This window comes from Spermophilus citellus (assembly GCF_964194105.1).
Source record: "Spermophilus citellus genome assembly, chromosome: 2".
Lineage (NCBI taxonomy): Eukaryota > Metazoa > Chordata > Mammalia > Rodentia > Sciuridae > Spermophilus > Spermophilus citellus.
Window position 1 is genome coordinate 193,277,283 of NC_138183.1, and position 112,844 is coordinate 193,390,126.

At 36.6% G+C, this 112,844-nt stretch overlaps 1 protein-coding gene across 2 annotated transcripts; it reads left to right on the forward strand.

Moving 5' to 3' along the window:
• The first annotated feature begins 15,247 nt into the window (after positions 1-15,247).
• PGM2L1 (phosphoglucomutase 2 like 1) lies at positions 15,248-92,887 on the forward strand. 2 transcript variants are annotated; one of them, XM_081281633.1, is made up of 14 exons: positions 15,248-15,995; positions 51,631-51,798; positions 53,798-53,904; positions 55,070-55,154; positions 61,123-61,206; positions 65,461-65,654; positions 70,546-70,735; positions 71,037-71,134; positions 72,386-72,566; positions 74,354-74,447; positions 74,755-74,884; positions 75,326-75,515; positions 88,223-88,356; positions 89,987-92,887. In XM_081281633.1, exons 1-14 carry the CDS (start codon positions 15,885-15,887, stop codon positions 90,087-90,089), a joined length of 1,869 nt encoding a protein of 622 aa, XP_081137759.1. In that variant the 5' UTR covers positions 15,248-15,884; the 3' UTR covers positions 90,090-92,887. The 2 variants fall into 2 exon arrangements, with proteins under 2 accessions (XP_081137759.1, XP_081137760.1); XM_081281634.1 differs by lacking the exon at positions 61,123-61,206.
• The last annotated feature ends 19,957 nt before the right edge of the window (positions 92,888-112,844 follow it).

Below are 112,844 nucleotides of genomic sequence, written 5' to 3' on the forward strand. Positions count from 1 at the left end.
TATGGGAGGGGCTCAGGGAAAAACAGGGGGACGCAGGCAGGCTTGGCTGATATGTACTATCTGCCTTCACCCTCTGTCTTGTCTAGAATTCAGACATAAGGCTGAAGATGGCAGAGTCATCTTCTGACTGTGAGGATAGGAGCACATGGTAGACGGAGCAGAAAGATAAAGAGACTGGGAGCCTTCTTTTACTACCTGCATATGATATGCCTTCCTTGGAACTTCTTATTATTTAAATAGAAAAGAAAATGTATCTCTCTTTGTCAAGTCACTTAGTTTGGTTTTAGTTACATGCAGCTGAAAGGCAATCATAATTGACACTTTTTGCCATTTCAATTCTCACAGATAATTTTAACCAAAAGGTGGGTAAAAAAAGTAAAGATAAAATTTTGAGTGTACAAACATTATATAATATACACACATGCAACATAATTATGTATATATGTGTATAAATTGTTCCAATTTATGATTTACATAGAAATTTTTTAAACAATAAAATCTACAGAAAATCATATCTTTTAGTTTATCAAATAACATGTGTTTTTCCTGTTTCCTTGAATCCAAAATGAGTCAATTTTTTTTTCTAATCCTGGAAACTTTCCAGGATATATCAGGCTGAGAGAATATCATCATAAAATCATAATCTCTCACCAAGAGCTGGTTGCAACAGATTTAATTTCCCTTTGTGTATCATACTGTCTGCATTTTATATTTGAAGGAGGATCTTTGATTTCATCAGGAAATAAAACGCTGTTAGGAATATGAAATTGACTACAGGTTCTTTCAACTGAATAAATAGAACACACACAAAAAAGAATGATAGGAGAACAAAGTACCATACAACAATAATATCCCCAAGTGCAAAGATATTTTCTTAAACTGAAAGCAACATAATTTTCAAAATGAGCTATCAGGTATTCAGAAAAGAAAATGAACACAAACTGGAAAAATGAAGGTTTAGAATTGAAGTAAATAAATCACTTCACAATTTTTGAAGTTCAGAATGACACACATATATATTAAGGTGCTCTAGGCAAAGAATACTTGTATATCATTTAAAGTGGAAGGTTACTTCTGACCTTTCAAATGTAACAAACTTATTTAACATTTTCCTTCAATAACAACAAAAAGTTTCTTCACTGATGATAACTGGAAATGCCATGATGTGGCACTGTTAATAAGAGGGGAAATCATTCATGTTACATGATCTGTTCATCACTGTATCCTATCACTTAGAAGATTGCACAGTGAGAGGCATGGGAAAAATGGAGGAACTTTGATTGGGCAAAGGGGAGGGAGGATAGGGAGGGTGCATGGAAGCAGGAAAGATGGTGGAATGAGATGGACATCATTACCCTCGGTACATGTATGACTGTACACATGGTGTGAGGCTACATCATGTACAACCATAGAAATGTAAAATTGTGCTGCAATTGTGTACAATGAATCAAAATGTATTCTACTGTCATATATACCTAATTAAAATGAATAAATAAATTTTGAAAAATGTAAAAAAAAAAGATTGCATGGCACAACAATATAAAGTTGCTGAGTTCACAAATGAGAATTAGGACTTTTAAAAGGAATTGAGATGTGATAGATAGTAACTAATTTGTTTAAAGTCAAGGAAGAAAAACCATCAAAATGGAAGGCATCTGCTTTTCCTGTCTGTATAGCATTCCTTTTCCCCTTCTTTGAGTAGCAGAACACTGCCCATCCTTTCAGAAACTGCTCATCATGATCCATTTTATGACTCTAATGAAATGATTCATCATTTTCCCTTCCTCCCTACCATGGCCACAGGGACAGTGAGCATGTGACCCAAAATAGATCAAGCATTCCCTGAAATTTATATCTACTGAAGCAGAGAGAAATCTTCTCTCTCCTTTGGGGGCTTCTAGCTAGGATGATGTTTGCCTGGAGATGTATAATCACAACTCTTATTATGAAAATTAAATAGGAGAGATTGGGGGAAAACAGAGAAGTGGAGCTGAAAGATGGAGACAGTCTTTCTGTCAGGATCCAGGGGGTACCTGACATTAGTTTCTCCCCTCCCTTTCTCAGGTATATAGCAAATAAATTCAATTTTTAAAAATTTGAATTATATACAAAAATAGATATTTGAAAACAGATTAACAGTAAAATATGCCCCTTTAACCAGTTTTAGGTGTTCAGTAATATTAAGTATGTTTACACTGTACTTAAAGGAAAACTCAGTTTTCTGTTTAAACTCTGTTTTGTCATTTGTAATTAAAAGATGTAGTGGATTTTGTTTGTTTGTTTGTTTGTTTTGCAGTGCTGACGATTGAACCCAAGGCTTCACACGTGTTACCCAAGTACTCTATCACTGAGCCACAAGAGCCATATCCTCACCCTGTTTGCTTTTATTTTTTTAAATTATTGTTTTGTAGAAATTCTGCATATATATTCTTTTAAAAATACTTTTATTTTTATTTTTATGTGGTGCTGAAGATTAAGCCCAGTGCCTCATACATGCTAGGGGATCACTCTACCACTGAGCCACAACCCCAGACCCTGCATATATATTCTTGATAGCAATTCTTTATTTGATACATATTTTGAAAACATTTTCCCCTAATCTGTAATCCAACAAATAAATTGTCTTAAGGCTGTCTTTCAATGAGTGGAATTTTTAATTTTAATGATGCGATTTATCAATTTTATGTCTCCATGATTAATGCTTTCTCTATGCTAAGAAACATTTTACCTATTTCCTAACAGCAAATATATTTTGTTTTCTTCTGTAGAGGCTTTATACTTTAGCTTTTTTGTTTGGTTCAATGATCTGTCTTAAATTAATTTTTATATTTGATTTTTCCCCCAGATGGATACTCAGTTGTTTCAACAACATATGTTCAAGATATTTTTTCCCATTTCTAATTGGCTAGCTTTAATGCTTTTGTTGAGAATCAAAGGACTATGAGTCTGTTTCTGGGCCATTTACTTTGTTCCATCGATCTATTTGTTTATTCTAACGCTGGTACCACACACTTTTGATCAATGCAACTTTATTAAGTCTTGAAGTCAGGCAGCATAAGTTCTTCAAATTTATTCTCCAAAAGAGCTTAAACTAAGTTTGGCATGGTGATGCACATCTGTAATCCCAGCAGCTTGGGAGGGTAAAGCTGCTGGGATTACTAGTTAATATCACAAATTCAAAAGCCAGCCTCAGCAATTTAGCAAGATCCTGTCTCAAAATAAAATTTAAAAACAAGCAGGTTGCTGGGAATGTTGCTCAGCAGTTAAGTATCCCTGGGTTCAATCCCTGGTCCCCCCCCCCCCATAAGCTTAAATTAACTCAGCAACTTAGTAGATATTATTATTCTATTATTAGATAAGAGTGTCTACCTAATAGATATTTCTATATAGCATTGCATTATTAGGTATAAAGTTATAGACTCTGGAATTCAAAAAGAGTTCAACTTGGGGCTGGGGATGTGGCTCAAGCAGTAGCGCGCTCGCCTGGCATGCATGCGGCCTGGGTTCGATCCTCAGCACCACATACCAACAAAGATGTTGTGTCTGCCGAGAACTAAAAAATAAATATTAAAAACTCTCTCTCTCTCTCTCTCTCTCTCTCCTCTCTCACTCTCTCTTTAAAAAAAAATTTAAAAAATAATTAAAAAAAAAAGAGTTCAACTTTTTGTTTTATTTACTCAGTACTGTTTCCTCCCTGTCAGCATCACAAAAGGGGCTTGTAGCAGATATTTGTCATGTTTAAGTTTCTGCATCCAAATATCCTTATTTTGTTTCCTTTGCCTAGAATGCCATATCCTTATTTGCTAACTCTCATTTATTCTTCAGTTCCAAGCTAAGCAAACAAACAAACAAACAAACAAACAAAAAACATTTACATTTGCACAAAAAAGCATAAAATATTTAGGAATACATTTAAGACTTACAAGATCTCTGTTGGGGTTGTGGCTCAGTGGTAGAGTACTCACCTAGCACATGTGAGGCACTGGGTTTGATCCTCAGCACCACATAAAAATAAATAAATAAAGATATCGTGTCCATCTACAATAAAAACATATTTAGAAAAGACTTATAAGATCTTTACACTGAAAACTACATATTATTGCTAAGCAAAATTAGGAAAATCTTTTAAAAATAGATATACCATTTTCATGGACTAGAAAACTCAATATTTTTAAGATGTTAATTATCCCCAAATAGATCTAGAGATTTAACATGATCTAATCATAATCTCAATGGACTATTTTGAGTAGAAATTGTTCTAAAATTTATATGGAAATGCAAAGGACCCAGAAAATACAAATATTATTGAAAAATAATGACCAGAGTGGGGAATTTTGGCTACCTGACTTCAAGACTTACCAATTTTAGCTAAGCCTTCCTCTCAGTTGCCTACCTTAGTCCTTAGAGTCTGAATTTAGTGCCTCTCCTCTGCAGTTCCATAGTGTTATGAAATACTGTCAGCAAAGCAGTTATCACAGTGTATTTCAATGATGTATTATTTGTCTGTTACCCAAGACTTCTTAAGGGCAAGGAATGGGCTTGTTTATCCTGTTTACTACTGAGTCCAGAATACATGAAATGGTACCTATACACTATAGAAATAACGTTAATTGCATGAAGTTGAATTTAAAATAAATTATGCAAAAGAGTTAATATTTTAAAACAAAGCTCCATCTTCTGCCTAAGAGCTTTTTATTCAGGTATCCAGGACTAGTTTATTGGACTTGGTTTTAAAAGATAATAATATTACTGTCACAGAGAGAAAAAGATTAAGATCACAGTTTGATTCCCTAAGAAACTGGTTCAAACTCTTGGAAATCAAACATCTTAAACATTATAGAAAATTGCCCAGTAATTGTACTCTCAAGAATTTAGATGTATGGATTAATGTAAAAGGCAAAAATAACTTTATGCACAAAGATATTCATTGTTGTTGTTATTCCAGAGAAAAATGGAAACAACCTGAGAGTCCTTCAAATGAGGATCATTTAAAAATACCTTAGTAGATTAACTTGACATATTTTACAGCTACTAGATGATTAACAAAGCTCAATAACATTTTTAACCTTCTTTTAAGTTACAGAGGGGAAATGACAGAACAGTAAGAAATTACCAGGGCAAAGGTGAAGGGAAAATGTTATCCCAGAGAGGTAGTTATACAAAATGTGGCTTTTGCCCTGAAAGCATTTACCAATCCTGAAAATTCTGAACTTTAATTTTGAAACTCCAGTAGGCCAATGAGACAGAAAATAAAGTCCCACGGTTAAACAAAGTTGACAATCTAACAAGAAAAGTCTTCTCACAATATGTTGGGATCCCAAAGAACTACCACTCAGAGTAGATAACCTAAAAGAGGAATATCTTACCTGAAATTACAGCTGACATAGAGTCATCAGAGCTCAAGAGAATTTCAAACCTTAAAATAGGCAAACTACCAGGCACTCGTGAAATCCTCTCTAGAGAAATAAAGTTTCATTGCAAGTCTAAGTTTATTCCCACAAATGATTTTTCAAATATAATGTCCAATACACAAGGCTCACAAGGAAACTAGATTCTATAAGCAGAATCTAACAAAAGCAAGAGACAAGAAAGAACTGACCCATAAAAATTTTAGACGTTGGAGGCTGTGGTTGTGGTAGAGCGCTCGCCTGGCTTGGGTGAGACACTGGGTTTGATCCTCAGCATCACATAAAAATTAAGGCATTGTGTCCATTTACAACTAAAAAAATTTTTAAAAAAATTTTAGACATTGGATAATTATTATGCTGACCATAGAAATAAAAGGTAAAAACCAAGTTTGAAGAATTCTGTAGAAAATAAAAAATAATGAAAAGTACTATAGGAAATTTTCAAAAGAATTAAAAAGAATTTTATAAATAAAAATGCAATAACTAAAATTAAAAATCCAAAGGTGGAACTGCTGGCTTGGTAACTACATCAAGGTGCTAGGAGGGTGGTGTGTCCTGGGAAGCCTCAGAATCACCATGTCATATGCTCCTACATAATATGTCCTATGTTTTCTTCCATTTGGCTGTTTTAGAGATTGATAAGAAGGTCCCCTAAAGACAGAGGTAGAGATGAGTTATGCAGCCATGATCTAAGAAATACTTGTAGCCACCAGAAGCTATAATAGGCCAGGAATTCTTCCAAAGAGTCTAGAGGGAGTTTGTCCCTACTGACATCTTGACTTTTGACTTCTCGTCTCCAGAATTCTGAGATAATAAATTTCTGTTGTCTTAAAAACAATCCCAAATGTCAGATATCTGCTCTGAAGAGATGTCTTTCAGCCTTGGCAGTACATTGGAAATACATGGGAGAACTTAAAATAGACAAAAACTATTAGTGTTGCTCCCACTCAAATCAGAATGGCAGGGGTGAAGCCCAGGGGTTGGTTTCTTTAAAAGATGTGCATCCACAGTTAGAGATGGGAAAACTGTAGCCCATGGAACAAATATGGCCTTCTACTTGCTTTTTCAAATAGTTTCATTGTAATACATATACATGCACACATACAAAACCAAAAGGTCAGTGTAGTGGATTAGATACTGTTGGAAGGAGAATTAGTAAACTGAAGGAAAAGAAACAATAATGATTAGAGTGTCAAGTAATTAAAAAATAATTTTAAAACTTTGAAAGCAATAAAGGAAATTAGTGAGACCAAAAGTTTGTTCTTTAAAAAGATCAACAAAATTGACAAACCTTGCTGGGTTAGCCACTGTAATCCCAGTGGCTCAGGAGGCTGAAACAGGAGGATCTCAAGTTCAAAGCCAACCTCAGCCTCAGCAATAGTGAGATACTAAGCAACTCAGTGAGACCCTGTCTCTAAATAAAATACAAAATAGGGCTGGGGTTGTGGCTCAGTGGTTGAGTGCCCCTGAGTTCAATCCATGGTATCCCCCCAGTCCACCCCAAATTGATAAACCTTTCACTAAACTAACAGGGAGAGAGAGAAGACCCAAATTATTATGAACCAAAATGAGAGAGGAGCCATTATAACTAATCTTATAGAAACAAAAACGATTATAAAGTAATAATATAAATAATTGTTTATTAACAAATTAGATAAGTTGGATAAAATGGATAAATTCTTACAAAGACACAAACTGAAATTGTCTCATGAAGAGGCAAATGAATATGGATATAGCATATGAAAAGAGTGAATTAATATTCCGAAACTTATCACAAAGAAAAGTGCAGTCCCAGATGGCTTCACCAATTAATTGTACCAAATATTTAATGAAGAATTAATGTCATTTTTTTAGTGCTCCTGGGAATTGAACCCAGGGTGCTTTACCACTGAACCATATCCCCCAGACTTTTTTTTCTTTTAATATTTATTCTTTAGTTTTAGGTGGACTCAATATCTTTATTTTACATTTATGTGGTGCTGAGAATTGAACCCAGTGCCTCATGCATGCTAGGCAAGCGCGCTACCACTGAGCCACAATCCCAGCCCCTTCCTAGACTTTTTAAAAATTTAAGATAGGGTCTTGCTAAATTGCCAAGGCTAGCCTCAAACTTGTAATTCATATGCCTTAACTTCCTGAGTTGCTGGGATTTCAGGCATGCATCACCACCCAAAGCTAATGCCAATTCCTTTATAAGCTCTTCCCAAAATTAGAAGAGTAGAGAATACTTCTCAAGTCATTTTATGAGGGCAGTATTATTTTGAAACCAATACCTGAATATTTTATCACAAGAAAAGAAAACTCCAGAAAATATCTCTTATGAATCCTCACAAAAACTAGCACATGAATCAACAAAACTAGTAAACTAAATCCAGGAAACACATAAAACAATGATATGTCATGACCAAATAGGATGCAAATTTGGTTTAAGTTCCAAAAATTAATTTTCATATCAATATAATAAATAAAAATCATATGATCAACTCAATAGATGTAGAAAAGGTTTTAAAAAATATAACACTCTTAATGATAAAACCCTCAAAAAACTAGAAACAAAAGGGAACTTTATCAGTGTGATAAAGGACATCTACAAGAAACCCACAGTGAACATTGTACTTAATGGTGAAAGACTGGGTGCATTTCCCCCTAAGATCAGGAACAAAATAAAGAGGTCTACTGTTGCCACTCCTGTTTAACATTGTATTGTTGAAGGTTCTAGCTAAGGCAACTAAGGAAGAAAAAGAAGTCAAAGGCATTCAGATTGAAGAAGTAAAACTCTTTCTCTGGACAGGTGACACAATCTTACATATAAAAAAATTCCAAGGAGTGGGAGGCTGAGACAGGAGGATTGCAGGTTCAAGGCCAGCATCAGCAAATAAAGGAGACCCTAAGCAACTTAGTGAGATCCTGTCTCAAAATACTACTAATAAAAAAGGGCTGGGGATGTGGCTCAGTGGTTAAGCACCCCTGGGTTCAATCCCTGGTATCTAAATAAATAAATCCTAAGGAATCCACTAAAAAACTATTAGAGGTAATAAATGAGTTCCACAGGGTTGTAAGACATAAGGTCAATATATAAAAATCAATTTTATTTTCATACACTTGAACTATCTGAAAATAAAATCAACAAAAATCCAATTTGCAGCTTAGGGCATAAAAAGGAATAAAATAGTAATAAATTTAACAAAATAAAGTGCAAAACTATACTGTGAAACCCACCAAACTTTTTAAATATATTAAAGAAGATGTATTATTAGAAAAACATCCATGTTCATACACCAGAAGAATTAACATTGTTAAGATGTTGATGAATCCCAATCTGATCTATAGATTCAATGCAATCCAATCAAAATCCCAGATGACTTCTTTGTAGAATCTGACTAGCTGACTGTAAAATTTATATAGAATTATTTAAACAATCTTGAAAAAGAAGGACTCATACTTCCATATTTTAAAATTTACCCCAAAACAACAGTAATCCAGACCCTGTGGTACTAGCACAAGTATGGACATATAGACCAATGAATAGTACTTAGAGTCCAGAAAGAAAGGCTTATGTTTATGGTCAACTGACTCCCAACAAGTATGCCAAGCCCATACAATGGTGGAAAGAATAATCTTTTCAACAAAAGATTTTGGGGCAACTGGATAGTTGTGTTCTAAAAGAATAAAGTTAGACCCCTTCCTCATACTATATACAAAAATGAACATAAAATGAAGCAAGGTCAGAAATGTAAACTAAAAAATTTAAAACTCTTAGCAGAAAACACAAGGTAAATTTTCATGACCTTGGATTTGGTAAAGCACTATTTGATATGACACCAAAGGACAAGCAACAAAAGAAAACAGGTAAATTGGATTTCATCCAAAACTAAAAACTTCTGTGCTTCAAAAGACAATATCAATGGGGCTGGGATTGTGATTCAGCTGTAGAGTGCTCCCCTAGCACGTGGGAGGCCCTGGGTTCGATCCTCAGCACCACATAAAAATAAAGATGTTGTGTCCACCGAAAACTAAAAAATAAATATTTAAAAAAATTCTCTCTCTAAAATAAATAAATAAATAAATAAAGACATTGTGTCCAGTTATAACCAAAAAATAAATATTAAAAAAGACACTATAAAAATATGAAAAAAATGTAGAATGAGAGAAAATATTTGCAAGTCATATGTCTGATTTGTATCAGCTCTCACCTTTATATCCAAAAACATAAGAAAACTTGCAACTCCATAATAAAAGGACAAAGAATTTGAACAGATACTTCTCTCTAAGATATACAAATGGCCAATAAGCACATAAAAAGAGTCTCACCATTACCAGGGATGGTGGTGCATGCCTGTAAGCAGCTCGGTAGGCTAAGACAAGTTCAAAGCCAGCCCCAGCAACTTAGCAAGGCCCTAAGCAATTTAGTGGGACCCTGTCTCAAAATAAAAAGTGAAAAGGTAAAAAGGGCTGGGGATGTGTCTCAGTATGTAATCATCCCTGGGTTCAATCTTTTTTTTTTTTTTTTTAAAGAGAGAGAGAGAGAGAGAGAGAGAGAGAGAGAGAGAGAAATTTTTTAATATTTATTTTTTAGTTTTCGACGGACACAACATCTTTGTTTGTATGTGGTGCTGAGGATGGAACCTGGCAGCACGCATGCCAGGCGAGCACGCTACCGCTTGAGCCACATCCTCATCCCCTAGGGTTCAATCTTTAGTACAAAAAAAAAAAAAAAAAAAAAAAAGATTCTCAGCAGCATTAGTCAATAGGACTTCCACAAATGAGTTACCATATGATCCACAAAGTCGAATACTTCAGAGAAATGAAAACGTATTTCACACAAAATTTTTTTCATGAATCTTTGTAGTAACATTATTCATAATAGCCAAATGGCAGAAATTACCAAAGATGCATCAACAGATGAATCAACATTTGGTATATCCATCCATTGGAATGTTATTCAGCAGTTTAAAAAAAAAAAAGAATGACGTACTAATACATGCTACAATAGAGATGAACCTTGCAAACATTATGCTACTTAAAAGAATCCTGTCACAAATACCATATATTATATAATTCCATTCCGATGTTTAGAAAAGGCAAACTACAGAGAAAGAAAGATTAGAGGCTGCTTAGTCACAGAGGTGGAGAAATTCACATGAAGCTAATAGCTAAAGGCAGTTTTCTTTTTAAGGTGATGACAATGTTTTAAAATTGACTATAATAACGTTTATTCATACCTGTGGATATAATACAAACCCAATAAATTGTACACTTTATTTTTTAATAGTTTTTGTAGTTGTAGTTGGACATAGTACCTTTATTTTATTTATTTATTTTTATGTGGTGCCAAGGCTTGAACCCAGTGCTGGGCACGTGTTAGGTGAGTGCTCTACCACTGAGCCACAACCCCAGCCCTGAATTGTACACTTTAAATAGATTATATGATACATGATTTATTGCCGCAGTCTTGGCTGGGCACAGAATCACGAGCCATTCAAGCAGGAACAAAACTTTATTTTGAAAAAGCCGCCAATACTCTGTAGGCGCTGGCAAGCCAAACCCGGTCCTCCCACGCGGGCCTCCACCGGAACCCCGTCCCCCTGAACCGGGGGTCCCCCGGACCTCCCCCGGAATTCCCTCCTACTATCCTTCCCCAACCAATGGGAACTCTCCATGAGTCCCGTAACATGAATCCGGTAGCAGGCCAAGGTGAACAGCGGGAGTCCAATTTCCATATGAATGTAAATCTTAACATAATCATCTCAGTGCTAGCTGGCGTCACTTTACAACCAAAGGTGCCATACATCGTATATTTGCTTGTGGCTCCTAGCAATTTATGTAAGTAAAGCTACTGAAAATGTAATGAGATACTCACTCTTGGGTAACAACTCTGTACTGCAAACCTGAGAGTAAATGTCTGTTTGCATTTTGCACCTGGGTTCTTCATTTTACTGTAATCATGGTTGTGTTCTGTATCCATTCTTCCTTACACAAAGGTAACTACCTTTTTATTTGTTGATGTATCTCCTTGCCTAAGAGGAGGTTATTTGTATTAGGGCTAAAAGTTGAGTTGCTTCAAGGTACTTCCTTTTCTGACACTCTCTTTCTCTTTTTAAATAAAGAACTCACTAATGTTTATGACAAATATCTTTGTGAGCAACAAGAAAATACTTTTTTAAAAGAGAAATCACAGAGTAGAATGATAAATTTCTTCACGATTTAGTCTTAAAATAGGAAGATGATATAGTCCTTGAGTTCTTCTTGGTGGCAGCCCTTCAAGGAATTGGCAGGATTTGAGAGGGGATGCCTGTATGGTAAACCTAGACAGAGGCTTTCAGATTCAGAGCCTCAATCAAGTTTCCTGGTGATTGCTTACGAATATTATGTAAGGAGAAAGCTGTCAGATTTGCAGTGTCAGTGACCAGTATGGCCCTAGACAATGCAGATGTTAGCAGGAAACTTGATGAGCTAGGGCTGTACACTCTTGGTGTTTCCCCCTGTACCATATAAAGCTGGAAGAACCTTAAATAAAAATTTAATCTCTTGCTACCCTCACAGAATGAGGGCATCAAGTCTTAGAATTCAATTTTTAAAAACAATCAAGAAATGCATAATTGAGGTTTTTCTTTTATACTTTTTTATTAGAAAATAATTTTAAGGTTAGAAAAAAGAAAAAGATACAAAAACTACCTATATACTATACCCAGGTTCACCTATTGCTAACATTTCTCCCTATTTGCTTTATCATTTACTACTCATGTAATTCTATTATATAATAAATATTTATATATAAAAATATAAATCCATATATATATATATATATATATATATATATATGACATGTGATATTATTTTTCTGAACCATGAAGGGGTGAGTCCAAAATATTAAGTCCATTACATGTTTTTGGATCATATATATCAACATATGATGTATTAATACCATGCTATAGTTTGGGTCTTAAATGTTTCTCCAAATGGGTGCCTATACTTGAAATATTGATCCTCACCCTGTCACACTATTGGGAGGTGGTGGAATCCTTTTGAAATGGTAAAAGGAAGTTAGGTCATTGGAGATGTACCCTTGAAGGGGATCTTGTAAAAATGTAGATTCTGATTCAGTAGAACTGGTTTAAAGTCTGAAATGCTGTATTTTGTAATAAACTTCCAGAGGATGCCAATACATTGGTCACACTTTGAGCTGCAAGATTATGGCCACCTCACAGTCCATAGATAATTTTATATAGGTACTTAAGCCCTGGTTTCTTCCTATCTCTCTTATTTCCAGGCCACCATTCTCAGAAGCTTGCTTTACCAGTGCTTCCTGCCCTGATATGCTGCCTCATCATAGGCCCCAAAATAATGGGGCCAACCAACCATAGACTGAAGCCTCTGAAACTATGAATCAAAATAAGTCTTTCCTCTTATAAAGTTTTTTTCTATCTGAGGTATTTTGTCAGAGTAACACAACGCTAACACAATATATAATATCATAAATATATATGATAATGTTATATGTATTACATACTTATTAATTATACAATCATGCATTATATAACAATGTTTGAATCAAAGGTAGATTGCACATATGATGGTAGTCCCTTAAGATTTCATCACACAGTGATGTTGTAGCCTTTGATTTTCACACAATGATGATATTGCCTAACAATGCATTCTTCAGAAGATATTTCTGTTCTGAGAACCAAGAGGAATATTCTCTTTCATAACCATAGTTAGGGTTGACAGACTTAGGAAATAAAAATACATGATGCCAAAGGCAAATTCCAACAGAAAAGAAAGTTTCTGAACTTTTCCAGATTAGAGAAACTACTATACTCTCCCTTCTGGAAACACTTTGACATTGTTCCTAGATTTGATGAGTTTTGGGTTACCCATCAATGGCCTGGGTTACTTATCAATGCCTAAGCAGTAAGTTTAATCTGCTGGACAAGATTTCTGGTAACCAGTTAATGTCTGTTTTATCTTACTGATAAAAGTGAAGGTTAGCTGACTCTGGTATCAAATTAAAGCTTGTATTTCTCCTATTTTCTACATCTGCCCCACGTGATTCCATTTCTTAAATATTCTGTTGATCTGGTTGTATATTGCAGGATTGAATAAGAATTGTCTTATAAAAACTACTACTTCTAAAATTTAAATATAAATCATCATTGGATCTTGTAAAATTGTAAACTCTGATTCAGTAGAACTGGTTTAAGGTCTGAAATTCTGTATTTCTTAATAAACTCCCAGAAGATACCAATACACTGGCCCTATCATTGCACTTTGAGCAGCAAGATTATGGCCACCTCATAATCAATAGATATTTTTATATAGGCACTTAGGCCCTATCCAAATACATTGAATCAGAATCTGTTGGGGCATTATCCATGAATATACAGTACATTTTAAACAATCTCCTAGGGAGATTTGAGAGATACTGGTCTTTGCATTTGAAATGCCCTCTGCCTTTTCCCTTGACTTGTTTATTTTCTGTTCCTGAAAGCTGAGTGCAATTTGATGCTTTTACTGGTCACCTCAAACTTAAATTACCAGTTGTTTGCAACAACTATTTGCTATTTATCATTAGCTATACTTTCTTGCATATATCCTATCTCTCTAGACAGATTTTACTTCTTGAAATAAACAATTATACACATTCTTGTAGCCTCAGATCCTAGCATACTTCTTAGTATTGAGTAAATTTTTAATATTTGTCATGGACAATAATCATGATGATGATGGAAGATCAATTTCTTTCCCAGACACATGGTTGTTTTCCAGGCTCTGTGTGATTAAAAGAACCTGCTGAGTCCATAAAAGAAACATTCAATTGCTTAGCAAAACTCCAACTCCCAACTATGGCACAACATTTTTTAGGAACTGGTACCACAATCCTTTTTGTGCTTTGGTAGTTTGGATTTTATTATGGTAAACAGAAGTTTAAAGGAAAGGAAGTAATGCTTTGAATTTATTTTGTCTTTCATCTGAGAACCTCAAAACATTCTAAAACCACTTATTATGTTTCTTTGCAGCAGTGCTGTAAATATTATTATACTCTCCTTAAAAAAGCTGACTATGGAGAGTTGTAATATACTTGATCAAAATCATAGCTTTTGTAAGAAGGCCACACCAAGAAACTCGGGAGCAGCTGGGCTGAACTTGACAGGTAACACAGCATTTTCTCAAGTTATATGACTTGACAAATGCACATTCAAGACCTCAAGTTATATGACTTGACAGGTGCACATTCCGTTGAAGATGAGAGGAAATCAAAGATTATTTCCATTCTGGAGAACAAATCCCCCCCCCCATTCCCAGTGCCATTGCCCTGTGTTACCATGACTTATACATTCTTACATTGCGGTTAACATCTTCCTTATCTATTTCCCAGTCATTTTCCCGCTTAACAACGTCCTTATCTATTTTGCAGTCATCTTGTTCTCCCCATCTCCGAGCCCATTGGGGCAGCTGAATAAAACACTGCTTCTTAGAAAATTCCTTTCACCTCTCAGTTTCCTCTTTGTGTGTACACGGGGATGGATCACGCCCACCTACCTCACAGGATGGCTGGAGGGGCTGAACGCGCCTCGATAAATGGATAAATGGACACTCGTTGCTGCCTTACTATGCCACTCCTTGTTTAACTTAACGCCACAAACCATAACAGGCACAGGGCATGTTGACAGGGCACAGACTGGAGGCAGAGTTTTTTCCTCTGCGGAAAGGGAGCGCGCGGGCTCCTGCGAGCTGTCTGGCGGTCTTCGCAGAGCGCCGTAAAGGAAAAAACTACCTCTCCCGTGAGGCCGCGCGGGGCAGCCCGCGCCGCCCCACCAGGCGCGTACCCCAGACAAACCTGGAAGCGGGTGTTGGGGGGGACACCAGAAAGAAATCGCTGATGCGGGCTACTTCGGGGGGGGGGGCGCTTGACAGCACATAGAACAAAGGAAACGCATAGGACTGTGGGGATGGTAGCGAGGATAAGACTCCTGGCGAAAGGCAAGTTTTAAAATAGAGCTGTGCACCCTTTCCTCGCTACCCCAGCGGACCGTAAATTCGCGCGGCAGCGGAGAAGTCGAGGACGCGCTGCGGGGCTCGCGCCTCTGCCTCGGGGACTCAAATCTGCGGGAGCGGGAAGGGGCGGGGCGGACGGCGCGGGGGCGGGGCCTGAGGCGGCGAGGGCGGCGGCGGCGGCGGCGGCGGCGGCTGCGGCCACGACCCAGACATCTGGGACTGTTGTTGTTTTCTCGGCGCACGCCCGCCTCAGTCAGATCACCCAGAGACCCGGACCTGGTCCGCCGGGGCGCGGGCGGCGGTATCCGCCCTCTCTCTCGGTTCTCTAGAGCTACGACAGGAGGTGGCACTAACACGCTGCAGCTGGTCTCCGATGCCCTTCAGTGAGGAGGGGGAGTCCGGACCCTGGTGAGCACATCCAGGTTCCCAGTTGGGTGTCTTGGCCGGCCGCTCAGGCCCGGATATCCACGTCTCGCTGACATGGCTGAAAACGCAGAGGGAGACCTGAACTCCAACCTGCTCCACGCCCCCTACCGCACCGGCGACCCTCAGCTAGACACGGCTATCGCGCAGTGGCTTCGTTGGGACAAGGTAGGTACCTGCTCAACCGTCATCCAACCCCTCTTCCTGCACACCCTCCCACGCACAGTCCGCCCTTTCCAGTGCCATCCAGGGCTCCACAGGCTTCCGAGGAGATGGCCCGGGGAGCCGGGCGTTGCCACCCACTTAAGCTTGGGCTGCCTTCCTCGGGTGGTCTGGGCTGGTCGGAGGCATCCTCAGTCGCTTCCTTTTGCGGTGCGCTAAATTGCAAACCCCTCGTTCTCCTCCCTTCAGTGCGTGTCATCTCTCATTCTCAAAAATAATCATCATCGTAAGTTATATCCTTCACAGAGCTATTTCTTTCCTCGTTTCTCTCTTAACTTCCTTCTCTGCAAACCTGCAAGTGGTTTCACGCATCCCTGGAGGTTTCCAACCTCTCTCCGCTTTAGTGCTGGTCTAGTGTGTTTCCATCTTCTGTCACTAGGTAGTCGCTGGTCTTTATACACTCCCTTGTATTCTATCATATCACCTTTTGCTCTTGGGGAAAGAAAAGATTCTCTTAACTCTTATTTCTTTCCCTTGCTGGCCTTTGTTTTCTGGAAGTATCCTTTTCAAAATATGGTGTTTTCTAGGTTTCATATGACATTCCTGATATGAAATTGTTTTTGGTTTACCCCCTCCTCTGCTCTCCCCCTCTTCTTGTACAGGCATATGGAATGGATTCATGAACGCAGAAATAAAAAATACAGCTGTCTCACTTGTAATAGAAGCTATTGGAGACTGTAAGGGAGGATGATAAATCAAGCTTTTGCTTTGTCAGGTGCATAAAAAAATACATTTGTTGAAGCAGAGAAGGCAACACATTTAAAATTGAATTAATAATACTGAATTAGGGGATTTGCATGGCAGTATGGGAAATCATGTTGTACAAAAGAATTTCTAAAGGACAAGATTTCTGAAAAAAGTTTATTTTTACTTTGTTCAATCATTCTTTCAGTAAAAACAAACAAACAAACAAACAAAACCCCTGAGCATTTGAATCATCAAATCATCAAATTCAAGTTCTAGGTCCTATTAGGGCCAAGAAATACTAGTGGTGAGGAATATAGAAAAGCTTCCTGTCTTCAATAAGCTGTCAGCAGATAGGGATAACCAGCAGATAAGCTATTATGATGAGGTATTGGGCATTAAGTGGTCATGTGCATCTTGGCCATTCTGATTTTTCTGGAGTCTAAACCAGTGCTTCTCAAATGTAAATTGCTTATAGATCATCTTCAAGGTCTTTAAATGCAGGTTCTGATTCAGAGATCAGGGGTGGAGTCTGTGAGGCTGCCTCAGAGTGAGCCTCCAGGTAATACCAGTGATGCTGATTTGTGGACCACATTTGGAGTAGCAAGGCTTTGTCTTTTGGTACCTATTTTGACTATATTTTCCCTAATCAATGTCCTGATTAATTTTTAAAAGACTGGTTGAATGATTAACATTCATTAATTGCCCATGCTATGCCTAGATACTGTGGAGATATGTTGAAATATTTAAAAACTATAAAGCGTACATAATAACACAAGACTAGAATAATTTTGGTGGCAATTAAATGGTTTATAGATATCTAGTTTTCATAGAAATTCAAAAGTGGGAGTGATCTGTGGATTGGGATGGTCAAGGATACTTTATGAGAAGATAGAATACATATAAAAAGAACAAGGAATGCTTCCATTGAAAGTGGAATAGAAAGTCTTAATTTATTTGAAAGTGCCCTCTACATAAAAGGAACTGACTGAAAACCTATAGGAGATAGAAAGATTAGACAGACATGAATCAGACCTTCAGAGAATATAGAAGGAAAGATGAAACAAAGGCTAACAAATATAATGCAGGGAGCAAATAATAATTGCCCTTAGCAAGAATAGATTTAAATACTTTTATTAATTATTTAATAGAAATAATAAATATCTTCATGATTCATTTTTTTAATTTAAAATTTTTATAAATGTTATGTGTTCACAAAATGGGAAAAAATTACAACAAACACAAACATATATTTTTAGATATGGTACCTCCCATCACTTGGAAGCTATGGTAAAACCAAATGATAAACCAAATGATTCGTGATCCTGAAGAATCCAACCACATTATTATCTTTTTTTTAAGAGAGAGAGAGAGAAAGAGAGAGAATTTTTTAATATTTTATTTTATTTTTTTTAGTTTTCGGCCGACACAACATCTTTGTTTGTATGTGGTGCTGAGGATCGAACCCGGGCCTCACGCATGCCAGGCAAGCGCGATACCACTTGAGCCACATCCCCAGCCCAATATCTTTTGTTTTTTGAAACACCAAATTATTTTTGAAAAACTGCTGTGAATGAGATAGGAGGCCTCTTAACTTATTTATATTCATATGAAATAATTCTTAAGAGTATCCATATAGTATTAGAAGGCCCTTCATTTATCATTATATGTGTGATCATGATTCCTTTTTTAATGGAGAAAATATTTTAATTGGGAAACAAAAATGTATATACTGTAGATGGATATTGTAAGTAAGCTAGGTTAAGTCCCAGAGCACTGAAATTTAGAGGACAGAAATGTAAAATAATAAATCAGATTTTTAACATTTATTCCATTAATTGTTGATAGCACACATAGTCTTTTAATATAGGGAAAATGAATTTAACTTAAACCTGATTAATACCTATTTTGTTAAAAAAGGAACCTACCAAATAGTGCTGATTGTTAATGACTATAATGGTATGTGATAAGTTATAAACTGATCTGAGGGCAATTTGCTATTTGCTTTGGCCACCCAAATTACTAATTTTAGCCTTGGTGGTACTTTAAAATATCTTCACGAAAGAAAGTTACTTGTGTTGAGCTTTCAGAATTAGTTAAGATTTAGACTTGTTAAGGTAGAGAGGACTATGACAAGCAGAGATTGGAACTTTAATGTGCGTAGTTAGCACATTTGTTTCTGTTATAGCTCAGGGTACATAGATTTTTGGAAGAGTGTGAAGAACAGATCATAGCAGGGCTTTAGTATGTGTTTAGTGGCTTTGAACAAATAAAGTGTATGTAAGTTTTAAAAATAGTGCAAAAAGACAGGGTTTATTGGGGGCAATGTAGGGTTTCCCATGTAGTTCTCATGGGGTAACTTTTTGTTGGTACATTTACCAGTCTAAGGTCTTACCTCCCAGTTTCTAGGCCTTCAGTCCAATATGTTAAGCATACGCTGTCTCAGTATGGACTCATCATACTCAAAGTCACAGAAACTAATGTTCTATTTAAGAATGCCTTTTTATTAATTTATGGTACGGATCTAATAGCTAAGTGGATTTGTTTCTAGCTAGGGCATTTTATAGATCCAAAGGGAAGTAAAAGAAAAAAGAAGGTTTTTGGTGATTATGAAATCAAATCACAGGAGGTCAGATATATGATGTAAAAATTTAACAGCATCAGCCTATATCAAGTAAATGCATCCATCTTCATGATGGGACAACCCTACCACTAGAACCCAATAAGTCCATGGATCAAGGTGTTCTTCCTCCAGGCAGTGCACAGATAACTCTTCCACCAGAGTACTCTCTCTCTCTCTTGTATTCTAGGGCTAAAGCTTCTATCTCCTCCCCACTTCTTTCTTCAGTGCTTTCATGTATTGTCAAATTACAGACATGCCATGCTTACCTAGAAACCAGGTTTTCTTTAACATAATAACTCTCCTGTTTCTGATCCATCATGAATTTTAACTAATAGTGGTTTTATATGCTATATATTAAGCACTGTCAAAGCTTGGGTGGGTAAATGGGTAGGGATTGGGACTAAGACAACACTGGGCAGAGCTGCTTATCCAGCTGTAGTAGCAACAACAAAGGTGTTGAACTTCCTATATATTGACAACCATGTGGAGGCAGAAACTGACTGTTGAATTTTAAGAAATAGTGAATAGAGTACTGGTCTGAAGAAAGTAGGTCTGCATTGAGAAAGAGTTGACTTCACAGTTGAAGGTTAAGCTTATCAAAAGCTTGAAAATAAAAGACTTTGGTATAAGCCAATGATTTTCAAACATCTAACAATAGAAGGTTTTTCAACTAAACTGTAGCCCAAGTAAAAAGAGGATGAATTCCCTTTTAAATCATTATTGTGTGATGGAAAATAGACCCATGAAGCACCTCTGCAAAGTTGGTCTAGTCCAATTTTATTGTGTAGAGACCCAAGAAAGTTGTAGAAATCATCCTTTTGTGGAACCTGAACTGAATTTTCCACTATTCAATACAATTTTATAATACTAGTTTAATAGCCTTTTTGTTCACATTTTCTATACTTTACTCAATTTAGCACTCAATCAATGAAGAGTATAGAATACATATTGGCCTGATGAACTTTGGGAAATGTTTGTGCTTATTCTTAGAATTTACTTGTTTCAATCTTTGTACAGTGGTCTAAATCTCATTTGATACAGCAACCCTATATGGTAGGAATGTGGTAGTTATCCCCATTTTTACAAGTAAAGAAATAGGTTCAGAAAAGGAAAATGATTTACTCAAGAAGATATGACCTTTAAGTGGAAGATTTGGAACTAGAACCTGTCATGTGACTTTTTACTTTAGTCTTCTTATCACTGTAATAGATTTTATAAATTGAATATTCAATAAATGTTAGTGGTATCATAACCGAGTTTCAAGGACCTCATTAAATCATTTTATTGGCTTTTGTAAAGCTAGAGGATATAAGATACTGTAGAATAAACTGTTCTGGATTTTTTTTTATTGGTTGTTCAAAACATTACAAAGCTCTTGACATATCATATTTCATACATTAGATTCAAGTGGGTTATGAACTCCCATTTTTACCCCAAATACAGATTGAAGAATCACATCGGTTACACATCCACATTTTTACATAATGCCCTATTACTAACTGTTGTATTCTGCTACTTTTCCTATCCTCTACTATCCCCCCTCCCCTCCCCTCCCATCTTCTCTCTCTACCCCATCTACTGTAATTCATTTCTCTCCTTGTTTATTTTCCCATTTCCCTCACAGCCTCTTATATGTAATTTTGTATAACAATGAGGTCTCCCTCCATTTCCATGCAATTTCCCTTTTCTCTCCCTTTCCCTCCCACCTCCTGGATTTTGTTGTTGTTAAGAGCTGCTCAACAGTTGCTTTGGTCTCCTTGGCAACAATATTCTCCCTTTGTCCAAGAAATTTAGTACATATAAATGAGTGCTTAAATTTTTTTCTTTTTAGAATTAACATTAATTTTTATCTCCAAATTTCTTTTATTCTGCTCAATTTTCAACACTTTATTTTCAATTTATTTGTACTTATTTTGGATAAATACATACTTACAGTTTTTTAAAGATAGTACAGAAGGGATTATCATGGAAAGTAGAGCTCTTAATTGTCTCTTCTCTTCCTTAGTTTGCTCCTTAAATGCCATTTTAATGATTTTTTAGTTATTTTTGCAGTTACCATGAACAGACAAAATAATATGCCAGTGCCATTATTTCTTGATTTAAAAAAAAATTTAGATAGTATGTCAAATATATGCCTATACTATAAGAACATGGGAGCTCGCTCACACTATTCTCTGTGTCTCCTTCATTAGTTCACTTTACGTTGCTAAAATAATACCTGAGATTGGGTAATGCATAAAAAGAAGAGGTTTATTTAGCTCACCATTTTGGACGCAAAAAAAAACACAAGACCCGGTAGTGCCATTGTTTTGTCTCTAGGTAGGGCCTCATGGCTGATGGCCTCATAGTAGGAGCATAAGTAAGAGGGATCACATGGTAAGATAGAAAGCCAGAGACCTTCGAGGGGGCAGCCTTCATTTTTTTTTTTTTTTTTGTTTGTTTGTTTTTATTAACAACTCAAATGTGTGGGAACTCACTCCACAAAACTAGCATTTCCTTCCCAAGGCAGTGCCTATAGTGACCCAGTTACCCTTCACTAGGCCCCACCTCTTAAAGCTTCCAGAACCTCAACACCTCCACACTGAGGACCAACCCTTTAATACATGAACTGTTGGGGGACAAACCACATCCAAACTATAGCACTTCCTAAATTTTGGTAGTTATGCTATTAGTCTCTTACTTATTTCTTTGCAAGTTTAAGTAATAAAGAAGTCTGCAGGACAATAACTCATAAACACAGACCTTCCAATTGGCCATTCTGTTTTAGAGAATACTGGCAGAAAATATATTCTATGTACAAAAATAGAGAAAACCCATGTTGGCTTCCTGAAAAAGTCTGTGGATGTCAGTAACTAAGGAACAAGTTATATGAAGAGGGCTGGGGTTATGACTCAGTGGTAGAACACTTGCCTAGCATGTGTGAGATACTGAGTTCAATCCTCAGCACCACATAAAAATAAATAAATAAAATAAAGGCATTGTGTCCATTTACACCTAAAATAATTTTTTAAAAAAGCTATATGAAGAAAACAGTTTACATGAAAAATAAAATAAAGCAGTAAACATATACACAAAGAGATAAAACAGGGAACAAAAGATCTTAAATTTCTCTAATTAAATTAAAATAGAGGGGCTGAGGTTGTGGCTCAGTGATAGAGTGCTTGCTTAGCTGGGTTCAATCCTTAGAGTGCTGGGTTCAATCCTCAGCACCACATAAATGTAAAATAAAGATATTGTGTCCACCTGAAGCTTAAGAATAAATATTTTTAAAATTAAAATTATCTTCATCAAAGAAAGATACTATGAAAAAGAAACAGAAAACAAGAATGAGCTCTAGGAAATTAATGAGCTCTAGGAATATAAAGTGATTCCACCTCCTGCCAAATATAATAAAAAATATAAAAATTAGAGTTGGGGGGCTGGGGTTGTGACTCAGTGGTAGAGCGCTTGCCTGGCATGTGTGAGGCCCTGGGTTCAATCCTCAGCACCACATATAAACAAATAAAGTAAAAAAAAAAAATCTATTGACAACTAAAAAATATTTTTTAAAAAGTTAAAGTTGGAAAAACATGCTAAAAGGAAGTAGGAAATATGAGAGGAGTCTGATATGGAATAACTACTCCAGGAGCCTAATGTAAATATTCTAGTTGATAATAGTGCACTAGATCCACATTGGGCTTCAGAAAATATATCTTGAAAAAGAACGCAATATCTATGCCCTATTAGTAAAAAAAATTGAAAGCTTTGGTGTTATGGTGAAGATGCCATTTTTCTGTCAACAACAATATCAAAGAAAAGCAGTCAGTCTTGGAAGGGAGGGAGGGAGGGAGGGAGGGAACAAGGCGGGGAGGGCAGGCCTGAATAAGCAAGAAGGGAGGAAACAGAGCTGAGGTATAGTTTAGAGGCAGAGCACTTGCCTAGAATGCATGAGGCCCTGGGTTCAATCCCCAGCATCACTGGAGGAAAAAAGAAAGGACAGACTTGAACAAGCTGAAAATGAAGCAAACTAAAACAGGGCATGATTTTGAAGATTTAATCATTGGACCTTAAGAAAAAAAATACATTTGATTTTAAAACTCATAGGTGACACAAAATGAAAGTTAAGAGAAGAAAGCTTAATCTGAATCCATTGTGGGATCTAAAGTGAAGAATACTTAGATGGTTTTAACTTAGTGTATTAGTCACCTTTCTATCCCTGTGACCAAAGTACCCATGTGAACGATTTAATGGAGGAAAGGTTTATTTTGGTTTATGGTTTGAAAGTCCATAGTTAGCTGGCGCCATTGCTTTGGGCCTGAGGTGAGACAGAATATCATGGCAAAAGGGATTTTGGAAAGAAGCTGCTCAGTGCATGGCAGCCAGGAAGAAAGGACAAATTATAGTTCCTAAGGGCATGTCTCAGTGACCTATTTTCTCCAACTATGGCTCATCTGCCTAAAGATTCACCCTCCTCTCAGTAATCAATTCAAATTACTAATCCATCAAATCCACTGATTAGGTTAGAGCCCTCATGATCCCATCACTTCCCCCAAAGCCATGCTTCTGCACATTTCTGCATTGGGAACCAAGCCTTCAACACATGAACCTTTGGGGAACATTCAAGATCCAAATCACAACACCTAGTGATTACAGTATTTTAAGGATCAAAAAGAAGACAAAGCACACAATTCAATTATTTTATTATGGTAGAAAACACATAACACAAAAGTTACCATCTTGACCATTTTTAAGTTCAATAGTTTTTTTTTGAAGTGTACACAAATTGTTGTGTTACAAATCTTCAGAATTTTTTTAATCTTGCTGAACTGAACAACTTCCTGTTTCCTCCTTCCTTTTCCCCTAGCAACCACCATTCTACTTTCTGTTTCTACAAATTTGATTACTCTAGGTACCTCATATAAATAGAAACAATTGGACAGTATTTTGTCTTTTTGTGACTGGTTTATTTCACTTGTCATAATGTCCTCATGGTTCAACCATGTTATAGATAAGTTTTAATTTTTTAAATATATACCACAGATTGAACCCAGGGGGTGCTTAACCACTTAGCTAAGGTCTTGCTAAGGTACCTAGAGCCTCACTAATTTGCTGAGGCTGGCTTTGAACTCAAAATCTTCCTGCTTCAACCTCCCAAACTGCTGGGATTACAGGTGTGTGCTATCATGTCCATCAATAAGATTTGATTTAGATAAAAATGTAGATATAATCATCAGCCTATTTGGTGTTTTGACTTATTGTGCTTTGTAATTGTGTTTTGAATCATCAGACTGTGTATCATTCAAATATTTGTTGAAATTACATCTGCTTCTCTATATGCACTGACTCTTTTCTTTTCTCGTTGTCATTGTAATAAGTTCTCAAGAGGGAGAGGAGACAAGTGTTTAAGTCTTTCATTTTGAACTAAGACTCTTTTAGTTTTCAAAACTGGAGGCAGTTACACTGTCCTTCACTATGTGAAGGGATACAGAAACTGGTATATCCACACAATGGAATATTATTCAGTGATTAAAAATAAATAGGTTATAAGGCTATAAAAAGACACGGAGAAACATTAAATGCAAATTGCTGACTGAAAGAAATGGGTGTGACAATGGAGTATTACTCTGCATTAAAAAATGACAAAATCGGGCTGGGGATGTGGCTCAAGCGGTAATGCGCTTGCCTGGCATGCGCGGGGCCCTGGGTTCGATCCTCAGCACCACATAAAATAAAGATGTTGTGTCCACCGAAAAACTAAAAAAAATAAATATTAAAAAATTAAAAAAAAATGACAAAATCATAGAATTTGGAGGGAAATGGATGGCATTAGAGCAGATTATGCTAAGTGAAGCTAGCCAATCCTTAAAAAACAAATGCCAAATGACTGCTTTGATATAAGGGGAGTAACCAAGGACAGGGTAGGGACGAAGAGCTTGAGAAGAAGATTAACATTAAACAGGGATGAGAGGTGGGAGGGAAAGGGAGTGAGAAGGGAAATTGCTTGGAAATGGAAGGTGATCCCCAGGGTTTTACAAAATTACATATAAGAGGAAATGAGGGGTAAGAAAAGAATAATACAAGTGGAAGAAATGATTTACAGTAGAGGGGGTAGAGAGAGAAAAGGGGAGGGGAGGGGAGGGGAGGGGAGGGGGGATAGTAGAGAATAGGATAGACAGCAGAATACATCAGACACTAGAATGGCAATATGTAAATCAGTGGAAGTGTAACTGATGTGATACAGCAATCTGTACACGGGGTAAAAATGGGAGTTCATAACCCACTTGAATCAAACTGTGAAATATGATATATTAAGAACTATGTAATGTTTTGAACGACCAACAATAAAAATTAAAAAAAAAAAGAAATGGGTGTGAAAAAGCTACCTACTATATGATTTCAATTACATGTCATTCTGAAAAATTTTGGCAAAACTACAGAGACAGTAAAATTATCAGTAGTTACCAGAGACCTGGGGAAGCAGAAAGGAAGGAGAAATAGGTGTAACACCTATGATTTTTAGGGCAGCAAAGCTATTCTGTATGATACAATAATGATACATGTCCTTATAATTTATCTAAAACCTTAGAACTTTAATATAGGAAAAGTGAGCCATAATGTAGTCTGTGTATTTTACTAATAATGTATCTGCATTGGCTTAAGTGTATGAAATGTACCACTATACAATGTTAATAGAGGAAACTGAAAGGGGATGTGTATGTGAGAGTACCCTGTATTCAGTTTTCAGTAAACCTAAAACTGTTCTAAAAATAGTATATTTATTTATTTAAAACTGTTCTAAAATAGTGTGTGTGTATGTATAGATATATATGTGTATTTTTATTTATATTTGAAAGGGGAGAGATTCATATGTGAAAGTACTTTCTTTCTAGACAATTTTCAAAATAGGTAGACTTCTCCTTTGAGGACAGTCTCTGTCTTATTTCTTTCTTTCAGAAAGGATTTTTGTTTAGTTCCTTCAAGTCTCCTACAAGGCCATTAGAAAGCCTATTTGTTTATATCTTTGGTCTAGAATTATTTTCCCAGTCTCTTATTTTTTAAAATAATATGGAGAATCTAATAAAAAGACATTTATCATCATTTGGTTCCTCCTAATTTTACTTGTGAGGTATATTGAATTAACAAAAGAATATAAATACTACTATATTCCATTAGTTCAGATTTTCATGGTTCCTTCTTGGATAAAAATTAGATTTTTTTCATCTGTCTTTTTGCAGAGACATCATGATTGACTTGTTTAATTATTTTTACCTAATTTACACATTTGTTCTGTTTTGTAGAACTATTTCCCCACAATAAAAGGTTGACTAGTAATTTAGTGCAGGTTTTACTAAAGGAGTATATTTTTCGTTAGTGAAATGCTTTCTTCATTACTGCTAATTACTACTGAGGCTGCTGCCCTCTGGTGTTGGGAGTTAATGGAGAAAATGATTTATGCAGGTGGAGAAGAGGCAGGGAGATGCTTAATGGGATAATGTCACCAATTCTGCATAGGATCTTCTACACAAAACAATTGAATGAGCACTATATTTCACTAAAATATGGAAATGGTCATATTTAATGGCAAAAGAGTATGAAACCTATAACACTGTCGATGAAATATATTGTCTTGGATACAAAGGAATTTTGGTTTTCAGCTAAACAGAACCTATCTTGTTGGAGAATCTCTTTAACATAAATAGTAGTTTTGTTTTGTTTCTGCTTTAGAATTTTCTCACATCATTTTCTCTTTGAAATATTTAATTACTTATGCAAATAAAAATTAGAGAAAGATGAATGCCCACTGTGAGTGTTAGCTTCCTATCACACAAAATATCTGATATAATCCACTTACAAAGAGTTTTGGAGGTTCTAGTCCACGATCCATTGGCTCCATTCCTTTGGACTTGGGGCAAGGCAACCTGTGATGGCAGGAGCATGTGACAGAGCAAAACCACTCACCTCATGGACAGGAAGCAAAAGAGAGAAAAGATGCCAGAGTCTCACATTCCCCTCCACAGCACACCCCTAATGACCTAAGGACCTCCCTAGAAGGCCTACCTCTTAAAGTTTCTGCATCTTCACAATAGCGTTCCCCTGGGACCAAACCTTTTGGGAGACATTCAAGATCCAAACTATAACATGCACCTGTAAGGAAATGTTTAAATAAACTGGAACACTCTTCAGTGAAAAGTGTAGCACAGATCCATATGTATTAAAGAACCTCTGGATATAGATATAAATATAGATGATGATGATGATGATGATGATGATGATGATGATGATTGGTACTGGGGATTGAATTTAGTGGCACTTATCCACTGAGCTATATCCCCAGCCCTTTTTTGAACTTTATTTAGAGACAGGGTCTTGCTGAGTTGCTTAGGACATTGCTAAGTTGCTGAGGCTGACTCTGAACTCACGATCCTCCTACCTCAACATCCCATGCCATAGGCATGCACCACCCGCCCAGCAAGACTATATATTTTTAAATTTTTATTTTGTTGTGGTGAAAACACTTAGCATGAGATCCACCCTATTAACATATTTTCAAGTGTACAATACAATATCGCGAACTATAGGTATCTTTATTGTTGGTAGACAACTATACATAATTGTTAGTATTTACTGAATTGAACACTTAAAAGGGTGATATTTACTATTATGTAAATGTAAGTTTTACCTCAATAAGCCCAACTTACAAAAAAAACCTAAAGTATACAGAAAGCCCTGTCTAAAATTGATATTGTACAGGCTATATGGATAAATCCTAATGGGTACTGTTTTGTTCTTATGTATGAATTAATGGCAAAAAATACTTGATAATATTCACATTTTTCCTTATAAAATATTTGGGAAATATAATTTAATGTTAAAAACCCAATACTTGAAATATGCTTGAATTCACAGTAGCTTCTTATGAAGCAGAGATTTTTTTTCAAGGCATGCAAATTATGAAAATAGGCTGTAGCTCATTGTTAAAATGTGTACTTAGTATGTGCAAGACCCTGCATTCAAACCCTCATACAAAAAAAAGCAAAAACAAACAACAACAAAATTAATTCATGTTTGTTTGTATTGTAGTATATTATCAACTTACTTTTTCCATATTTTTATTGGTGCATTATACTTGTACATAATGGTGGGGTTTGTTGTTAAATATTTTTACATGCATATAACCATGTAATCTGGCCAGTATTATTCCCCAGTATTTTCCATTTCTGATCCTTCCTCCCTAGGTTCCTTTCCTTTATTCTACTAACCTCCCTTTGATTTATCTTCCCCCACTTTCTTTTCCTTTTTTCCCCTAGCTTTCACATCAGTTCTCTCATTTTTAAGTTTTTGTTGATCATGATATAAAATTTTTTTATATTTGAGGGAGAGGACATTAAGCCACTTATTTTGTATAAGCAAGAACCCAATTTTGTCTTTGCCACATGCATCTCAAGTAGAGCAATAATCTCCAGGATACATAAAGAACTCAAAAAACTTATCATCAAAAAAACCAAATAACCCAATCATTAAATGGACAAACGAACTGAACAGACACTTCACAGAAGAAATACAAACAACAAATATATGAAAAAATGTTCAACATCTCTAGCAATTACAGCAATGCAAATTAAAACTATACTGAGATTTTATCTCACTCCAGTCAGAATGGCAATTATCAAGAATAAAAGTAACAATAAATGTTGGAGAGGATGTAGGGTAAAAGGTGTAATGATATGTTGCTGGTAGAACTGCAAATTGGTGCAACTGCTCTAGGAAGCTTATGGATATTCCTCAGAAAACTTAAAATGGAACTACCGTTTTTCCAGTTATCCCACTCCTCAGTATATACCCAAGGACTTAAAATCAGCATACTATAGTGATGCAGCCACATCAATGTTTATAGCAGCTCAATTCACAATAGCTAAGCTTTGGAACCAACCTAGGTGCCCTTCAACAGATGAATGGATAAAGAAAATGTGGTACATATACACAATGTTACTCAGCCATAAAGAAGATGAAATTATGGCATTTTCTGGTAAATGGATGGAACTGGAGACTATCATGCTAAATGAAATAAGCCAATCCCTAAAAAACAAAGGCTGAATGTTCTCTCCGATATGAGGATGCTGACTCACAACAGGCAGGAGGAGGAGGAGTGGAGGTTCACTGGATTGGCAGGGAGTGGGGGGAAGGGAGGGAGGATGAGAATGGGAAAGAGTAGAATGAAATGGACATAACTTTTCTATGTTCATATATCAATACATGACCAATGTAATTCCACATCATGTACAACCATAAACATGGGAATTTACACTCCATGTATGTATGATATGTCAAAATACATTGTACTGTCATATATAACTAAAAAGAAATTTTAAAAAAGAACCAAATTTTATAGAAATCAAAAATGGAAATTAATATCTTTGTAAAATATGATATTGTTATTTAGAGAACATCTTAAGCTGTATTTGCAGTGTTATTTTGTTGTTGGCTTGCATTTTGTTAAGGAACTATAACTTCTGAAAATCTTGTAATATACTATTTAGGGATCAGTTAATAGCATCCACATTTCAAAAATTACATCTTAACTATTTATAATAGAAGTGTAATAAATATTTCATTTTTGACTTGAGTGTTCTGGCATTTAAATAGTTTTGTTTTTTTGTTTGTTTTTTTAAAGGGGCTGTTTAACTTCCAGGATAACCTTTTTTTTAAGTAAAAACAAAAACAATTTTTGCTTTAGTACTGAGGATTGAACCCAGAACCTCGGGAGTGTTAGGCAAGCCCTCTACCACTGAGCTAGTTTCACAGACCTTTTTATTTTCTTTTAAAACAGGGTCTCACTCAGTTGCTTAGAGTGGCCTCAAACTTATAATTCTCCTGCCTCAGCCTCCTGAGCAGCTGGGATTATAGGACCATCGTGCCTGGTTAGAAAACAGCTTTTTAACCAAAAACCAGAAGCTCCAGACAAAATGCTAGTTCCTAGATATGCATTGGTAACTGTGAGGAAAGGAAGAAGGGAGGACTGGGAAGTAGATATGAGAATTTAAAAAAAGAATTTAATTTGTTGTTTTTAGTCATACATGACAGTAGGGGAGAATTTAAGCTATATTCACAATTTATTTCTTTAAAAAGATCTGATTCAAATTAAGCAAAATGTTATGATTAACAAAATGGGAACTCTATTAATATTTTCTGTCTTTTCAAAAAGAAGAAACAAGTCTCATTGCTTCTTAATTTTTCTAAAAAGGTTCTATAGGCATCTAATGTAAAGCTTTGATAATCACATTTCTCTAAGAGTCTCTTTAGGCTACCCTCCACAATTCCTGTCTACCTCATCCTAATTCCATACTGCAGCAGATTAATTAGCCAGAAATTAACAATAAATAGAATCCAATGCCAGTTAAATCAAATGTAAAGGTTAGAAAGGGCAGATAGATCCCAAAGGGCACAGAAGTTCAATTTTTTTTTAATTCAACTACTCTCTTCATTTCTCTGAGCCTGAGTTTATTGGTATACATTTTAAAAATGGGACTAGCAACCTCTAACAATCCTTGGGAGGATTAAGATTACTAATATTTCCATTTGGTTCTTTTTTAATATTTTTTGTTTCTACTCTGAGATATCTCATATTTTCCTTCATTGCAAGCATGTTTTCCTTAAATCACTGAGCATAGATAATAGCTGCATTAAAAATTCTCGTCTGCCAATGCTAACATTTGGATATCTTGGAGTTGTCATCACTGATGATCTTTGCTTTTAGTTCTTTATTTGTTTGGTACTCATGGGTTGTATCATAGACATTGTAAATACTATGTTGTGGAGATCCCGGATTCTGTTAATCCCTAGAAGAGTGTTTGATTTGTTTGTTTTTTTCTTTCTTTCTTTCTTTTTTTATTGGTTGTTCAAAACATTACATAGTTCTTGATATATCATATTTCACACTTTGATTCAAGTGGGTTATGAACTCCCATTTTTACCCTGTATACAAATTGCAGAGTCACATCAGTTACACTTCCACTGATTTACATATTGACATACTCATGTCTGTTGTATTCTGCTGCCTTTTCTATCCTCTACTATCCCCCTCCCCTCCCCTCCCCTCCCCTATTCTCTCTCTACCCCCTCTACTGTAATTCATTTCTCCCCCTTGTATTATTTTTCCCTTTCCCCTCACTTCCTCTTGTATGTAATTTTGTATAACCCTAAGGGTCTCCTTCCATTTCCAAGCAATTTCCCTTCTCTCTCCCTGTCCCTCCTACCTCTCATCCCTGTTTAATGTTAGTCATCTTCTCATGCTCTTCTTCCCTACTCTGTTCTTAGTTACTCTCCTTATATCAAAGAAGACATTTGGCATTTGTTTTTTAGGGATTGGCTAGCTTCACTTAGCATAATCTGCTCTAATGCCATCCATTTCCCTCCAAATTCTATGATTTTGTCATTTTTTAATGCACAGTAATACTCCATTGTGTATAAATGCCACATTTTTTTTTATCCATTCGTCTATTGAAGGGCATCTAGGTTGCTTCCACAGTCTTGCTATTGTGAATTGTGCTGCTATGAACATCGATGTAGCAGTGTCCCTGTAGCATGCTATTTTTAGGTCTTTAGGGAATAGACCCAGAAGGGGAATAGCTGGGTCAAATGGTGGTTCCATTCCCAGCTTTCTAAGAAATCTCCATACTGCTTTCCAAATTGGCTGCACCAATTTGCAGTCCCACCAACAATGTACAAGTGTACCCTTTTCCCCACATCGTCGCCAGCACTTGTTGTTGTTCGACTTCATAATGGCTGCCAATCTTACTGGAGTGAGATGATATCTTAGGGTGGTTTTGATTTGCATTTCTCTGACTGCTAGCGATGGTGAGCATTTTTTCATGTACTTGTTGATTGATTGTATGTCCTCCTCTGAGAAGTGTCTGTTTAGGTCCTTGGCCCATTTGTTGATTGGGTTATTTGTTATCTTATTGTCTAATTTTTTGAGTTCTTTATATACTCTGGATATTAGGGCTCTATCTGAAGTGTGAGGAGTAAAGATTTGTGCCCATGATGTAGGCTCCCTATTTACCTCTCTTATTGTTTCTTTTGCTGAGAAAAAACTTTTTAGTTTGAGCAAGTCCCATTTGTTGATTCTAGATATTAATTCTTGTGCTATGGGTGTCCTATTGAGGAATTTGGAGCCCGACCCCACAGTGTGTAGGTCGTAGCCAACTTTTTCTTCTATCAGATGCCTTGTTTCTGGTTTGATATCAAGCTCCTTGATCCATTTTGAGTTAACTTTTGTGCATGGTGAGAGAAAGGGATTCAGTTTCATTTTGTTGCATATGGATTTCCAGTTTTCCCAGCACCATTTGTTGAAGATGCTATCCTTCCTCCATTGCATGCTTTTAGCCCCTTTATCAAATATAAGAAAGTTGTAGTTTTGTGGGTTGGTTTCTGTGTCCTCTATTCTGTACCATTGGTCCACCCGCCTGTTTTGGTACCAATACCATGCTGTTTTTGTTACTATTGCTCTGTAGTATAGTTTGAAGTCTGGTATCGCTATACCACCTGATTCACACTTCCTGCTTAGCATTGTTTTTGCTATTCTGGGTCTTTTATTTTTCCATATGAATTTCATGATTGCTTTCTCTATTTCTACAAGAAATGCCATTGGGATTTTGATTGGCATTGCATTAAACCTATAGAGAACTTTTGGTAATATCGCCATTTTGATGATGTTAGTTCTGCCTATCAATGAACAGGGTATATTTTTCCATCTTCTAAGATCCTCTTCAATTTCTCTCTTTAGGGTTCTGTAGTTTTCATTGTATAAGTCTTTTACCTCTTTTGTTAGGTTGATTCCCAAGTATTTTATTATTTTTGAGGATATTGTGAATGGAGTGGTTGTCCTCATTTCCATTTCAGAGGGTTTGTCGCTGATATACAGGAATGCCTTTGATTTATGCGTGTTGATTTTATATCCTGCCACTTTGCTGAATTCATTTATTAGCTCTAATAGTTTCTTTGTAGACCCTTTTGGGTCTGCTAGGTATAGAATCATGTCATCTGCAAATAGTGATAATTTAAGTTCTTCTTTTCCTATTTTTATGCCTTTAATTTCTTTCGTCTGTCTAATTGCTCTGGCCAGTGTTTCGAGAACTATGTTGAACAGAAGTGGTGAGAGAGGGCATCCCTGTCTTGTTCCAGATTTTAGAGGGAATGCCTTCAATTTTTCTCCATTCAGAATGATGCTAGCCTGGGGCTTAGTGTAGATTGCTTTTACAATGTTGAGGTATGTTCCTGTTATGCCTATTTTTTCGAGAGTTTTGAACAAAAAGGGATGCTGTACTTTGTCGAATGCTTTTTCCACATCTATCGAGATGATCATATGGTTCTTATTTTTAAGTCTATTGATGTGGTGAATAACATTTATTGATTTCCGTATATTGAACCAGCCTTGCATCCCAGGGATGAATCCTACTTGATCATGGTGTACAATTTTTTTGATATGATTTTGTATCCGATTCGCCAGAATTTTATTGAGGATTTTTGCATCTAGGTTCATTAGAGATATAGGTTTGTAGTTTTCTTTCTTTGAAGTATCTTTGTCTGGTTTAGGAATCAGTGTGATGTTGGCCTCGTAGAATGAATTTGGAAGTTCTCCCTCTTTTTCTATTTCCTGAAATAGCTTGAAAAGTATTGGTATTAGTTCCTCTTTAAAGGTTTTGTAAAACTCTGCTGTATACCCATCCGGTCCTGGGCTTTTCTTAGTTGGTAATCTTTTGATGGTTTCTTCTATTTCCTCAATTGATATTGGTCTGTTTAGGTTGTCTATATCCTCCTGTCTCAATCTGGGCAGATCATATGACTTAAGAAATTTATCGATGTCTTCACTATCTTCTATTTTATTGGAGTATAAGGATTCAAAATAATTTCTGATTATCTTCTGTATTTCTGAAGTGTCTGTTGTGATATTGCCTTTTTCATCCTGTATGCTAGTAATTTGAGTTCTCTCTCTTCTTCTCTTCGTTAGCATGGCTAAGGGTCTGTCGATCTTATTTATTTTTTCAAAGAACCAACTTTTAGTTTTGTCAATTTTTTCAATTGTTTCTTTTGTTTTGATTTCATTAATTTCAGCTCTGATTTTAATTATTTCTTGCCTTCTACTTCTTTTGATGTTATTTTGCTCTTCTTTTTCTAGGATTTTGAGATGAAGTATGAGATCATTTATTTGTTGGTTTTTTCTTTTTCTTAAGGAATGAACTCCATGCAATGAAATTTCCTCTTAGAACTGCTTTCAATGTGTCCCATAGATTCCGATATGTTGTGTCTGTGTTTTCATTTATCTCTAAGAATTTTTTAAGTTCCTCCTTAATGTCTTCTATAACCCATTGATCGTTCAGTAACCTATTGTTCATTCTCCAAGTGATGCATGATTTTTCCTTCCTTCTTTTATCGTTGATTTTCAGTTTCATTCCATTATGGTCAGATAAGATGCATGGTATTATCTCTACTCCTTTATATTGTCTAAGAGTTGCCCTGTGACATAATATATGATCTATTTTTGAGAAGGATCCATGTGCTGCTGAGAAAAAAGTGTAACTGCTTGATGTTGGGTGGTATATTCTATATATGTCAATTAAGTCTAGGTTGTTAATTGTGTTATTGAGTTCTATAGTTTCCTTATTCAACTTTTGTTTGGAAGATCTGTCCAGTGGTGAGAGAGGTGTGTTGAAGTCTCCCATGATTATTGTATGGTGGTCTATTAGACTCTTGAACTTGAGAAGAGTTTGTTTGATGAACATAGCTGCACCATTGTTTGGGGCATATATATTTATGATTGTTATGTCTTGTTGGTGTATGGTTCCCTTGAGCAGTATGTAGTGTCCCTCTTTATCCCTTTTGATTAACTTTGGCTTGAAATCTATTTTATTTGATATGAGTATGGACACTCCTGCTTGTTTCCGAAGTCCATATGAGTGATATGATTTTTCCCAACCTTTCACCTTCAGTCTATGTATGTCTTTTCCTATCAAATGCGTCTCCTATAGGCAGCATATTGTTGGGTCATGTTTTGTGATCCATTCTACTAGCCTGTGTCTCTTAATTGGTGAGTTTAAGCCATTAACATTTAGGGTTATTATTGAGATATGGGTTATCCTTCCAGCCATATTTGTTTATTTATGTTACTGAATATGGTTTGTTTTCCTCTTTGATTATTTCCCCCCCTTTACTGTCCTACCTCCCACTGTTGGTTTTCATTGTTATTTTCCATTTCCTCTTCCTGTAATGAGAATTTTTTGGAGAGATGGTTTTCTAGCTGCAAATTCTTTTAACTTTTGTTTATCGTGGAAGGTTTTAATTTCATCTTCCATCTTGAAGCTTAATTTTGCTGGATACACAACTCTTGGTTGGAACCCATTTTCTTTCAGTGTTTGAAATATGTTATTCCAGGATCTTCTAACTTTCAAAGTCTGTGTTGAGAGATCAGCTGTTATCCTGACTGGTTTACCCCTAAATGTAATCTGCTTCCTTTCTCTTGTAGCTTTTAAAATTCTCTCCTTATTCTGTATGTTGGGCATCTTCATTATAATGTGTCTAGGTGTGGATCTCTTATGATTATGCACATTCGGCGTCCTGTAGGCTTCTAGGATTTGGGATTCTGTCTCGTTCTTCAAGTCTGGGAAGTTTTCTCGAATTATTTCATTGAATAGATTGCTCATTCCTTTGGTTTGGAGCTCTGTGCCTTCCTGTATCCCAATGACTCTTAAGTTTGGTCTTTTAATGTTATCCCATATTTCTTGGATGTTCTGCTCATGGTTTCTTAGCAGTCTTGCTGAGCTGTCTATGTTCTTTTCAAGTTGAAATACTTTGTCTTCATTGTCTGATGTTCTATCTTCTAAGTGTTCTACTCTGCTGGTAGTATTCTCAATTGAGTTTTTAAGTTGGTTTATTGCTTCCTGCCTTTCTAGGATTTCTGTTTGTTTGTTTTTTATAACCTCTATCTCCCTGTATAGTTGATCTTTTGCTTCCTGGATTTGTTTATGTATTTCATTGTTGAAGAGATCTTTCATTGTCTGATTTTGCTGTCTAATGTCTTCCTTGAGACTCCAGATCATCTGAAGCATGTATCTCCTGAATTCTTTATCTGACATTCCATCTGCTGCAGATATTACCTCTTCTAACGTTGAGTTGACCTGCATTGCTTGTGGTCCTTTCTTTCCTTGTCTCTTCATACTGTTCGCGTTTCTTTCTGCTTACTGAGACTGTTGTGTTGTTGAGTTTTCCCCCTATATATTTGTATTACTCTTGTATAGTTGCAAAGTCTCCCGTGCAGGCGCGGGCAGGGGCTCTGCTCCTCCTCCAATTGGGGCACTGTGCCTACCACATCAGCAGGCCGCTGGATCTGTTCTGCTGGTTGGTAGCAGGTGCGCCTACCTTGCAGGTGCGTGGGGCGGCTCTGCCACTCCCAGGTTGCTGGGCCTGACCTGCTGGTGGGTTGCAGGTCCGGCTACCTTGCAGGCGCTGGGGGTGGGTGCACACCTATTTGTATTTAGACAGTTAAGCGAAATGGAGGACGTAATGCTTGGGATGAAAGTTGGGGGGAAGGGGAAGGTAGGTGCTCTTGAAAGGAAAGAAGGAGAGGGAGATAGATAGCATAGAGGAGAATGGAAAGAGCAGTAAAACTTGGAAGGGGAGAGAGAGAGGGAAAAGGGAGAGAAAAAACTAAAATGAAATAGGAAATAAAATTAGGTCTTAGAGATCCATTTTCTTCTCTTCCCGTAGGCAAAGCTGTGCCCTCCGGGCTGAGTTTTGCCCTCACTGTGTCAACAGCAATCCCTGTAAGGCGGTTCCTGGGAGTCTCTCAATCCTGTTGGTCCAGAGCCGTTTCACTTCTACGGCCCCTCCTCCCCTTCCTCCTGCCAGCCAGCCAGGTCCTGCTCACCGGAGGCAGTTCCCCAAGGATTTGGTTACACTTTCAGCCCCACCGAGTGCTCTATTTCCCTAACTACTGAGCACTCTCTCTGTCATTCATCTAAGCCCCAGTGCTGTGGAGCTGTGGTCTGGGAGTCAATTGTTTAATTTTTCCGGACCCCTTTGGTGTGCACACCTTCGGAATCTGGCAGCTAAGACCATTGGTGTCGCTGCTGGTAGTAATAGGAGTTGGGGGTCGAGGATCCCCTCTACTTCCCTCAGCCCCTACAGTCACAACCACACTGCTGGCGGTAGGAGGAGTTGGGGGTCTGGAGTGTCCTCTGTTTCCCTCCGCCCCTACCGTCACGCCCTCTCAGTTCGCGGTTGGGGGATTTGGGGGTGGGGAGTCTTCTCTGCTTCCCTCTGCCCCTACAGTCACGCCCTCGTCACTGGCAGTAGGGGGAGTTGGGGGTCGAGAGTCCTTTGGCCCTTACGGTCACGCCCACGGAGAGATTTTGAAGTTTCCCGGTTGTTTGTATCTGGTGTGGGTCGGAGTCACACACCTGCTAATGTAGATTCCACTGGGAAGGAATCTCTTTGGCCGAACTTTGGTGACTTCCCCTCTCTGCTATGGCGGGCCCCTGGCTCCTTGCCGGAGTGTCCGAAGGGAGGGGTGGAACTGGCTTGTCTCTGGTCTGACACAATCTCTGGTTTTAGTTCCCAGTTCGCTATTTTGTAAAGGGTTGGTTAGATTCCCTTCACGCTGTCTGGGGAGGGGGGAGCCGTTCGCCGGGTGGGCGGTGCCGTTAATAGAGCCGGGAGGGCACGGGCTGTCTGCTGGGCCAGGCGGGGACACTTCTCGCTGGGCCGGGCCGCCGGGGGCTGCCTGTAGAGCCGGGCAGCTGCGGCCGCATGGCTAAGATCCGGGCGGGTGGGGTGGCCGTTTGCTGAGGGAGAGCGGGGCCTCCCGGGACGGCGAGATGGCGGGTGCCGTCTGCGGGTTTGGGCGGGCCGAGCCGCTCGGGGCCGCCGGCCGCTTTCTGAAGCGGCTGGTGGCCGCGGGATTGTACCTCTGCACCCGCCGGGGGGCCGCCTGTAGAGCCGGGCAGCTGCAGCCGCGTGGCTACAAGCCTGGCAGGCGTGGTGGCCGTTCGCAGAGCGAGATCAGGGCCTCCCCGGGATGGCGGGTGCCGTCTGTGGGTTCGGGCGGGCCGCGCCACTCTGGGCCGCTGGCCGCTTGCAGAAGTGGCTGGTGGCTGTGGGACTGGACCTCCGCGCCCGCGTGGCCGGCCAAGATCCACTTGTCTGGGACAAACTGACACTTCTAATAAACCTACCAATTCCCGGCAGGTCCCCTCTTAACGGAATTTTGCTAGAAGTTCCTCAGTAGGTAGACTGCCGCTGTTCCAATGGGTCTTTCTGATCCCGTTAATGTGGAGACATTGGAATCGCTGCTTCCTCGCCGGCGGCCATGTTGGATCCCCTGTTTGTTTTAATAGGTTATTAAATTGGTTGGATTCAGACTACAAACTCTTTTTCTTAAACCACTCAAATCTCAATCTCTCTCTTCCTTCCTTCTTTCCTTCCTTCCTTCCCCTCCCTCCCTCCCCCTCCCTTTTCCTTCCTTCCTTCCTTCCTTTCCTTCTTTCCTTCTTTCTTTTCTTCCTTTCTTTCTTTCATTGGTGTCTGCCCCACACATATGTAGTACAAGAATCAGCCAGAGATTTGGGTAGAGTTTACACACAGAATGTGAGATTCTCCCTCTCTAACTCGGTTCTTTCTGGACACATATTCTAGTGGCTGTGGTGGCCTTGACTATGGCATTTCCACTGGTAATTTAGCCCCTATTTATGGCCCTACTAATATCTGTGATCAAAATAAATCATAAAAATGGGTAATTCACCATATGCTGTCCTATCTCTTAAGTGTTAACTCTTTTAGAATCAATTCTGTTTTTCTTCACTTTTTGAAATCTTCAGTCCTTTGTGGGCTTTGGTTTTGTTTGTTTTTGTATTTTGTCTAGAATTTATTAAGTGTGGGAAAGTCAGATATGGTTGGAATTTACTTGATCATACAGAAAACAAATGGTACGTGTTTTTTGTTGTTGTTCTTTATTTTTTGGTGCTACTGGCAATTGAATTCAGTGCTTTGCATATGCTAGGCAAGCATTCTAGCACTGAGCTACATCCCTAGTCCTTTATATTTTATTTTGAGACAGGATCTCACCAAGTTGCCCAGGCTGGACTTGAACACTTGAACACTTAAGTAACTGGGATTATAAGTGTGTGCTACCGCACTAGGCAATTCATGATTTTTTAAAATATGCCATTTAAAATTACTTATTTTTCTGTTTGTTGATATGCAGAAGTACAGTTAACTTTTGTATAATAATCTTGTATCTAGCAGCTGTATTATATTCTAACACATCTAAAAATTATTTGCTATTTTGGATTTTTTTTTTTTTTTTTTTTTGCAAACTGGGAATTGAACCCAGGGCTTCACATAGGCTAGTCAAGCACTCTCTGCCACTGAGCTACATCCCCAACCCTTTTATTTTATTTTGAGATAGGGTCTCACTATCTCAGCCTAGGCTAGGGTTGAACTTGCAGTCCTTTTCCCAATAGCTGGGATTATAAGTGTGTATCACCATGCCAAAATGTGTAAATCATTTCAACTGAAAAATATGAGTTTTGTTTCTTTTCTTTTTTCTTTCTAGTTAAGACTATTTTTCTTTTATTCTTTTCTATTTTTAATATAGCTACCCATTATCAGTATCAGGAAGTTTCTATTCCTTATATTTTAAGAGTGTTTATATATATATATATAAACACTAAACATACTGTTTAAATTTCATAGGATTTTGAATTTATAATGATCTAGTATTATGTTATTTTAAGGAATATATTTGTTTTTGTTCCTTGTTCCTGGTGCAGAGCTTTTGGAATTTCCTGAGTTACGGGAATGTCTTTTGTGTTTTGTGTTTCAATCATATCTGAGTTTATGCTTATGAAATGACTTAAGTGGATCCCGTGGATATCCTTAGAATTGGGCTGGTCACCAGAATAACCCAAGTGATAAGAGGATTGGACCTTTCTGCCTACCTACCAAGCTGTAGCCTCTGGGGAGGAGAGGCCAGGGGGCTGGAAAGTGATCTTGATGACAACTCTGAACAACCAGATCCAGAATGCTTCCCAGTTGGTAAACACATCTCAAAGTACAGGAGGGTGATGTGCTGGAGACAGAATGGAAATTCCATGCCTCCTCAAATGTATGCCTTGCCATATTAATTTCTTCCATTTAGCTCTTCTTGAGTTGTATCCTTTGTAATAAACTAGTAAACTTAAGTGTTTTCCTGAGTTCTGTGAGCTGTTCTAGCAAATTCTTGAACATAAGGGGATGGTCTTGAAAATTCTATCTTCTGATCTTCTAGCTCTTTGATCAAAAGTATCCATGGCCCAGAATTTGGGATTGATATCTGAGGTAGTGGTCTTGTGGGACTAAGCCCTTTAACTAGTGATATCTGATGCCAACTCTAGGTTGATAGTGTCAGAAATTAAATTGCATTGTTGAATTCTTAGTTTGTGGACAGAGAGGTGAAAAATTGATTGATGTTGGGAAAGATACCATGTGTTTGGTGTCAGGAGGAAAAAACCTCAAAGGTACAGTTTACAGTACATGTACATATTCAACAAATATTCATTAAATAAATGAATAATTTTATTTTCCCCATAAGTTCATTAGGTCTTACTTATTTTAATTTTTGCATAAATTGTGTTATGAATTGGAGCAAGTAGATATATAATTTTATAACTTTGTAATAGATAAAAACCATATTTAGGGGCTGGGGTTATGGCTCAGCAGTGGAGCACTTGTTTCTCAGGAGTGAGGCACTGTGTTCAATCCTCGGCACCACATAAAAGTAAAATAAACAAAGTAAAGGTATTGTGTCCATATAAAACTAAAAAAAAAATTTAAACCATATTTAATTAATTTAGAATACTTTGTAAACACTTGAGTGCTACTAAATTTGTCCTTTGTATTTAAGATTGAAATGAATGGTTAGGTTTTTTTTTTTCAAACAAAATATAGTATAAGAGTTGAGATTCAGTGAGAGATTCTAATTCGAATTTTAAAAAATACTCAAAAATTCACCACTTTGAACCATATATATTAAGTCAGTGACCTGTATGCTTGTAATAGAACTTAGGAAATATTCTTTTTTGGAGTCAGGGTTTAATGTGCTTCTACAGAAGGATTTTTTTGTTACAGTAAGGTCCAAGTCAGTAGTGCTTGTTTGGATGTCATTACCTTATAACAGTTGTTTATTTTTGTCTTCCAGATATAATCTTTATCTGTATCTGCCAGGATCTGTTTAAAAAATTAAAAAGAAAAGATCATTTTAGTGCGAAGCCCATCACATTATCCAATCCTGAATACTCTTAAAATGTTGCCAAATATAGATTTGTCCAGAACATGCTTGTTTTTTTTTTTTTTTTTTTAGAGAGAGGAGAGGGGGAGGGAGGGGGGGAGAGAGAGAGAGAGAGAGAGAGAGAGAGAGAGAGAATTTATTTATTATTTTTATTTTAGTTCTCGGCGGACACAACATCTTTTTCTGTATGTGGTGCTGAGGATCGAACCCGGGCCACACGCATGCCAGGCGAGCGCGCTACCGCTTGAGCCACATCCCCAGCCCCCAGAACATGCTTGTTTAGACACAGATTTCCTGGAGTGGCTCCCAGAATTTACTCTCAGTGAACCCTCTATAGAAGGCTAAATAAAACAAGCTGTGATGTTGACCTGTACCCTTTAGGATAGCTATGAAGGGTGAAGACAGGAAGGGAGTAGATAATATTTGCATCAGTGAGTAACCAGGTACTAGACAAGGCTTTTCTAGATGTACTTACATTCACACGCATACTCACTAAATGACATTCTCAGACATGTAAGATCAAACATCTAGATCTTTTTCCTTCATCAGTTGTTTTGCATTGTTTAGTCAGCTTTTTTGCTGCTGTGACTAAAAGACCTGACCAGAACAACTGTAGAGAAGAAAAAGTTTATTTGGGGGGCTCACAGTTTTGGAGGTCTCAGTCCATAGGCAGCTGGCTCCATTCCTTGGGGCTTGAGGTGAGGCTGAGCATCATGGCAGAAGAGTGTGTTGGAGGAAGCAACTAATATGATAATCACAAAGTAGACAGAGAGAGTCTGCACTCCTCAGATACAAAATACATACCCACAGGCATGCCTCCACCCCTGCCCAGACTCACCTCCTTTAGCCACACCCCACTGGCCTTTTGCCTCCACTCAGTTGATCCCATCAAGGAATCATCTTACTGATTGGATTAAGGCTCTCATAACCTTCTTGCATTATCTCACACATAAGCTTTTGGGGGACACCTCACATCCAAACTATAATATACATATGAATAATTTTAATATATTAGGATAAATTAATATAAAAACTTACACTGTAATATGACATCCTTATAAATCTATTTTTCTTTTTTCCCATTTAGCCTTTGTCAATAAGCATATCTAGTTTTTCCTTGCTTGTTAGCACAGTGTAATTAAATTTGTGGGTTTTTTCCTACTTAACACATTTCCATGCTTATTATATTTTCTATTCTATATAATTTTTAATTATTTTTAAAATAGCCTATACATGCACAAATACTTAGTAAACACTTGAGTGCTACTAAATTTGTCCTTTGTATTTAAGATTGAAATGAATGTTTAGGGTTTTTTTCAAACAAAATATAGTATAAGTGTTGAGATTCTGTGAGAGATTCTAATTCTGAAAAAAAAAAACCTCCAAAATTCACCACTTTGAACCATACATAGTAAGTCAGTGACCCATATGCTTGTGTTAGAACTTTTTAATATGCTGCTACTATAAATAGTATAAATAGTAGAATATGATTCTGACAGTGTACTGCCCTTTGCTTTTTTCCCGTGTGTGTGTGTGTGTGTGTGTGTGTGTGTGTGTTTCATTCCAAACTAACAAGTCTTACTGATGAACATTTATGTTCCTTTTTTCCTTTTCTCACTTTCAGTTATTACAATGTAAGTACTGTTTCTAGTGTACAATCTTCAGATACATGTTTAAATATCTCTATGGAATCAATTCCTAGAAATGGAATTATGAGTCAAGTGTTATATATTTAAAATTTCACTAGAGGTGGGTGCAGTGGCTGCTTGGGTGACTGAGGCAAAATTGCAAGTTTGAGGTCAGATTCTACAACTTAGTGAGACCCTGTCCCAAGATTAAAAAAAAAAATAGGGGCTAGGGTTGCTGCTTAATGTTAGAGTGCTCGCCTGGCATGCATGAGGCACTGGATTTGATCCTCAGCACCACATAAAAATAAAATAAAGATAGATATATGTCCACCTAAAACTAAAAAATAAATATTAAAAAAATTAAAGGGCTAAATGTATAGCTCAGTATTAGAACCAGTCCCTTGGTTCAAACCCCAGTGGGGTGGGGGGAGTAAATGCTCTATATACATGTATATTTGAGTGTTTTTCATAAGCATATATTTAATTCTGAAGGAAAACTTAAAATTATTTGTCGTTAGGTCTTTTATCTTAAAAGTTATACCCCTTGGGCTGGGGATGTGGCTCAAGCCGTAGTGCGCTCGCCTGGCATGCGTGCGGCCTGGGTTCGATCCTCAGCACCACGTACAAAGATGTTGTGTCTGCCGAAAAACTAAAAAAATAAATATTAAAAAAATTTTCTCTCTCTATCTCTCCCCCCCCACTCTCTCTTTAAAAAAAAAAAAAAGTTATACCCTTGTTTAGGAAATTCATTTCTATTGGAAGTTCTTAAAATAGTTTTTTTCTCTAATATTTACTTTTTCTAAAAGAACATGGCTATTTTGCCACTATTATGAATCATAACCAGTGGACACATATTAAGCATCTTCTATATACAAGGAACTGTGGAGAACAGATTAAAAAGACATTTAGGAGGGCTGGGGTTGTAGCTTGCCTCACATGTGTAAGGCACAGAGTTTGACCCTCAGCATCACCTAAAAATAAATAAATAAATAAAAAATTTTAAAAAGATTTTAGGAACCCTGTCAACTGAAGATACTCCCATTATGTGAGTAATTGATTACTGGTTTTAAGGGAATTCTCACTATCTTGACTTTTTTTCTGAAACTTATTTTGGTAGCACTGTACTTGGATTATAGGAAAAATATAGAATACCAAGAACATATAATCATTTTCCTCAAATGCTTGCAAAAAAAGGACTTTGATGAATGTTGATTTAATGTATGGATGGGGGGAAAGAATGGTTGAGGATAAGAAGGAGAAGGAGAACTGATAGAGGATAGAACTCTGTATGGAAAAAGATTCATTCAGACAAGATTGTCAGAAGACAGTCTTTATTTCACACTAGTCACAAACATTACCTACTATATTGCTTAGGGAACAGTCTGAGCTCAAAGACTGTAAAATATAGTGTCTTGAAGGCAAGAGAAGATACTGTCTCTCACAACATTCAAAGGAGAGAGGGGTAGTAGGGGGCTGGTGGGGTGGTTGTCTCATCCTCAATATATGACTGCCCCTGAGTAACTACTCCAGCTTTCATATAACTCAGCCCATTGAGGAGGGATAAGACTTAGAAAAGGACACATTTAATACTTTTCAGGCAAGACCTAAAAGTGGAACATATTTCCATTTCTCATGCTATTGGCCAGAACTTAGTTATGTAGTTACACCTAGCTATAAGGCAAACTGAGGTGTAGTCCTTGGCTAGGACAAATAATTTTTCAGAGCATAAGGTTCATTAGGAAAAAAGTCAAATGCTGACAAAGAGATTGAGTTCTTGACTAGATTCCAAAGTGAGTCTTGGGTCTGACAATCAAAATGTTAGAATTGGAAAGAATCTTTCTTTTTTAAAGGTATATAGAGAAACTGAAAACTAGGAGGGGATCTTTTAAGATTAAATGTAAACCCCTAAATTGTACTGATGAGCCTCAGGGAGGCTTATTTGAAAGAAGAACTCAAACCTTCCAAGTCTTAGGCTGTAAAGAGGCTAAGAACATTGTGGTAAGAGCCGAACCAGGACACAGCATGAGCTGAAAATACAGACCTGGAGAGTGGAGCCATTTCTTTCAACCAACCACTTTTATAAAAAGTTTTGAGGGTTATGTGAGTAGTTCTTTCTGTATACTAAAAACTGTATACTAAGTATTAAGTAGTACAGGCTAACCATGGTAACAAATGCTTCAGAATTTCATTGGGTTAAACAATGGAAGTTTATTTCTTGTTCACATTACAGTGCAACACTGGCCCATGAGATAGGAAGTAAAAAAGAGGGCATTTTGCTCCACGAAGTCCTTTATTATATCCTTTTACTACAAACTCCTCTTGGTACTTGGTTACTAAGTGAATGGGAAAAAGAGGATAGGCAGGGGAGGTTTTATGGGTTAGTCTTGGAAATGATGCACATCTCTTTTTTCTCTCATCTGCTGGCCATACCTCTGTCACATGTCTTATGTAGCTCCAAAAAATATTATCCTAGCCATGTACCCAGGAAGGTTAGAACATTATGCCTATTTTTAGAAGTAAAGATACTATAATGAAATTACCTATTCATGGTCCTAAAACTAGTAATACATGCTACTGAATAGAGCCCTTGAATTTGGTGTTCTTAGTAGTTTACATGATCACTTACTGATAAAACCTGGAGAATTTGAAAAGATACCAAATTCAACATATCTGCTTGGAACCTAAAGATCAAGGGGAGATCAAATGATTGGTTCAGGATTATCTAACTAACCAATTGCAGACTTGCAATCAGAATCATAGTTCAGTCATCTTTCCATTACCCTATAATTATCCACTGTGCTGCTGAGCAATAATTGGATTCTTCATTTGTTAAGAAAAGAATGATATGTCGGAATATCTAAGCAAGATTATGAACATTTGAACTATTTTATGTTGACTACCTTATATGAGAAATACTTTTTATTGAAAAATATTTTTATTGTTGAAACTTAACAGAGGTAAGTATTTTTGAATAGTAAAATTCAGCTCAATGTATGTGCTTTGGTAGAAAAAAAAGTGTAGTTTAAAAAAAATTTTGTGGTTGTAGATGGACAACATGCCTTTATTTTTTGTGCTTATTTTTGATTGCGGTGCTAAGGATCAAACCTGGTGTCTCATACATGCTACACAAGCGCTCTGTCATTGAGCCACAACCCTGGCCCCAAACAAGGTGGTTTTATTTTGTTTGTTTTTTAAGACTCTTTAGTACTGGGCATGGTGACACACACAGAGTGGCTTGGGAGGCTGAGGCCAGAGGATTTCAAAGTTCAACTTAGCAAGTTACTGAGGACTATGTTTAGGTAGCTTAACTTTTAAAATAATAAACATTATAATTTTTATCTCTCACATTAATCTTGGCATATCCAATATTATGCGTAAGTGCTAACAGTATGCTATATTTCAAGGCTTATTTTCTGTTTTGGAGATAGTTAACATCTTCATTTCCTTGGTTGATTTTTGTATTTGTTGATTATTCAAGTAAATATCATTTGTATGAAAAGTAGTCATTCAAGTTTTTTTTAATCTAAGCCAATTCATGTTAATTTCTACCAAATTTTAAAAATATGGAAATTAAATTTAAAATTATACAAAAATCCTTTAAATGAAAAACATTGATTGGTTTAGCATGACTATATTTTGGACTTAATAAGGAAGCATCTGATTTGGAAAACCTGCCCTACTCCAGAACTCTGGAAATGGATCGTCAAGCTGGCTGATGCTCAGAAGTAAATGTCAAGCTGTGTTCACCCTTCAGCTTTTCAGATTGCAGTTTCCTATTTTAACTTCTGTTTAAAAAGAAACTTTACATTTTTTTCCTCTAAAGTTATATTAAATTAATATTTGTTATTTAGGCACAAGTCTTTAACAGTGATATTTTAGAATATTATCTGTAGTTTTATAACTTTAGATGTATTCGAGTGACTAAAGAGTCAATTTTGTATATTTGCTGCCTTGCATGAATAACAATATTAGGATTTGGGGTTGTTAATATATATCATGTTCTTTTAGATCTGTTCCAGTCTTCTAAATAATGAAGGTCATGGTTTAGATTGTTTCTAAGCTGTTGGATCTAGTACTAGAATATTAATAAAATAGATTCAAGTTGTATAGGAAGTATAAAACTATTAGGTTTATAAAATAGAAAAAAGGTAAATTCCTCATTGGCAAACTTGATCGTTTTTTTTTTACACACTTTTATATATGTTTGTATTTATTGTGTATAAATAATGCAGGAGTCCCTAGTTATTAACACAATAGGTTCAGAAAGCTTTGATGAGTCCAAAATGATCCTTAAGTGAATGCTGATACTTTGATTTGATGGCAGGAAGAGTTGGTGTGATTTTGGTCTGACATGTAGCTTTCTTCACATCTATGAACGTCTATAAAAAGATATATTTGTTAAAAAGAAACCCTTCTATATGTTTAACATTTTAAAAATAATTTCTTACATATTTTCTTTGAATTGGGCCTTATGGTTCTACAATATGGGAAAAACCTCCATGAGTATTATGTAAGAGGACACTTTCTTTTCTTCATTTCAGCCATATAAAGTTACAGCAAGCCATAGGATTAGAACTTAAAGGTTCTACATTTTTTGGTATACAGGTAAAATTTGAAAATAATGCACAAACTTAATTCTATATTCTTCAACTTACTGATTTCATACTAAACAATTATTTTATTCATTATGAATGAAATATAGAAAATGCTAGTACAGAAAATGCTAGGGGTCACTAAAATCTCTCTGGATTTTCTCCAGGATTCCTTTTGGGGGCTACTAAAATTATTAGGAATCTAAGATGCCAGATAAGAGTAAATTTAGTTCAGATTGAACGTATTTACATCTAAATAATTTTCATTTTATGTAATGGGTCAATAGGTACATTCTGAAATATGTTAATTTAATAGCTACTACGTACAGTTTTAGGGGTACTTTTTAAATAATTGGTGCCAGCTGACTAATTTTATTATTCTTTTTTTTCCTGACTGGTTTCTCTTGTCCTTAGGTACAGAATAAATTGTGAATAAGAAAGCACATTTAAAAAGCAAACAATAATTTATATTTGAGAAAACTTTAGTATGTTTTATAAATTCAGATCATATTAATAGCTTTCTGTAAGTAGGAAAAGAAAGGCAGTTTGTGAGATGAAAAGTATTCACATAGACATACAAGTAGTTGTTTTTATTAGCCATCATGAATACTTAACTGGCTTGACCATAAAAATTAAGTAATATGTACATAAAATACTCAAACAACCCATAGCTATAGTCAGAGGATCATTATTTTTAGCCCTTTTTTGCTAAAAAAAATGAATATTTCTGGATGGTATATAAATATACACATACCTCTTATTCTACAAATTCTTCTGCTTTCCTTTTCATTTACTGTATCTGAATTCTGCATGGAAATTGCATTCGAAAATAATTTGCTTAAACCAGGTATAGTGGTGCACGCCTGTAATCCCAGCAGCTTGGGAGGCAGGAGGATCTCGAGTTCAAAGCCAGCCTCAGCAAAAGCAAGTAACTCAGTGGGACTCTATCTCAAAATAAAATTCAAAATAGGGTTGGAAATGTGGCTCAGTGGTTGAGTGCTCCTGAGTTCAATCCCTGGTACCCAATCCCCCCCAAAATAATAATAATTTGCTTATAGTTCATTAAATCTTAAGATTTTAGCAACAAAATACAAATGCAATGTATTACCTGAATGGAAAAATATAAGATAGTGTGGCTACATAGATAGTTTTTTTAAGTTATATTTTTTAAAGTTTGTAATTTGATATCTGGCTGTTAAATAGTGGAGAAATCTGAATTTAAAGTAGATTTTAAATGGCTATCATAATTATTTATCTCATCTTATCATACAAGTTTACTAATTATGCTTAATGCATCATGATTCTTTATCTGTTTTTATTTTCTCAACCCTACAAACCTTGTAAGAATCAGGAATTTCATTGTGAGGTTTGTAGTAGAAAATGGAATTTTCAGGCCCTACCCTAGTAGCTGTTCAGTTAAACATTAGGAAATTCAGTAAGTTCATAGCATTTGTGGTGTATCTCTTTTATATTTTATAGCTATAACAAAAATATTATTTTGCTTTGTAGCTGAAGTTAAATTATTATGAGAAGCATTATTAACCTGCTCAATGTAGTTATTTTGTTTTAGTGAGATAATACAGTTCTTAATATAGTCCAGACTGGTGTAGGTTCAAATCCTGAGTAAATCTCTAGGACTAGCTCAGTACTACTGGGCTCCTTGTGTAAATTTTGTCTATGTAGTGGAATAATGATACTACTAGTAGGAATGCTGCAGTGAATATTCTTTTTTTTTTTTTTAAGTTCCCCCGGGTGATTCTTTTTTTTTTTTAAAGTGAGAGAGAATTTCAATATTTATTTTTAGTTCTCGGCGGACACAACATCTTTGTTGGTATGTGGTGCTGAGGATCGAACCCGGGCCGCACGCATGCCAGGCGAGTGCGCTACCGCCTGAGCCACGTCCCCAGCCCAGTGAATATTCTTGTTTAAATATTTTTGTTTGTATGAAGATATTGCCATGGTCAGAAAAATCTGTGAGCCAATAAGCATGTGCAGTTTAAAATTTAATGCTTTGCTTTAAAATCACTCCAAAAAGATCATCCCGATTTGCAGTCTCACTGACTGTATCATAATGCCGTAGATCTCCTATGTGTGAAAAATCCATTCAATTTTTGCTGTTCTTGTGCCAATCTTTAAGTGTTGACCTTCTCTGAATCTCTTTGATGTCTTTATCAAATCTGGTGATATCTTAGACTTTGGAATTATATGCTAGTAACTCAGATATTGTTATTGTTTAGATTTTTCTTTTAAGAGCTATGCATCTTTTTATGTAATTGGTGTAGTTTTAGTTTGTGCCATTTAAAATGGAAACTTCTTGAGTGTAAGTATATATATATGTATATATATATACATATATATGTATATATTATATATATTTTCAACATCTATCAATTTTAACTAGATTAAATTTTCAGTTAACCAGAATTTTCACGGTTTTGTTGTTAGTTTGACCATGTACTCTGTTTACTTTAATTTCCACATAAACAGAAAACTATATTGTTTAAATTATATATTGATATATTTTATCTTTGTAAGTATAAATATACTCTAATAGCACCTTTTAGCTGCCTTGGATTCTAATTCTGAATATTCATTATAGTCTATAGATATAGAAGAGATAAATAGTACAGACTCAATTCATACTAACCTGAAAGTGAAGTTGTATTTTACCTTATTTTCTTGGTAAATTGACTCTCCAAAAAGAAAATATTAGAAATTTCCATTTAAGTTTTATTTTATATTATAATTTCATTTCTATTTAAAATATGCTACTGTTTAATTTATATTTTTAATCTCAAAAGTGAATGAAGGGCCTTGTACATGCAAACCACACGCTTTACCCACTGAACTTATACCTCCAGCCCCAAATCTGCAACTTTTTGGTAAAGCACTGTTTTCAGTCATAGATATCCTTAAGATTTATGAAAACAAGTTGAAGAAGTACATGCCAGTGAAATACAGAATCCTAAAATATGGATGTCGGCCTTGCCCTGCCTCTCAACCTATTTTGAAAATTCAACATAATATGTTTGATATCTAAGACCTTTCTATGTTCAGCTATACATAAATTTAAAGGTTTTCTATGATTCTAAAGAGTAGTAAGGTTTATCCAGTTATTTGGATTTGCAGAGGTTTAGGTAAGGTGATTGGTAGGCATGTTTTGATGGTGTTATTCAGTAGCAGTCATATTTCTTTTAAAATTTATTAAAGATTCTAGTCAGGCGCAGTGGCTCACACCCATAATCTCTGAGATAGAAAACTCATGAGTTCAAAGCCAACTTCAGCAAAAGTGAGGTGCTAAGCAACTCAGTGAGACCCTGTCTCTAAATAAAATACAAAATAGGGCTGGAGATGTGGCTCAGTGGTTGAGTGCTCCTGAGTTCAATCTCTGGTACAAAAAAAAAAAAAAAAAAAAAAAAAAACAACAACTTAATATAGATTCTAAATGATGTCATTTTTGACAAGTTTATTTTGGATCCTTGGCTCTTAAGTTTATCAAATTGTTTAGAAGAACATTCTTGAGTATGTTATTTAAGAATGTTCTAAAAATCAGAAGCATGTAAATTACCTTTAATGGGCCCTGTCCTTGTGGGACTCAATAAATGCCAGGTATTGTGTTTATGTTATATACTAATTTAATAAGTAGCACTATGGAATTTGTAGTAAATGTAAAACCTTGTGATATATGCATATTGGACCCTTAGAAGACTTTGATGTTAGGACTCTAATCCTGATTTAGCTTTAACTTCTTTTGTAGAATCCTAAAACAAAAGAGCAGATTGAAAATCTTTTACGGAATGGGATGAATAAGGAGTTGCGAGATCGTCTTTGCTGCCGAATGACTTTTGGGACTGCAGGACTTCGTTCTGCTATGGGGGCAGGATTTTGCTATATTAATGACCTTACAGTAATACAATCAACACAGGTAAGTATTATGAATTATACTTTTTCTTACTCTGTCATTCAGCTTTATAAATTAGGTAATGTCTTTCTTTAAAAAAAAAAAGCCAGTGAGGAGGAGCCTTTTGTCTGGGAAGGTATTCTCCTGTAAGTAAAGAGTATAGACCAAATTCTGACCTTTGTTCTTGCCTGAGATTTATCTTAGAAGTAATTTTTGTATCTTAAAGATCACAGACTAAGTTTCTGATTAAGAGTTATTTTGGTAGCCATTGTCATTTCTTGCCAGAGTTAACTTTGCATTTGAAACCAAGAAATGGATAAATTGACATGTCCAGATAACATAAACAAGCAAACTTAGAAAGAAGATAATTACTCATTTTGGCATCTGGTATTCATAAAGGTTAACCAGAGTATGGAAAATTTACTTGAAAATGTTCTACTTAAATATGGTTTTCCAAAGCCATTTGAGAGTTCTTTTATAACAAAATATAATTTGTTTTTATTTCTCTCCATTTTTATGAAACTTATTTTAGAAACAAATTGCTTCTCTTCCCAGTAAATTATCCTCACTGTTTGAAGGAACCACGCCTTTGAGGCCAGTAATGCATTTAGCATATAGTAAAAATAGTTCCAGGCTATAGAATACCTCAGTGGACATTATTCTAGTCAATACTGCCAAACAGGAAATCATCTTTATCCTCGTTCTAAAGCCAATGGCTTATATGCAGGGGATGTTGAAGAAGGGAAGACAGGTTAGCACTGGGTAGGATACTTGTCACCTTCCCTACCTTCCCCTTCTTCATATCCTTTCTTGTCCTCACCAGAAATGCTTATAGTTCAGTCTTTTTTTATGTATATATTGAGTTTCCTCATAAACCAGGCCAAATGAGATCTGGTTCATAAGGCCTAACCCTTTTCATACTTTGCATGTGAGGGAATAAGATAAAATGGATTCTCATAGTAGATAATAATATGAGGGTCTATAAGGTTTAGGATAGTGTCATCATTAGAAAGAAATTGGTGAAACTAGCCCATTTGGGCTCTATTAATCTGTCTCTATCACCCAGTCACTCATAGGGAGTAGTTGGAAGAAATAAGTGTACTTGAAAAACCCATGTACTGGAAGTCACTGGGGCTTTATCATAGGTCTTCAATAAACTTTAATAACTTAAATTTTAATTGAATGACGGGCCTTGGACAAGTGATTACATGGAGCTTCAGACTTATTCTGTTTCTTCTTTTTTAAAAGAAATTTTAAGACAGACAAAAATGGTATTTGCATTTCTTTTCAGGGTTGTTATAATGATTAAATTTTCTATCCTTGTGTAGATATGTGTTTGTGTGTAATTCTAAAGAACTGTAAGGATATAAGTGTTATTTTTAGAGATGAAATGTTTATTAAAGTTAGCAAATCATTTCTAAGATAAATGGTTTTATTTTATCATTGCTATAGTTTCAATGTGAAATATTTCATTTTTTTGTCACCCTTGATTGCAGATTTTTCTAGTCTGACTTCTTTTCCTGTAAAATTTTAAAACCAAAAAATTATAAGTGGTATCAGCCATCTTAAAAAATGTGTCAGTGAAGAACTGTGTGGCTAATTAAAAATATTTGTGTCATAAATAGGTCAGATCTTTTGGTTAGCTTCAATGGCATGATTTAGCAAGGGCCTAAATGGTTAAAATTCTGTTTTCTAGAGCCTTGAAGCAAGAAACGAATTCTTTTGGCTCTTCAACAATATATTTTAGCCCATTGACTCATAGCTTTCATCTTTTTTCCCCTCCTGTTTTATGGATTTTATGGTTACTAAATTGATATTTGTATCGTATTAAATGTGTCTAAAAATCCACAAAATGTTTGTCAACTCACATTTGTGGATTGAACAATATTGTGTCCTCATTAGTAAACATGAGCATAAGGGCAGAAGCCAGTAAGATGCACACCAAACATAAAGAGATTTTAAGTCTTATAATACACAAGCAAGCATTCAGCAGGAACTGATCTTTTGTATTTATTTGCTTCAGGGGATGTACAAATACCTTGAGAGATGTTTCTCAGACTTCAAGCAGAGAGGCTTTGTTGTTGGGTATGACACTCGGGGTCAAGTAACTAGCAGCTGCAGCAGCCAGAGGTACAGTGTTAATTTGTTTCAAAGATTAAGTTGAAGTGGACTAAAACAAGAATTTTCTTTTTTTTCCGATAGTAGGATTTCTGAAGCAGGAGACTGTCAAACAGAAGTGTGAACACATGACAATGTTTATTTTAGAGCTGAAAGAGAAATAAAAGTATTTCAAAGATAAGGTTTAATTTTACAGAAAGAAGTAAAATGTTCAAATACTTAAAGGTCACATTGAGAATAATATTGTAGCTTATAAATTAACATTGGTGATGGCACTGGGTAGGAATGATTATGTAGCTTGTATTCTTACATTAAAATCTTATTTGGTTATTTTTAGAGTTTTTTTCATAATAGATAATTATGATGTGATATTTTCTTTTCAGGGGTAATTATACATTTTGGATTTGTTTTATTTCACTTTCCTCCATTCCTATTACTTTGTTACATTCCTGTTACAGGTTATATTTCTTAGTAAAATACTCATCAAAAGATGATTTGAGAGCAAAAGAAGAATTGTAATGTCAGTTCTGTTAATTATTAAGTTCCTTTTAGTTTAGGGGGCTTTTTTGGTTTTTTTTTTTTTTTTGGTATTTTTTGTTTTTTGGGGTTTTTTTTTTTGCTTATTTTTTGTTGGTTTTGTTTTTCTTTTTGTGTGGTGCTGGCGAGGAACAAAGCCAGGCCTTGCAAAGCTTAGCTAAGAAGGCTCTCTATCACTGAGCTGTATCCATAGCCCAAAGCTTCTTTAAAAAAAAAAAAAAAAAAACTTATTTAACATTTTTAAGTTGGAGCACATGCTTAAATAATCAGTGATGATAAAATCTGGTTTATATTAAGATACCATATATTCAGAATAATTGGAATATGGAACATTTATTTATGTTAAAGTTTGATTTTTAAAAAGTGGTGTAACTAAGCTGGGTGTTGTGGCACAAGCCTATAATCCCAGCAGTTTGGGAAGCTGAGGCAGGAGGATTATGAGTTCAAAGCCAGCCTCAGCAACTTAGTGAGGCCCTAAGCAATTTATCAAGACCATGTTTCTAAATAAAATACAAAAAGGGCTGGGGATGTGGCTTAATGATTAAATGCCCCTAGGTTGGATCCCTGGTACCAATAAAATTAAAAAAAAATAATAAAAAGTGGTAAACTAAAGACTAAGTGAGATCTCTCTTATTTTTAGGCTTGCTAAACTCACTGCTGCAGTCTTGCTGGCTAAAGATGTTCCTGTGTACCTTTTTTCAAGATATGTTCCTACACCTTTTGTAGTAAGTATGTTGTGTTAGTGATCATTCAGTTTGCTGCCCTTGAAAATATTTTTTAAATCAACTAGGATTCAAATCTTTGTCATAAATAAGGTTTTGTATTGAGTGATATGAGAAACCAAAGGAAGGAAAACAAATTTTTTTTCTTTTTATTAATTGGTTGTTCACAACATTACAAAGCTCTTGACATATCATATTTCATACATTAGAATCAAGTGGGTTATGAACTCCCATTTTTACCCCAAATACAGATTGCAGAATCACATCGGTTACACATCCACATTTTTACATACTGCCATATTAGTGACCGTTGTATTCTGATACTTTTCCTATCCTCTACTATCCCCCCCCTCCCCTCCCATCTTCTCTCTCTACCCCATCTACTGTAGTTCATTTCCCTCCATGTTTATTATCCCGTTCCCCTCACAACCTCTTATATGTAATTTTGTATAACAATGAGGGTCTCCCTCCATTCCCATGCAATTTCCCTTTTTTCTCCCTTTCCCTCCCACCTCATGTCTCTGTTTAATGTTAATCTTTTCTTCCTGCTCTTCCTCCCTGCTCTGTTCATAGTTGCTCTCATTATATCAAAGAAGATATTTGGTATTTGTTTTTTAGGGATTGGCTAGCTTTACTTGGCATAATCTGCTCTAGTGCCATCCATTTCCCTGCAAATTCCATGATTTTGTCATTTTTTAGTGCTGCGTAATACTCCATGGTGTATAAATGCCACATTTTTTTTTATCCATTCATCTATTGAAGGGCATCCGGGTTGATTCCACAGTTTAGCAATTGTGAATTGTGCTGCTATGAACATCGATGTGGCAGTATCCCTGTAGTGCGCTCTTTTAAGGTCTTCAGGGAATGGTCTGAGAAGGGCAATAGCTGGGTCAAATGGTGGTTCCATTCCCAGCTTTCCCAGGAATCTCCATACTGCTTTCCAAATTGGCTGCACCCGTTTGCAGTCCCACCAGCAATGTACAAGAGTACCCTTTTCCCCACATCCTCGCCAGCACTCGTTGTTTGACTTCGTAATGGCTGCCAATCTTACTGGGGTGAGATGGTATCTTAGGGTGGTTTTGATTTGCATTTCTCTGACTGCTAGAGATGGTGAGCATTTTTTCATGTACTTGTTGATTGATTGTATATCCTCCTCTGTAAAGTGTTTGTTCATGTCCTTGGCCCATTTGTTGATTGGGTTATTTGTTTTCTTATTGTCTAATTTTTTGAGTTCTTTATATACTCTGGATATTAGGGCTGTATCTGAAGTGTGAGGAGTAAAAATTTGTTCCCATGATGTAGGCTCCCTATTAACCTCTCTTATTGTTTCTCTTGCTGAGAAAAAACTTTTCAGTTTAAGAAAATCCCATTTGTTGATTCTTGTTATTAACTCTTGTGCTATGGGTGTCCTATTAAGGAATTTGGAGCCCGACCCCACAATATGTAGATCGGAGCCAACTTTTTCTTCTATCAGACGCAGAGTCTCTGATTTGATATCTAGCTCCTTGATCCACTTTGAGTTGACTTTTGTGCATGGTGAGAGGAGGGGATTCAGTTTCATTTTGTTGCATATGGATTTCCAGTTTTCCCAACACCATTTGTTGAAGATGCTATCCTTCCTCCATTGCATGCTTTTAGCTCCTTTATCAAATATAAGATAGTTGTAGCTTTGTGGATTAGTCTCTGTGTCCTCTATTCTGTACCATTGGTCCACCCGCCTGTTTTGGTACCAGTACCATGCTGTTTTTGTTACTATTGCTCTGTAATATAGTTTGAAATCTGGTATTGCTATACCACCTGATTCACACTTCCTGCTTAGAATTGTTTTTGCTATTCTGGGTCTTTTATTTTTACATATGAATTTCATGATTGCTTTATCTATTTCTACAAGAAATGCCATTGGGATTTTGATTGGCATTGCATTAAACCTATAGAGAACTTTTGGTAATATCGCCATTTTGATGATGTTAGTTCTGCCTATCCATGAACAGGGTATATTTTTCCATCTTCTAAGATCCTCTTCTATTTCTCTCTTTAGGGTTCTGTAGTAGGAAAACAAATTTTACTCTGAGTTTATTTTCATTTCATCAATCATTTGTTGAACCACAAAGAATTTGATCAAGAATTGAGAAGTCACAGTCATAGTGGGAAATTTCAATACCCTTCTTTCAGAAATTAATTAATCAGGCGGATAGGTATCTTTGAGCACAATGTTAACAGGTTTGGTGTGTGTGTGTGTGTGTGTGTGTGTGTGTGTGTGTGTGTAAAAACTCTGCATTCCATGATGGTAGAATGTACATTATTATTTAGCAGAGTCACAAAAGAAGTCTCAACAAATGCCAGAGAACTGCTTATCAGGTACTGTGGCACACACCTGTAATCCCAGTGACTCCAGAGGCTAAGGCAGGAGTATTGCAAGTTTGAGTCCAACCTCAATGACTTAGTGAGACCCTGTCTCAAAAACAAAAAAATAAAAAGGACTGGGGACGTAGCTCAGTGGTAAAGTACCCCTAGGTTCAATCCTCAGTACCCAAAAAAGCAAACGAGCTATATACTTGGACTCCAATACAATAAAATTAGAAGAAAAAACTCCTCCCAAATTCTCTATGTTTAGAAATTTTAAAACACATTGATAAATAATTCATGGCTAAGGAAGATACCACAATGAAGATGAGAGGTACAGACAGTCCTTTTGAATGGTGCTATAGAATTGTAAAGGCAGCTGTGCAAGCTAAAAGCATGCAAAGTAATCTTAATAATCAATAAACAGCTACAGCTGTTCTATGACCTTTAAAATATCTGGACAAAACATTAAAAACACCAAAGTTTACTCTTGGTTAAAAATATTTAAGGAGGGCTGGGGTCGTGGCTCAGTGGTAAAAGTACCTGCCTAGCATGTGTGAGGCACTGGGTTCAATTCTCAGCACCACATATAAATAAATAAAATAAAGGTCCATCAACAACTAAAAAAATATTTTAAAAAAATATTTAAGGAAAGGAAAAAATGGTAAAAATAATAGTTAGTATATTATAATTTAAAACAATAGAGATGTTGAGAAGTAAAGTGTTTTATTACTTTGTTTTTAAAAAAAACTTACCAAGAATATTTAAATATTACTTACTGCCTGTCATTAATTTTAAATATGAGTGAGCATCTTTTGTATGCCTTGGCAAATTATTATATATCTTTGTAAGTTTGGATCAGCTTCAAACATTTTATCCTTTGTTATTTTATGTAGTGAAATATCTCTGAGAGTTCCTTTAATGTATTTTGCCTTAAAAGTGCTTTGCTTATATCACTTCTTCTGAAATGTTTTGCATTCTGTTTAATCACAACCCCATTCCTCATTTCCTCTATATGTTCACCTGCGGATGGTGAGATCCTTTGGTTGCATTTTAAATGTGGCAGTGTAAGCATTCCTGACTGTTTCTTTTATAATTCCATTTATTCAACTCAAATTTCCCTTCTACCATTGTCATTTTTTGTTTCTTTGCAGCACTTTCATCTTCTTTGGCCAATACCCATTTTTAGTTATGTAATTTGGTAAACTGTCATGTGGATTAATCACTGGAAAATAACTGTCATGTAGATTTATCACTGGGAAATAAAGAGGCAACATAGGTACATGCTTTGCTATTTGTGACTAACACTGACAGGATTTAAAAGAGTGATGTGGTTGGTCGTTGATCATGGTGGAAATAGTGATTTATGGACTGAGGAGTAAGCAACCACATTTGTGCTTAAGTGGTTAATATACCATGATATCTGAATTTGAACCTGTTTTTAGGAGACTGGTACTATTTAACAACAATATGGTAGTAGAAATCTGTGTTTATGAACTGTGCAAAGCAAAGATTGCCTGTATTTAAAACTGAGCTATAATGAAAACAATAAATAGCAAAAATTTTGGGCTAGAGCTAAGCCCCATGTAAAGATAAATTTATAGTTTTAATGAGTATATTAGGGAAAAAGATTAGAAAATAATTAGCTAAGCAGTTAACTTAATATGTTTGTGCTAAAACTAAATAAATCCAAATTAAGTAAAAGGTATGAAATAATAAAGGTATGAGAAAAAAATCAAGTAAATAAAAAATAAAGAAAATATCAGCTGCTTAAAAAGCAAAAGTTAGAACTCTGGGGCTGGAGCTGGGGCTCAGTGGCAGAGCGCTTGCCTCTCACATGTGAGGCACTGGGTTCGATCCTCAGCACCACATAAAAATAAGCAAACAAAATAAACATATTGTGTCCATCTATAACTAAAAACAAAATTTAAAAAAAGTTAGATCTCTGAATAGAATTACAGATAAAACCCTGGAAAGGGTGCTCAAGAAACAAAGAAGGCATAAATTTAAAAATTAAAAGGATAGCATAATAAATAAAATAGGAATTAAGAAAAACACAACATTCTGAACAACATAACACAAATTAATGTGCAAACTTAAATGAATTGGCCAGTTTCCTAGAATAACAATTGATACATTAAAACTGATAAAAAATGGAAACTGGAATAAGCATATAATCATTAAATAAATTTAATTTGTATTTTTAAAATATTCTAAAATTTAAAATATAATGTCCAGATGATTTTATAGCAAGTTTTACCAAAAATTTGAGCAATAGAAAATGTTTCTATAAAATATTGTAGTGATTTGTTAGAAATATAATTAGTGGCTTAAGAATCAAAGTAATTGCTAATATACATATATGTGTGTGCATATATATGTGTGTGTATATATATAAATATATGTTTACATATATATATGTATATATGTATTTTTGATGAATAATGGAAGCTGGGCACTGTGGTACACACCTGAAATCCCAGTGGTTTGGGAGGCTAAAGCAGGAGGATTGCAAATTCAGAGCCAGCCTCAGCAACTTTGTGAGGCACTAAGCAACTTAGTGAGACCCTGTCTCAGAATAAAAAATAAAAAGGGCTGGGGATGTGGCTCAGTGGTTAAGCACCCCTGGGTTCAATTCCTGATACCAAAATAAAATAAAATAATAGAAGCCAGGGAGAATCTAGAAATATAGACTATTTCTGTAAGATTCTGTCACTGAGTAGTTATTTCCAGTCAGCATCAATCCTACTGTGTTGGCTTTTCTCTCTCATTGCAGATAGATTTGCTTTAGCTGGTAGGGGAGGTATTTTTAGCAATCCCAGATTTCACACCCTTTTATCACCATGACTTAAGTGAAAAGCACTCTTGACTAACTATAGCCAGAATATTTTGGAGAAAGACTCTGATCAGGTTTGGTTGATGAAACAGTTTCTGAATCATACCAAGGGAATAGATTGCTGTGATCAGATCTGGCTCATGTATTCAACATTGCCCTCCCACAACTGTGATCCAGGAGGGCAGTCAGATATGATGGTAGAAACAGAAGGAGAACTATCCGAAGGTGACAAATAATAGCTACTACTGAGACGGGAAATACAATCTAAGAATTAACTGTGGGAGAGAATATGGTGAGTTGACCCTTATATATATGACATAGAGGCCACATAGTATATTTAAAAATCTTTAAATTGGAAAGCAGGAAACTTATGCTCTCCCTTTGAATCTTCTACCAATGATTGTATTATGTTGGATAACCCTCAATGTAAAGTGTAATGGATTCGATGATTTCTAAATTTACTTCCAACTCCAATATTTTATGATTCTATTTTTCACATCTACAGAGTTTGGTGGAATGTCTGACACATAGTAGGTGTTCATTAAATATTGGCAAATAAACAAAAGAATAAGAAATGCTTATAGGACTAAGTTAAACAAGACTGGGAAAGCTGTTCAGTCTAACAATTGGATGATTATTGAGCCACATATTTTAGAAATGGACTCCACCCAATCAACATGGAGTTGATAAGGTTTAGGTCATTTAAGCCATAATGTCTTTTTCTGTTATTTAATCAAAGTTCTTCTCACAACAAATGAAACAAAATGGAAATATAATGTTATTATTTTTTAGCCATATGCAGTCCAGGAGCTCAAAGCAGTTGCTGGTGTGATGATTACTGCATCTCACAACCGCAAGGAAGACAATGGATACAAGGTAAACCTTGGACTCCTGAACTTTACTTATTTTATAGTTTTCTCACTATGAGCTTTTCAGGGTTTACACAGAGAATCCTTTTTTTTGCAGCTTGGAATGTGGGAGCATCTCTCCCGAGCAAGTTTGTTTAATGTCTGCCAGAACCTCAAGGGTTTCACTGACTGGGAGCAATTTCTGTGTTAACTTATCAATTCTCACATTTGAAATTTTGGGGGAGGGGAATAATACAATTTATATAAAGTTCATAAATATTCAAACAATGTTGTGTATTATTCACATATTCATGCATATATAGTAAACCACACAAGCATATAAACAAAAGATTTCTAATAGTATTCACCCCTGAAAGAGGTAGGGAAGTAATATGATCAAAGATAGTATCTTCCCTTGGGTCTTTCAGAAGCAGAAGTTGAGATGAGAATTTCTGTGAAAGTGGCTTTTTAAGGGAATACTCTTGGAAAAAGGAAAGTGAGAGAAGCAGGTAGAGGGTGGAGTGATAGTAGGGTGAAAATCAAGCAACTGTGTGGCCTCAGCTGGAATTTAGATTCATTGTGGTCTTATAGGAGAGATGGAATGAAATGTGTGCATCACAGGACATCACCAAGCTGGCCCCATTTTGAGGTTCATACCCCCATGTTAGTCATTGACCAAGAGTAGCTGGTGGTGATGGGTAAACTTCCCAAGGACTTTTGGACAAGGAATGTTCGCCAGAGAATGGGGCAGCTGTAGGCAATGTAGCAGCTAAATGATAGATAAATTAGGTCTGGCTAGGGGGATCTGAATGGGTACCAAGAATATCTACTATAGTTCTTCACTTATATCATTCCAGTCCTCATTTGGCTCATTATATTCAGTCCCAACTTATTTAGGATTCTGGTTGGTCAGAATTTTCTGGAATTTCTGACTGGAAATTCATCTCAACTTCTACTTCTAGAAGACCCAATTAAAGATAGTTCCCTGATTATATAAAAGGAAGATTTGTAGGATGGACCACAGCCCTGACTGTTGCATTTGCCTCTGAGGAATTAACTGATTACTCATATCACTGACTTTGGCCATACCATCTATACTTCCCTACTCCTTTGGTAGTTATTTTTTTCTTATCTAAATGGTTTGTTCTATAGGGTGACCCTCTGATGGGTCATTGGTTATAAGCCTATATGAGTCCATGGCTGCTATACTTTTTAATTTACAGTTAAAACAAGACATAAACCAAGTAAACCAAGTGCCAAAAATATTTGCTGAGGCACCCAGTTTGTAGTAGCAATCTTACATTCTCATGAAGATCAGAGTCAAGCCGCCCTACCAGAGTGATAATGCTTTTTCATGTCTGCTCAAAATGGCCAGGCAACACCTCTAGCTTTAACGTTAGTGGGACTCACACTATTTGCTCAGAAGCATCTTCTCTGGGACTCAGTTCCTCCAGAAAGTCAGATTCTGAAGGGTTTCCGAGGTCTCAGACCATAGATGGCCAACTCTGTTGCTCTGGGCCCAAGGGGAGGCAGAACATCGTGATGGAAGTAGCTTGGGATTTGAAACCAGGAAGTAGACAAAGAGCTGAAAAAATTTTTTTAATTGCCCAAAACCCAAGAAGAAATAGACTTGCTTCCTCATGATCTCCCTACAATAGTGAACAGGACTCTTTCTGTTCTCTTTGACTAAGAGGGAAACATTTCAAGACTCTCATTTCTTAAATTATTTTTTATTCTAATTTGTTATATATGATAACAAGAGTGCATTACAGGGCTGGGGATGTGGCTCAAGCGGTAGCGCGCTCGCCTGGTATGTGTGCGGCCTGGGTTCAATCCTCAGCACCACATACAAAGAAAGATGTGTCTGTCGAAAACTAAAAAAATAAACAAAATTTCTCTCTCTCTCTCTCTCTCTCTCTCTCTCTCTCTCTCTCTCAAAAAAAGAGTGCATTACAATTCATATTATATAAGAAAGCACAATTTTTCATATCTCTGGTTGTATACAAATTAGAGTCATACCATTTGTGTCTTCCTACATGTACTTAGGGTAATGATGTCCATCTCATTCCACCGCAAGACTCCCGTTCTTATTAGGGGAATCTCAATTCCAGCTCACTACCTTGCACATAGGCATTACAATGCAGAAGCCAGATAAATCAACAGTTCCCAAACCCCAGCATTACTCCTACAAGCTTATCACTCTGAGTTTCAATTCTTTCCTTTTTCCCCACTGCCTGGAGTTTTTCCTGTCCTCTTGTGAATTAAGCTATATATTTAAGTTAATATTTTTTCTATTTTATCTTTAATTAGAGCTGTTTGCTTTTAGAACAATTTTTTAAATGTGTATTTATTTTTTAATTGTAGAGAGACACAATACCTTTATTATTTTTATGTGGTGCTGAGGATTGAACCCAGTGCCTCACACATGTGAGGCAAGCACTCTACCATTGAGCTACAACCCCAGCCCCTAAAAATGTATATTTATTTTTAATTGAACACAATAATTTTACATAAGAACAAGAATTTTTTATTGATTGTTTACAACATTACAAAGCTCTTGACATATCATATTTCATACATTAGATTCGAGTGGATTATGAACTCCCAATTTTTACCCCAAATTCAGATTACAGAATCACGTCGGTTACACATCCACAATTTTACATAATGCCCTATTAGTAACTGTTGTATTCTGATACCTTTCCTATCCTCTACTATCCCCCCTCCCCTTCCCTCCCATCTTCTCTCTCTACCCCATCTACTGTAATTCATTTCTCTCCTTGTTTATTTTCCCATTCCCTCACATATGTAATTTTGTATAGCAATGAGGGTCTCCCTTCATTTCCATGCAATTTCCCTTTTCTCTCCCTTTCCCTCCCACCTCATGTCTCTGTTTAATGTTAATCTTTTCTTCCTGCTCTTCCTCCCTGCTCTGTTCATAGTTGCTCTCATTATATCAAAGAAGACATTTGGTATTTGTTTTTTAGGGATTGGCTAGCTTCACTAAGCATAATCTGCTCTAGTGCCATCCATTTCCCTGCAAATTCCATGATTTTGTCATTTTTTAGTGCTGCGTAATACTCCATGGTGTATAAATGCCAAATTTTTTTTATCCATTCATCTATTGAAGGGCATCTGGGTTAGTTCCACAGTCTAGCTATTGTGAATTGTGCTGCTATGAACATCGATGTGGCAGTATCCCTGTAGTACGCTCTTTTAAGGTCTTCAGGGAATAGTCTGAGAAGGGCAATAGCTGGGTCAAATGGTGAAGAACAAGAATTTTTAAACTATGTAGTTCACCATATTTCTTGACATAGAGCTTAGTATGTAGTACATATTCGAGTGTATATGTCTTTTCTTCATTTGGGGTGCAATAGAGAGAATTCATATCATATACATGGTAGAAATCCAGCATAGATATTCTCTAAGCAAAGTCTCTTTTAATTTTGAGATCTTGTGAATTATTGGAATTTATATTTTTTGCTTTTTTGGTGACTGTTCCTAATACTGTTTTTATCAAAGTATTTGACAAACTGAAAGCTTATTGAAATGTATGTGGATAATTGACATGTTAATTATATTTCCTGATATGGATTTTATTTGGTGTGACATAAATTCTACTTTAATTTATGATAGAAAACAGCTTCTGGGGCTGGGGATGTGGCTCAAGTGGTAGCGCGCTCGCCTGGCATGCGTGCGGCCCGGGTTCGATCCTCAGCACCACATACCAACAAAGATGTTGTGTCCGCTGAGAACTAAAAAATAAATATTAAAAATTCTCTCTCTCTCTCTCTCTCTCTCTCTCTCTCCCCTCTCTCACTCTCTCACTCTCTCTTTAAAAAGAAAAAAAAAGAAAACAGCTTCTGTATCACAAAATAGAATCATTTTATAATGTTAAGTTTAATAGTATGGAGTTTTATGGGATATTTTGTGGTTTCTTGGATTATCTCTAATATACAGTTATAAACCTAAGAGTATGTTTGGATACTGTGGTATATGCATATTCTAATATTATCCTGATGTCCTGCTTATATTTTACTTGTATTGTTTTCCAAGTAAATTCTTAAAAAAGGAAATAATACATAATTATTTTATTATTGAGTCTCTGTGGAGTCATCATCAGTGTATTTTGGTATTTACTAGTCTCATGTTGACATTCTTTTACTCAATTTACTTGATATGTTTCTTCATAAAGCCAAAGATCTCTATTGTAGCTAAGAAAAATCTGTTGAGTATTTCAATATATCATTCATAACAATATTTACCTACACCTATCACCTAGGTTTATTGGGAAACTGGTGCTCAAATCACATCTCCTCATGATAAAGAAATTCTGAAATGTATAGAAGAATGTGTCGAACCCTGGAATGGTTCCTGGAATGATAATTTAGTGGACACTAGTCCACTGAAGAAAGATCCTCTACAGGACATTTGCAAGAGATACATGGAAGATCTGAAAAAGATCTGTTTTTACAGGTAACCAAATGGGAATATAGGATGGTATTACCTTAGGATAAGGTTAACAAGTGAGGAAAGAAAAAGTGATTAAAATATTTTCTGTTCATCATATTAAATTATAGCTAAGTAGTATTACTCATAACAGACTAAAAGTGGAAGTAACCCAAATATCCATCAAGTGATGAATGGATAAATAAAATTTTTGTATCCATATAATGATATATTATTTAGTACTGATGCATACTATAGGTATATAAACCTTGAAAACATTATGCTAGTTAAAGAAACCAGTCACAAAAAACCACATATTGTATGATTATGTGTATATAAAATGTCCAGAATAGGCAAATCTGCAGAGACCAAAATAGAGTAGTGGTTGCCTATGGCTGGGAGGAATCAGAGTTGGGAGGGTAACAAAAATGGGATTTAGAGTTTGTTTTGGGAGTAACAAGAATGTTCTAAAATTAATTGAGGTAATTAATGGTTGAACAGCTCTATGAATATAGTAAAAACCATTTCATTGTACACTTTGAATGGGTGAATTGTTCAGTAAGTAAATTATATCTTAATAAAGCTGTTAAACTAATTATACTTACAACTGTATGTATTTCCTTTATGTAAGATACCTATGACACAAAATTGATTTTTAGCTTTTTCTCTATTTTCAAAAGTTTAAACATCACAATTATCAGTTGTTTGCTTCTCCTTCCAAAATGAGAAGTGGGCTACAGTACTAGCTAACTGCTAGCTATAGTCAATCTAAAAAGACTTTGAGCCAGGAACAGTGATGCATGCTTGTAATCTCAGTGACTCAGGAGGCTGAGGCAGGAGGATTGCAAGTTCAAGGCCCACCTCAGCAAGTTGGCGAGTTCCTGTCTCAAAAAATAAAAAGGGTTGTAGCTCAGTGGCAGAGTACCTGAAGATTCAATTCCTAGTACCACCAAATAAAAAGTAAAAAATATGATAATTTCTATCTTTGCTTACTTAAGTTCTTGTTTTTTAAAGAATATATGTACAGGGACTGTGATTATAGCTCAGTGATAAAGCGCTTGCCTAGCACTGGTGAGGCCCTGGGTTCAATCCTTAGCACATAAAAACAAATAAATAAAATAAAGATTAAATTCTTTTTAAAAAAGTGTTTATATGCAAATGAAAATTAACAAATGAATCTAATTATATATCAAGCTGAAAACATAATCACACAGAGAGAGATTTCAAGTGACTTTAAATTTGACTATTTTCTAATGGGTCATATGGAAGGATAAGAACCACACACCTACAATGAATCAAAATGCATTCTGCTGTCATGTATACATAATTAAAAAAGTAAATTTTTTTACCATACGATTTATTTTTTTTTTAGTCATACATGACAGCAGAATGTATTTTGACATATAATACATACATGGGATGGGGTAGAGAGAGAAGATGGGAGGGGAGCGGAGGGGGGATAGTAGAGGATAGGAAAGGTAGCAGAATAAAACAGTTACTAATAGGGCATTATGTAAAAATGTGGATGTGTAACCGATGTGATTCTGCAATCTGTATTTGAGTAAAAATGGGAGTTCATAACCCACTTGAATCTAATGTATGAAATATGATATGTCAAAAGCTTTGTAATGTTTTGAACAACCAATTAAAAAAAAGAATAAAAAATACATACATGGAATGTACATACATCAATCATAATGTCTATTCTATTCTGATGCCCTTCCTATCCCCCCTACTCCTCCCCTCCTCTCCCATCCTTTCTCTACAATCTAATGTGACACACTTTTTTTTCTTTTTCTCATCACAACATTATATATGTATTTTGTATAACAATGAGGTTTTTCTTCCATTTTCTGTGCAACTCCTCTTCTCCAGTAAATTTATTTTTTAAAAAAGAATCACTCACCTGATTTGTACTTGTCATCTCTGCAATTAGTAAAATTGATGGTTTTATAGATATAGATATGCATACATATATCCATAGATATATTATAAAACAAATGGATAATTTTTAAAAATATTTTTAGTTGTAAATGAACACAATACCTTTATTTTATTTATTTATTTTTATGTGGTGCTGAGGATGGAACCTAGGGTCTCACACAAGCTAGGCAAGTACTCTACCACTGAGCCACAACCCCAGCCCATGGAGAATTATTTTGATGTCAACAAGGAACTAAGATTTTAGTATAAGAGAAGTAAATGTAAAAATAAAAGAAAATAATTGTAAAATTATATTTTAAGTTTGGATTTGAAACATTAGTATGAACTCATGATTTATTTACTTCTTTCTGAAATACTAGTTCTGTTGCTAAAAAGGCTTCTATGAGTCACCTTAAAGCACAGATTGTAGTTTCTAAATGGCATTTCCCACCAAAAGGAACCAGGGATCGTGGAGAAATTGATGAATCCAGGACTGGGACAAAAAATGTACTTCTGGAATTAATCTTAATATTTCTGTGTCGCTCTTTGTCTCTGCCTTTCTCTGCCATAAAGCAAGAAAGTACTGAGAGATATTTGGTTCATATCAAAAGAATATAAGAGCATACTTTATGGGGGCTTTTATTGACCAAAAATTGGACAGTTGGGTATCAAAAAGAATAATCACTAAGTTGACCATGCTGACTATTAACTTGCAATCCTCTTGCTCCAGCCCTCCTAGTAGCTGGAATTACAGGTGTGCACAACCCTGTTTCAAAACAAGGGCTGCCAGTGATAGGGTGCTTCTTGCTTAGCATACCTGAAGACGGGGGTTCAATCTCCCAGAACTATAAAAAAAGAAGAATCATTGTAATTAACTAAAACATAAAAGGTTGTTGGCTGGTAGTAACACCACGAAAACATTTCACAGATCACCTTGCTAGATTTGAAATTACTCATTCTGAAATTTTATAAATTCTGAATTTTCATTCAGCAAACTGATAAATGCTTAGATATTTTCTTTTGTCTTTCCTATATGAACTGACTTTCAGGGTTAATTAAATAATTGCTGAAGGATAAATATTTTAAAAGAAAAATCCAACTATTAATTGCGAAGGAGTAAAAGAATTAAAATATCACTATTTTATTACCACTAATAAAAGTGATGATCATCAAGGGCTACTAAGACTTATAGGTGAAAAGTTATTGGGAAATTTTTGATGGATGGATCAAGATGACAAAATCCTGAAGAATCAATACTATTAAAAGTAAGATTGATATCATGTGCCTCCCCTCAAGATTCAACATTTGTTCTTGCCTAAAGATTTGAAATTGAATCTATAATCTATAATGTTGCCTTTAGATTCACCTACCTATTTACAGAAAAAGAAGGTTTGTGGAACATGCTAATACATAAAGGATGAAATATGCATACCCAAGATGTAGGAAATTCTCCAGAACAAATGATTTAGTTTCTTCAATAAATGGCATGGGGATTGGAGAAGAAAAAAAGAACATGTCTAGATAACAAGAGATTTGAGAGACAGATGGTGTGGACCTTATTCAGGTCTGGATTCAAGTAAACCAATTGTATTTTTGAGACATTTGGGGAAAATTTGAGCACAGGTAGGGTATTGAATAATATTAAGAAATTATTGTGGATTGGGGAGCCTGGTGATATAGCTTAGTTGGTAGAGTGCTTGCCTAGTATGCAGAAGTCCCTAGATTCAATCCCCAGTACGACAAAAAAAAAAAATTGTGGATTTTGTTGGGTGTAATAATGGTATTATGGTTATGTTTTTAAATTCTAAAGCATTTGTAAAGTAATTTGATGTCTTGCATAAATGAAACTAAGTTGACAGAATGTTGATAAATGTTGAATTGAGATGATAAGTATATTAATAGTAGGCATTCTTCTTATGTATATTTTGAAATTTTTATTTTACTTTAATAAATTTTATTTATTACAGAGAGTGGTTAATAAGTAGTTGGTAAGAATGTAGAAAGTTTTGCTATAGAAGAACCAAAGAAACTGTGACTGGATGTTAATGGGAATGATGCAGGAGGGAGGGAGTGACTAGAGTAATAAAGTTCTTGAGTGAGAAGAGATGGGAACCTTTGAGAGAAAGAAAAACACTCTGTTGTCAGAAGAAGGAAAAGATATGTATGGATGCTGTTAGATTGTGGATTAGATGTAGAAAGATTAGGAAGTTCTCATCAGATGGCTTCTGATGTTTGCATTAGGTAAAGGGAGAGGAAAGGAATAGGAGAGAAGAAAAGATTTTACACACCATTTTAGAGAGAAAATAGTAAGCTTTTTGAGTTACAAAGTAAAATTGCCTGACAGTGCTGAATGCCCTTTGAAAGTGAAGCTCTTAACCCTTTTGTGAGATTTACTCTAGTAGTATTGTGCTATTTTGGTACAAGTCTGGAAAAAGGTACATTGTTGGGTTCAACACAGGGTAAGGTATTAGAGGATCAGGGTATCCAATGTGAAAATAAATGAAGGTAATTGAAATTAGATACCTTGGAATTTAAGCTGGACTGAAAGAAAAAAAGGAGTCTTCAGAGAATAAGAAAGGCCAGTTAGGAAGTTCTTGTGGTGGATCTGGCAAGAGATATATAGCGGCTTGGGTTAGGATACTGGTATAGCATATGGAAGGAAGCAATCCAGGTTAGGAAGTTGAACCACAAAGGGAGAATGTAGTTGAATTAAAAATCTTTTGAAATTTACTTTAATACCACATAGTTTAAAAAAAAATCTTACAGGGCTGGGTTTGTGGCTCAGTGGTAGAGTGCTTGCCTAGTGAGGCACTGGGTTCAATTCTCAGCATCACATAAAAAATTAAAGATATTGTGTCCAACTATAACTAAAAATATTTAAAAATATATCTTATAGCTCTGCTGAAGGCTTTAATCACTTTTTCTCAAATTTAAGTGTTTTGAATTACATCATAGGTGGCAAGTTTTATATTGATTGGTGATTTTTACCTTACAGGGAATTAAACTCAAAGACCACCTTGAAATTTGTGCATACATCCTTTCATGGTGTCGGACATGACTATGTGCAGTTGGCTTTTCAAGTGTTTGGTTTTAAGCCTCCAATTCCAGTACCAGAACAAAAAGATCCCGATCCAGACTTTTCTACTGTTAAATGCCCAAATCCTGAAGAAGGAGAATCTGTACTGGTATTTTTCTAATATTTAAATTATTATTAGTTTATTAAACCATCAGAATAAATAGAACTTATTGACAATTTAGAGATTACTTACAAAAGCAGAAACCATTGTAGTTTATATCATTTAAATTACACTGGAGTATAATTGTGTTTTGTTTGAAATCTCTACTACTTCTAGGCTACTTATTTTAAACTTAACCAAATTGTATGCCTTCTAAAATTCATATCACTAACATAGTGCCTACATTTAGGAATATTGGCATTGATTTAGATTCTTCAATACAATCTAACTTTTTGGGTTACTGTTTCAGGAACTTTCTCTGAGACTGGCAGAAAGAGAAAATGCCCGGATAGTGCTAGCCACAGATCCTGATGCAGATCGACTGGCAGTGGCAGAACTTCAGGAGAAGTAAGTAGAATCTGTTAATTGATTTAAAGCTTGAGCTATGAGGGGTCGAGACTATAAAACACAATGGTTTTGACCATTGTGGAGGGCTTGACTAGCATACGTGAGGCCCTGATTTCAACCCCAGCATCACACACACAAAAAAAGCTTGAGCTTTGAAAAGCAATTTTTAAAAACAACAACAAAAAATTAAGTCTCACAGGTTCATTGAAAATAGGAAAGAAAATAAATCTTATATAACTCCACCATCCATATAACTACCTAAATCAATACTTCAACATTTCCTTTTTTTCTACTCAAATAAAGATGTATTTGTTCATATAAAATTGTGAAATTATGATCATACTATATGTAGCTTTATATCTTAATTATTTTCTATACCAATTATACTATGAGCATTCTCTCATTCTTATATAATTGTTTGAAAATATTAATTTTAACCACAGCATATTTCAACAGATTGCTTTATCAATATAATCATTTCCTAATCCTGGTCCTCTGGATTGCTGTATATTTTCACCATTTTGATATGACATGTCTTCACAATTTTTTCTCATTAAGTAAAAGAATAAAATTAGCCTCGTAATAATCTTCCAAAAGACATTGCAGCCTGGAGTAGTGGCATATGTCTGTAATCCCACCAACTCAGAAAGCTGAGGCAGGAGGATCACAAATTCAAGTTGAGCCTCAGCAACTTAGCAAAATAATCCTGTCTCAAAATAAAAAATAAAAAGGGGGGGTTGGGGTTGGGGCTCAGCTGTAGAGTGCTCATCTAGCATGTGCAAGGTGCTGGGTTCAATCCCCGGCACCACATAAAAATAAATTTTAAAACATAAAGGTACTGTGTCCAACTACAACTTCAAAAAAAAAGGATTGGGAATATAGCTCAGTGGTAGAGTACCCCTGGTTTTAATCCTCAGTATAAAAAGTAAGATGGGGGGGGAAGAGAGAAAGATTGATTGGTTATAACTATCCCTACCCTAAAGATCCCAGGTCAATTATAAAAGAAGTAGTAGTAAATATTTTCTCAAAAGTCCCATATTATAAAACTGAATTGGAGCAGGTTGTGTTCCATGCTTTTGTGATAATGTCAGAGTATCCTTGTGTTATAAATAAATAAAAAAGAATAAATTTTTTTAAGGTCTCATAGCTGTAGGATTTTCCTATCTGAAGGGTGATAATTTGTAGGTCTCGGAGTCAAGATGTTTTAATGAGAAGCTGGAAAGGTCTTGACTTGGAATTTTCTCTCTACAGTGGTCATTGGAAAGTCTTCACAGGAAATGAGCTGGCAGCATTATTTGGATGGTGGATGTTTGATTGCTGGAAGAAAAATAAACCAAGAAATGCTGATGTGAAGAATGTTTATATGTTAGCCACTACTGTCTCTTCTAAAATTTTGAAGGCAATTGCACTTGAAGAAGGATTTCATTTTGAAGTAATAAATAATATCTGTGTGCTACTTTTCTAAATATATTCCTGTATATACTAAAGGCACCCCACCAAAACTGACTTTTCATTAATTCATTTATAATCTCTTCATTTTTAAAAAAATTCTGATACTTGCTTAATATTTTTTATAACTTAGACACTCAGAGACAAATTCATCGAGTATGTGAATTTTTAACTGAGACAAGATTTTCTCCAAAAATTACATTAGCACATATTATTTCATACAACATCTGGTTTGCAGATGGAAAATCTAGTGACCTCATCACAACACAGACTTCACTCCAAAAGCTTGTAAATGCCATCAATCCTTTGTTTAGATTCTTCAAGCACGGTATTAATAAACTTTTAAGTAGACTTCAAACTTGCAAACAAAAATCCATTGGTTCTACATAATAATAATAAGAAGAAGAAGAAGAATGACTTTGTATCAACCAGATCATTAATGTTTGTGAACAGCAAACAGTTAAGTAGAACAGTTTTGTACCTGGACTAAAGCCAGCTTTATTGCTTTTCCTCTACCATCTTTGCCAGGTGTCAGTAACTAAGTGTTACCTCCCAGGCATTTTCCTTGAGTCACACTCAAGCAACAAGTCTCAGTAATAATTGACTGAGTAAAAGAAAATTGTACTTGTTTTTATGAAATACAGCTTTTAATCTTAGACTTTCAAAAAACACCAAAAGCAAAAGATACTGAAAATGTATTCAAGCCTAAAATTCTGAATTTCAGTAGTTTTCTTGTTTATATCTATAGCAAGAAAAGTAAGTGCACAAAAGAAAGAAAAGAACATGATTCTAAAGATCAGTATTATAAATTTGTTTTGGTTTGAGGGGATTGCCAGAATTTTTATTTTTGGTGAAGGTAGAAAAGTGATTTAGGAAATTTAAGTTAGTAATGATGAACCCCAGAATTAGTGTGCATATGTTGACTGTAGAACACAGCATGTCTTTAAAGCTCATCAGATGAAAGTTCTCCCGAATATAATTATTAATGAATGACTTGGTGACTGTCTTGGAGGTTTTGTTTAGGTCACAGTGTTGTGGAAAGGTGTACTTGTTTCAAGCATAGGTTGTGATAATGTATTACTTGGGGAGACTAAATCAAAACCTTCACAGGCTCTCTTATGTTAGTGACTGTAGTGTGGCTTACAGGACAGTTGTTGGGAAGCAGTGTAATTGAAACCTGCCTCCATTTTGTATATGCTGCATCTTAGGCAAATTTACTTAATCTCTGAGCCTCTCTTCTGGCAACAGTGTTTATGAACATTAGAAAAGATCATGCTTTGGGGCTGCGGCTGGGGCTGGGGCTCAGCGGTAGAGCACTCACCTGGTATGTTCGAGGCACTGGGTTTGATCCTCAGCAACACATAAAAATAAATAAATAGATAAAAAAATTTTTAAAACGATCATGCTACTATAGTGCTATTAAGTACCTATTATAGTATTTAGTAAATAGTACTAATAGTACTTAACAAATAAATATAGTACCTATGTTTTAGATAATAATATAGGTATAGATTTATGTTACTTTGTAACTTTATTGTCCCACATATAAATATGGGATATATTTGATATAAATCATCTAGTACTGTATCAATAGTAGACCACCAGTAGTGGTAGTATGTTTGTTTATGGCCCTTTATGACTGTATGTCTACCACTGTGTAAATCATTGTGGATCAAAAAGCCTAATAGAAGACCACTACTCAGGAATTATGTGCATATATTGATAGATTTTTCTCTGTGTTTAACTAGAGTACCTTCCTCTGCATTTCAGGAAACATTACCAGGTTTTAAATGGATTGGAAGTAGGATAAAAGATCTCCTGGAAAATGGGAAAGAAGTCCTTTTTGCATTTGAAGAGTCTATTGGTATGTAGTAAATATTTAAATCTTTGAAGTTTGATTGAAAACATTTTTTTAATTTTTTTAATTCTGTAGAGAGGAATTTTTGCCATCTGGCTTTATATTTTAAGTTGTAAAAACTGCAGAGAACTCAGAAATATGTAAATGCATGTCTCATCAGGAAAACAAAAAGAACATAAAGGTCTTCTGAATACATTCAGTATTGATGGGTTTCATCTGTTTCTAAGCTCTTAAAGTCACTGGTCCTTCTGAAGAAATATGAAACTATGGGTTTAAGTTTTCCCCTTTTCTAAAGATGGTTTTGAATCCCCAGGTTTTCTGTGTGGAACTTCCGTTTTGGATAAAGATGGGGTAAGTGCAGCCGTTGTTGTTGCTGAGATGGCATCTTACCTGGAAACCATGAATATAACATTGATGGAGCAACTGATTAAGGTTTATGAAAAGTAAGTTCATATGCTAGATCTTTCGTTCATTTTTTTTTTGTCCTATCCATAGTTTTCTAAATTTGTTTTTGTTTTGGTTTGGTTTTTAGTTCTGGGGGTTGAACCCAGGGGCACTTAACCACTGGCCACGTCCTCTTCCCCACCTTTCTTTTAATATTTTCTTTTAAGACAGGGTCTCACTAAGTTGCTTAGGGCCTCAATAAATTACTGAGGCTGTCTTTTGAATTCACAACCCTTCGGCTGCAGCCTCCTGAGCCACCGGGATTATAGGCACACACACCACCATGCCTGGCTGCTAAATTTGTTTTTGAAGAACAGTCAGCATCCTTTTATAAAAAGCATTAAAATTCTACAAAATATTCTAATAGGCTTGTCTTTATTTAATGTGACATTTCTAAAGTTATCAGAAATCTGATTTTAATACTTTAAATCTTTGTACAGATATGGTTATCACATGTCAAAAACTTCATATTTCTTGTGTTATGATCCACCTACCATCAAAAGTATATTTGAAAGGCTTCGCAATTTTGATTCTCCAAAAGAATATCCAAAATTTTGTGGAACATTTGCTATATTGCACATACGGGATGTTACCACTGGATATGACAGCAGCCAGCCTAATAAAAAATCAGTAAGTACTTATTTTTATTTATAACATTGACAAAAACTTAATGGCTCATGTCACCAAAAAGTCCAGAGATGGGTTTTACATGAGGCTCAATCCTGTTTCCTCATGTTTCCTAATTTATTATAAAGGAAACAGTTTAGGAACACCAAGACAGAAGAGATGCATAGGGCAAGGTGAGTATGGAGTAGGATCTCATGCCCTTTTTAGGTATATCACCCTCCCAGAAGGTCCATGTGCTCACCAGCCTGGAAACTCCTGAAAATACCTGTTTTAAATTATTACAAATTATTAAAAATATATATATAATTCATACTATACTAAAAATAGTAGAAGTTCAGGCCTGTGAGTTCTTGGGAATAGGACCCATCCCTAGAGTAGTTTTAAGTGACCAAAGATCCCTCATCAGTCCCCAGGTAATCATCTGGAATACCTTAGGGAAAAGAGTATGAGGATAGAAAGAGGAAGGTAGAGACAGAGAGAGAAAAAGAGAATGTACAATGACACTAAAACAGTGTTGAAAATAAAGTTTTTCTAAAATCCAAGAATTTCAAAGTGTTTGTACTACTTTTCTTCTACTTTTTTTTCTTTTTCTTTGAAAAAAGAAAAAAAGTATTTATACTTTGGGTGGGGGAAGTACAGGGGATGTTAATCAAGGACCCTTTGACCACTGAACCACATTGCCAGCCCTTTTTAGTCTAAGTTGCTTAGGGCCTTGCTAAATTGCTGAGGCTGGCTTTGAACTCATGATCCTCCTGTCTCAGCCTCCTAAGTTACTAGGATTAAAAGTGTACCCCACCATGTCGGACTATCTTTCTAGTTTCAAGTTCTCTTTTTAACTTTACTTCTGGTATCTCTAGCCAAATAGAATAAGTTATAATTTCAAATATATACAATTTATGTATTTCTTTTTTCTTTGTTAAATTATATTTTTATCTTTTTTTCTATAATTTCTGTATTTTTTTATCAAGTTTGTTTTCTTAGTTTACCTTTTCTTCCTCTGCTACAGGTTCATACCTTGCCATTATTTAAGATTTAAGGAAAATATGACCTCCAGGTCCCACAATCATATACCTTCCTCCACATGATGTGTGTCATTTTTTTTCTATTTATGTTACCATTGTGTTGTGCATGGCAGGTCCATTTCTGAAGGACCTTTATGCCTTTCAAAGCTCCTGCCTGTGGGATAGGTGCTCAAACAAATACTTACATACAAGAGATTGCTGATCATATTCATTTTGTTGTTGTTATTTTTAGGATGATTATTAGCTTAAATTTCCATTTGTAATGCTCTAATGTTGTCAGAAGATTCTGGGGACATAATGTATTTTGGGAAATTTGCAGCTTCTTACATAGGATAATACTCATATTCCTTATAGATAGGCAGAATTAATATTGTTAAAAATGAGCATATATACCAAAAGCAATATACAGATTTAATGCAATTCCCATCAAAATACCAATGACATTCTTCACAGAACTAGTCCTAAAATTCATTTTAGAACAATAAAAGATCCAGGGCTGGGGTGGTAGCTCAGTGATAGAGAACCTGCTTTGCATGTGTGAGGCACTGGGTTCAATCCTCAGCACCACATAAAAATGAATAAATAAAGATATTGTATCCATCTACAACTAAATAATTTTTTTAAAAAAAGACCCAGAACATATAAAGCAAATCTAAGCAAAACAAATGCAATGCTAGAGGCATCACAATACCTGACTTCAAATTAATCTACAGAGCTATTGTAACAAAAACTGCATGGTACTGGCATAAAAACAGACCTATAGACCAGTGGTACAGAATAGATGACACCGAGACAAACCCACACAGATGCAGTTATCTGTTCCTTGACAAAGGCATGTTGGCGAAAAGATAGCCTATTTAACAAATGGTTCTGGGAAAACTGGTTTCTCCATAGATAGAAAAATGAGGCTAAATCCCTGCCTCTTGACCTGCACAAAAGTCAACTTAAAATGAATCAAAGTCCTAGGAATGAGACCAGAAACTCTGCAACTCCTAGAAGAAAATGTGGGGTCTACACTCCCAACATATAGGTTCAGGCAAGGACTTCCTCAATAGAACCTCTTAAGCTCAGAAAAATAATACCAAGAATTAATAAACAGGATGACATCAGATTAAAAAGTTTCTGCCAAATATATTAAAAATTGTTCAACATCTTTAGCAATTAGGAAAACGCAGATCAACACTACACTGAGATTTCATCTCATTCCAGTTAGAATGACAGAATATAAACAACTATAAATGCTGGAAAGGATCTAGGGGAAAAGGAACACTTTTACTCTATTGGTGAGATTGTAATAATTTATAACCAATGGAAATCATTATGGAGCTTCCTCAAAAGACTAGAAATGGAATAACCATATAACCCAGCTAAATTACTCTTCAGTGTCTTTCCTAAAGTCGGCATACTACAGCAATAGTATTCTGTGTATGTGTGTGTGTGTTTGTCCTTGTATATTAACTGAATAAAATCTTGACTTTTCTTTTCTCTAATGTTTCTATAGTCTTTGGTATGATTTTTTTTCTCTTTCCTGTCTTTAAATTTATGATTTTATTATTTGAGGTGCTTTTAAACTCTTCTGCTCTTATGGTAAAGTATGTTTTTAGTAGCACAATTCAGAATAGCCAAACTATGGAACTAGCCTAGATGTTCATCAGTGGATAAATGGATAAAGAAAATGTGGTATGTATACACAATGGAATTTTATTCATCCATAAAGAAGAATGAAATTATAGCATTTTCAGGAAAATGGATGGAACTTGAGAGCATTCTGTTAAGTTAAATAAACCAGACTCATAAAGTCAGAAATCATATGTTTTCTCTCATCTATTAAAACTGGAGATACAACATGGCCGCCGGCAAGGAAGCAGTGATTCCAATGTCTCCACATTAACGGGATCAGAAAGACCCATTGGAACAGCAGCAGTCTACCTACTGAGGAACTTCTAGCAAAATTCCCTTAAGAGGGGACCTGCCGGGAATTGGTAGGTTTATTAGAAGTGTCAGTTTGTCCCAGACAAGTGGATCTTGGCCAGCCACGTGGGCGCGGAGGTCCAGTCCCGCAGCCACCAGCCGCTTCTGCAAGCGGCCGGCGGCCCAGAGCGGCGCGGCCCGCCCGAACCCGCAGACGGCACCCGCCAACCCGCCGTCATGGGGAGGCCCTGCTCTCGCTCTGCGAACGGCCACCACGCCTGCCAGGCTTGTAGCCACGCGGCTGCAGCTGCCCGGCTCTACAGGTGGCCCCCCGGCGGGTGCAGAGGTACAATCCCGCGGCCACCAGCCGCTTCAGAAAGCGGCCGGCGGCCCCGAGCGGCTCGGCCCGCCCGAACCCGCAGACGACACCCGCCATCCCGCTGTCCCGGGAGGCCCCGCTCTCGCTCAGCGAACAGCCACCCCCGCCCGCCCGGATCTTAGCCACGCGGCCGCAGCTGCCCGGCTCTACAGGCAGCCCCCGGCGGCCCGGCCCAGCGAGAAGTGTCCCTGCCTGGCCCAGCAGACAGCCTGTGCCCTCCCAGCTCTATTAACGGCCCCGCCCACCCGGCGAACGGCTCCCCCCCCCCCCGAGAGCGTGAAGGGAATCTAACCAACCCTTTACAAAATAGCGAACTGGGAACTAAAACCAGAGATTGTGTCAGACCAGAGACAAGCCAGTTCCACCCCTCCCTTCGGACACTCCGGCAAGGAGCCAGGGGCCCGCCATAGCAGAGAGGGGAAGTCACCAAAGTTCGGCCAAAGAGATTCCTTCCCACTGGAATCTACTTTAGCAGGTGTGTGACTCCGACCCATACCAGATACAAACAACCGGGAAACTTCAAAATCTCTCCGTGGGCGTGACCGTAAGGGCCAAAGGACTCTCGACCCCCAACTCCCCCTACTGCCAGTGATGAGGGCGTGACTGTAGGGGCAGAGGGAAGCAGAGAAGACTCCCCACCCCCAAATCCCCCAACCGCGAACTGAGAGGGCGTGACGGTAGGGGCGGAGGGAAACAGAGGACACTCCAGACCCCCAACTCCTCCTACCGCCAGCAGTGTGGTTGTGACTGTAGGGGCTGAGGGAAGTAGAGGGGATCCTCGACCCCCAACTCCTATTACTACCAGCAGCGACACCAATGGTCTTAGCTGCCAGATTCCGAAGGTGTGCACACCAAAGGGGTCCGGAAAAATTAAACAATTGACTCCCAGACCACAGCTCCACAGCACTGGGGCTTAGATGAATGACAGAGAGAGTGCTCAGTAGTTAGGGAAATAGAGCACTCGGTGGGGCTGAAAGTGTAACCAAATCCTTGGGGAACTGCCTCCGGTGAGCAGGACCTGGCTGGCTGGCAGGAGGAAGGGGAGGAGGGGCCGTAGAAGTGAAACGGCTCTGGACCAACAGGATTGAGAGACTCCCAGGAACCGCCTTACAGGGATTGCTGTTGACACAGTGAGGGCAAAACTCAGCCCGGAGGGCACAGCTTTGCCTACGGGAAGAGAAGAAAATGGATCTCTAAGACCTAATTTTATTTCCTATTTCATTTTAGTTTTTTCTCTCCCTTTTCCCTCTCTCTCTCCCCTTCCAAGTTTTACTGCTCTTTCCATTCTCCTCTATGCTATCTATCTCCCTCTCCTTCTTTCCTTTCAAGAGCACCTACCTTCCCCTTCCCCCCAACTTTCATCCCAAGCATTACGTCCTCCATTTCGCGTAACTGTCTAAATACAAATAGGTGTGCGCATTCCCCCCGCGCCTGCAAGGTAGCCGGACCTGCAACCCACCAGCAGGTCAGGCCCAGCAACCTGGGAGTGGCAGAGCCGCCCCACGCGCCTGCAAGGTAGGCGCACCTGCTACCAACCAGCAGAACAGGCCCAGCGGCCTGCCGATGTGGTAGGCACAGTGGCCCAATTGGAGGAGGAGCAGAGCCCCTGCCCGCGCCTGCGCGGGAGACTTTGCAACTATACAAGAGTAATACAAATATATAGGGGGAAAATTCAATAACACAACAGTCTCAGTAAGCTGAAAGAAACGCGAACAGTATGAAGAGACAAGGAAAGAAAGGATCACAAGCAATGCAGGTCAACTCAACATTAGAAGAGGTAATATCTGCAGCAGATGGAATGTCAGATAAAGAATTCAGGAGATACATGCTTCAGATGATCTGGAGTCTCAAGGAAGACATTAGACAGCAAAATCAGACAATGAAAGATCTCTTCAACAATGAAATACATAAACAAATCCAGGAAGCAAAAGATCAACTATACAGGGAGATAGAGGTTATAAAAAACAAACAAACAGAAATCCTAGAAAGGCAGGAAGCAATAAACCAACTTAAAAACTCAATTGAGAATACTACCAGCAGAGTAGAACACTTAGAAGATAGAACATCAGACAATGAAGACAAAGTATTTCAACTTGAAAAGAACATAGACAGCAAGACTGTTAAGAAACCAGGAGCAGAACATCCAAGAAATATGGGATAACATTAAAAGACCAAACTTAAGAGTCATTGGGATACAGGAAGGCACAGAGCTCCAAACCAAAGGAATGAGCAATCTATTCAATGAAATAATTCGAGAAAACTTCCCAGACTTGAAGAACAAGACAGAATCCCAAATCCTAGAAGCCTACAGGACGCCGAATGTGCATAATCATAAGAGATCCACACCTAGACACATTATAATGAAGATGCCCAACATACAGAATAAGGAGAGAATTTTAAAAGCTACAAGAGAAAGGAAGCAGATTACATTTAGGGGTAAACCAATCAGGATAACAGCTGATCTCTCAACACAGACTTTGAAAGCTAGAAGATCCTGGAATAACATATTTCAAACACTGAAAGAAAATGGGTTCCAACCAAGAGTTGTGTATCCAGCAAAATTAAGCTTCAAGATGGAAGATGAAATTAAAACCTTCCACGATAAACAAAAGTTAAAAGAATTTGCAGCTAGAAAACCATCTCTCCAAAAAATTCTCAGCAAAACATTACAGGAAGAGGAAATGGAAAATAACAATGAAAACCAACAGTGGGAGGTAGGAGAGTAAAGGGGGGAAAATAATCAAAGAGGAAAACAAACCATATTCAGTAACATAAATAAACAAATATGGCTGGAAGGATAACCCATATCTCAATAATAACCCTAAATGTTAATGGCTTAAACTCACCAATTAAGAGACACAGGCTAGTAGAATGGATCACAAAACATGACCCAACAATATGCTGCCTACAGGAGACGCATTTGATAGGAAAAGACATACATAGACTGAAGGTGAAAGGTTGGGAAAAATCATATCACTCATATGGACTTCAGAAACAAGCAGGAGTGTCCATACTCATATCAAATAAAATAGATTTCAAGCCAAAGTTAATCAAAAGGGATAAAGAGGGACACTACATACTGCTCAAGGAAACCATACACCAACAAGACATAACAATCATAAATATATATGCCCCAAACAATGGTGCAGCTATGTTCATCAAACAAACTCTTCTCAAGTTCAAGAGTCTAATAGACCACCATACAATAATCATGGGAGACTTCAACACACCTCTCTCACCACTGGACAGATCTTCCAAACAAAAGTTGAATAAGGAAACTATAGAACTCAATAACACAATTAACAACCTAGACTTAATTGACATATATAGAATATACCACCCAACATCAAGCAGTTACACTTTTTTCTCAGCAGCACATGGATCCTTCTCAAAAATAGATCATATATTATGTCACAGGGCAACTCTTAGACAATATAAAGGAGTAGAGATAATACCATGCATCTTATCTGACCATAATGGAATGAAACTGAAAATCAACGATAAAAGAAGGAAGGAAAAATCATGCATCACTTGGAGAATGAACAATAGGTTACTGAACGATCAATGGGTTATAGAAGACATTAAGGAGGAAATTAAAAAATTCTTAGAGATAAGTGAAAACACAGACACAACATATCGGAATCTATGGGACACATTGAAAGCAGTTCTAAGAGGAAAATTCATTGCATGGAGTTCATTCCTTAAAAAAAAGAAAAAACCAACAAATAAATGATCTCATACTTCATCTCAAAATCCTAGAAAAAGAAGAGCAAAATAACATCAAAAGAAGTAGAAGGCAAGAAATAATTAAAATCAGAGCTGAAATTAATGAAATCGAAACAAAAGAAACAATTGAAAAAATTGACAAAACTAAAAGTTGGTTCTTTGAAAACATAAATAAGATCGACAGACCCTTATCCATGCTAACAAAGAGAAGAATAGAGAGAACCCAAATTACTAGCATACGGGATGAAAAAGGCAATATCACAACAGACACTTCAGAAATACAGAAGATAATCAGAAATTATTTTGAATCCTTATACTCCAATAAAATAGAAGATAGTGAAGGCATCGATAAATTTCTTAAGTCATATGATCTGCCCAGATTGAGACAGGAGGATATAGACAACCTAAACAGACCAATAACAATTGAGGAAATAGAAGAAACCATCAAAAGATTATCAACTAAGAAAAGCCCAGGATCGGATGGGTATACAGCAGAGTTTTACAAAACCTTTAAAGAGGAACTAATACCAATACTTTTCAAGCTATTTCAGGAAATAGAAAAAGAGGGAGAACTTCCAAATTCATTCTACGAGGCCAACATCACACTGATTCCTAAACCAGACAAAGACACTTCAAAGAAAGAAAACTACAGACCTATATCTCTAATGAACCTAGATGCAAAAATCCTCAATAAAATTCTGGCGAATCGGATACAAAATCATATCAAAAAAATTGTACACCATGATCAAGTAGGATTCATCCCTGGGATGCAAGGCTGGTTCAATATACGGAAATCAATAAATGTTATTCACCACATCAATAGACTTAAAAATAAGAACCATATGATCATCTCAATAGATGCGGAAAAAGCATTCGACAAAGTACAGCATCCCTTTTTGTTCAAAACTCTCGAAAAATTAGGGATAACAGGAACATACCTCAACATTGTAAAAGCAATCTACGCTAAGCCCCAGGCTAGCATCATTCTGAATGGAGAAAAATTGAAGGCATTCCCTCTAAAATCTGGAACAAGACAGGGATGCCCTCTCTCACCACTTCTGTTCAACATAGTTCTCGAAATACTGGCCAGAGCAATTAGACAGACGAAAGAAATTAAAGGCATAAAAATAGGAAAAGAAGAACTTAAATTATCACTATTTGCAGATGACATGATTCTATACCTAGCAGACCCAAAAGGGTCTACAAAGAAACTACTAGAACTAATAAATGAATTCAGCAAAGTGGCAGGATATAAAATCAACACGCATAAATCAAAGGCATTGCTGTATATCAGCAACAAACCCTCTGAAATGGAAATGAGGACAACCACTCCATTCACAATATCCTCAAAAATAATAAAATACTTGGGAATCAACCTAACAAAAGAGGTAAAAGACTTATACAATGAAAACTACAGAACCCTAAAGAGAGAAATTGAAGAAGATCTTAGAAGATGGAAAAATATACCCTGTTCATTGATAGGCAGAACTAACATCATCAAAATGGTGATATTACCAAAAGTTCTCTATAGGTTTAATGCAATGCCAATCAAAATCCCAATGGCATTTCTTGTAGAAATAGAGAAAAGCAATCATGAAATTCATATGGAAAAATAAAAGACCCAGAATAGCAAAAACAATGCTAAGTAGGAAGTGTGAATCAGGTGGTATAGCGATACCAGACTTCAAACTATACTACAGAGCAATAGTAACAAAAACAGCATGGTATTGGTACCAAAACAGGCGGGTGGACCAATGGTACAGAATAGAGGACACAGAAACCAACCCACAAAACTACAACTTTCTTATATTTGATAAAGTGGCTAAAAGCATGCAATGGAGGAAGGATAGCATCTTCAACAAATGGTGCTGGGAAAACTGGAAATCCATATGCAACAAAATGAAACTGAATCCCTTTCTCTCGCCATGCACAAAAGTTAACTCAAAATGGATCAAGGAGCTTGATATCAAACCAGAGACAAGGCATCTGATAGAAGAAAAAGTTGGCTACCACCTACACACTGTGGGGTCGGGCTCCAAATTCCTCAATAGGACACCCATAGCACAAGAATTAATATCTAGAATCAACAAATGGGACTTGCTCAAACTAAAAAGTTTTTTCTCAGCAAAAGAAACAATAAGAGAGGTAAATAGGGAGCCTACATCATGGGAACAAATCTTTACTCCTCACACTTCAGATAGAGTCCTAATATCCAGAGTATATAAAGAACTCAAAAAATTAGACAATAAGATAACAAATAACCCAATCAACAATGGGCCAAGGACCTAAACAGACACTTCTCAGAGGAGGACATACAATCAATCAACAAGTACATGAAAAAATGCTCACCATCGCTAGCAGTCAGAGAAATGCAAATCAAAACCACCCTAGGATACCATCTCACTCCAGTAATATTGGCAGCCATTATGAAGTCCAACAACAACAAGTGCTGGCGACGATGTGGGGAAAAGGGTACACTTGTACATTGTTGGTGGGACTGCAAATTGGTGCAGCCAATTTGGAAAGCAGTATGGAGATTTCTTGGAAAGCTGGGAATGGAACCACCATTTGACCCAGCTATTCCCCTTCTGGGTCTATTCCCTAAAGACCTAAAAACAGCATGCTACAGGGACACTGCTACATCGATGTTCATAACAGCACAATTCACAATAGCAAGACTGTGGAAGCAACCTAGATGCCCTTCAATAGACGAATGGATAAAAAAAATGTGGCATTTATACACAATGGAGTATTACTCTGCATTAAAAAATGACAAAATCATAGAATTTGGAGGGAAATGGATGGCATTAGAGCAGATTATGCTAAGTGAAGCTAGCCAATCCCTAAAAAACAAATGCCAAATGTCTTCTTTGATATAAGGAGAGTAACTAAGAACAGAGTAGGGAAGAAGAGCATGAGAAGATGACTAACATTAAACAGGGATGAGAGGTAGGAGGGACAGGGAGAGAGAAGGGAAATTGCTTGGAAATGGAAGGAGACCCTTAGGGTTATACAAAATTACATACAAGAGGAAATGAGGGGAAAGGGAAAAATAATACAAGGGGGAGAAATGAATTACAGTAGAGGGGGTAGAGAGAGAAGAGGGGAGTGGAGGGGAGGGGGGATAGTAGAGGATAGGAAAGGCAGCAGAATACAACAGACATGAGTATGTCAATATGTAAATCAATGGAAGTGTAACTGATGTGACTCTGCAATCTGTATACGGGGTAAAAATGGGAGTTCATAACCCACTTGAATCAAACTGTGAAATATGATATATCAAGAACTATGTAATGTTTTGAACAACCAATAAAAAAAATAAAATAAAATAAAAATAAATAAAAAAATAAAACTGGAGAGGAAAGAGGAAAAGAAAGGTTGGGGAAGAGTCATGAAAATCTAAGGGAGACAGGTAGAGTAGAAGAAGAGGATTAGGGAGAAGGAAGAGAGGAGGGGAAAGTAAAATACTTAAGAGGTTTATTTACAAAATTATATTCTTATATTGTGCACATGTATGGATATGTAACAATGAATCCCACTATTATGTATAGTTATAATAAGCCAATAAAAACTGTCGGAAAAGAATACTATCCATATTCCATTTTTTGCAGATTCATACAGTCAACAAATATTGGTTCCTAGTTGTCAATATTCTGAGTATGTGCACAGGCATGTGTGTGTCTTTGTGTGTGTGTGTGTATTTCTCTTTTTTATATATTTTTTATCTGTCAATGGACTTTATTTTATTTATTTATATGCAATGCTGAGAATCAAACCCAGTGACTCACACATGCTTGGCAAGTGCTCTACCACTGAGCCACAACCCCAGCTCATGTGTATTTCTGTCCTTGTAAATTAACTGAATAAAATCTTTGACTTCTTTTTATTTCTCTAATGTTTTCATGCTTAGTCTTTGCTGTGATGGTTTTTTCCTCTTGCCTGTCTTTAAAGTTTAAATTTATTTAAACTATTTAAGGTACTTCATCTCTTCTGCTCTGACGCTCAGAGCTTTGTAGGATAGGTAGCATAGATGTTGTTATCCCCAAGATTCTTGGTAAGTGTCCTGAATTCTCTCTTCACATTTCAAATTGACATTCATCTGTACATTCATTTATCAAAATCATTCTGTGCTGCAGCCAAAGGTACACTAGAGATACAGTGATAGCAAAGGCATGCTTGCACTTAAGAAATGAGTATAGAGGGGCTTTAGCTCAGCGGATGGAAGTTGAGAGCATTCTGTTGGATGGAAGAGCATAGAAAAGATCTCTTACTGAGACTCTACTGAGTTCTCAAGTATAATTAGGTGTTACCCAGATACAGGAGGTGTAGAGCCTGTTTCAAACAAAGGAAGCAGTAAGTGCAAGGTCTGACAGCAAGAAGGCATGTCCTCCAGAAAACCATAAGTAGTTATCTGTAACTGGAGTGTAGGCTGAGAGCAAGAGTGGCCTGGTGAGTGGGTTACCAGGGCAGAATTCCAGGCAGACAGATCAGTTACTAAGCTGTTTCAGCAGTCTAAGTGAGTGATGTTAGTGGCCAGAATTTAATATAGTAACAATGGTAATGGAGAGAATTGAAAAGGTGAATTGAATGAAGGATATTATAAACAGGACTTGAGTGAAAAAGAGGAGCAAAAGATCTGTTTTAAGCATCTGGCATAGCATAATGCATTGATGGAGAGAGGGTTCTTTAGGCCAGGGCCAGCGCTTGGAGCCCTGAGGAGAAGTAGCATTGGCAACCCCTCTGTTGTAGGACAACAGCACAGTCCCCTCGAGATACTTCAACAGGTTAATGTGTGAATGAGAAAGAGTACCAGCATTAATTCATATATTCAATGTCAGTAAAACTTCATTTCTTTTTTAAAAATACAGTTTTTGTCAGCACCTAGTACATTCTTTTGCATATCCTCTAGGATAACGTATATTTATCTTTGGAGGCCATAGATTAACTGTCATCATGCTTTGCAAATGCAGAGGTGCTTTGGAACAGATACAGCTTCCACTTTTTGTTCTACCACTTAGCTAGTTGAGCAGATTGTTTACTCTCATTGAGCCTTGTCCATAAAATGGCAATTATACTGACTTTGCAGGATTATTGTTGAAGCCTGGAGATCATGTATGTAAAGTATATAAACCAATGCCTGGATTATTATAAGGGTTCAGTTAATATGTTTATGAATTATTATGGTAATCTTTTGTATTTTCATTCTTTTAATTTTAAAAGTTTTATAATTGTGGTTAAAAAACATAGAAGATTGGGGCTGGGAATGTAGCTCAGTGGTAGAGCGCTTGCCTAATATGTGAGGCACTGGCTTTGATTCTTAACACTGCATATAAATAAATAAAATAAAGGTCCATTGACAACTAAAAAATATTTAAAAAAAAAACACAAAAGATTTACTGCCTTAACTATAGTTAAGGGTACAGTTAAATTATCTTAAGTATATTCATATTGTTGTGCCACAGATCTCTAGAACCTTTTTACCTTGCTAAACTGAAACCCATTAAACAACTCCCAGTCTTTATTCCCCCAGCCCCTCACAACCAACATTCTACTTTCTTTTTCTATGAATTAGACTAGTTTAGATGCCTCATATAACTGGAATGTATTTTATAATTCTTGAAAAATGAATTAGATACCAGATGTAATTAAGCTGTTGTTACAATCTTGCATAGGTGCTGCCTGTGAGTAAAAACAGTCAAATGATTACTTTTACTTTTCAAAATGGATGTGTTGCTACTCTTCGGACAAGCGGGACAGAACCAAAAATAAAGTATTATGCAGAGATGTGTGCTTCACCTGACCAGAGGTGAGAATTGATTTATCAGATACATATTTAAAAGCTTTTTTGAGATATAATTCACATACCATAAGGTCATCCACTTAAAATGTATGATTCATTGTATTTTAACATATGCAGAGTTTGTGTGGCTATCACTACTATCAATTTTAGAATCACCCCAAAAAGAAGCCCCATATTCAGGAGAAATCAATTCCCATTTCCCTCCCTCACAGCCCTAAGCAGCCACTAGTCTACTGTCTTTCCCAGTAGATCTGTATATTCTAGACATTTCATATGAATGAAATCATACAACATGTGGTCCTTTGTGACTGGCATCTTAGCATGTTTTTCCAGGTTTATCAGTGTTAATAACATGAGTTAGTACTTTATTCACTTTTTAAAAAAATGTATTATTTTCACCCCAAATAATCCATTCTGTGGATATACCACATTTTTTAATCCATTCATCAGTGGATGTTCAAATTATTTACATTTTTGCTTATTATGAATAGTACGGTTATGAACAGTTGTGAACAGCTATTTGTGTGTGGATATATGTTTTCATTTCTGTTGGATATATATGTAGGATTGAAATTGTTGGGTCATATTACTCTATGTTTAACCTTTTGAGGAATTGTTTCCCAAAGAAGCTGTATTTTGCAGAACTGAATTTCAAAGTCATAGTAAATTTCTATTCTTGAGAAGATTTTCTAAGCTTTAATTTTTATATAATGAGCCTAAAGAAATGATCAATAAATAATGTGTTTGTTGCCAAATATTTGTTTTCTGTGTTCAATTTAGTTTGACACAATCTGCCTAGTTTATTTCTTTCTAAGGGTACAAATTATGACTATGTCACATTGTTAACATGTTTAATAAACCAAAGACTATTTAAACTTATTGAAAATAGTATTAACTTTGTTGTTAATGACCAATGTATTTTTTGTAATAGCCTTCAGAACCCAACCAGGGCACATTATTTTGTATTTTCCTACATCTTTGCCTTAAGATTTTATTTCCGTTGGGGGAGGAAAAAAGACCTCCTAAAGTCATTCAGAGAAGTATTTAACGTTAACCAAATCAGGTAATGCTATGTTTGGTTAAAAACAAAGAATGGATATCAAAGTAATAGCTAATTTATTGTATAGCTGATAAGATGACTGTGAAGGCTGTTTAAAAGAGGCTCCTCAGTGACAATTTTGAAGGGCTTACTTGTAAGTTTGTGTATCTGTTTTTTAAAACACCTCATTCTTCTGCTACCAACAACCTGAAGGATAGTCATATTATCCCACAACACCTTAGCTGAGTCTCCTTCAAAGCATTTCAGGAGGCCATGCTATTATAATACTTGTATTGATGTTTAAAGTTGTTAAATTGCCTGACCCAAGAGAATCATTTAGACATACTGTAATTCATTCTTTATCATGTGCCAAGGAATTACTATTAATGAAGTTCAATTTCAGTTTATGATCATGTTGTTTTCTTTGTATGTTATTTTATTTGAGGGGGTAGTTTTAACTGAGCAAATTTCTCTTTTATTTATCAATTATTTAATCATTACATCAGATATATGCCCTCTCCAAAGTAAAAAATAATTAAAACAAACTTTAAATCTATTAAATAGAGAATTTCAAAACTCTTAATCTTTTTTTCTTAGTGATACTGTGTTGCTAGAAGAAGAATTGAAGAAACTCATTGAAGCTCTAATAGAGAATTTTCTTGAGCCTAGTAAGAATGGACTGATCTGGCGTTCTGTGTAGGGCACCTCGGCATGTCATGACTTTGTACTGGCATATGGAACAGACAACCCAAGACTCCATGTGTTGAACCTCGTGTCAGCCTTCTCTTTCTCATCTGGCCAAGTATCTTTTTTCTTTCTTTTTTTTTTTCTTCTTTTCTTTTTCATTTGTTCAGCTGACTAAATGAAAGTATCAATTTGAAAGTAAAATGTCTGGAGGGAAATGAAATTCAAGTTTTTCATAATCTTGAATGAAAATCATAACATTAAAATATTATAGTGATATATCATTACTGTTTAAAACTAATATCGTGCTGACTTTAAAGCAAAACATAACAATATAAAAGTGAGTTTTCTTATTGTAGTGTGATTAAGCTTAGTTCTGTATCTTGTAACTGTGTATAGCATGGTTTAAAAAATGGGGTAAATAGATAAATGTTATGTAATTACACTGGTAGCTAAGGTAATTAATTACTAAAATTGACAAGAAAATAATACTCTTCCTGGAGCATTATGGAAAAGTGTCATTGTTGTATCATGAGTATTAACTTACAAATTACAGTATTTGAAATAGGGTATTTAGTACTTCTAGTTTAGGACAGATATTAAGATATGTGTGTTTGCACCTCTGCTTCAGGTGCCCTTTTGGTGCAGTATAAATTTACTGTATGTATTAAAAACTTTGATGTTTACTAAACATAGAACAATAGTGGCAACACTCCTAGTGGCTTTGTTCTTGTCAAATTTCTCAGTGCCTTCTCAAGAGAATGGTATGAACTCAAACAATGTTCCTGCATTGAATATCATTTTATCAGTCAATTTTCAGATAGTTAAGAAAAAAATCTTCCAAACTTTATGGGTGCTTCCTCTATATCGAATGGGTTTGTTGATTTCAAAAATCCTATGATTGTCAAAGACAGTCTTTTTTTTTTTTTTCGGTGTTGGTGGTTGGGGAGGTGCTGGGGATAGAACACCCAGGGCCTTGTGCATGCAAGGCAAACAATCTGCCAACTTAGCTATACTCCCAGCCCTATCAGAGAAGGTCTTAATAAAAGAAGGCTTAATATAACTATAGTCAAGAGTTTTCAAGTTAGAATTACATAAGTTATCTTAATCTTTAGGTAAAGGAAAAAAAGGGGAACTATAAATGAGCTCTCAGTTTGACAGTCCAACATTTGAATCACCTGTTTGTAAGTAAATTTATTCTTTAGCTGATGAAATAATGTTAATTTTACTAAAAAATAAAGCACCCAGATTTTAAGTATTAATGAAACCCTAAAATTACTGTTTAAAACTAACATCATGCTGACTTCTAGGGAATTTTTGATTACATGAGGAGTATTTATCTTTTTTAATATGGAAAACAGTTGTTTAGGAAAGTCATTTTTGGTTGATTCTACAATCTTCTGAAAAGATTCAGTGCAGAAATAGTTTAATATTCTTAAGATGTATTTTCTCTTGTACAGTTTGCAGAATACAAATGGCATAATTAGGAGGTAAGAATAACAAGGCCTTGGGTGTAATCACCTAAACAGGTTGACTATGGGAGATAGCACTGATATTAGAGAAATTATTTCCTAAACATAATAATGACAAAGATATAAAGTTTGAGCTGATTAGAATGTCATGGTTTGGTTTGTTACAGCTATAAACTAACTTTTGAGCTGATATAATCCAAACATAACTTTTAAATTATTGTATTGCCACTATTGTTAATTTGTTCCTTCCTTGCTTTCTTATAGCTGGATCTTGTATGATTCCAGGTAATAGACAGGTAACTATATGTAGAGCACCATTTTATGAATGAGTTTGTGTAGAATTTTTATTTAAAAATGTTTAAAACATTTTTTGTTTTATTGGCTTTTAGTAATGTAGACTGTAACTTAGGAAATGGCATATATTCTACAAAGTATGAACAATGTTATATATATATATATATATATATATATATATATATATATATATGAAAAACATGTACATTTGGTTTTGGTATCTGTGTTTCAGAGATTGTCATAAAATATTTGAAATGAATTTAAAGTGATACAACAACCCATTCAGAACCACTAAAGCCATGTCATGATTGTCCTTTTATGAAGAAAATAGTTTCATTTTCTTGCTTTAATATGAAGTAACATGTAAGTCATCTTAAGGTGAAAAGTCATTGAAGCTTGGATTCTCATCTCAAAATTCTAAATCTAAAGTTAAAATTAACAAAATTTTATAAAGGTTCCTGAATTATATAGATCTAAGGAACTATCTGATTCTGTCCACACTCTTGAGTCTGTCTGAGCATGATATTAACATGAATGTGACATTGTTCACCTTGCCTAACAGGATATGTTCAGAGACCTCCCAAGAGACAGAAATGCAGGCCTGGGGTCTCAGCCTTGGGCCATTTTTTTTTTAATATCGTGGAAATACGTATATTCTCATTCTGCGCATAAATCAAAACTGGTATTTTCTGAAGCTTTGGGGAAAAGAAAAGAAGTAGGACAAGATCAAAGCATAAATTAGAAATAAAAATTAAACAATATAAAGGGCAATAAGACAGCACATAAAATGCTTCTTATGAAAGACAAACCTAACACCATAAAGGTAGAAAATAAAGTGTGTATAAGGTTGTTTACTTGTGTTTATTTGTTGTTATGATGAGCAGGCAGTGAACCTATTGTTTACTTTTATTATTCAAGTTTTGGGAGCTGAGAAAAAGTAACCCTATTATGGAATCAGTTCCTGCTAGGTATTGTATCAGAATCATGGGAGAACTTGGGAGGAGACAGAGCAAAAATAAAAAAGAATAAACTACAGAAAAAATTCAAATTCTGCCTGGATACATTTAATTTTTATACAAATAAGACTTCCAAGAAAAAGTTCAAGAATTTAGGTTCATTTAACTCTAGAGAAAAGAAAGCCATTGAGATCATTTACACTAAGTTATTAATCATTAATCAATGTTTTTGTTGAAGGACTCAAAATAAGAAGTACTATTGCTATACCATTTTCCTTCTCTAGTGAGGATAGACCAGAGGGAATTTGGGATTAAAAAAAAAATAGGCAGCAGGAAATATTTAAGAACTTTGGCAGAGATTGTCATAAAAATCTATTCTTTTAAGGAAATAGTTTTTAAAAAATATTAAGGGATACTAAATGACTTTTGAAGGTTCCTTCCTTCCAGCACATTTTTTTTCAAATTCAGGTTGGAACAAAAATGATGTTGTAAAGAACACTAACAGTATCATTTGGGTTTCACTCCACATCTAGACAGCTTTAGCTCAAAAGACATTTTTTGTGTGTTTTAAATAGGATATGCGTGAATGCAATGAATAAAGACCTGCTTGGATGTTATTTTTAATTTGACCTCGCAAATCAATTGAGACTTGAACACAAGTGTGTTTATCTTGAAGAATGTATAGTGTTATAGGATATTTGAGGTTTTTGCTTTAAATATAAAATATTGATATTTAGATGTACAAACTTCCACAGAGAGGATCTGAGAGATTGAACATTTAGGAGAATAGATCTTCCATTTCTTAAGCAGGATGCTTCTGAAATTGCTGCAACAGAATGTTAGCTGGAGGATGATGGGGAAATTGTTCTATGAACTGCTGATATTGTTGTTGTTTTTTAAGTTGTATTCCACTGGTGTTTGTAATGCTTGAAAAATCCAAATTTCTCTTGGATACATTTAATTTTATGCCTTTTTCTCTCTACCTCCCTCTTTTGCCACACACACTCGTCTACATTTTGTTACTGTGAAAAGCTTTTGCCCTATTACCTCACTGATAAGAAATTTAACTGTTTTCATTCAGAGTGCTTTAAACTTATTCATAAACTGTTTATGAACTTTTAAAATTTTGTTACTATTATAAAAATATTTAAGATTTCTTATAAGAAGTAATTTTAAATCTATTTCATAGCCCGTTTTAGTCTGTCTGGATACTACTATATGTTAATTTATTATAGCTTTTTACAATTCACTTGTTTTCTGAGCTTACTCTAGAAACTGATGAGGAAGTAGTCATTCTAACCAAAATGATCACTTATTCTAGAATTTCATTTGAGATTTCCTTGTATTTTGGGCAGCCAAAGTGCACAATTTGAGGAAATCTTTCTTATATTTGTCTCTCAAAGCATTTTAGCATTAATCATAAGTCTAAATAAAAAGAAGAGGCTGGTTCATTGTTTGACTCTACAAAGCATGACTTTAGTTCCATTTGGAAACATAATTAATGTTGATTATTGGTTATTTTTAAATATTCACATACTATTACGTTCACTAAGATATCTTTCCTCTTAGTTAAGTCAAGACTTTGTACTTAAAGAAGAGAACCTACAAGAATGAATAAAGTTGCCAATATATGGGGCAAAGGGACATATCTAGAGTTTGCTTCTCAGTTTTTTTTCACCAGCAGAACCCTAAATCAGAGGAGCATGAAGGAAGGGGAAGGAGGCCTGAGAGCAAAATCTGAAGCAGCCTACCACTGATGATGAAATTTCGTGTTCTGGCTTTAATTTTGCCTTCTCCTAATAAAACTATTTAATATAAAAGTGAAATCTTCAATCTTGAATGAAACTGGTATACCAGAAAGGAGCACCGTGTTTATCACATGGCCTCTCAATTTTCTCCCTCATTGCCCCCACGCCCAATTGCTGCATATCCCAGTACACAATTGACTCTAGTGTGAGAAACATAAGCATAAAACATATCTAAGATATTCCCTGCCCTTTAGAAGCTGACCTCCTAAAATATTAACCCCTAGTTAACTAACCTGCAACATTTATGTTATATTTGAACCTTACAAGATAGTCTGAGGTGTTGGCCTGTTTGTTCTCTTCAATTCCTTGGCATTCCTTAATGAAGAAGGAGCATCCACCTGTCAGCTCCCTAAGAGTGAGAATCATGGCTCACTTTTCCTATCCACACTACCTACCTAAGTTCAGTAACTAAACAATATTATTTTAAAGACATGAATAGTTTTAAAAAGTAATTAAAATTTTGACTTTCTAATTCAGTTTTTAATGACTCTCATTACTGAAATTTATAATAAGTGATATTTACTAAGAACGCACACCCTTAAATACTCAGCTTCTTTTGAGAGAGCAGAGCATTTTTCTATGTGGAAATTGTATATAATGTTAGCACTTTACATCAAAAGCAAGGTGTTGACCAGGAAGGCTCAGAATGTATCTCTGTAGGCTTAATATCACTAGTCTAATAAAGCACCATTTTGAGCCTATTAGTACTACCTTCCAAATGTGTCACAACTAATTTGGTACTATTTGGTATATATTTGTCCAGCATTATGATTCATCATGTGCCACTCAGGCAAGAATCTGCATCTATGTATGGTGAGGTCTTGTTATAGGTTAGAATAAACTCGTGGTATACATCATTGAAAATACCAGGTAAAATATGTACAGTTAAGAATGAATTATTTTTCTGACTAAGTATGTAGAAGTAGTTCAAAATTGTGCCCTTATTTTAACAATTTCTGTCAACATCTCATTTTCCCCAACAAAATACCAGGGTGTATTATAAATACTACCTATGAGAATTTGCACTTTATGTATTTCTGTGTGGATTTCTTGTGGTTTTAGCCAAATAAAGTGTTATCAGTAATAAACAGGTCTCTTCATAAGCATGAGTTTCTATGTAATTTTTATTATCTTAGATACTGTGCAGTTCACAAACTGAAAATGTTCTACTCAAACTGAAAATGTTCTTGAAATTTATGCATGACATACACTGGTATCTACTATTGAGTCTAAATATTCTGGCTGTGAGCACTCAGTAAATATTTCCTGATTGACTCATCTGATGTCCTAGAAGTAAAAGCTAATGCTAGAGTCCTTACAGTTTTCTTTTTTTTTTCTCCCTCAGCAGACCTAGTTTGTTTCCTGATGTTAGCATTAGCTTCCATAATAACATAGTAAAATTAAAGGTTTGGAAATCCATCAAGGTAGCAACTATAGATGTGGGATGCAATAGTGGTGGAGAATGAGTCTCCAGGGGTGGTTACGTCTGTGGTTCTGATCTCTACTGTCTGTCTCACTCCTGATCAAGCTCAAAAGGAACCCCTGATCAAGCTCAAAAGGAAAGAGGAGTGACAGTAGTATTCCACAAGGTGCTTCTATCACCACCTTAACTGAAGACTCTGAGAACCATTTTGAGTCTATTTTTAACCCCTTCGTTAATTATTATTCTTTATAGCATATAAACAAGGGAACAAATGAATTTAAGTAGTAGTTATCATCTGTCTTCCTGAGAGTAGTTTTTTTACTAGACCACTGCCTGGCACCCAGTAGGTGCTCAATAAATATTTTTTTGAATGGATGAACCCATCTCATGTTTTCTCTTGCAGACAAAAAGTCCTTCATTCTGCATGTGCAGAGTTGTACGTGGTACGAAATGCTCAGGAGCAGCACCACCTGTTCAGAGGCCTCTTGCTGCCACTGGGTCATCTTTACCCACAATATACATCCTGCTGAAATCTCAGGCTCAATGTTTTTTTTCCTAATGTCCCTTAGGAGCTTCTCATCTTCCTGATTTGAAACCTCTAGGTCATCTTTGATTTCTCCTGCACTAGATTCATGCAAATTGACAAGTTCTTTAACATTCTTTATAGGTAAGGACAAGGTCATTGATTTGAGACCCACATAAACAGAGACAAATAGGCTAAATCAACCTAATAGGACTGTTATCACTCCCAAAGGAGAGGAGTTGGTAGGTGTATAAATTAAGAAGTTTTAGAGGGAGGATGATAATGAAAAATTTATTATTCACCACCTGTCCTCCTTGAACTAGCGCTTCCTCATTATATTTTATTATTCTCTTCTATTATCTTTATTTCCTTATCTTTACTTTTGGGTCTAATAATTAAGTGGTCCAACATTACGTGTAATTTGTTTTAATTTAAGGATTTGACCTGCATCCCTCTGCTTTATTCATTTGTTTTATAAATATGTATTAATTAACCTGGAAATGGGTAGAAACAAAGGGCACCCCAGAGGGCTGAATAGTAGGAAAAAAGAGATAGCAACCATTGCCTGCATGGACTGTTCAGGACACCATTCCCGCTCTCCCCACAACCCTAGATATATCACCTTTATCTACCCCTTATGTGTTTGAATTCAGAGGTCTTCAAGAGAAGGCCTATCTTGAGAAAAGGTGGATGTAGTCCCACACCTGCCTGCTGGCTGGTAAGGGAAGAATTGGATTCCCCCAGCTCCCTTCTGTATGGCAGAGGGAGGAGCCACTAGGTATCCTTCCATTAAGATAAACCAGGAGAATTAATGTCCCAAATCAGAAGTTATGGTGTAGACTAAAAGACACTAGCGCCCATTGCAATGCCAAAGAATATTTAGAGAATAAGTAAACTCTAGGCAAGGGGGGAGTGTTTTAAACACAGAAACACCAAGTGTGTTCAGAGAACAAAAGGCTTGGTGTTGCTTCTGGAACACGAGGCTGATCATGGAGAGGAATGCGACTGGACAGTGGCAGAGGCCCTGTACTGTGCTGTGGAGCTTGGCCTTCAGTCAGCAGGTGATGAGAGTGTGCAGGGATTATGGGAGACGGGGTGCAATGGATCCACACTGGAAAGAGCCATCTTAACCAATGCTCCTCATTTCCTTCAATTTGACTACCAAATGCAGATGTGTTTTCTGGTTTCCAGGACTGATTTGCCAAGACAAGTTGGTTCCCTCTGAAAGTCCAGTAGAGTTCTTTCTTTCTTTCTTTCTTTCTTTCTTTTTTTTTTTTTTTTTTTTTTTTGTAGATAGACACTTACCTTTATTTTGTTTATTTATATGTGATGCTGAGGATCAAACCCAGTGCCTCACACATGCTAGGCAAATGCTCTACCACTGAGCTACAACCCCATCCCCCAGCGGAGTTCTTTCTCAAGTTCAGCTAAAACTTGCCTTCTGAAGCTTCTATGCTTTGGTTGTACTTGAAAACTCAGTGTTTTATAAAAGTCTGTTTCCTTTAATTCAGTCTTCCTACTTTAGTCTAAATATCTATAATTCAGCTACTGGTTCCCTATATGACCAGTTTGGGGTAACTTCATTTTCTTTATCACCCTGTAGACAGTTTGTTGGGTCCAGAAATTAATATAATCCCATGGAAATGGTGGAGCTGGCCCAGAGTAGAGAAAGGTGGGACTTCTGCCTGACATGGGGTAGACAGAGGGGCTTCAGCCTGCAGCATGCTGTGGGACTCTTCTTCAACTCTTCCTCCTCCTCCTTTACTCTAAACTCAAACATTGTCCCTTCCCCCCCAAAGCCTGCCTATTACCCCAAACCAAGCTGAGCAATCCCCTGCCTCTACTTCCTCAGGTCCCTATGCCACTTCTGACATAGTGTTTCCTGTTGTGGGTTCCCTGAGGCTGGAACTAGCTGACTCTCTTCAGAACCTAAGAGCCCACAACCAAGCCAAAGCAAATAATGAGCCACTAACTGAATAAGTAAATAATAAAAGATTGAACTGAAGTGGAATTTGAGCTGTTTTTAAAAGCAGGTAAGATTGTGAGTAAACTGCATGATGAGGAGGGGCACATGGTATGCAAATCAAAACACTCAAAAAAGTCAAAACACTCAAAAAAAATACTCAAAACACAGGAGATAGCTGCAGGAGTGACGACGAGTGGGGAGCAGGAGGTCCTGAGACTTGCTAGCCACTTCCAGCCAGGCTTAAGCTAACCTGAGGTGAGTAATGGAAAGTTGAGTGGCAGGAGAGCGGATTCCCCTGTGGGCAGGGAATGAGGACAGAAAAAAATAAAGGCACAGCTGGATCTGATGAACTACTTCCAGTTGTTGGCCCCCCCCCCCACATGTGCATGCTTACCCCTGGCAGACAAAGAACTCCTGTCTTCTAGCAGAATCCCAAATTCAGTTCCAACGTTTCTCTCTACAGTCAGGAAAGCCCGAGAGTCAGGTTGGAATGACTTGAGTCCACAGAGTGGATTCCTGACAAATCCAAGGCAACTTCTTCCCAGTCTGCAGCTTCCTTCTCTACAACCTGAGGATGGCTAAGTGAAATCATTCCAAGAATCGTAGTCTTCCAGCCAGATGGAAACCTCCCTACTTTCTGTATAGGAGAACACTAAGGCCCAGAGAGAAGCGATTTCCCAGTGGTCACAGGGATGGTGGCTGACCTGGGTCCTCAGGTTCTCCTTCTGTATAAATGTCTGCTAGCCTAAGGAGTAGGACAGTGAATACAAAGTTGCTAAGATGTAATCCACATCTTTGAGAAGACAAAAACACTTAAGGTGCAATAGAAGTGCTCTAGTAGAACTAAGTACAAATTGGCACAGGACAGAGGAAGGGAAACTGTGCTGGGCCCGGGAGGATCTTAAAGAAGAGCAGGGGCTAGAGTCACGGTTTACAGGACAAGCAGGTGTTGGTCACAGAGAAAGTTGGAGAGGCGTGGTAGAGCCAGGGGAGAGCACAGAGAAAGCAGGAAGCAGCTTTCTGGAGACACTAGGGCATCGATCTCCAATTTCAATCAACAGCCGTTCCAATTCTACACACACTTTCAAATTCCAACTCACTCTGAAGTTGACAACTTTCCGATCTGTATTTTTAGCCCAATCTTTCTCTCCGGGCTTCAGAGCCACACATCCAATGACTTTCAAGTCATTCCCACCTGGCTACCCCCAGGCACTTCAACCCTCCTCTGTCCAGATCCAAGCTTCTTTTCTTTTTCTCTGCTGATGCCCCCACTACCATCATGCCACCAACCTTGCTCCCTCTGCTCTAAGATTGTCACCGTGGGCTGTGGTTCATTATTTCTTCTCTCTCCCTCTCTTCCCCTGACTTGAGTTTAGTATCTGGTGCTTTCTAAATATGTGGAAATCCCTTTCTGATTCAACAGAATGGGGATGAGAATTTTTTTCATTAAAATAATGAAATAGAGTCATATGATTTTAGGGTAATGGAGCCAGCCTTCGGTTTTAAGTATGATTGTACTATCCACATCTGCCCAGCCCTGACTGTGGCTTGGTACCACCTGGAAACAATTCTTGGTTGGGAATTCCTGACAGGGACTTTGTGATGGCAGTAAGGATTCTAGTTGACCCTTTAGTGGTAGCTGAGGAGAAAACTCAGTATGTCTGAAAGCTGTCCTCCACCTTCTAGTTTCTGAAATTGGAGTTGCCTGCTATATCTCACCTTCCCCTTTAATAACCTTGGCCCAACCAACTATGGTTGTCAACTGAATTCAGTTCTTGTGGAGTTTTACAGTAGAATGCATATAAAATCCATCTCCCTTTTCCTTCTTTACCTGCCCTGTAGTGGTTATGAACACAGGTTGTGATGTCAGAGAATATTGGTTCAAATCCACCCCACATCAATTACTAGCCACAAGACTTTGAGCAATGTGATGGCTGTGCTCCAAGAGGGTCCCCAATGAATTCTGCCTGACAGAAGTGATGGCATGCCACACCAAATTAGGTTATAAAAGACACTGTGGCTTCCATCTTGGTTGCTGTTTTTCTGACCATTTGCTCTAGGTGAAGCCAGTTGTTCCATGGAAAGTCTCATATAGTAAGGAACCAAGGCTCCTGCCAACTGCCATGAGGATAAAATTGGAAGCCCTGGTATTTCAATGAATTAAGAATATGAATATGGATGCAGCTGATCTTATGAGACTGCCATCAGATGTCAGCAGGGGATGCAATCATAAAAAGGTGGAATGTGGGCTGTGGCTGTGGCTCAGTGTTAGCACACTTGTCTGGCATGTGTGAGGCACTGGGTTCGATTCTCAGCACCACATATAAATAAATAAATAAATAAAGGTCTATAAACAAGTTTAAAAAACATTTTAAAAATTTTTTTAAAAAGGTGGAATGATGACTGGAGAATCAGCTTCCCAGATGGCTCATTCATGTTGCTGTGGCAAGAGGACTCAGTTTCCCATCTATAGGGTTGCTTGAGTATCCTCATGACTGAGCAGCTGGCTTTCTCCAAAGTGGATGATACAAAGAAAGAGCAAGACACAAGCCACAATGTCTTGTGACCTAGCCTTAGAAGTCACACTCATTTTTGGCAAATTCTATGATTACACAGATTAAATGTAGGGAAGAGGCTATGTAGAGTGTGAACATCAGATGCTGGGTCTCACTGGGGACATTGTGGCGACTAGCTACGACAGAGGGGAAGATTAAATAATTTTAAACATATTATATTTGAGATTCTTAAGAGACACTTAGTGTAGATGTCAAGTAGAAAATGAGTCTGGAGCTTGAATGAGAAGTCAGAGCTAGAGATATAAATTTGAAAGTTATCAATATACAGAAGTTTTTAAAGCCATGGAAATGTGAATATGGAGGAAAAAAAAGAACTCCAACATTTAGTCTCTTCATTTTAAAGATATGATTTAATTTTTTATGATGAAACTTTAAAAATAAAAAAAATCAGATGAAAGAATATATCAAATACCCATCCACTTACCACCTGGGACAACAAATATCAGCACTCTTTCTCATTTGTCCCACATGTTTTCCTTTCCTTTTAAATTCCTCCCTATCCAATCCCCTGACTCGACTCTTCTATTGTTTAGATGTATTTTAATTGGTTAACTTTTGCCGAATAGCAAACCACCCCCAAAGACTTAGTGGTTTAAAACAGCAAGCATTTATATAGCTCACAATTCTGCAAGTCAACAATTTGTGTTGAGCTTGGCTAAGTTGTTCTGGCCTTGGCTGGGACATTCATGGGTCTGAGGTCAGTTGCTAAATTGGCTGAGTGCAGGATAATCTCACATAGCCTCGACTGGATGGTTCATTTCTGTTTCATGCAATCTCTTGGCCTCCCAATAGGTTAGCTCAGGGTTGTTCATGTGAACGGCTGGATAGGAGTTCAAAAGAAAGAGCCAAAATATGCAAAGCACCTGGAATCTTAGGCACAGCCCCCATGCCATTCTTCTACTGCATTCCATTGGCAAAAAAATATCACAAAATCAGTTCAGATTGAAGAGGAGGAGAAATAGACTCCACTTCTGGATGGGAGGTACTGCAAAGTCACAACCCAAAGAATGTAGATTCAGGGAGGATTAAAAGATCACGTCCAGGGGCTGGGGATGTGGCTGGAGTGGTAGCGTGCTTGCCTGGCATGCACTGGGCACTGGGTTCGATCCTCACCACCACATACAAATAAAAAATAAAGATGTTGTGTTCACCGAAAACTAAAAAATAAATATTAAAAAAAAAAGATCGTGTCCATTTGTAAAATCTACCGAACTTCACTCTATGACCATAATTGTTCACATTATACTCCCACAGGAAAAACATTTTCCTTTATTCCAGGACCCCCAAAATATCTTGCAATTATGTTATCAGGCTTGAAGTCTAGGATCTTATAATCTGCATAGGTTTGTATGTGACTTGGTGGATGCTGTACTTTCTAATCTTGACAATATGAATTAAAAAGACACATTGCCCCATATACCCTTAATATACAATGGCTAGAGGTAGGATATCCTCAATAGACTCTCTCATCCAAAAAAAAAAGGGGGGGGGGCGGGGAGGAATAAGAGGCACATGATCATCCTCAAGCATAATAATTTAAACATATCCAGGTTTCCCTGTCCTTGGAGAGCAACTATTTCTTGCCAAGGCCTAAGTTCCACTCTTGGTAAGTGGTTTCTTAGTCTGTGGATCTCTGGCTCTTGGCTTCACCCTCTGGAACACTGTCCATTATATATAACCCTCCTTGGCTACTTTTGAAGAAGTGGCATATGTTGGTAGCTGAGTAGCAATTTGAATAATTTCAGTTCCTTTTGGTTGAGGCTGGTGGTGCTTTCACATGTACAACTCACTTAAAAATGTTGTGGGCTCTTTATGTATCTAGTTAAAGTCTATTCCATATTCCAAATGACACACACTTGTTTTTTAGACATCTTGCTCAATTTTATCAATGCTATTTTGGAAGTGGGCTTTTGTAGGATCTTATTCTTGAGATTCCAAGAATCCCTTTTGTCTAGGAATCTACTAGGCAACACTTTAATTCTTTAAAAGGTCTTTATAAAATGTTTTACAGTCACACCTTGGATGAACTAGATTTGCAGGACGTATTTTATACTATAAGGACCTTTGCTTGCCAGAACTGTAAGATGAAAAGGAGTTTTATTTTGTTTTTTTTGTTTTTTTTTTATTTTTGAGACAGGCTCTCACTATGTTGTTCAGGCTGTCCTTAAACTTCTGAGATCAAGTGATCCTCCACCTCAACCTCCCGAGCAGGGGGGACTACAGGTACAAGCCACAGTATCTGGCTGAGTTTCAGTTTTTTAATCTAGCAAATTCTGCCTGCTCTCTCTAAATTCTTTTTTGCAAACAGGCCAGGTCTTTCGGAGTCAGCTTTAGCTCATATTCCTCTCCCTGTTATAAAGTGTCACATACAGCTACAAACATCCAACTGATATTTTCAACATTCTGTTTGGAGATCTCCTTAGTGAGACCAAAAAATTTTAAAGTGCCTTTCCCAGGATCTTCCAAGTTACTGTAGTTGGCAACCATGTTGCCAACTGCTTTGTCACTATAAGACACAGGTTGCCATTTCTCTAGCCTCTGGTAAGAATTTCCTCATCATTCTTCCAGACTTCACTGTTTGCTGTTTTTCCAGTCTCCACCCACTCCCTATCCCAACAGCCAATGCCACAAATTTTAGTTTTGTTTTTTTTTTTAAGGTAGGATCTCACTTTGAAACACCCCTTTTCTTTATCAGTCAACTTCTGCTGCAAAACAAATAACTGAAGAGCTTGGTGGCTTAGAACAGCAACTATTTCTATATTTCCCAGTTGTGTGAATTGGCAATTTTGACTGAGACCGGCTGGGTGGTTCTTCTGGACACCTCCCCTGGTCCAAATAGCAATTTTGACTGAGACGGGCTGGAGTTTGCTTATCTGACATAGGTCCACCTGGCAGTTCAGTTTAGTATGGTTTAGTTTGATAAGACCTCAGCTGGCGTGGCTGAGCTCTGCCCCATATTCTCTCATTTTGCAGCAGGCTAGCCCAGGCTGGGGCACATGGGTGCCTGGACAGGGTTCCAAAGAAATAGCCACAGCAGGCAGAGTCTCCAGAGGCCTAAGCTCAGGCCTGGCACTCTGCCCCTTCCGTTTCAAAGTATTGGCTAAAGTAAGCAAAAGTCCTTCCCAGATTCAAGGGGAAATAGACTCCATCTCTTTTTTCCTCCCATTTTTAATAATTTTATTGAAGTACAATTGATATGCCATAAAGCTCACATATCATACACAATTTGATAAATGTTGACATATGTATGTGACCATGAAACTATAACCACAATCCAGAGAATGAATATATCCATCACTCCCAAAAGTATTCTGTGACCTTTGCAATATCCTCCTCTCCCAGCCCAACTTTTATGCATGCCCTCAAGCAATCATTGATTTGGTTTTGATCACTGTAGATTAGTTTGCATTTTCTGGAAGTTTATATAAATGAAATCACAGAGTATTCTTTTTTGTCTGGATTTTTTTTTTGCAGCATTATTATTATTTCAAGATTAAGCCACATTGGTCTATTTCAATATTCTTTTCATTGCTGAGTAGTATTCCAGTGAATCTGTGTATCCCAATTTCTATTTACCAATATTTTGGTTGCTTCCAGTCTGGGATATTACTATGTTCTTATTTAGACATAGATTTGGCTTTTCCTCTTGAGTAGAGACTGAAGAGTTAAATAGGTGGATCATATGACAGGGGTATGTTTCACTTTTTGAAAAACTGCCAAACTTTTCCAAAGTTTTGGCATTTGACATTTATACTGGCTGGTGTATGAGTGTTCCAGTTTCTTCACATTCTCAGCAGTTGGTATAGTCACAGGCTTCCCCTTAATGGAGGCGACAGGGGATACAAAATCATTCAGCAAAGGGTGTGAACGTGCAACCATGACAACCATGACTGTCTTCACAATCTCCCACATCTCCTCAGAGGCCACCCTCATTATGAAGTTGGTGGCATCCTTTCTTCCCAGACTTTTGAATTTATGTGGTGTCTGTATATATCAAAAGTATATAGTAGTTTTCCCAGTGAACTTTATGCTTTTAAGTGAACAGTTTCACATATACTGAAGAATTTGTGTAATATAAATGTAAGGTATAAAGAATGAAACCCTTTAGAACCTCTGCCCAGGGCAAGAAATGGAATCTTATCAATGTATTTTAAATCCCTATGCATCCCTCCTGATCTAACTGTAGTTCCTTACCTGGAATGTGATGCAGCTTCCCAACTGTCCTCCAGTTCTGCTCCTCCAATCAGCTCTACCCACTATATCCAGCATGACCTTTTAGAAACAGAAGTCTAATTATAACATTCTTCTGCTAAAACTGTATGGTTGTTCCCATTAACCATGGGGTAAAATTCAAATTTGTTAGTAGAGGAGCCTCTTCATCATCTGGCTCTTGTTTATACTTCATGTCCTATTTTGTGCTATCTATCTCTCCATGTGACATCCTGTTTTTCGAAAGAGATTACTGAGTTTTGGCCAAAGAAAGTTGCTTTCCATAGTCCCCTATACTTTCTTCTTCATAGCATGCATCACTGCTATGATTGGATGTTTACTTGTCTATTTCCACTCCTTGACTAGAAGGGTTTCTGAGGGCAGGCTGTCCACCTGATTATTCTGCTATATCCCTGGAAACAGGCACAGCATGAGCATCAGGGATGCTCAGTCGTGGTTGAATTAATGCATAATTGAGGAAATGCCAGACTCTGGCGACTAAGAGGTATTCCACAATAAAGTTCCTAGTTTTGGTGAATAATAGGTATGTACAATTGTCCCTCAGTATTCATGGGGGACTGGTTCCAGGATTCCAGCAGATACCCAAATCTGCAGATATTCAAATCCCTCATATAAAATGGCAAATTATTTGCCTACAGCCTGCATAAATCCTTCCATATATTTAAGTCATTTCTAGATCACCTATAATCCTTAACACAATGCAAATGCTATGTACAATACATACTACATTGTTTAAAAGATAATGGCAAGAAAAAGGTGTGTACATGTTCAGTGTAGACACAACTTTTTCTGAGCATTTTTAATACATAGTTGGTTGAATCCATAAATGTGGAACCCAGTGGATATGGAGAGATTAATAAATTAATCTCTTGACTAAGCCAATAGCAAATGTATGACAAGGATGGTGGACACACATTAGCTTTTAAAGGACAAAAATAAAATAAGATAAAATAAAGGGTTCCACCAGGGGGCACTATGGGAATGCCTCAGAAACACGTTATTTCTTTGGAAAGCCCATATCTACTTTGAATGGGAATGTGATTTCTAGGGTGTTTGTTTTTCCATCCAATTGCTGGAGAAACCTGTATCTGAGCCGTCTGTGAGTTTGAAGGACTGGGTGACCCCTGTTGGTGTCCACTTATACCTGTAGTTCTTCAACTTGGAATTATCATAGCAGCTTCCACAAACATAATATAATTTATATTCTATGTCTGTTGTTGGGAGCCAGGATAGGGACTGTTATTATTTCCATCTTATCAATGGTAATTCTAAAAGTCAAAGAATTTAAGTATTTTCCTGAGGAACCACAGATGGAAAACACCTAAGCAGACACTTGAATCTGTTTCTTCCAAATCCAGATGTATTTGGTCATAAAACACATTGAGTTCTAGGCTCTATAAAAGATGATAGGGGGCTGGGGCTGTGGTTCAATGATAGTGCACTTGCCTGGCATGTGTGAAGCACTGGGTTCAATTCTCAGCACCATGTATAAATAAATAAAATAAGATCTATCAACAACTAAAAGAATTTTTAAAAAGATGCTGGGGCACAAAGGTATGTCCTCCAAATTTATTGTCTTAGAAGCAAAGGCTGTCAAATCTAGAAGAAATTTTGAAATCTAATGAACTAAGAACACCTTGTGAAGTATTCTTAACTCTAATGTGGATAAGAAACACCCCTAAAGTCTGTTAAAATGTAGATTCCTGGACTTAGCCTATCTCCCCCACCCCTACATTCTGATTTGATGAGTTTGGATGGAGTCCAGGAATCTGATTGTTTTCATAAGAAAATTTACCTTTCCCCTTAAGATTCAGATACGAATGGACTGTGGACCAGACTGCAAAACACAATCCCTTCTTAACACAGAGGGGAAAACTGAGAGGTGAGCAGAACTGAGTCCCCCCAAAAACTCTCCTTGGATGTAGAAAGGAAGCTGATCCAGGACTGATAATGAGCCACCTGAAGAAATGAGTCTGGGGCAAGAAGAGCAGAGACCCTGGGTTCCATTTCAACCTTCACCATTTTGCAACTGAGTCCTTTAATTCAATAAACTAGTTTTCTCAATTGTACAGAATAAAAGGACAGTACCTCATAGGTTTATGATGAGAAATAAAGAAAATAAATATTATAAAAGATCTGGCAGAGGATTGGCACATAGGGAAGTACTTGATAAGAGATTGATGAATGGGTTTGTTTCAAATACCCTCTCTAATTTATTTATTCTATTCTTTTAAATGAGTACCTACTGTTGCCAGGCACTCTGCTAGATACAGTCCTGCCTGCATGAAGTTTAAGATCTAGTGGGTCAGGCAGCCATTAACTACACAAATAAAAACATATGATTGTAATAAACATTCCCAAGGGAAATAAATACAGGGAGCATTTTGAATAATATGGAGACTTGAATCTAGTCTGCAGACAAATAAAATGTCCCTGAGAAAATGACTCAAAAGATGAGTTAGTCAGAAGTTACACATGAATCAAGAAAGAGCTTGGCAGGAGCAAGAAATGATGAGGCCAAAGGCCAGCATGGCTGGAGTGGCATGAGCAGGGAGGGTGGCCCCGCTAAACCTGAGGGTGAGGATTAATCTTGGAGAAGACGTTCTCTTTTCCTTGGAAATCTTCATCTTTTCCTCAATCTTTTTACTTCTACATCAATCTTTCTTCCTCCCCACCCACAACAAAGGGCCTCAAAGCTTACAAACATTTTCATTTTTTGTTTTTGACATTCAGAAAGGGATGGTCTAATAATACAGATTGCAAACAAAATAAAAAACCACTACCTTGCTAAGTAATAAAAAGGAAGTTGAGCTCTCACAAAGCTAACTGCACTAGGAAAATATTATAATGTCATATAATGATTTGTATTTATAGATTAATTTAGTTAAATTTTAGTTTGATTCAGTTTTAGATAAACTTGGAGCCCTGCTGTTACTTAAAGTGACTTAAAGTCTTACCTAATGAGGAATTTAAACAAAATATTGTGGGAAATTCTGGTTGTGGGAAAGATGAAACAGATGTATTCTACCCTGTCTGACCCACTGTATGTAGTTATAAAATCCAGACAGAATGCATAGAGCAGGCATTTGAGGGCTCTGTCATGCCATTTGGCCTTGGATATGTGTGGTCCCAAGAAGTACACAGCATAGTGGGGTAAATGAAACCTCTGGTTTCTGGCCAGGAGACCAAATGTAGGAACTTCAAGGGACTGACAAATACCAGACTGATCACAGGGAAGACCTTGGGAGAGCAACCCCATAATTCTTGGGTTCACTAAGCTATGCATACATGGATTTGACATTGAAGGGTATACCAAAGGTTTGAGTACTGAGGCAGAACACTGTCTACATCCAAAACCAGCTAATGGCTGTGCACAGGTCTGAATGGAATTGCAAAGGCATTGAAAACTGAACTGACCACAACCATAGAGGCAGACCAGGACTTGTGCCCTCAATCCAAGTAGGCCAAATGGTATACTTAAACAAGGATATTAATATTTCTCTAAAGATTTAGACAAGCTTTAGATACTTGTAATATTCAAAATGTCTAGTATCTAATCCAAAATTACTCTGCATAAAAAAGATCCAGGAAATCTCAATTAGTATGAAAAGCAATCAATAGCTGTCAATGAAGAAAGAACACAAACTTTGAACTTGTTGACGATATTAAGATAAATGTTATAAAATGCTCTAAGAAGCAAGAGTTAATATTCTTGAAATAAATGGAAAGAAAGTATCAACAAAATATAGGTGATTTAAAGAGGAACTAAATGGAAATGTCAGAACTGAAAGTTTAATAACCAAAATAAAAAATTCATGATGGATTCAACAGAAAAATAGAAATGACAGAGGAAAGAAGAGTCAGTGAACTTGAAAATAGAAATTATTTAATCTAAATGAAAAAAAAATTAATGATCAGAGCTACAGGGACCTGTGAAGCAATATCAAATTCATGTCATTAGAATTCTAAAAGAGGGGACTGGGGTTGTAGCTCAGTGGCAAAGTGTTTGCCTTGCACGTGTGAGACACTGAGTTCGATCCTCAGCACCACATAAAAATAAGTAAACAAAAATAAAGATATTGTGTCCATGTATAACTAAAAAACCAAAAAAAATTTTAAAAAGAATTCTAGGAGAGGAAAAAGTTTTTGAGGAAATAATGCCTAAATATTTCCCAAATTTGATAAAAGACACAAACGTACAGAACTAAGTTCAGTGAATCCCAAACAGGATCAACTCAAAGAAATCTACGACATCCATATCATAATCAAACTGCTAAAAAATAAAGACAAAGAAAAGTCTTGAAACTAGCCAGAGAAAAAATGATGCATTATAAATAGGATAACAATGATTCAAGTAACTGAATTTCTTGTCAGAAACTATGAGGCCAGGACATTTTAAAAACACTAAAAGAAAAGAATTGCTAACCCAGAAGTCTACATTCAGTGAAAATAAACATCAGGAATAAAAGTGAAATAAAAGCATTCTCAGATGAAAGAAAATTAAGAGGATTCATTGCCAACAGCCTTGCTCTAAAATTGCTAACGAAATTGAATCAATAATAATAATAATTTCCTAAAAGAAGCCAAGGCTTAAATGACTTTAAGGTAAATTACTCCAAATGTGTAACGAAGAATGAATTTTAATCCTTCACAAACTCTTCCAAAATATAGAAAAGGAGGGAACCGTTCCCAAGTCTTTCTCAGAGACCAGTATTATCTTTTTTTTAGCTGCAGATGGACACAATACTTTTTAAAAAATTTTTTTTAGTTATCAATGGACCTTTATTTTATTTTATTTATATGCTTACAATCGAACCCAGTGCCTCACACATTCAAGACAAGGGCCCTATTATTTATTAATTTATTTATTATTAATTAATTAATTACTTTTAAGCATGCTTTTTTATTTTATTTGTTCATTTTTATGCGATGCTAAGGGTTGAATCCAGTGCCTCAAGCGTGCTAGGCGAGTGCTCTACCACTGAGCGACAGTCCCAGCCCCGAGATCAATATTATCTTGATAGCAAAAGCAGACAAAGATAACACAAGAACTTACTTTATGAACATAGTCATAAAAATCCTCAACAAAATTTTAGCAAACCAAACCCAGCAACATGTGATCAAGATTATACACTGTGAGGGGTATGGGATGTAGCTCAGTGATGGAGTGCCTGCCTAGCATGCTCAAGCCCCAGGGTTAGATCCTGTGTTACTTAGCTATTTGTTACTGTGATCAAAATACCTAACAATAACAACGTAGAGGAGGAAAAATTTATTTTGGAATCACGGTTTTGGAGGTTGACTCCATGGTTGGCTGGCTGTATTGCTCCGGACTTGAGGTGAGGCAGAACATCATGGTGGAAGGGTGTGGCACAGGAAAGCTGCTCAGCTCATGACAGAGAGGAAGCAGAGAGAGGGCATGAGGAGCTGGGGACAATATATATCATCCCCAAGGACACCTTTCCCCTATTTCCTCCAGCCATGCCCCAACTGCCTATAATTACCAGCCAGTAATCCTTTCAAATTATTGATACATCAACTGGGTCAATCCACTGGTTAGGTTACAACTCTCATAAGCTAATCATTTTACCTCTGATCATTCCTCCATTGTTTAACATGAGATTTGGGGGTGGGATAACACCTCACATTCAATCCATAACAAATTGCCAGCACCACACACAAAAATAAATAAATAAATAATTATTATAATTATTACATACTATGACCAATTAGCATTTATTTTAGGAATGCAAAGTTGGTTCAAACATACAAAAATCAGTCAATATAACACAGCATATTAAGAAAATAAAGGACAAAAACACATGATCATCTCAATACATACAGAAAATACATTCACCAGATTAACAACACAACAAACTGGGAGTAGAACATTGACAACGAAACAAAAACAAAAACACCCAACCCTACAGCTAACATCAGATAATGATGGAAGACTGAAAGCCCTTTCACCAAGACCTGGAAAAAGAACATGTTGTCTTTTCTTGTCACTTCTATTCAACATTATACTAGAAGTACCACCCCCGTCAATTAGGTTCAATAAAGCAAGGAAAGAAAGAAAAAAGGGGCTGGGGTTGTGGCTCAGTGGTAGAGTGCTTGACCCTCACTTGTGAGGCACTGGGTTCAAAACTCAGCACCAGATTAAAAAAAATAAACAAACTGAAATAGAAGAAATAAACTATTTTCAGATAGTTTAAAATAATAAAATCTATAAAATCATAAGAAATCAAAATCAAATAAACAGGTTCAACAAGATGACAGGATACAGATCATATACAAAACTCTATTGTATTTCTGTACACTTGCAATGGACTGTATCTTATCCCTGACACCTCCCCCACATCTCTCTTTCCCTCTCCCGCACTTCTGGAGGCCACCACCAGGGGAATTAGTACATGTAGGATGATTGGGACAGTTGCCAACAGGGAGAACTTAGTCTTTATTATTTTACGGTTGCTATTGTTATTACTAGTATCATAACCTTTAAAACTTCTATTGGGTTTTCAGAGGAGAGTGGCTACATTTTCTTTGTATGACATGCACAGGCTTTCACAACCTGGCAGTCCCAACCATCCGGAGCATTTCATCATTTTTGGAATTCAAACAATTTTCCACCTGCAAATCTTGGTACACATAGATACCTTCTGCCAGGAAAACCCCATTTGCCTGTCATCATCTAGGCAATTAATTCCTTTTCATCCTGTTGGACTAATACACATCTGTGAAACCCTCTCCACCACCTATAAACAGGGGTGGGCTCCCTTCCCAGTGCTGCCGTGGCACATCAGGCAGCCCTCGATTATTTGACAGCATTTTAAAATTTTAATTCATTATTTATTTATTTATTTATTCATACTGGGGATCGAACCCAGGGCACTTACCATGGGGCTACCCCACTAGCCCTTGTTTATTTTTAAGACAAGGTGTCACTAAGTTTCCCAGGCTGGCCTCAAACTTAGGATCCTCCTACCTCAGATTCCCCAGTATCTGGGATTACAGGTATGTGCCAAAGGTCGCCAGAGGATAGCACTTTTTTAAATGGGTTTTGTAAATATTTTCATCTGCCCATGTGAGTACTGGTTTGGATCTGCTATTTTTCTATGTCCTAAACACAATAGCATAAATGCTAATATTTGTTGCATGAAAATAAATGAGCGTTGCCTGTGAAATTAATAAAAGGGGGGAAAATAAGTAACCTGGTAGAATATTGTTGTTTGCTTAAGTGACTTTTAAGATACACAACAGGCATATTGTGTAATGACGTAGGATCCCTAGGCTTTAAGTTCTATAAGTCCTGTGCTATTCATCCTTCAAGATAGCTCAGGGGTGACTTCTGCGAAGCGTTTGCCATTTGCCATTTGACATCTGCTCTCTCACTGTTTCATCCGCACCGCTATCACCATACCGCATCATTTACTCTCGCCATTTCCCCACCAGAATCCAGGTGTGTATTTCCACCTCTTAAACCCGAGGGGTGAATATTTGGGGGATGGTATTGTGCAGCC

Coding starts and splice junctions, on each gene's coding strand:
- PGM2L1 (XM_081281633.1), top strand. CDS start 15,885: ATGGCTGAAAACGCAGAGGGAGACCTGAACTCCAACCTGCTCCACGCC. Junction 70,736..71,036: donor AAGAAGGAGAATCTGTACTG/GTATTTTTCTAA, acceptor TTACTGTTTCAG/GAACTTTCTCTGAGACTGGC. Junction 75,516..88,222: donor GCCAGCCTAATAAAAAATCA/GTAAGTACTTAT, acceptor AATCTTGCATAG/GTGCTGCCTGTGAGTAAAAA.